This window comes from Nycticebus coucang, chromosome 7, assembly GCF_027406575.1.
Source record: "Nycticebus coucang isolate mNycCou1 chromosome 7, mNycCou1.pri, whole genome shotgun sequence".
In the NCBI taxonomy this organism is placed as follows: domain Eukaryota; kingdom Metazoa; phylum Chordata; class Mammalia; order Primates; family Lorisidae; genus Nycticebus; species Nycticebus coucang.
The window spans coordinates 18,146,073-18,289,741 of record NC_069786.1 but is presented as its reverse complement, the minus strand read 5'-3'; the positions used below and the strand labels follow the sequence as shown (position 1 = coordinate 18,289,741).

Below are 143,669 nucleotides of genomic sequence, written 5' to 3'. Positions count from 1 at the left end.
GAGCATCCGCATCTCTGGAACAACACTGCAACTTCGTGAGGTTGCTGCTTTGAAGACAGCACTCATCTACCAAGCAGTGTGTTCTTTCTTGTGGGTTAGTTAAAAATCTACTTTTGTCATTCTGGGTCATTTCACCACCCCATGTTGCTCCAGCCTCTTCCTTCATCAGTGTATTTCCCAGGGCCTAGTAAAAAATCTGGTATCTGGTAGGCCCTCCATATATATTTGTGAAAGGAAAGACTGACCCTAAGTTTGATAACGGTTGGGCACAGTGGCACACCCCCGTAATCCCAGCACTCTGAGAGGCCCAGGCTCATAAGTTCAAGACCAGCCTGAGCAAGAGTGAGATCCCCATCTCTAAAAATAGCCAGGCATGTGGTGGGTAGTCCCATCTACTTGGGAGGCTGAAGCAAAAGGATCGCTTGAGCCTGAGTTTGAGGTTTCTGTGAGCTATGATACCACAGCACTCTACCTGGGGTGACAAAGTGAGACTCTGTCTCAAAAAAAAAAAAAGAGGCTTGGCACCTGTGGCTCAAGCGGCTAAGGTGCCAGCCACATATACCTGAGCTGGCAGGTTCGAATCCAGCTGGGGCCTGCCAAACAACAATGACGGCTGCAACCAAAAAAATAGCTGGGCATTTTGGTGGGCACCTGTAGTCCCAGCTACTTGGGAGGCACAGGCAGGAGAATCGCCTGAGCTCAGGAGTTGGAGCTCACTGTGAGCTGTGATGCCACAGCACTCTACCGAGGGTGACAAAAGAAAGAAAGAAAGAAGGAAGGAAGGAAGGAAGGAAGGAAGGAAGGAAGGAAGGGAGAAAAGGAAAAGGAAGAAGGAAGGAAGGAGAAAAGGAAAAGGAAGAAGGAAGGAAGGACACTGAGCCTAGACTGAGGTCACGTTTACCCAGCGGAGAAGGAGAAGGGGCTCATATTTCTAGCCCCTGCCCCCATTCATCAGGTACTTTTACATGCTCCTTTATTTATTTCTCACAACAGCCCTGAGGGTTAGTGATTATTCTCCCATCACACCGATGAGAAAACAAAGGCTCTGAAAGTGTAAAGTGCTCACCCATCATCCTGTATCCGTACAACAGCGCTAGAATCCTCCTCACACCCAGGTCAGGTGCTCTTGGAACCTGGCAGGGAACACAGCCTCAACAGGGAGCTCTCGGCCATGTTCTTCACTGGTTTCCTGGGTCTTGGGAGCCCTCCACGCCCTGCCTCAGGGCCTCCCCTAGAATGGATGATGTCAGGATCCACACTGCCTGCTTCCAATCTTGGCTCTGAAACTTCCTGTCTGTGACTTTGAGCAAATTGCTTCACCTCTCTGAGCCTCGGTCTCCATGTGTATGGGAATGAGAATAAGACAAGTACCTACCTCAGAGTTATTGAGAGGATGAAATGAGTCAGTGAGTGGAAAGGCTTCAGAGCAATAGCCGGCTCAGTAGGTCACGACTGTTAATACCTCCCCTGCCATGGTTATGCCCACTAAGATGAGACACACGGAGCTGAGCAGGTTGGAGCCACTACAGCACAGGTAGATGAAGAGTACACTGAGCTCTAAGTGGTTAGGCGTCAGGGGACCTGGGGGAGTAGGACTAAGAAGGAGATAGAGCCAAAGATCATTCATACACTCTACCCTTTCCCAAAACAGAGAAAGGGGATGTCTCATCCTGGCCATGTTCCCCATCAAGGCTGCCCCGTGCATCCTAGTCACCTGTGCCACCTGGACAAGCCTTTTCCAGACAGACACTCACTTAATTTGAATCCCTCAGCCCTGTAGACCACCATTCCACAGTCCCAGTGTTTTTGTCCTTGTGGCATCTGGGCAGAAAAGCCAGGAGGGACAGAATTTTGAGACTCAGGCTTCCACCTTCACAGACCTCAGGCAAAGCCACCTTTCCTGGGGACCAGCATTCTTTGGGAGCACCTTTGGCCTTTCAAGGAGGAAGGGCTTCCTCTCAAGGCCAGCCCTCTACCAGCTGGCAGGGATCCAGCATGGAGGGCAGGCATAGCACAGGCAGCCTCCCCCCAGCATGAGCTGTGAGGTCCTCCCCTGATCCCCATTCCTGGATGGCTTCCTCCCTCCCACTGTGGCAGGGCAAGAACAGAGTGGCCCGCTGGAGTGTCTGACACACCTCCTCATCTGCCTGGCTCCTGCTCCTCCTGAGTGATCTGCATCATTGGTGACTGTCTTCTCATCAATATTAATTATGACCTTTATTAGCATATTGCTTTCTATCCATGGTTTTACATTTTAAGGCCCAGTCAAAACTCAAACCGTCCCTCCTACCATGTCCCCAGACAACCCACTATCTACCATCCAGTCCCCTCCCCTTCTCTCCTCATAAAGCAAGCCCTGTGCTCTGTGACACAAAGCTTGACACTTGATCCCATGCTGTAACCTCTGCTGCTCTAGTGGCTCCCATCAGTAATGAACCCCACTCTTCACCCACCTGCACTGTAGTGTCTCCAGCCTGGGGCACTTGGTTCCTGCTCAGCTCTCTGGACTCATCCATAATTTTCCTTACAGTCCCAGCTAAGTGTCACCTCTTTGTCTGAAATCTTTGTTGATCTCAGCCCAAGCAGAATTGACAGTTGTTGACCGTGTACCCTTTACAGCACACTGAGTGTACATACCCCTGCCATCATATGTCATACAAACAAGCATTTGTTCACTTGTTAGTTTCCCCCACCAGGCTGTGAGGTCTCTAAGGTAGGAATCATGTCATTCATTCACTCCTGTATTGTGTCATTCATCCACTCAGGAAGTTTACATTGGCCCCTGTTGTATGGCAGCCACCGTGCCACATGCTAAACTGCAGTGGTACACACAATAAGGTCCTGGTTCCTTCCACTCTAACTGTCCCATAAGACTCGCTTGGCTCTTACACATCTTCCTACCTCCATCACTGGGTTTGCACCGAAATAGCTGCCATCAGGCATGGCTATTTGTTGACATGCTTTCTCCAAACTAGAACTGTGCCCCAACTACACTATAAGCTTTCCAGAGACACCTTTTTTTTCTGAGACAGAGTCTCACTCTGTTACCCCAGTCTAGAGTGCTGTGGCATCAGCCTAGCTCACGGCAACCTCAAATTCCTGGGTTTAAGTGTTCCTCCTGCCTCAGCCTCCCAAGTTGCCAGAACTACAGGCACCCACATACCACCTGGATCATTTTTCTATTTTTACTAGAAATGAGGTCTTGCTCTTGCTCAGGCTGATCTTGAACTCCTGAGCTCAGGAAATCCTACTGCCTTGACCTCCCCAAGTGCTAGGATTACAGGCATGAGCCTCTACACCTCACCCCCAGAGACATCACCTTAAATATGTTAGCTAATCTTCTGCCTCCATGCCCACGAGGAAGGGCAGCGTCAGATGAGGCAAAGAGGTCAGCAGGGGCGAGGTCACACGAGGCCTCAGAGTCCATGTTGAAAGGTGTGGATTTTCTCCTGAGTGCAATTGAGAACCCTGGAAGGAGATTAAGCAGGGCAGGGACACATTGCTGTCTATGTTTTCTCAAGATCACCCTGGCTGCGGGAGGATGGTGAATAGATGTGGGGGAGAGAACGGAAATGATGAATCTAGTTTGGAGGAGCTGCATAATTTTGTCTGGATAATAGAATATATATGTTTAACATGGAGTCCATGAGCTGGGCACTGTAGCTCAGTGTTTAGAGTGCTAGACCTGCAGACTAGGGCCAGCAGGTTCAAAGTTCACCTGAGCCTGATTAAGAAAAAATAAAAATAAAATAACATGGAGTCCACAGGTAATGCTGATGGATTTGAGAAGGAAGTGAAGGGAGGAAAAGGAAGAAGAGAAATCAAGGTTAACTCCTGAAAGCTGGCTTAAACAATTTCAACAACAATTCAGCTGGGTAAGTGAACATGAGAAGGGGGCTGGTGGGGAAAAACTACCTATTATGAGACTTGAAAAGTGGCAAGAATTGTGGGCTCAGTTTGGTAAATGTTAACTTCGAGATGCCAGTGAAATACCTGCGTGAAAACATTATGTGGGTGGTGGGTATGAGTCTAGTATTCGGGGGGGGGGGGAAATGGCGAAACACACGAGAGTTTTCAGGATACAGATGCTTCCAGCCTTGAGAACGGTGAGCAGAGGGGGAGGGAGGAGAGGAAGCCCCCTGTTCATGTGAAGAAGCCTCCCCCACTCCCCAGCCCCTTAGAAGATGGATGGAGGAGAGGCTAGACAAGAAGCAACCGGAGTGAGGAAGAGAGCCAGGAAAATGGCCTACAGAGGGGAGCATTTCAACAGGGAAGAAATGATCAGTTATTTGGAAAGCCGCCAAGCGACAGAGTAAGATGAGGACAAAAAGGAATCCATCAGGTAAGGCAAGACAGAAGTCATCAGGGACCGTGGCACAGATAACACTGTGTGTTCACAAAACCTTTTCCTTTTCCTCTTGGGCACAGCCCAGGTATATTTCCCAGCCTCCTCCCTAGAATGGTTAGGACATGTGACAGAACTTAGCCCAAAAATATGTGAGCTTAAGTGGTTGATGTAACCCATTCATGCCTGGACCCTAAAACCTCCCAGACCCTCTTCTAAGCTCTCTCTTCCTGTATCTGACAGCTGGACACACAGGACTCTGAGGTCTCAAGGATGTAAAGGCTTCAGTGGGTGGGGCTTAGGTCTCTGAATGACCGTGTGGAGCAGAGGCCCTCTCCCCTCTTGCCCATTCCACCCCCACCAGAATCATGACCTGAGTGAGATAAAGCTAGACTATGTTAAGCTCCTGAAATTTGGGGGTTATCTGTTACAGTAGTGGGCCTAGCCTGGCTAATGCAGGGACCTTCACAAGATCCTTCTCAGTTGAGCAGTGGAAGGAAATGTTGGACTGCAGTGAATTGAGGAGTGAATGTGAGATAAGAAAATGGAGGTGATGTATATAAACAACCCCTGAGAGGGTTGAGTAAGAAAGGGCCAGGGAAATGGAGCAGTACCCAAAGGCCGCTGTAAGATCAAGAAGATGAGGCTAAAGATAGGAGAAACTTCAGCACATTCACTTGCTGATAAAAATGCTACAGTATATCAGCTCGGCGCCTGTGGCTCAAGTGGCTAAGGTGCCAGCCACATACACCTGAGCTGGTGGGTTCAAATCCAGCCCAGGCCCGCCAAACAACAATGATGGCTGCAACCAAAAAATAGCTGAGTGTCGTGGCGGGCATCTGTAGTCCCAGCTACTTGGGAGGCGGAGGCAAGAGAATCGCTTGAGCCCAGGAGTTGGAGGTTGCTGTGAGCTGTGATGCCATTGCACTCTCCCCAGGGTGACAGCTTGAGGCTCTGTCTCAAAAAAATAAAAAAATGCTACAGTATAGGGGAGATCAACAACCAAGAGAGCTAGGAGAACCCAATGCCTGAAATTCTTAGCACCCAACTTGTGACAGAAGTTTAATTAAAGTCTGATATCAGCTGGGTGTGGTGGCTCTTGCCTGTAATCCTAGCACTCTGGAAGGCTAAGGCGGGCAAATTGCCTGAGTTAGAGACCAGCACGAGCTAGAGCAAGACCCCATCTCTAAAAATAGCCAGGCATTGTGGCGGGCGCCTGTAGTCCCAGCTACTTGGGAGGCTGAGGCAAGAGAATCACTGAGCACAAGAGTTAGAGGTTGCTGTGAGCTATGACGCCAGAGCACTCTACTGGGGGCCACAAAGTGAGATTCTGTCTCAAAAAAAAAAAAAGTTTGATATCTATCAATAATGACAAGTTTATTGAGCACTGACTATGTGCTAGGCACTATGCCAAAGGTTTTTAGATACATTAATTCTTTGAATGCTCACAGCAGTATAAGGTAGATGCCCTTGCACAGATGAGAAAACGAAGATAAAATGATGTACTTGCAAATATCACTGTTGAATATCCCGGTCGTTGCTCCAGTTCCTTCTTCAGATCTGGAACTCCCATCTACTAGGCTGCTCTGCCTGGCAGCTTCGTGTAGATGGTACTTTTCTCTCCCTGCCAAAGGCAGGGACTAGCAGGAGGGATGTGACTGTTCGATAAATGTTTTATAATTCTTGATTATATTGCTTAAAATAGTCACATATATAATCTCATGTCATTTTGCTCAAGAAGGAGAAATTGTTAGAAGACGATCACTATGGCAAAAGAGTAAGAAAGGAGGGCAAAGCGCGAGCACCAGCTCTACCAGCCATGCAGGTCCCGTTAGCCTTTGCGAAAACCAGTATGACCTAAGTTCCTTCCTCTTCTCCTTCCTTCTTTCCTTCATTCCTTTCTTCTCTCTTTTCTTCCTTCCTTTCCTCCTTCTTTCTTCTTTATTTCCTTATTTACTCATTTATCTTCTCAGCCAGTCTCTCAATTAGAACTTTATTGCTCACTACTATATGCAAAAGCTATGCTGGGAAGCATGAAGATGAGGTCCTTGCTAAAGAGCTTATTAGGCTAGTTGGAGGAACAAGACTAGTAGACAGAAAGTGCCTAAGCATCCCTGAACAGTATCTATTCAGATGATGTGGCCAGGAGCTACCGACAGGAAAGGATTGCTAAAAGCGAGTCATGGTGACTGCAGCCCTGGGAGGAGCCCTTCCCAGGATAAAGAAATAAACAGGTGAGATTTGGACCAATGAGAGGTCTGTGTGGATAGCTCAGGCAGAGCCTTCCAGATGGTGCTTGGAGCAAAGTGAAGAGCCTGGTCTGTGCCCAACAGAGGGTTTGTGCAGGGCTGGCATGGATGGTACCCCCTTTCCCATCGAGCCCCCTCCCATGGCCCTGCCTCTTGCAAATACTACTCCACCCTCTGGCACCATGTTCTTTATTCCTCACAATTGGCCTTTTTAGAGAAACTACAGTGCCTTGTGCTGGACCTCTCTTTGTATACCCAGCCCCCACCCCCTTAGTTTTTCATATGTCTAGTAGAAATAATGCTTTCTACTCTGTACTGGGCACTGGGCCAGGTATTTTGTGGGGTGTGTGTATCACAGCCTCTCCCAGTCCTCACAGGCAGGAACTAGTGCCCCACAGTCAAGGGCCAGACTGAGGACGGAGCTGGGTACACAGGCTGTTCTGAGAGGCTGGGCCACAGTGACCCAAGGGCTCATTGTCATTTCCAGCTCCCACTCCTTAGATGCTCACAGCTGAAGGGGGTAGAGAAAAAATGTGCCATCACAGCCTCTGAAGATATTCAAACAGCCTTACGCAGTGTCCAATGAGAAAGCACCTGCCGGGCCCATTAGCCCAGAAGTAGCAGCAACACATTTGAGTCAAGAGGATCAGCCAGCCCCAGAAAGCCCTTGCTCAGCCCTCTTGGAGACTGCGGCTGGGACCTAATTATCTCTCCTCTGAGGAGCTGGCCCTGGCTGGGGCTTCACAGAGCTGTGGGTCTCTGGCTGGTTCTGAGTCTTCTTTCTTTAGGGCCTAAATCCCTCCACAAAACCCCCAACTGCAAAAAAACAGCTCTCTTAGAAACCCAAAGGTGAGAGTGGTTAAAGCTGGTCCTCCCACACTGAGCCAGCCGTATCCTCACCCTGTGCTGGCCAGAGAGCCACCCCCTCCAGCCACATTGTGCCCCCTGGCTTTCCTCGTTTCACAACCCTCTGGCAGGAGTGGTAGTGCAGCTCCATCATTCATTCACGCAGCATCTGCCAAGTGCCCACTGTGTGCAAGGTCTGGAGCTCCAACTGAAAGCAGAAATACTCTACTCCTTGCAAGCTGAAAACCTTTTTGCTTTCCTGATAACATCTGCCAAACCACTTATGCCCCGGGTCTGGGGTGACACATGTGGTGAGTGGAAATCCTCAGATGGCCCTTGCCACACCCTATCTCTCCTGAGTGCTTTTCTCTCTAGGAAGTGTGTGTGATCATCAGGCATAGACCCTGACATTGGGTATCCTCATCCCACAGGGCAGGCCCCAGGACTAGACACTGGACATGCATTTGCAGGACGGAGTGGAATGAGACAGAAAAGGCTGGTTTGGGGGGTGTTCTTCCCTGCGCAGCATGGCAAGCTGCTGACAGCCCCAGAGGCCACCAGAAGGGTGTGGTGGCAGCCTTAAATTTCCTGTTAGTAAAGCAGGTTTCCATGTTCTGCCCCCACACCTATGGATTGCTGGGGGAAGCAGGCTTTTGATTCAAAACTCATCTGAGACCACATGGATTTCCCCTAGAGGGAGACTCGGTCCTTTGTTCATGCAGATGTGGAACTTAGCCATGGAGTAGGGCTCACTGTCCCACTGCACCAACATCAACTGGGCAGCTACCATTAGTAGGCACTGACGTCACATCTGGGCAAGGCAGGGAGTTCAAGCAATGAGGTGCCACAGTGTGGCTGGGACCTCAGTCATCTCTGTGTACTCCTGGAGGGCAGGGATATACCATCAATCTCACCTTGACCCGTCTAGGGCCCTGTGTTCATTTGGAAGAGAGGGGAGGAGTAAATGACAATGAACTAAGCTCCATCTATGCGAGGCAAAAAATACCCTATGATTTTATTAAAACTCATTCCCACCAAGTGTCTGCCTGTTCCTTGAGCAATTGACGTCTAGTCCTTCCCCAGGGTGCACCTGGGCAGGCCTGCCGCTGTCCGTGGTGCTAATGGCTATGGCTGCCGGACTTCCCCTCCGCAGGAAGGAATCAGGTTTCAGATATTCAAGAATTAGCTCATGTTCCAGGCTCTGATGTGAGGCCATAGCTCTGTGTGGAAATCTCAGACACTCCGTATACGCCCTCATCTCCCAGCTCACACCCAGACAAGGGACTTCCTCCCTGGCTGGGCCAGAGGTTGGGTGGCTGAGAGGAGCTGTTCCTACTTCCTACCTCTTGGCCACCCACTGTGCACCCACTCTGCTGCACGCGCGTGCGCACACACACACACACACACACGCACACACAACTCTTGAAACGCAGCTGTAACGAGGCAACCACGAACCCTCTCAATAGTCAGCTTCTCTCTTAGTCGAGAGAGAGAGAGAATCAAGCAAAAACTAAAACTGCAGCTTTGACAATAGCAAAGGGGCTTCTTCCAAACTCTGATATTTTGTATTTTCTTGTTTTGCAAAGTATGAGGAAGTTGTATGTGACCCTGACAGATTGACTTGGGAGCAGGCTTACAGCTCCATGAGAAGATAGCCCCCTGGTGGGTGCAATCAGGAGTCAGAAAAATCCTCCTCCTCCACCCGCCACCACGCGACCGAAGTGTCTAGCCTCCACTGGAGTCTCTTTCGGGACCGCGATTCCCAAAGGAGTTTTCCATCCTTGAAAAAAAAAAAGTATTCCTGGGTAAAACTGGTTTCAAAAACTCTGGGTCAAAAAAACTTTCATCTATTTCACTGGTGAACTTTTCAGAACTTTGATCATGGTAATAGTGATTGTGTTATATTTCCCTGATATATTTGGCTAGATTTTCTTATATTTTATTATACAAATAAATACGTTATTTTATTATATTTACTAGTACAGCATAGATTCTAGAACATTCTTACTTGAGTTTCCAATTTCTGCCACTGACTGTGTTGCCTTTAGCAAGTCCCTTGTCTCTCCATGCCACTGATCCCTCACCTGTGAGATGGGGGGATAGCAGGACCTGCCTCATAGTGTTGTTACAGAAGTTAAATGAGTCAGTACATGGAGAGCTTTCAGAAAAGTGCTTGGAATGTCGCAGGCCCTAGATAACCGCTGTATAATATTATAAGCAAGGTCACTAATATTGGTGAAATCCATTATTGGAAATTCTCGGTTGAGGAATTGTCTCTAGAAGGGTCCCACAGAAATGCATTTCTGTCTTATAAACAAATACTTGGGGGAAGGAAGGAAGGGGGGGCAGGCGGGCATTTTGGAATATGCCTTGAAATGAGGAAACCTTTTAAAAGCTGGTGGCTCTAGGAACGAGAGCAAGGAATTCTCAGTACCAAAGCAAGTTCCTTTGCCTCCCTATAGAACCTTGATAGGACCTCTTTCCTGTAAACCCAGGTCCTCTCTCCTATAAACCCAGGTCCTATCAAGGTTCTGTAGTCCCTTCCCCACTTCAGAACTCAGTTTCCCCTTCTGCCAGATGGGTGTAACCACTTGAGCCTTCCTTTTATTTTTTATTTTTTTATTTTCACATATACATGCGTTCATTAGGCTTCCACTTACACTTGAGCCTTTCTTAACTTCCTCCTTAGGGAGCAGGGGTCGGGGGGAGTATAATGGGAATCTCCTTGGACAGGTCTTAGAGGCAGAGAAGGAACAGAGATATTCTCTAATTTTTAGGCTGTGGCCCCAAGGGGTCTTGGTCAACTCCAGTCCAGTCCCCAGCCACTGAGCCAATCCCCAAGTCCTGAGTAGGAGTACTTCTCCTCCTCTCTCCTCCTCATCTGCCTTGCGCCAAAAGCAAAAATAGAGTCATAGCTTTGGGGGGTGGGTCAGTGGCCTTCTCAGGAAAGGGGGCTCCCTCAGATGCAAGAGAAGTCCACTCATGAGGACCTGAGGCTGGAAGGGTGGGAATGGTGAGTGCAGTTTGGGTAAAACAGTGTTTCAAGTGGCATGGATCATCCTGGCTTCCTATGCCTACCTGCCCAAGCACCATTCTCCAAGCTCTCAGCTCCATCCCATCTCAGCCCAAGTCTCACATACCTTCCCCACCTCACAAAGCCCCAAACAAGCCCCAGTCAGCTCCTGTGCAATGAAGCAGCCATTCTCTGAGAGTTGAGCACACTATCCCTCTGAAACCGTGTGAAAATACAAATACCCCAGGGAAGAGCACGCTATTGAGCCACTCACACCTTAGCATGAATTAGCATAACACAGGCTTTCTGAATGACAGAAGATGCTCTGTGCAGCCTGGGAGCTGAGTACCAGGGATTGGCAAAGAGGAAGGGAACATGTGATGTCGAAAGAGATGGACTGGATCTTGGCACCAGAGTTCAGTTCAGATTTTGGTGTGATAGTATATCACTTCACGGGGTGCTGATGAGGAACAAATGAGATCATGTATTCAAAGTGCCTGGTACAAAATGTTGGGCACAGTGATGGGTGCCTATCATCCCAGCTATTCAGGAGGCTGAGGTAGGAGGATCTCTTGAGCTCAGAATTCTTTAGTGTGCTATGCTGATCAGAAGTCCACACTAAGTTCAGCATCAACACAGTGACCTCCTAGGAGCAAGGGACCGCCAGCTCCCCTACAGGAGAGGTGAACCAGCTCAGGTTGAAAAAAGAGCAGATCAGAACTCCTGTGCTATCATACCTGTGAGTAATCACTGCCCTCCAGCCTGCATAACATAGCCGGACCCCACCTCTACAAAAAAGAAAAAGAAAAGCTAAAAAGCACCTGACACAGCACAGGCACCTGGGCATTTTCAGTCCCTCTTTCCTTCCTTTTCACGGTGAGAGGAGTGGCATGACGGTGGGACAGGGCAGAGGTCGGAGTGGACTGAGGCCTGACTCAGGCTGTTACACTGCAGGATTTATCTTCATCAGGGCTGGCCTGCTTATTTCAGAGGGAGGGAGGAAAAGTGGGGGGTTCAGAGGTCCTCTCCAGCTGCTGTACCTGAACATTCCCCCAACCTCCAGGCCTCATGGCAGGCACTGGGGGATGGGCAGAGGTAGAGGCAGCCTCTCACCCTCACCCCGTCTTACTCTCCACTGAGTCTCTCCACCGGAGACACTCTGCTTTGTCTCTTAGCTGCTGGTTGGCAAAGCCACTCTATATGCAGAAGAGCGAGCCAGCTGGCTGAGCTCAGCCCAGGGTGACACAAACAAGGGAAGGGTCTACAGAAAACACAGGTGGCTGTGGCCTCTGCCCCTGAGAGGAGCAGCAAGGGAGCCATAGGGCTAGGTTTCAGCATGACACCACAGACGTGTGGGGAATGCAAGTGGGCCCAGGCCTGGGGCCTCCACTGCCAGGCAAGGGTGAGCTGGCCATCAGAGCAGGAGAACTGAGGCTGGCATAGAGCTAGCTGCATCCTCCCCCAACCTTCGCTCCTTGTGCCCATCCGTGTCTGGGAGTGAAGAGGAGGGCACATCTGCTGTGTGCCAGGGACTTCACTCCTGTCCATGACCGTGAACTTGTGTCATCAGTCTCACAAAGCAGGTGCCACAAGGATGGTGAATTCTGCCCTAGATCGGACATCATTCAAGGGCTCTGTGAACTTGGATGGGGAAGAAATATATCTTTATTATCACTAACGTTAGGAAGATTAGCAAGGAACCACATGTAGTGTTAGCAGTAAGTGTGATTTTGTCACCAAGAAGAATCATAGAGATTTTCATAGTATAGTACAGTAATAACAGATACATGACGTGTAGTCATGTGACAGGTACACACCCAATAGTCTGGTTAATGGAATGTATGAACATAAAGGCATGTGGATTACCATGTCATAACTGTGTTTTAAAATATTTTGATAGAGCGGCGCCCGTAGCTCAGTGGGTAGAGCGCCAGCCACATACACCAAGGCTGGCAGGTTCGAACCCAGCCCGGGCCATCTAAAACAATGACAACTGCAACAAGAAAATAGCCCTGCATTGTGGTGGGCTCCTGTAGTCCCAGCTACTTGAGAGGCTGAGGCAAGAGAATTGCTTAAGCGCAAGAGTTTGAGGTTTCTGTGAGCTGTGACGCCACGGCACTGTTCCCAGGGTGACAGCTTGAGATTCAGTCTCAAGAAAGTAAATAAATAAATAAAATATTTTGATAATAATTTTTTTTAAATATTTTCCTTTGCAGCCTTGCTCGTTTTATTTTATTCATATGAAACGGTCATTCAGAGGAAGGGTCCATGGCTTCACCAGGCTGTAAAAGTTGTTGTTGGCGGGCATCTACCCAGAAGAAAAAAAAATCCTTTTATAATAAGGACACTTGTACTAGACTGTTTATTGCAGCTCAATTTACAATCGCCAAAATGTGGAAACAGCCTAAATGCCCACCAACCCAGGAATGGATTAACAAGCTGTGCTATATGTACACCATGGAATACTATTCAGCTATTAAAAAAAATGGAGACTTTACATCCTTCGTATTAACCTGGATGGACGTGGAAGACATTATTCTTAGTAAAGCATCACAAGAATGGAGAAGCATGAATCCTATGTACTCAATTTTGATATGAGGACAATTAATGACAATTAAGGTTATGGGTGGGGGAGGAAAAGCAGAAAGAGGGACGGAGGGAGGGGGGTGGGGCCTTGGTGTGTGTCACACTTTATGGGGGCAAGACATGATTGCAAGAGGGACTTTACCTAACAATTGCAATCAGTGTAACCTGGCTTATTGTACCCTCAATGAATCCCCAACAATAAAAAAAAAAAAAAAGTTGTTGTTGGCAGAATAAAAGGGTTAAAAATGTGTGCCCCAGAGCCAGGAGTTTCTGATACAGGCCTGAAGCATGCTGCCTGACCCTGGGCACACAACCTCTGTGCCTCAGTTGCCTCATTTTGTAAAATGGGGAAAATATTGCTATGACATGTGATGCTCAGACGGTGAAATGTGAGGGAAGTCTTAGCGCACTGCATGCCACCCACTGAGTGCCTATGCACGAAACCTGCCCCCTCATGCGATTCCTCCTCCCCTTCCCAGGCACAGGGAGCGTCCCAGCCCACCTCTATCAGATGGAATTCCACTGGAGAAACGGAACCAGTAGGATATGGAGAGAGATTTGTTGTAAGAAGTGTTGTAAGTTGCTCACACCATTGCGGGGCCTGGCAAGCTAAGTCTGAAATCCACAGCTCAGGCTGTCAGGGAGCAAGCTGGGACTCTTGGCTGAAGCTGCTGTCCACAGGTAGAATTCCTCCTCCTCAAGGAAGCCTCAGCTCTGCTCATAGGATTTTCCGCTGACTGATTGAGACCCACCCAGATTATTAACTGATCACAGATACTAACCTCACGGCCATGATTTGAATGTCCCCTCCAAAATTCATGTTGAAACTGAATCCCCAATATAACAGTATTAAGAAGTGGGGCCTTTTAAGAGCCAGAGCGTTGTCTTGGTGCCCGTAGCACAATGGTTACAGGGCCATCTACATACACCGAGGCTGGCGGGTTCGAACCCAGCCCAAGCCAGCTAAACAACAATGACAACTGCAACAAAAAAATAGCCAGGCATTGTGGTGAGCACCTGTAGTCCCAGCTACTTGGGAGGCTGAGGCAAAAGAATCAGTCAAACCCAAAAGTTTGAGGTTGCTGTGAGCTATAACACCACGGCACTCTACTGAGGGCGACATAGTGAGACTCTGTCTCAAAAAAATTTTAAAAAAGAGGCAGAGCCTTCATGAATTGATTAATAGAATAATAGGTTATCATGGAAGTGGATTAGTTGTCTGGAGAGTAGGTCTGTTGTAAAATCCCGTTTGGTTCTCTCCTAAGCCCCCTCTGCCCCGCTGTGTGATGCCCTGCACCACCTCTGGATTCTGCAAAGTCCCCACCACCAAGAAGGCCCTCACCAGGTATGGCCCCTTGACCTTGGACTTCTTGATCTCCAGAACTATAAAAATTGAATTTATTTTCTTAATAAATTACCCAATCTCAGGCATTAGTCATAGCAACAGAAAACAGATTGATACACATCTATAAGACAACTCCACCATAACCCAAGATCAGCATTTGATTGACTAACTGGGGACTGTAGCCCCTAGCCCCTGGCCAAGCTGACATGGAAGACTGGCCATTTCTCCACCCAAGCACAAGACAGTGGGTCCTGGAGAGTTCCCTGGAGTGACAGGGAGTAGGGGTCCATGTGGACCTTTCAATTAATGCCCCAGAGCTCAGTGAGGCCCAGGGGCTGCCCCCTCACCTGTCTGTGGGATGTCTGGGCCTTCCAGTGTGCTCAGAAGCACATGGGAACATGAGGCACGCAGAGAACGCTGTGTCCACGGGAAACGTGGTGAGCTCAGAGGGCTCAGGGCAGCACTGAGCCAAACCTCACCTGGATTCCAAGATGAACAAGACATGATCAGAACCCTTGAGAGGGCGCCCTGCCTGGTGGTACAGCAGACAAGTACAAGGGGGACAAAGTACACATCAAGTGCAGAGAGCCCAGAGCACCTCTGAGAGGAGCTTTGGGGAGAGGTCTGCTGTGCTGGTTTGGCCCCCTCTGGACCAGAATCTGGATTCTAACTACCAGCTCAGTTTTACCCTGTGAGATCCCCTTGGCTGGGGACTCTGTAAAGAAGCAAAGTGCGTTTTCCTGCACTCTGTGCCTAGAAGCCTAAGCTGCAAGCCCTGAGTCCCTGCGTTCTACTCTGTGAATTACTACACATGCTAGGGGCTACAGCCCCTGTTTTTCTGTCTGCATAGGATGGTGCCTACTGACTTCTAACTAGTGTCCCATGGTCCAGCGACCTACGCCCCCTGAGGCAAGAGCCACCTCCTGCTTGGGCTTCCAACTGCAAAGAGGCCCCAGGCAGAGCAGGTCCTGACCTTCCTGTGTGGCGCGCCCCCTGGTGGTGGCAGACTGCCACTACCGCCTAATCCTTATTTGCCCAGAAACATCCAGGTGAGGCCGCCTTAGCAGATTTGGTGCTGTCTGCAAAGGCTGGGCAAGGTTTCTGGGAGAAAAGGGGCCAGCTTTAGGAACCAGGGGTTAAAGAAAGGAAGGGATTTGGGGGCTTCAGACACACATGCAAAGAAATGAGAGTATTAAGGGGAGGAGGTCTTGTACTCCACAAGTTAGCAAAATACGGGAAGGCAGAGAGAGAAGGGGTATTATTTTCAGTGGGTAGAAATAAAGTTGGCATGAGGAAGAGCAAGAAAGAGTCCGTCCACAAAGCTGAACGTCAGAGCAAGCCTTTGTCAAATGCTGGGTCAATCTGGGGCCCCATTAATTGGAAAACTGGAGAGTCAGATCTTACAAAAACAGCAGAAATTTTTGTTCTAAAGGACCCCTCCCAGGTCTCTGTTTATATGACTCATAAAGTGGCTTTCAGACAGAAAGAAACCTAGCTCAGCAGTAACAGAAGGGCTCCCAGGATCAGAAGAGAACTGGGCAGGGAACTGCCACCCACACCGAGCATACATCCATTGCCTGCATGAGGGAGGCCACTGCCCTAACAGCATCACCATCCAGGGGGGATTCGTCAGGGAGTTCAAATTCAACACCTTTCTACAAAATCATGACAGAGCTTGAAGGTGCAAATGGAAGCAGGAGAAGAGCGTAAGGCACGTTTACAGACCTTTGGAGATACCAGCCATGTCGCCTGAGTTATCTTATGGAATCCTCATAACAACCACTCCAGATATATGGGATTAGCCCCATTTTACAGAAAAGGAAACTAAAGCTCAGAGAGGTTAAGCAACTTCTTCAAGGTCCCACAGCAGCCGAGTGGCACAAATGGTATTTGAACCCATTTCCACATGGATCCCTCCTCTTTGTTGCATTCCACAAGGGTCTAGACATTAAGAGAAGAGTACTATAACCATCACAGTCATCCTTACAGCCCGCTGGCTGGTAGGGAGCATTGCCACCATGGCTGTAATAATAGATATCACGATCCACATTTTTTTTTTAGAGACAGAGTCTCACTTTGTTGCCCTCGGTAGAGTGCTGTGACATCACTGCTCACAGCAACCTCCAGCTCTTGGGCTTAGGCAATTCTCTTGCCTCAGCCTCCCGAGTAGCTGGGACTATAGGCACCCGCCACAATGCCTGACTATTTTTTTGTTGCTGTTTGCCCTGGGCCAGGTTTGAACCTGCCACCCTCAGTATATGGGGATGGCGCCCTAACTCACTGAGCCACAGGCACCACCTATACATTTTTTTCTTTTTTTTTGAGACAGAGTCTCACTATGTCACCCTCGGTAGAGTGCCGTGGCCTCACAGCTCATAACAACCTCAAACTCGTGGACTCAAGCAATTCTTTTGCCTCAGCCTCCCAAGTAGCTGGGTCTACAGACACCCACCACAATGCCTGGCTATTTTTTTGTTGCAGTTGTCGTGTTGTTTAGCTGGCCCAACCCAGGTTCAAACCTGCCAGCCTGGGTGTATGTGGCCGGTGCCCTACTCACTGAGCTACGGGCACAACCACAATCTATATTTGATAGATGGTAAGACTGAGGCCTGGAAAGAATCACTCAGTCTCTATGAGGAGGGTGGACCAGCCTCTACAACTCCTTCCCAACCCAAGACCCTCCTGGTCTGGAGGGGCAGTGCATCAAGCACTTCCTTGTAGACACATTTCTCTAGATCACAGTCCAAAAAACCAGGTCTGGTCCCAGGCCTCCTCCTCAGGATGGGAGCCAAAGGCACTTCCGGGCATCAGGAGGGTCAGCCAAGAAGTGATGGTCCATCTGCACCCGGCTTTAAGTGCACCCAGGTGTTAAGTCTTGTTTCCCCTCCAGCTCTAACTCTCCACGCACTGAGAGCACTAGGTTCCCCTCTGGGATCTATCCCTCCTCTGTAAAATAAGAGGGTAGGAGAGATGACCTTCCTGTTCAAACATTCCTTGTAAACGCTGGGGTGGTGACAGACTATATTAATTTGTTGTAACAGGTAACACCAACTGGGTAGCTTGAGCAATAGAAATTCGTTTTCTGATAGTTTTGGAAGCTAGAAGTTTGAGATCAAGGGATTGGCAGGATTGTTTCTCCTGAGGTCCGTCTCCGTGTCTTCACATGGTCATCCTGTGTGTTTGTTGTCTGTGTTCTTTTTTTTTTTGTAGAGACAGAGTCTCACTTTATCACCCTTGGTAGAGTGCCATGGCATCACACAGCTCACTGGGACCTCCAACTCCTGGGCTTAGGCGATTCTCTTGCCTCAGCCTCCTAAGTAGCTAGGACGACAGGCATCCGCCACAACACCTGGCTATTTTTTTTGTTGTTGCAGTTTAGCCAGGACCAGGTTTGAACCTGCCACCCTCGGTATATAGGACCAGTGCCCTACTCACTGAGCCACAGGCGCCGCCCTGTGTCTGTGTTCTTATCTCCTCTTTCTACAAGGACACCAGTCATGGTGGGTGAGGAGCCACCCGTGTGACTTCATTTTGCCTTCATGCCATCTCTAAAGGCTCCTTCTCCAAGTCAGCCCCATTCTGGGCTGAAAGATTTACACATGAATTTGGGGAAGACACAATCGAGCCTCTAGCATAAAGAGAGGACACCCTTCATTTTGTAAAAGGACTTTTAGTCCCAGCCCAGCCCTTTAACAGAGAGCTCCCTGGTGCACTTTTTTTTTTTTTTTTTTTTTGAGACAGAGCCTCAAGCTGTTGCCCTGGGTAGAGTGCTGTGGCATCACAGCTCACAGCAACCTCCAACTCCTGAGCTGAGCTTAAGCGATTCTCTTGCCTCAGCCTCCCAAGTAGCTGGGACCACAGGCCCCCGCCACAACACCCGGCTATTTTTTGGTTGCAATTGTCATTGTTGTTTGGCAGGTCTGGGCTGGATTCAAACCTGCCAGCTCTTGAGCCGCAGGCACTGAGCTTCCCTGGTGCATTTAAAAGAGAATTTCATTCTCTTTTTTTCCATGTTCACATCAATGGCACTAATAAGGCCTATCTGTCTGCAATCTGATCATAGGGGACAGAAATAATCTATTTGCCACTTACTGGGCACCAACCTGTGCCTAACATACTGGCACTCTTGGGGGAGGGAGTACAGAGTCCTTGCCCCCCGGAGCACATCATCTTAGCAAAAGAATGAAATTTTCCAGGGTATAGCTGAGCGTTGTGGCTGGCGCCTGTAGTCCCAGCTACTCAGGAGGCTGAGGCAAGAGAATAGCCTAAGCCCAGGAGCTGGAGGTTGCTGTGAGCTATGACGCTACAGCACTCTACCAAGGGCGATAAAGTGAGACTCTGTCTCTACAAAAAAAAAAAAAAGAAAGAAAGAAATTTGTCAGAGTTAGAGTAGAAAGTGTGTGGGCTTTAGCAACAGATCCCAGCATAGCTATCGCCAGCTGAGGGATTTTGAACAAGAGACCTCTGTGAGCCTCAGTTTTATCATCTGTATGATGGGACTCATTAGTACTGAGCAGACATCGTGCACCCACACCATCTCAGCAAACAAGGGCTGCCCTGCCAACTGCCTGCACCTGCTCCTCTATGCCTGAGGTGCAGAAAGACCGAGCTGCCTGGCTGCCAGAACTGGCCAGAACCCACCCTGCACTCTGCCCCTTTGCACAGGAGGCTGGAAGATCCCTGGAATCACTGACTTACTAGAGCAGCCATTCACCAGTGGCCATGGAAGTTGGTACATAAATACTCCAACGCCCTGGTCTTTTCAGAGGGACACTTTGAGACACCGTGGCATGCTTGTGCCACACCCCTCCTGGTGTCACCCCCCTCCCCTCCCAAATGCACTACTTACACTTGCACCCTCATCCCGGCTCTGTTCGCCTGCAGTCTGGGATCGCCCGCCATCGTGCATGCATGGACACTGGCGCCTCCCACGGCAAGTACTCAAAAACCGCTTGCTATTTTGTGGGTGGTAGTGAAGGGAGCAGTATATTTATGGAGCAGCATACTTTTAGGCCAGGAATTTGCATCTCCTCTGTCCTCTGATCCTCCCTGGCTTCCACCTGCCTCTCTGTAAGCCCTCAGGAGGACCCCAGGCTCTCTGGACACCCCAGCAGTACCCTCATTCCAAGGGCCCTGGGCCAAAGGGAGGGTAAGGGCATGGAAACAGCTGGCCCCAGCTGACAGGCACTCTATTCTTGTCTTAGCTGCCTGGCCCTCCCCACTGCCCAGCATGCTGAGAAACCCAGTGGTGCATCTTTCCATGGCCCTTTATTCTGCTTCCCACAATCCAGGATGGAGACATGGAGATGGCGGGATACAGGCCTTCCGCCCTTTCCTGAATGCTCTTTGCCTCTTTAGCAGCATAAACCCACTCCCTCATCCCACCCCAGGCCCCCACTCACACCCCCCAATCATCCCAAGTGATGTCCACAGTTTGGAATGCTTATTTGAGGTTTTACAAGCGCCATGAATTCACCATTTCTTTTGCAGAGAGCAAAGCTTCAACAGGGGGTGGCCCCTCTCAGGCACCAGCAGCAGGACAAGAAGGTATTATGCCAATGCAGAAGGACAGTATTCTGCCCAAGGACAGGCCTATTTGGGGCCAGACTTCCAGTGGTGACCCCCATTTATGTGCTCTCAAAGGGGCCCAGATGACCCTTCCCCTCTACACTATGACCCCAGGATTCAAACCCAGGCTAGCTGGAGACCCCAAAACATGGGCATTTGATGAAAGTTTGGCTTCAAAATCAGCATAAGGATGGAGGTGGAAGAAAATATAAAAGCTCCCCTTGCCTGATCTCTTCCTTACTTTGGCTTTGGAGTTGGGAGAAGCCATGGAGGCTGGGACTCCTCTCTGCCTCCCCCAGCTCCTGTTTCTGCTCCATCACTGGGTTGGCCTTATCTGCTGGGCCCACTAGGGCTTCCCATGAGTCCTCTGCTAGCTCACGGCAGCAATGGCCAGAGAACCCAGCCATCCCCCTGCCCACTCTGGGCCCTGCTCAGAGGACAGGACTGAACTGATTCTGTCAGGAAGGGTTAGCCTTGTCTCCAGGCTGGCTGGATGCGAGGGGATGAGACAAATACATGCAGACAGCCCCGATTCAGAGCACTATCTGTCAAACATGCTGGCCACCTCTCCGGGAAGATCACACAAGCTCCCCATAGCTCATCTTGAGACAGCTACCCTGGGGCTCCAGGGAGGGCACAGAAGACACCAGGTGCCTGCAAGCCAAGGGCCCCTGAGGAGAGGATGTTAGGACCCACTGCTTCCAGGCTCTTGCAGAAAGTCCAACAGCTGGAAGCTTCTCCTGCCCCAGGTGGAGAGTGATCAGACACCTGATTCCAGCATGACTCCAGCAGCATAAACCCCTGGCTGGTCCTGCAGTAGCTCTGGCCAGGCTCGCACCCTCCAGCTGGGTGGATGAAGGGAGGGCTGGGTGAACACAACAGGGTCTCCCAGTGCAGGGATCTGGCTTGTGTCCACACAGTTCTTGCAGACAAGCTGGCGGTGCAGCCAGCAGCAGGCACACAGATGGAGTGGCAGGAATGACATCCACAAGCCTCCAAGCCTCTCCCCAGGGTCAGCTTGTCATGGGTGATGCAGGAAGCTGAGCCCCTCACCCTGAATTTGCCAGTGTCCATGTAGGTGCTCATTCCCTCTCACCAGACTTCCTGCTGGCTTCTGCTCCACTGTTAACTTCACAGAGGTGATGGAGTCCCACTAGTAAGGATTTCCATGCACAGAGTCATCTTGTGGGTACAGAAAATCTGAGCAACCCCCATGGCTTTGGGCAGAGCAGATTTCTCATCAATTAGCTCAGCTGGTTGGAGGCTGCAGCCATGAATGTGCTGGCCTCAAGGTCTGTCAACACACACAGGTAATAGACTGAAAATTAGCCTGTCATTTCTGGGCAAGATTCCCAGCCCAGCCCAGCCTCTAATTAGCTGTGTGACTTGAGGCAGGCACTAGAGTCTCTCTGCTATGGTTTGAATGTGTCCCTAAAGTTCAAGCATTGGAAATTTAATCCCCAATATAACAGTGTTGAGAGTTGGGACCTTTAAGAGATGATTAGGTCATGATGGGCTTAATGTTGTTAGAGTGAGGGTGGGCTTGTCATGAAATGGAGCTCAGCCTCCGTCCTTCCCTCTCTCTTATCCATGTAATGCCACAGCAGATGTAGCTCTTTGATCTTGGACTTCCCAACCTCCAGAACTGTGAGCCAAAGAGACCGCTGTTTACTAATGACCCGGTCTGTGGTATTCTGTTGTAGATAACAACACAAAATGGACTAAGACACTCTCAGAGAGTCAGAGGCCACCTACTTGTCTTTCTTGCCCAAAAGATGATTTGGGAGCAGCTATAGCCAACTTTCCTAACACTACCTCCTACGCACTCATTACGACCACCTGCTCTATGCCTGGTGTTTTTCTAGGTTCTTGGAATAAAGTGAACAGAGAAGACAAAAATTCCTGCCCACAAAAAAGATCACATTCAAGGGGATATGCTCCCTGAACGTGCTCCTTTCTCTTCATAAGTCACTCACAAATACCCAAAGCCTGCGGTGTAAAGCAGGCCTGCCCCGCAGTGATCTCCCAACTTTGGAAGAACCAGAGCAATAGGAAGGGCCTGGAGGGAGGGGCAGTGGCAGGCCCACCATCGGCTCCCTGCCGGCACCCCGATTAACCACTTCAGCTCAGCATTCGGGGCCTTCCACGGCAGCTGACAGCCTGTAAGCCTTTCTTGAGGCCCTTTACGGCTGCAAGGGGACCAGACAAATGTAGACCCTCTGAGGCTGGCTCAGAGGTGGGAGAGGGCTGCCCACCCCCAGGCCTTAGGTGATACTTCTTTCCTACATTCACCGGGATATCACCCCCACCACCATGAGGCCTTAGGTGATACTTCCCCCAGGGAAACTGGTGGAAGAGGACACTCAGGACACTTTCCCAAATCCTCACCCCTACGACACGGGAACGTGACACTAGAAGCTACAGGTGAAACCTTATAAAGAATTTAAGGAATTAAGGAGCCCAATACCACAGACCATCCTCCCACCAACCTTTAAGTCTTTGCAGGCCCAGCCCAGCCTCCTGGGCACTGGCCAAGTCCCAGACAAGACTACCAGACTCCACCAAGTCCAGACTTAAGAGAGAAAGCCAGGGCCGCAGGGCTGGGCACAGTGGCTCACGCCTGTAATCCTAACACTTGGGAGACTGATGCAGGTGGATTGCCAGAGCTCATGTTCGAGACCAGCCTGAGCCAGAGCAAAGCCTCTTCTCTAAAAATAGCCAGGTGTTGAAGCGGGCACCTGTAGTCCCAGCTACTTGGGAGGCTGAGACAAGAGAATCGCTTGAGCCCAAGAGTTTGAGGTTTCTGTGAGCTGTGACGCCATGGCATTCTACCAGGGGCAACAAAGTGAGAATCTCTCAACAAAAAAAAAAAAAGAGAGAGAGAGAGAGAAAGCCAGACCTCCTTCCACCTACCTGAGGCCTGTCCTCATGTTTTTGGCTAATTGATGGTGGGCCCAGGTGGAGATGACTCCCTCTGGAAGCCCCAGGCCCCATAAACAGGTCCATAGCCTCCTGGCTGGGCTCTAGTGGGGAGGCAGTGGCTCAGAGCAGGCAACCCACTCACCCCACTGCCAATCAGGAGGAACCCACATAGCCACAGAGGGGACCATTTCCCTTCGGTGGAGATGGTATGGAGGGAGCCGAGCAAGATGAATCTAGGGTTCTACAGTCTGCCCACAGGCTGAGTTGAAGCCTGGCGTAAATTGCTCCACCAGGGCCACCCACCTGCACGTCTAAAGAGCTCTGTTTCCTCAAGGCCCACCAAGCTCCCCAGAAGGAAGCTTTAGCAGCTATTTCCTTATGAAGCTGAATATGTGTGCAGTGTTTCCTAATAACACGCAAAGGCTGTCAAAGGCGCTCCAGCCCCCTCATTTAGCTCTGAGGTGTAATTAATACATAAATTAAGCTCCTGCAGACTCACAAATGTCCAGGAGGAAAAAAAAATGAGAAATATAATTAGTTTGCCCATCTGACTCCATCTGTCGGCTCTGAGCTCAACACCATGTAGCAGATCCCGAGGGCTTTGGCCACACTGGTCCAGCTGGGCTCTGCTCCTGCTCTGCCCCAGGAAAGCAGACCTCCTGGGGAGCAGGACAAGCAGCAGAGCAGCCAGGGACCTCCACGGTGGCCCCTGGAGATGGGGGGGAGAGCAGCCACAGGGAAGGGCGCATGCATACCCAGCCACGTCTCTATCTGGGCAGACCTTGAAGTGGGGGGCAGTGGGCAGCAGAGCACTGGAAAGGGTCTATGACTCACCCTCCTCCAACCTGTCATCTCTGTCACTTATTATCTACAGGAAAAGAAAGGCTGGAAAGAGGAAAGGGAGCTGGAGGGGAAGGTGCCAGGGAGAAGGAAGGAGACAAGCAGGCCTGTGGGGAGCGGAGGGGCCCAGAGCAGGATTAATGGGCACACATGCTTGCGTGACGCTCGCAGGCTTGCATACAGTGGGTCACTTGAGAGTCAGCACTCTGGGAAAAAGACAAACAAATGGTCTGTCTTCCCTTGCAAAAAAGTATTTATATTACAAAATTAATACAGGGGTTTTTTTTTAATATGGAACACTTCACTAATTTGCATGTCATCCTTGCGCAGGGGCCGTGCTAGTCTTCTCTGTATTGCTCCAATTTTAGTATATGTGCTGCCAAAGCGAGCATGGTAGAGGTTTGTTTTTAAAACATAAGTCCAAAAATATAAGGTTAAAACAGCACCCCCAAATTCTTCTGCCCCTTGCTCACAATTCTCGGGGGGACATCATTAATAGTTTTGTGCATATCTTTTATTAAATGGTTCAATAATTGTCCAAAGAGGATTGTACTGTACGTGCAGTGTGGCCACTAACGGGCTCATGCACAGATCCCAGGCGCCACGTGGGGCACCTCTTTCTGTGTTTGTGCCCGCAGTTCAATCTTACTCTTCATCATAAATGCACACTACTCTGGCATATGACAAGGATTGTATGTGCTTTACTTATATTTACTACTTAATTCATGCACTCCTTTATTGGCAGATGTTTGGCTTATTTCTAAAATTTTACTCCTTTAAATAATGGTGGGGAGATATTTAGGGCTGGTAGTCTGTTTCTCATTTTTATTTTTATTTATTTTTTTTATTTTTTTTTTGGAGACAGAGCCTCAAGCTGTCACCCTGGGTAGAGTGCTGTGGCATCACAGCTCACAGCAACCTCCAGCTCCTGGGCTTAAGTGATTCTCTTGCCTCAGCCTCCCAAGTAGCTGGGACTACAGGTGCCTGCCACAATGCCCAGCAATTTTTTGGTTCTAGTTGTCGTTGTTGCTTGGAGGGCCCTGGCTGGATTCGAACCCACCGGCTCTGGTGTATGTGGCTGGCACCTTAGCCACTTGAGCCACAGGTGCCAAGCCATGTTTCTCATTTTTATTTTTTTTTTATTAAATCATAGCTGTGTACATTGATATGATCGTGGGGCATCATTCACTAGCTTCACAGACCATTGATGTTTCTCATTTTTAAAGACGGAAATAAAACAAGATCCAGGAAGATCAAGTGACTTGTCTGGGGGTTACATAACTGGAAAATGGGAAAACCTACCTTGGATTCACCTTTTCTGACTCCACCTCCAGCACTCTGTTCATTTCATTCAGCCACTGATGGGAGGTGAAGCAGGAGATGGGACAGGTAGGAGGAGAGAGGGGAAAGGGGCAGGCAGGGAGCGGGGAGAGGACAGGTGAGCTGAGGGGAGAGGGAGGGGACAGGTGAGCTGAGGGGAGAGGGAGGGGACAGGTGAGCTGAGGGGAGGAGAAGGGGACAGGTGAGCTGAGGGGAGGAGGAGGGGACAAGTGAGCTGAGGGGAGAGGGAGGGGACAGGTGAGCTGAGGGGAGAGGGAGGGGACAGGTGAGCTGAGGGGAGGAGAAGGGGACAGGTGAGCTGAGGGGAGAGGGAGGGGACAGGTGAACTGAGGGGAGGGGGAGGGGACAGGTAAGCTGAGGGGAGAGGGAGGGGACAGGTGAGCTGAGGGCAGGAGAAGGGGATAGGTGAGCTGAGGGGAGGGGGAGGGGACAGGTGAGCTGAGGGGAGAGGGAGGGGACAGGTGAGCTGAGGGGAGAGGGAGGGGACAGGTGAGCTGAGGGGAGAGGGAGGGGACAGGTGAGCTGAGGGGAGAGGGAGGGGACAGGTGAGCTGTGGGGAGGAGGAGGGGACAGGTGAGTTGAGGGGAGAGGGAGGGGACAGGTGAGCTGCGGGGAGGGGGAGGGGACAGGTGAGCTGAGGGGAGAGGGAGGGGACAGGTGAGCTGAGGGGAGAGGGAGGGGACAGGTGAGCTGAGGGGAGAGGGAGGGGACAGGTGAGCTGCGGGGAGGGGGAGGGGACAGGTGAGCTGAGGGGAGAGGGAGGGGACAGGTGAGCAGAGGGGAGATGGAGGGGACAGGTGAGCTGAGGGGAGAGGGAGGGGACAGGTGAGCTGTGGGGAGGAGAAGGGGACAGGTGAGTTGAGGGGAGAGGGAGGGGACAGGTGAGCGGAGGGGAGGGGGAGGCGACAGGTGAGCTGAGGGGAGAGGGAGGGGACAGGTGAGCTGAGGGGAGAGGGAGGGGACAGGTGAGCTGAGGGGAGAGGGAGGGGACAGGTGAGCTGCGGGGAGAGGGAGGGGACAGGTGAGCTGAGGGGAGAGGGAGGGGACAGGTGAGCTGAGGGGAGAGGGAGGGGACAGGTGAGCTGAGGGGAGAGGGAGGCGATAGGTTGGGGAGAGTAGGGGCTACAGGAGAGGAGAAAAGAAAGAAAGAAAGGCAAAGAAAGGCTTGGCGCCTGTGGCTCAAGCGGCTAAGGTGCCAGCCACATACATCTGAGCTGGTGGGTTCAAATCCAGCCTGGGCCCACCAAACAACAATGATGGCTGGAACAAAAAATAGCTGGGTGTTGTGGCAGGCACCTATAGTCCAAGTTACTTGGGAGACTGAAGCAGGAGAATTGCTTGAGCCCAGGAGTTGGAGGTTGCTGTGAGCTATGATGCTACAGCACTCTACCCAGGGCGACAGCTTGAGGCTCTATCTCAAAAAGAAAAAATGGCAAGGAAAATCAAAGAGGCTCAGGATGGTGTAATAAGAGGAGCAGCAAATAATTATCCAAATAAAGGTTAAAAAATTCTTACAAGCTTGCTTGGTGCCTGTGGCTCCAGCAGCTAAGGCACCAGCTACATACACCTGAGCTGGCAGGTTCGAGTCCAGCCCGGGCCTGCCAAACAACAATGATGGCTGCAAAAAGTTGGGCAAACAACAATGACGGCTGCAAATAGCCGGGCATTTTTTGTTTTATGGAAAGAGGTTTGCTCGATTCTAGAATAAGAGCAAATAAAGCCAATTAAAATTGTCAAAAGTGGCTCAGTGCCCCCCAGTGGTTATGGCACCAGCCACATACACCAAGGCTGGTGGGTTTGAACCTAGCCCGGGCCAGCTAAACAACAATGACAACTGCAACAAAAAATAGTGGGGCATTGTGTTGGGCACCTGTAGTCCCAGCTACGTGGAAGGCTGAGGCAAGAGAATTGCTTAAGCCCAAGAGTTGAAAGTTGCTGTGAGCTGTGCCACCATAGCACTTTACTGAGGGCAACAGAGTGAGACTCTGCCTCAATAAATAAATAAATAAATAAATAAAATAAAATTGTCAAACAAAATTTGTTGTGATTTTGTTTTTTGACATAACATTGTTTAACAGTTTACCTCAAGACCTGATATCTTAGAACAACCGTAATCATATATTACCACCTGCAATTTCTGCAGGTCAGGAGTCTAGGAGTGGTTGGCCAGGCATCCCTGACTTGGGGTTTGTCATGGGTATGCAGTCGGATGTTAGCTGGGGCTGCAGTCATCTGAAGGCTTGACTGGGGTTCTGTAGTGGCTGTGATACTGAGAACCAAATATATATATATATAAACAAATACATATGTACATACATATATGGGGGGGGGTGGAGAGCTTTTACTTCTATATCCTGACACATAGCTCCTAAAACCTTTGGAATCTCCAGTTGTGAGTGTCTTTTTGTATGCTAATGAGATGACTGATAGCTGGGAGCTCCTAGATAACCATGGCATGGGGGCTGGTTACCAGGGCAACCAACCACAGTAATTAGAGCAGGGGTATCCAACTTGCAACCTGCAGGCCACATACGGATTTTTTTAGCACATTTTTTGCTTATCTGTGTTGTCAGATATCACAAAGGGTATTCACACTTTTTTTTCTTTTTTTTTTTGCTAATCAGCTTACATTAGTGTTTGAGTATTTAATGTGTGGCCCAATGGAAAAAAGAGGGGGACAGAATGTGTGGACACTCCTGGATTAGAGAGTTGGAACTTTCAGCCCCCCCCTTTCCACCCATTCCCCAACCCCCAAACTCTAGGAAAGGGAGAGTGGCTGAAGATTCAGTTGATCATGAATGTCCAGTAATTTTGAGAGAGGATACCCGAGAAGGGTGAGGTCTAGGAGAACAGGTCTTCTCAAGGAGACCACAAGGATGCATCTGCAGGGTCCTCTCCATGGTGACTCAGCTCTTGGGAATTTGTAAACTTAACTTCCTGGAAATTTCCAAGTTCTGTGAAATCCTGTAGTTCTGTAATAGCATCTCCCACTTGATTCAAACTGGCCAATGAGAAGGATACCTGTGGGGTGGACCTTTTTGACTATCAATAAAAAGGGAAAGACCAAGCCAATTGGGGAGCATTTGGAATTCTTCTATGCCATAAGCTCCCGGCTGGTGAACAAAGCCCTGTGGTGTTTGGGTGCTCTTTCTCTCTGCTGGGCCTCGTCTTCCTGCAACAATTTAACCAAGCATGCCTCTGTAATAAAGCCCCCATAAACACCCAAAAAGGGTTTGGAGAACTTCCAGGTTTGGTGAACAAGAACGCATCCACGTGCCAGAATGCTGGTGCACCCCAACTCCATTGCAGCGCCTGTACTCAGGACCCTTCCAAACCCTGCCTCGTGTATCTCATCATCTGGTGGTTCATCTATACTGTGATCTGAGAAACTCAAATAGACACAGTTAAGAAAACAAAAATTACCTGCAAGTCAAAAGCTTCGGGGACTGGCTGGCATGATAAATTTCCAAATTCCTACAACTATGAGAAAAATTACACTCTCGCTAAACTCTCAAACAATAGGAACTATTGATTTATAACCCAGACCACAACTCTAATTAGACAGAAGATGGGTCTTATAAACATTCTTTTCTGATAAACTATTACAGACCTTAAGCCAGTGCCTGCCTGTTTATGGCGACTGCACACAAACTGCGTATCTGACAGTTCACCTTTTGACTTCAAAAGCCAAACTCCACCTCCTTTTAATACTAAAATCCCACCCCAAAGGGAACATGAGATGTATGTTACCTATATAATTACCATTGCACATGCTCTCTGCTCCCCTCATAAATATGTATAGCTTTTCCCCAAAACTTGCTGAATATGTATGATCCTGGCCCCGAGGAGGCATAAAACCCAAACTGTCTTTCCCCTCTTCAAAGAGGGAACACCTTCCACCCAGGCCAGAGACTTTCTCTTCCCAGCTTACAACACTTATCTCAAGTAAAGCTCTCCTTTCTGCCATTTAACCAGCCAAGTGGTCTTTCAGATGATCTTATCATTTACAACAAAATTTAATTTGTATTAAATTAGCAATAGAAAGTAAAATTTTCCTGTGTTCTGTGAACCTTTCTAGCAAATTATAGAACCTCAGAAGATTGTCGTGGAAGCCCTCAGTCTATAGCCAAGTAAGACAAAAGTTGTGAGTGACCTGGGGATCTACTACTCTTGACTTGCATCGGAAGTGGGGCAGTCTTGTTAGACTGATCCCTGAACCTATGAGGTCTGTGCTGACTCCAGGTGGGTAGTGTCAGGCTGAGCTGATTTAAATGTTCAGGCAGTCAGCTGGCGTCAGAAAATTGTTCAGTGTGGGGAAAGACCCACACGACTGGCATCACAGTAAAATACTGTGAATGTAGAGGAAATACAACTGTTTTTTACCATCTCATGGCTCACTCATCCTCATGCTTGGCAAACGAGACTCTCAGCCCCACGGTGCTGGTCTCATTTCCTCACCAGGGACTGTTTGAGAGCTCTCTTGGTGTTATGGGAATTTCTTTCTTCAGTAGGTCCTTGGTCTCAGGGATTCAAAGAATGAACCCATGGACCACAGATCAGTGGTAAGACAGAATTTTATTAGACAGAAAGGAATGCAGAAGGAGTAAAAGAAGCACCAGAGCTTCTGGGAAAGGGAAAGTCCCAAGTCGGAAGTCTTCCACATGGGTCCTTTGTGGAGACTGATTGTGAATGTCCAGTGATTTAACCAAGTATGCTATATATAGACATCCCTATACATAGTGACACACACACACACACACACATATATAGTATTTTTGGCCAGGACTTAGTAAGTGGAAAAACATCTTTTCAAAGTTAATGAGTATATTAACAAATGAATGAATGCACTCCCTCTGCTTAAGGCAAGGTTATTAGATCTTTGCCATTTTTTGTCTCAGGAAAGTATTCGGGTGTGTGGTCTCTACTCAAGTTTTCTCTACTCTATGTTTCAGGCTGCTTTGTTCGTGACCTTGCTAGAGCCCAGAGAGTGTGACCTGGAAAGGACAGCCTGTTTGTGCCTAGAAATGAGGGTCTGATTTCTGAGCTCACCTGGGCCTAGAAAATGGGAGAGATCCCTGTCCAGCCCTGAATGGGGGAATCCCGCATCAGTGGCATGGTGGTGGCTTCCCCCAGAGATATGATGCATGAGGCCCAGGCAGAAGCTGCGAGGCCTCTCCTGTCTAGTCTGGGAAGTCACACACTATCACTCTGCCAAGGTCTCTGGTGGCCATGCAGACCAGCCTGACTTATTGTAGAAAGTTCTGGCGTTCCTGTTCATCGTGTTGGTGAGCACAGGAGACAAGGGGCACCATGGCCACCTCAGAGGCCACTGCCACAGACTTACAACTGTGTGAGCTCAGGAGATTCCTTGATGGCTCTGTGTCCCATTGTCCTGGTTTAAGCAAGGGAAAATATCACCTAAAACTGTGGTTGATACCTTTCCTCACCCATCATAAAGGTCAGAGCTGATACTTCTCTAACAAAAGACAGGTTAATAAGAGACAAGCATAACAAATGTATTGAACCAATGTGACGTGAAGACAGCCATCAGTAATAAAGATCCAAAGACCCAGGGAAAACTGTGTTTATGCTTCGTTCAAAGAAGAATGGACGGCCGTGTATAAATGTGACTGGACAAGCGTGTGATCACTCTAATGGTGATGGAGTGGGAAACCTAGCAAGGCCTGTCTGCACAGAATCATCCCTTCCTCCCAGGTTAGGAGCAGGACTCCTCTGGAATGAGGGTCTTCATGGACAAAGGGAGAAGGGGGAGAATGACTTATCTAGGTTTTATGGCTTTCTTTGAGGAAATGGGGTTCTAGGTTTCTATGACCTGCCTTGGGGAAGCGGAATTCTGAGTCCCATGTTTTCTTTTGGGGCAGAAAGAGAGAGAGGAGGAGATAGTAGGGCAAGAGAATGTCAGGGAGAGACTTTGCTCCGGAGGACTACCAGTTCCCTTCAGGTGGAAGTACTCGGCTATATTTTCTGAGCCTTAACAAGACTAAACTGCACAGGGAGAAGTATGAACTGTTTTGATTTTCTTAGTCCCCTCTTCAATCAGCCTCTATCAAAAATGCTTTTCCTGTCCCTTGAGGACCTCTCAGGCAGATGCCCAGTCCCAAGGCCAGTTGAAAATTTCAGTGTCCTGTTCAGCTGATTCACTATTCTCTCTGCCCTCTGCCAGCCCAGACCAGGCCTCTGGGCCCTGCAAAAAGGTAAGGACAGGACTCTTCACTCCCCCACACTCCCTCCACTGATTTCCTTTCCCCCTGGAGGATGGGCTGGAAGGAGACGGCAGTAGAGGGGAGTAGTGATCACCCACTGCCCTCCCTCAGCCATCACTGACTCTTTGGTGAGGCCATCTGTGTGGCTAGTGCCCTCCTGTCACTCTTCAGGGCATGGGTGAATCCCTTGCTAAAGTTTTCTGAAAGGTGCATGGCTGCAGACTCTGCTGATGCGGGCCATCCCCACTATGTCCCTCTTCTGCTGTCCACCAGGGATGGTACCTTGGCCAGGCAGCTCCTTCCCACCTGCCTCTGTCTCCTGCTTCTTCCTCCGGGCGCCCAGACACTGACGCCTCCTCCTCAGGCCCCTCCTTGGCTTCAGAGACCCCCTTGCCCTCCATCCGCCTTGAGGGGAAGAAGAGACAGCTTTGTGCTTCCTCCTGGGCCCAGAGCTCACCCTTTCCCCCACGCTCTTCCCTGTCTCCATTTTCTTTTTTTTTGTTTGTTTGCTTTTTTTTTTTTTTTTTTTTTTGAGACCCTCAGTAAAGTCCCATGGTGTACTTTGTCATCCTCAGTAGAGAGCCACGGCATCACAGCAACCTCAAATTCTTAGGCACAAGTGATCCCCTTGCCTCAGCTTCCCCAGTAGCTGGGACTACAAGCGCCCACAACCTCCAGCTATTTTTGAAGACAGGGTCTCCCTCTTGCTCATTAGTCTTGAACTCATGAGCTCAGGCAATCCACTCGCCTGGGCTCCCAGAGTGCTAGAATTACAGGTAGGAACCACTGTGCCGGGCCCTGTCTCCGTTTTCAGTTTCATGGTGGGGAGAAACTGAGCAAAGAAGTATGTGCCCCACCTCCCCGCCCTCCTTAACAAGCCCTGCAGGGCGCCTGCCTCCCTGTGTTTTCTTCTCTTTTTAGCCAGCCTCCCTCTATCTCCCCCCCAGAGGACTGTAGCAAGGGCTAGGGGGAGGACAGGCTCAGCCCAAGTCTTAGGGCTCCTTCTCCCTGTTATTGTTTGCTTCTGTTTTCCAGGGTCCATGCTCACCTCACTTTCCCCACTGTTATCTATTCCACCCACACACACTGTCCCTATTCCCCCTCCCATCTGCCCTCCAGAGCCACCTTTCTAAAATGAAAATCTGACCCTGCACTATTGTGCTTCAAATGGCACCTTTCAGGTCAGGTGCAAACTGGGCATGGACCTCAAGGGGAGGGGCAGGGAGAGCTGCCCATGCCCTGAAGGCAGGGAGTCAGCTGGGATAATACTGAGTCCAAGAAAATGAAAATTTTTCTTGCCCTAAGTATGTTCTTTGACATGCTAAGTAATTTGAACAGAAGAGGCAGCCTTGGAAGCCATCTCTCTCTGACCTTCTGCCCCCATCTCAGGCAGGGGCATTCTCTGAAGCTGTCTTATCTGACTAATGGGTACTCCAGAAGGAGTACAAATGTGCTGGGTCCCTTCTTATCTCACCAAGCAGAGATCAGCTCAGGGGAAGGAAGACCAGACTTAGCACTGCACTCAGATCCCAGAGGAGCTGTGTCCCAGACTAATGTCAGTTCTTCAGACCCATTCTTCTCCCCTAAGATTCATTTACTCTTCCTCCAAAAGTGCCACAGCCCACTTCCTTCTCTCTTATGAAGAGGGGATTTAAGCTTCAACCTCCTGGCCGTTCTTTAAGTTTCATACTTCATGAGACTCCCATGCAAGTGCACATTAATAAACTTGCTTATTTTTTCTCCTGTTAGTCTGTCTATTGTCAATTTGTTACTTACAGGCTCAAATTCTTCAACTTTTACTGCCTCCACCTGCACTCTGGCCAGAGAAATTGTGCATGGCTTCAACCAGCCTCCTGGGTATCAGATACTGCAAATCACCCCACAAGTGGGGGGCAGCAGATGTCAAGGTCCTTCTCCTAGAGCACAGCCCCATTATGTGGACAGCTGCACCCAGCTGAGCTTGCCTGTCCCCAAAATGTCAAGAAAGATATTTGTATCTGATAGGATCAGATTACTGACCTGCCCAGGTAAGAGCAACCTGCCCAGGAAAGATCCCTTTCCCAGGAAATAGTAAGCTGGCCAATCTCAGCCCCCCAACCCTTTCCCACCCCCTTGTCCAGGAAGAATTGAGTGTATGTCCCTCCCAGGAAGTGGTGGATGGACCAATCCTTGTCTCCCTAGCCCTTTAAAACTTCCCAACCACCATCACCCATGTGTGGATTTCTTTTCCAGTTGTAGATATCACCCTACCTTTACCCAAATGGAATAAAACCATTTTAATTGCACGAATTTGGCCTCCATTTTCCTTTCATCTCACGTCTCAGAATAATTTTTCATCTTTGGCTCCATAACCTTTCAGTATCCTGACCTGAGCCTGTACCTGCACCAAGGTTGATGTCACTGGGGTTTGCTGAGCCTCCTGCTCACAGCCCAGTGTTAGCTGCCAATGCCAACACCAGCTCTCCTCTCTCCTGCACACCCATGCTGCACTGGCACTGCCCTCCAGCCACACAAAGCTGCCGGTGGGCTGTGCTGCTCCATCTAGGGGAAGGCTCCTTTGTTTCTTCCTGCACTGTTCCTACTGACACAAGGTTCCCCCACTCGGGGATAGACAGGGTCCCCCCTATTCTCTAGGCCTAAGTGAGCTCAGAAATCAGACCCCCATCTCTGCCCTTTCCAGGCCACATACTCTGGGCCCTAGCAAGGTCAGGAACAAAGCAGCCAGAAAGGTTTTGAGCTGTTTCATCTTGACTGGGGAGAACACACCCTAATTCCTTCGCTAAAGCAAAAACTGCAAATGCCTAATAACCTTGCCCCAATGGAGGGACTGCATTCATTCATTTGTTAACACACTCATTAACTTTGAAAAGATACTTTTTCCACCTGTCCAGTCCTGCCCAAAATATAACATGTACCCCTGGACAAAGGACCTGTGTGAAGACGTCCCACTTGGGTTTTTTCCCCCCTTTGGCAGAAGTGCTGGTGCTTTTTACTCCTTCTATATTCCTCCCTGTCTAATAAAATCTTATTTTACCACTGATCTGTGGTCCATGGTTCATTCTTTGAATCTCCAAGCCCAAGGACCTACAGAAAAACGAAATTCCAGTAACACTACAACATTCAGTCCCTAGATTCACCTCCTCTGCTCCCCTGAGGATTTCAGTGTAGCTGTAGCAATGCTCTTTACACAGGGTGGTAGACACAGACCCCAGAGAACATCTAGCCTCCCCTGCAAAAGCTCCAGGTTAGCTGAAGACACTAACAGATAAGAAATGCCATGAGATGATGCAAAAATAAGAGAGCACAAAGGTGCACTGTGGGGAAAGAGGGAGGAATTGGCTCTGCCGACAGATGGAGGGGAGGCTCCTGCCAAGGGTAGGGCACCTGGATCTAGTGCCCAAAAGCTAGAGCTGCATTTTGCTTCCCCACTCCCAAGTGATTCCTGCCAATGACCACACCAGACTAGGGAGGGCAGAAGTGCTGCTTTCCTCTTCATGATGGCCCCAGTGTGCCTGCTACAGCTTTCCCACTGTCTGCAGTACAAGTGAGGCATTTAAATAAGCCTCTCCTGAAGGCTGCCAGGGAAAGGGAGTAGCTAAATAATAATACAACTAACAAGTATCGTTCACTATGTTTCTGGCATATCTATATGCTTTGTAAGTATTTACTTATTTAATTTTCACTAATAACAGTATTAGATGGGACTATATCTATTTCATAGATGAGGAAACACCTCTGTTCAGAAATTTGTTCATGGGCCAGGCACCTAGAGCACAGTGGTCACAGCATTGGCCACGAGGCAGGCAGGTTTGAACCTGGCCCGGGCCTGCTAAACAACAATGACAACTGCAACAAAAAAAATAGCTGGGTATTGTGGCGGGCACCTGTAGTCCCAGCTACTTGGGAAGCTGAAGCAAGAGAATCTCTTAAGCCCAAGAGTTTGAGGTTGCTGTGAGCTGTGACACCACAGCACTCTACTGAGGGTAACACAGTGAGACTCTGTCTCAAAAAAAAAAAAAAAAGATATTTTCACTAGATTGTTTATTGCAGTTTAATTTATAATTGCCAAGATGTGGAAACAATATAAATGTCTATCAACTCAAGAATGTATTAACAGGGCGGCGCCTGTGGCTCAGTGAGTAGGGCACTGGCCCCATATACTGAGGGTGGTGGGTTAAGGCCCAGCCCCGGCCAAACTGCAACAACAACAAAAAAAATAGCCGTGTGTTGTGGCGGGCACCTGTAATCCCAGCTACTCGGGAGGCTGAGGCAAGAGAATAAACCCAAGAGCTGGAGGTTGCTGTGAACTGTGATGCCACAGCACTCTATTGAGGGCAACAAAGTGAGACTTTGTCTCAAAAAAAGAATGTATTAACAAACAGTGGCATATACATATACCATGGAATACTATGAAGCCATAAAAAGATGGTAACTTCACATCTTTTCCATTAACTTGGGTGGAGTTGAAATACATTCTTCTCAGTAAAGTATCACAAGAATGGAAAAGCAAATATCCAGTATACTCAACAATAATATGAAGCCAATAGATGATCTAATTCATGCCAAGATAAGAGAAAAACTCACTTCAATTCAAGTTGGGGTGAGGGAGAATGAGGGAGGGGGAAGAGGAGGGGAAGTTTGGGCCCACTTAATGGGCACAATGTAGGGGTGTGTGGCACACCTTAGGGGTGTAAGGACATAGCTACAAGAGGGACTCTACTTGATAAATCCAAATATTATGACCTGGTTGTTTGTACCCTCACATTAACTTGAAATTTAAAAAAAAAATGAAAAGAATATAATATTTGCTTAATATAAACTATTCAGGGGGAAGGAAAAGCAGAGAGAGGGAAGGAGGGAGGGGGCGGGGCCTTGGTGCATGCCACACCTTCTGGGGGCAAGACATGATTTCAAAAGAGACTTTACCTAACAAATGCAATCAGTGTAACCTGGATTATTGTACCCTCAATGAATCCCCAACAATAAATATATATATATATAAACTATTTAGTTTGCATTCAAATTTCTAATTGTCTTACAACTGCTATACTATTTACTTATAGTTTCCTTCAACTCTCTTCTCTCCCCGCACCCCACCCCAATCTCTCTCTCTGTCTTGGCCTGAAATTTAATTCTGAAGAAACAGAATTAATTTTCCTCTTAAATTCCCCACAGCCTGCATTTTGTTGATTGCAACATGATGGTGTAGGTTACTCATTTCCTCTCCCTTTCTGTGTTTCTACAAATTAGTAGTTGGATTTTAATCCGGTTCAGGTTAGAATTTCTGGTAAGACAATTTTGCAGGTAGGTGGTCTTTTCCCATGGAAAGGGGCTTTATTAGTTGTTTCTCTTCTTGCGGTAGCCGTGATTGGCACTCAGTGTCTGGCTCTCTACTTCACTGGAGGTTCATCTCCTCCCATAGAGATGCTGCCCCTTGTCTACTATTTGGTCACCCAGAGGTATGATTTATATAGGAAAGGAAGCAAATGTTATTCTTTCCCTTTATTCACCAGTTTCAAAGTAACAAATTCGTTTACTAGCATCCTCCAAAGTGATCAATTGGGTTTGAGTTTTTAGTTTTACAGAACTTTCGTTTTACAAGGTGGAAACATTCTACAGATCTGTCACTCAACAATGTGAATATAGGGCGGAGCGTGTGGCTCAGCGGGTAGGGTGCCGGCCCCATATGCCGAGGTTGGTGGGTTCGAGCCTAGCCCCGGCCAAACTGCAACAACAACAAAAAAATGGCCGGCCGTTGTGGCAGGTGCCTATAGTCCTGGCTGCTCAGGAGGCTGAGGCAAGAGAATCGCCTGGGCCCGGCAGTTGGTAGTTGCTGTGAGCTGTGTGACGTCATGGCACTCTACCAAAGATGATAAGGTGAGACTCTGTCTCTACAGAAAAAAAAAAAAAAAAACTTTAATAAAAAAATGTGAATATACTTAACATCAGTGAACTGTGCACAGGAGTTAAAATAGAAAATTTACTGGTATGTAAATTTTTCACCACAATTTTTGTTTAAGAAAAAAGCCCAGCGGCACCTGTAGCTCAGTGGGTAGGTGCCAGCCACATACGCCTAGACTGGCAGGTTCCAACCCAGCCCGGGCCAGCTAAAACAACAATGACAACTGCAACAAGAAAAAAAATAACTGGGCGTTGTGACAGGCACCTGTAGTCCCAGCTACTTGGGAGGCTGACACAAGAGGATCGTTTGAACCCAACAGTTTGAGGTTGCTGTGAGCTATGATGCCACAGCACTCTACCCAGGGCGACAGCTTGAGACCCTGTCTCAAAAAAAGGAAAAAGAAAGAAAGAAAGAAAAGAAAAGAAAAAAGCTCAACCCCTTTCATCACCAAAACATCCTCTGAAGTTTCTGTCTCCCCCATCCTTTCCCCAGGATCCCGCCCTCAGTGGTACCTGTACCCCCACATTACTGCTGTGCCCCGAAGTCCAACCTGGCATGTAGCTCATGGGTCTAGAGAAGATGACTTCTCCAGTGTCCATGTAGGACAATATCAAAGATATTTATCTTCCCAACTCTATGATCACTTGACTAGAAACAAAAGAGAAGGAAGAATCCATGATATATGATGGTACATTTGAAAATGAAGCATTTGTGTCCACGCGTCTGTGTACAGATGTATATGCATACGCTTGTAGATGCACAGAATATTTCTAGAAGAATGCACAAGAAACCAGTAACATTTGTTGCCTCTGGGATTGACAACAAATATTGGCAACTAGTAGAAGGAATCTGATTTCTCATTATATTAATAACATATTTTGTAGTGTTTTAATTTTCTGTCCTGTGTGTTATTACTTTTTTCCCTTGGAAGGGATTTGGGTTTTGTTTGTTTTGTTTTGTCTGAAGAAGCAAATTTTAATGATTAAAAAAATAAAATGGCAATGACATTCAGCCATAGTCCCATCACTCTGAATTACTCAGATCTACTGATTTGCATGTAGATAAAATACAGATGAAGGGTTGGCTATTTAGTGGCTCAACAATATGACCAATGGCCTCTGTGAAGCCATCTCAGCTCCTAGACTTTATCCTTGGACTGCCTAACCTCACAGCTAAAGAATCAAGCATATGAACAATATAGGACAATGTCCAAAGGTTATAAAGAAATCATCTCATCCTTATTTTTAGGAATAAAGAAACTTTTTCAGCTTGGCACCAGCCCCATACACCTGAGCTGGCGGGTTCGAATCCAGCCCGGGCCCGCCAAACAGCAATGACAGATGCAACCAAAAAATAGCTGGGCATTGTAGTCCCCTACAGGCGGGCACCTGTAGTCCCAGCTACTTGGGAGGCAGAGGCAGGAGAATTGTTTGAGCCCAGGAGTTGGAGGTTGCTATGAGCTGTGATGCCACAGCACTCTACCCAGGGTGATAGCTTGAGGCTCTGTCTCAATAAAAAAAAAAAAAAAAAAAGAAACTTTTTCCCCCAATGCCCTCTGCAGACTCAGCTCACATATCTCAGTGGCCAGAGTGATGTCACATGGACTATCCATTGTTTGTTTCGCATTCCTGTCTGGGAGTACCCAAGATTGGGTAGTTTATAAAGAAAAGATGTTTATTTGGCTTATGGTTCTGTAGGCTGTACAAGAAGCATGATGCCAGGATCTCCTTCCAGCAAGGCCTCCAGGAAGCTCCCTATCGAGGCGGAAGGTGAGGGGAAGCAGGTGTGTCACATGGTGAAAGAAGGAACAACAGCGAGAGGAGGGGTGCCCAAGCCCTTTTAAACAACCAGCTCTTGCATGAACTACTAAAGTGGGAACTCACCTGTAAGCACAGGAGTGCACCAAGCCGTTCATGAAGGACCTGCCCCATGATCCAAACACTTCCCATCAGGCCCCACCTCCAACGCTGGGGATCAACTTTCAATATGAGATTTAGAGAAGACAAACATCCAAAATGTATCACATGTCCATGTCCAAACCAATCCCCAGGAAGGGAACCGGACCACCTTGAGAGTCTCTGAGAAGGCAGAGTTCCTCAGCACTATCAGGCCAGCTCCCCTTCTCGGACACAATTCTTAGAATGACCCTCCTTCAATCCAGAAACAATACTCCTAGATAACATAACTTATCTACAAATACACATCTTGGAAAAGAAACCAGATGATGCTTTAGCTGTCATGTAAAGGAGAAATCAAAAGTAATTTATAGGCGCGGCACCCGTAGCACAGTGGTTACAGCTCCAGCCACATGCACTGAGGCTGGCAGGTTCAAGCTGAACAACAATGACAAGTGCAACAAGGAAATAGGTGGGCATTGTAGCAGGTGCCCATAGTCCCAGCTACTGGGGAGGCTGAGGCAAGAGAATCTCTTAAGCCCAGGAGTTGGAGGTTGCTGTGAGCTGTGATGCCACAGCACTCTACCGAGGGTGACAGCTTGAAATTCTGTCTCAAAAAAAAAAAGAAAGAAAGCAAGAAAGAAAATGAACCTGTACCTATGGCTCACACTTTATTAAAAAAAAAATAAACCTGGCAGCGCCTGTGGCTCAGTGAGTAGGGCGCCGACCCCATATGCCGAGGGTGGCAGGTTCAAACCCAGCCCCGGCCAAACTGCAACAAAAAAAAATAGCTGGGCGTTGTGGCAGGTGCCTGTAGTCCCAGCTGCTTGGGAGGCTGAGGCAGGAGAATCGCATAAACTCAAGAGTTAGAGGTTGCTGTGAGCCGTGTGACGCCACGGCACTACCCGAGGGCGGTACAGTGAGACTCTGTCTCTACAAAACAATAAATTAATTAAATAAAATAAAAAAAAATAAACCCAAAATTGATCATGGCCTCAAGTGTAGAACATAAAACTATGAAACTTTTACTTAACAAGCAGGAAAGCTCTTCTGTCTAGGATGAGGCAAGCCCTGACACCAAAAGCATACTACATAAAAGAAAAAAATAGGTAAGTTAAACTTCATCAAAGTTAAAAATGTTTGTGAAATATTCTGATAAGGGAAAGTACAAGCTACAGAGTGAGAGAAAATATTTCAAGCCAAATATCTGACACAGGACTGCTATGTAGACGGTAGAAAGAACACTCAAAGCTCAACTACAAAAAAGCAAACAAGGCTGGGTGCCTGTGCTCAGTGGTCACGGCGTGAGCCACATGCTTGGAGGCTGGCGGGTTTGAACCTGGCTGGGGCCTGCTAAACAGCAATGACAACTGCAACAAAAAATAGCCGGGCATTGTAGCAGGCGCATGTAGTCCCAGCTACTCGGGAGGCTGAGGCAAGAGAATCTCTTAAGCCCAGGAGTTTGAGGTTGCTGTGAGCTGTGACGCTACAGCACTCTACCGAGGGCAACATAATGAAACTCCGTCTCAAAAAAAAGAAGTAATTTATAATAGACGATTATATCTTTTAATAAGCAAATGCTCAGGCAGCATGCTCCGTAGAACACAATGAAGTAGTGAGACTCTTGCAGCTGCACATGGAAATGCCAAGGCTGGGTAGCCACAGACTCAGGGAGGTGCAGGAGATGACTCACCTCAGCCCAAGGCCATGGCCACTGAAGGCATGATCTTCCACAACCGTGAATAGCTCTTCATAAAGTTCCAGACCAAGCACAGTGCTACCTTCCCTTGATTTTATACAGTAGTTACATTCCTAAGAAAGACACATCAAAAACATACAAAAAGATACTTGAAGGTTGTATGTCAAATGGAATGAAGTTTTAGGCTTAGAAAGAGTTTTCACCTCTGTGAAAGTCTCATGGGACATGAGAAAGTCATATAGGGTATAGGGTCATTCTCTCTTAGGAAGGACTGTCCCACACACGGTAGGGCAGCGGTTCTCAACCTGTGGGTCGCAACCCCTTTGGGGGTCGAATGACCTTTTCACAGGGGTCGCCTAAATACATCCTGCATATCAGATATTTACATTACAATTCATAACAGTAGCAAAATTACAGTTATGAAGTAGCAACAAAAATAATTTTAATACATGAGGAACTGTATTAAAGGGTCACAGCATTAGGAAGGTTGAGAACCACGGTGTTGGGTATTTAGCATCCCCAGATCCCATCTATTCAGAACCTATAGCAGGAGCCCTCTGCCCAAATTATCAAAGCCTACCTGATTTCCAGAACATACTTTGGGAATGATACTATATCCTATAAGAACTACTAGCTTAGACCAGCCACATATCCCTGCCCACGTGACCTCACAGCGTGGGGTAGATCCCTGAACAAAATTGGGGTTCTTGTAGGCAGCATGAAAGGTGCCTAGAGGTGGAATAGGCCATCAACAGTCTGTTCGTCCCAGGAAACGTTTGGACACATTTGCTTTTAGCATCTCCTGTGTATACATACAGTATTTTTAAATACGACTAAGAATATCTGACTTCACTGAATGGGCAGAACCCCATGGGCGTATTCAAGCAAGGGCTTTCTTTTTTCTGCCATCACAATTTTTCAGCTCTTCCTTCCCAACCCCTAGCTGACAGCTGGGGCTGTCCTACAGCTTTTCTGTCACAGTGAGCTATCATAACTGTGGGAAGCACAGCCTTGTCCCCATCAAAACTCCCACAAGCTTCTACCCTGCCCAGCTCAGCCCTGCCGTGTGGGTGGGAGGAGGGTGGATCTGTTCCTTCACTCCCCCTCCAACACCCTCCCACACGCTCCTGGCTGTTCCAAGTTCAGGGTGCAGAAGAGGAGACTGGGGGAGCGGCAAAGCCTTGGAAGAGGACCTGGGGGTAATCTGTTACACCTGGCAGTTCTGCCTTGGTCTCCAGGGTGGGTTCCAAGGAGCCCCCTCCTCACAGGGTTCTCTGCACTTCGCAAAGAATTCCTCCATGTGGGCAATGTGCTCTCTGGCGGATCTGGTGTGGCCCGCCCTCTCTGGCCCCCAGGGCGTTCCTGGGGGAGGTCCACTTCTCCCACGGGCAGGTCTCTTGTGTGGGTTTCTTTCACCATAGCTGAAGCCCAACTTCTGGGAGGTCCATCTGGCTCTTGGGAGATCAGTGCATCTTTGCCTTCCCAGCACCCGACCCTTTAAGAGATAGGAAAAAGCGAAGTTGTTCTTTGCACTATCCCACACTGCTCTACACAGAACTTCTCACACCTGATGTGTGGGGGTGTTTCTCACTCACCAGGCAATTCTGCAGCCACCACCAGCTGGGTATCCTCTAATTCAATTCAATTCTGACACTTTCTACCTGGAGACATCATCAGATCCCCCAGGTTGAGAGCTCCGTCCAAAAAGATTATTCCCGCTTCAGATGTCAATCACAAGCACAGGTGGTGGCCCATGCTTCCGACCCACTGACTATATTCAGGGGCTCCTGTGACCCCCACCTTGGTGAGACTAATCTGTTGGAGAAGTCTGTAGAACTCAGACAAATGCTTTGTTTATGATTACTGGTTTGTTATTAAAGGATCTGATAAAGGATACAAGTGAACAGCCAGATGAGGAGACACGCAGGGTGAGGTCTGGAAGACTCAAGGGCTTCCATCCCTGTGGAATGGGGACAACAGGCAGATGTGTTCTCCCCCCCAGCCCCATGCTCTCTGAACCATATACAGAGTTCACGGATTTCTTTAGGGAGGTGTTATCATGTAGCCAAGATGGAGTGACTCCATTTCCATCCCCTCTCCCCTCTCCAGGGATTACTAGGTAGGGTTCAAAGCTCTGAACCTCTAGTTATGGCTTTGTCTTTCTTATGACTGGATCCCACCCAGGAGCCCGACATGAGTTGCCTCATTACAACAAAAAACACTCCCATGACCCAGAAAATTCCAAGGAATTTAGGCACTCTGTGTCAGGAACCAGAAGTGGGGTCAAAGACCAAATATTAGAACAAAAGATTCTCCCAGCTCCCCTTAACACTGAGGAAATTACAGTTGACTCTTGAATAACGTGGGTCTCTGGGCACCAGCACCTTGCACAGTTGAAAATATGCCTATGTAACTTTTGACTCAAAAAATGTAACTACTGGGGCGGCGCCTGTGGCTCCAAGGAGTAGGACACTGGTCCCATATGCCGAAGGTGGCGGGTTCAAACCCAGCCCCGGCCAAAAACTGCAAAAAAAAAAAAAAAATTTAACTACTAATAGCATATTGTTAACCAGAAGCCTTACCAATAACAAACAGTTGATTAACACACATTTTTTTATTTGTATGTTTTGTATACTGTACCCTTACAATTAAGTAAAATAGAAAAAAGAAAATCATAAGAGTGGTGCCTGTGTCTCAGTGAGTAGGGCGCCGGCCCATATACCAAGGGTGGCAGGTTTGAACCTGGCCCCGGCCAAACTGCAACAAAAAAAGAGCTGGGTATTGTAGCAGGCACCTGTAGACCCAGCTACTTGGGACATTGAGGCAGGAGAATCACCTAAGCCCAAGAGCTAGAGGTTGCTACGAGCTGTGACACCACAGCCCTCTACGGAAGGTGATAAACTGACACTCTGTCTCTAAAAACAAAAAAAAAGCAAAGCAAAGAAAATCATAAAAAAGAGAAACTCCATTTTGCTGTATGGTATTTATCATATAGTACTGGTCAGTATCTATCAATGCTGTAAATTTACACTGTCTGTTTACAAGATGAATAGTTCATCTGAGTCTCGGTGCCGGTAGCTCAGGAGCAAGGGCGCCAGCCACATACACTGGAGCTGCTGGGTTCGAATCCAGCCTGGGCCTGCCAAACAACAATAACAACTACAACCAAAAAATGGCCGGGCGTTGTGGCAGGCACCTGTTGTCCCAGCTACTCAGGAGGCTGAGGCAAGAGAATCGCTTAAACCCAAAGCGTTTGAGGTTGCTGTGAGCTGTGATGTCACAGCACTCTACCCAGGGCAACATAGTGAGACTGTCTCAAAAGAAAAAAAAATAGTTCATCTGAAAAGGCAGCACCCCCAGTTGCAGACCTCAGCCTCAGTCTGTGATGTATATCAAGCAAATTGACTTTTTCTTGTAATGTCATGTTGCTTCTTGGGAGCATGTCCAGCATCACTAGTGGGACTTCACAGAGACCCATGATGTTATTCAAAGTTTACCATACTGCGTTAAAGACAATGGAAATATGAGGGAACCTCCAGGACCACTTTTTACTGTGATATTCTAATTTGCTGAAGGGACAAGGACAACTGCTCACACAGAGATAATTAGTACCATGTGGCGTTTTAGCAGAAACTCCCAACACTTGAGCTCACTGCAATAGCAACAGGAGATGGCTACAGAGTTATTACAGCAATACAGTATGTGCTACAGTTAATTTTATGCGTTATAACTTCTTTTTATTATTTGTGATTCATTGAGGATACAAAGAATTAGGTTACACCGATTGGGGTTTGTTAGGTAAAGTCCCTCTTGCTTTTTTTTTGTTTGTTTGTTTGTTTGTTGTTGTTTTTTATTGAGACAGAGTCTCACTATGTCACCCTCAGTAGAGTGCTGTGGCATCACAGCTCACAGCAATCTCCAACTCTTGGGCTTAAGTGATTCTCTTGCCTCAGCCTCCCAAGTAGCTGGGACGACAGGTGCCCACCACAACGCCCGGCTATTTTTGTTATTGTTGTTGTTGCTGCAGTTGTCATTGTTGTTTAGCTGGCCCCAGGCAGCCACTGCATGTGGCTGGCACTGTAACCACTGTGCTACGAGCTCCAAGCCCTCTTGTTTTTTATACTGTTGGCGATTCATTGAGAGTACAGAGAACCAGGTTACACTGACTTCGTTTGATAGGTCAAGTCCCTCTTATAATTGTGTCTGGCCCTGTGCACTACAGCTTGATACTGCATCTTTACGTTTGCTTACGTTGCTCTCGGCCATGAATGGTGCTACATATGGTCTAGGTGTATATAACTTTTGAGAAATTTTGACCTTTTATAATAGCTTTGTATATATTTCATGGTAGCAAATGATAAAATAGTCCACTATCTACATATATTTTATGCAACAGTATTAAGGGGTGGGGCCCTTTAGAAGGTGATTAGGCAGGAGAGCTCTGACCTCAAGAATGGATTAGCACCTCAGAGATGGAGGGAGCGCGTTGGCCCTTCAGTCTCTCCCTCCGGGTGACAATGCACGATATGGCGCCATCTCGGAAGCATAGGGCAGATCTCGACAGACACGGAAACTGCCCTGCCAGTGCCCTGATCTTGGAACTGCCAGCTTCTAGAACTGTAATAAATAAATGTCTATTGTTTATAAACAACCCAGTCTTGGGTATTTTGTTATAGAGGCATGAACATGCTGAGACATGTAAGTACCTCAAATTCCACAAGCCATTCTCTTAGAGTCCCTTTGCTTGGCCTGGACATGAAACTCTGTCTTATACCCCATGAAGAAAGAGTCTAAACAGAAAAAGTCTATGAATTAACTTCAGTGAATCTCTTAAATTTCTAATCTTCTGGCTCGGCGCCCGTTGCACAGTGGTTACGGCGCCAGCCACATACACCGAGGGTGGCAGGTTCGAACCCGACCTGGGCCACCAATGACAGGGACAACTGCAACAAAAAATAGGCATTGCAGCAGGCGCCTATAGTCCCAGCTACTTGGGAGGCTGAGGCAAGAGAATTGCTCAAGCCCAAGAGTTTGAGGTTACTGTGAGCTGTGACACTACGGCACTCTACCGAGGGCAGCATACTAAGACTCTGTCTCAAAAAAAAAAATTCTAATCTTCTATTTTTATATCTTAGAGGAGAAAGAAAGATTAGGGAATTACAGAAAAAAAGCTAATATTCTCTTTTTTTTGAGACAGAGTCTCAAACTGTCACCCTGGGTAGAGTGCCACGGTGTCATAGCTCACAATAACCTCCAACTCAGGCTCAAGCAATCCTCTTGCCTCAGTTTTTCTATTTTTACTAGAGATAGCGGGGTCTCAATTTTGTTCAGGCTAGTGTCGAACTCAAGCTCACATAATCCACCTGCCTCAGAGTGCTTGGATTACAGGCATGAGCCACCACACCAGGCCTTTTTTTTTTTTTTTTTTTTTGAGATAGAATCTCACTCTGTTGCCCAGGCTAGTGCGCTGTAGCATCAGGCTAGCTCACATCAGCCTTAAACTCCTGGGTTCAAGCAATTCTCTTGCCTCAGCCTCTCGAGTAGCTGAGACTACAGGTGCCCACCACAATACCTGGCTATTTTTTAGAAAAGAAGTCTGGGCCAGACAAGTAGCTCACACCTGTAATCCTAGCACTTGGGGGATTTTGATGGGTGGATTGCCTGAGCTCACAGTTTGAGACCAGCCTCAGCCAGAGCAAGACCCATCTCTAAAAATAGCTGGGTTGTGCCTGGTACATGTAGTCCCCGCTACTCTGGAGCCTAAGGCAAGAGAATTGCTTGAGCCCAAGAGTTTGAGGTTGCTGTGAGCTATGACGCCAGGGCACTATACTGAGGACAACAAGTGAGACTCTTTCTCAAAAGAAAAAAGAAAGAAAAGGAATCTCACTTGCTCAGGCTGGTCTTGAACTCCTGAACTCAAGCAATCCACCTGCCTCAGCCTCCCAGAGTGCTAGGATCACAGGCGTGGGTCACTATGCTTGGCCTTTTCAGGCTTTTTTTTTTTTTTTTTGAGACAGAGTCTTACTTTTTCCCCCTTGATAGAGTGCTATGACATCATAGCTCACAGCAACCTCAAACTCTTGGGTTCAAGTGATTCTCTTTCCTCAGCCCCCCAAGTAGCTGGGACTACAGGTGCCCACCACAATACCTGGCTGTTTTTAGAGATAGGATCTTGCTCTGGCTCAGGCTGGTTTCAAACTCATGAGCTCAGGTGATCCACCCAACTGAGTCTCCCAGGGTACTAGGATTATGGATGTTAGCCACCATACCCAGCCTCTTTTCAAGTTAATTTTAAAGTCAATTTGCCAAATTACATTAAAAATTTGTGGTGGGGGAGGGCAAAGGCTGTGGCTTCTGCCTGTAATCCCATCACTCTGGGGGGTCTAGGTGGGTGGATCACCTGAGTTCACGGGTTTGACACCAGCCGGAGCCAGAGCAAGATCCTGTCTCTAAAAACAGATGGGCATTGTGATGGGTGCCCATAGTCCCAACTACTCAGGAGATTGAGGCAAGAGAATCTCTTGAACCCAAGAGTTCAAGGTTGCTGTGAGCTATGACGCCACAGCAACCTCAAACTCTTGGGGGCACTCTACCAAGGGAGACAAAGTGAAACTCTGCCTCAAAAAAAATTTTTTATCTAGTTTTTCTGTTGTGCCCAGGAGTTCCACAAAGACCATACTGTCAAACAAGCCAAATTTACAGTAGAGTCCTTTTATTGAAAAGCCAGACTGTGACTGCCTCATTGTCCCAACATGGGGTTTCTGAGAGCAGCCCCGAGTGCTTAAGGGGTCGGTGGGGGGGAGGGGGGTTGCAGTTCTTTTTGGCCAGGGCTGGGTTTGAACCCGCCACCTCCGGCATATGGGGCTGGCACCCTACTCCATTGAGGGGGTCAGGTTTTTAAGTCTTGGTCTGCATCCTGGTTGGCACACAGGCTGTCCAGGCACATTCGGGTGGGGTGGCAAGCAAGCATGGTACAGAAGCAGAATTTTGTGGTTAGTTAGCCATACGTCATACATCTTTGTTTTGATATTTTCCCCCTAACATCTTAGTTTCAGTACTTTTTTCCCACACATCTTAGTTCAGTATTCTCCCCACCTAGTATCGCTTAAAAGTCAATCCAGGAGCAATTGGTACCTCCCAGTCTGTTTCCCAGGGAGTTAGTCAAGCAAGAACCTGGGAATGAACTAGAAGCAATAAATCAATTAGTACTTCCTCATTTATCTTGGGAGTGAACTAGACTTATTTCATTTGAAACCTTGCAGTCCGGAAATTTGCTAGGAGTTAACTGGTATTTTTCCATTATAGCTGAGGCCTGACACCTTTCTTAGCCTAGGCCCACTAGGCCTATCATTTCCAATCTATTGGCATACAATTACTAATAGTATTCTAGTATTTAAATCTCTTCTATATTTTTATATGTGTCTCCCTCTCCATTCCTTTGCTTTATCCTGCTTTTGTTCTTTTTTTATTGATAAAGTATTTGCTGAAGTTTTTTCTATTTGGAGGTCTTCTAAAGCTCTAGATTTTGAGTTTATTAATCAAGTGTACTTTTTAATGCTTAATTCTACGTTTGTCTCTGTTACTTTCCTCTCCTTTTGTTCTTTATCTTTTTTTCTAGACCAGAAAAAATTCTAAAACTTTCTAGTGAGAGAGAATACCCAGAAAAAGTAAGGTCTAAGAGAACAGAGGTCTTCTCAAGGAGACCCCAAGGATACACCTGCGAGGTCCTCCCGGTGGTGACTCAGGTCTTAGGAATTTGTAGAAGCCTAACTTCCTGGGACCTGGAAACTAATGCTTCCTTTCACTTCTGTAAAAGAGTGTTGTTCTGTAAAAGCTGGAGCCAGCTTCTCTATCTTGATTCAAACTGACCAATAAGAAAGGTGCCATGTGCCAGAACTTTTTGATTGGAGATTAAAAGGAGAAGACTGAGCCCGTGGAGGAATCTGGCTATTTTGAATTCTTCTGTGCCTCTGCTCCACTGATGAAATAAAGCCCTTCCTCTTTTAAACACAGTGTTTGGGTGTTCCTTCTCTCCATTGGGCCCCATCTTCTGGCAACATTTGAACTTTAAAAAAATTCTAGAATTCTAGAAAATTCTAGAACTTTCAGCTATATGGAAATGTTCTGTCTCTTCCCCTAGGCACATATGACTATTGAACCTCAGACGTGTGGTTGGCAGTCTAAGGAACTGGATTTTTAATTTTATTCCATTTTAAATAATTTTAACTTAGGGTGGTGCCTGTGGCTCAGTCGGTAAGGCGCCGGCCCCATATACCGAGGGTGACGGGTTCAAACCCGGCCCGGGCCAAACTGCAACCAAAAAATAGCTGGGCGTTGTGGCGGGCGCCTGTAGTCCCAGCTACTCGGGAGGCTGAGGCAAGAGAATCGCTTAGGCCCAGGAGTTGGAGGTTGCTGTGAGCTGTGTGAGGCCACAGCACTCTACCGAGGGCCATAAAGTGAGACTCTGTCTCTACAAAAAAAAAAATAATAATTTTAACTTAAATAGCTACAGGTGGTAAATGGCCCACAGTATTGGACAGTAAGATTCTAGATTCTTCAATTGACAATTTAGGTCAGTTTTCAGTTTTTCTTATTTTCTAATTAGTGAGCTTCAGTCTACAATTATTCTTTTAAGTATAATCCATAGGTTTTGGAATGTAGTGGGTTTTTTTCTTTTCAACTCTAAATTGTATTTTCTTCTCCAGCTCTAAAATAGAAATGTGTTATTGTGTGTACTGGGAAGTATGAAGGGTAGTGGAATTTGATTTCTGGTTTCCAACTTTCCTGTGGATTTATATATTACAGATATGAAAGTTTGTTACTGATGGTTTGTATGTTACTGATTTTTAGGCTTGTTTGATGTTGGAATGACTAGACATTTGGAGCCTGTATTTAGCCAATGCTAATAAATGGCCCATATGTATCTGAAAGTAATGTGTGCTGTTACCTTCTTTTGTGGGGGGGACAGTCTCATTTTGTGACCCCTAGTAGAGTGCTGTAGTGTCATAGCTCACAGCAACCTCAAATTCTTGAGCTCAAGGGATCCTCTTGCCTCAGCTTCCCAAGTAGAGGGGACTATAGGCACCTGCCACAATGCCCAGCTAAGTTTTTTTTTTTCTCTCTCTAGAGATTGGGTCTGGCTGTAGCCCGAGCTGGTCTCAAACTCCTGAACTCAGGCAATCTACCCACCTCAGCCTCCCAAAGTGCTAGGATTACAGGCATAAGCCAACACACTCATCAAGGGAATATATACTCTTTTCACATACCAACTCCCAAAGTGGAAAAATTAAAAATACTCTCTAGCTTGCCCTGAGGTCTCTCATCTGCTTCTCTCCTATGAAGATACTGGACACACTTTGGACCAAAGAGTCTCTTTCTTTTCAAGTCTAAGTATACATTTGTTAGCTTTTACATTTTTTCTATTTTTTTCTAATTATGGCCCCAAAAGAAAAGATTTCTTCCCATGCTCATTCTATTATCTTGAAACTCTTGATTTTTAGACTCTTTAGCTCAAGGACAGCTAAAGCTCCTCTGCCACTTCACATTGCCAGAAAGGAGTTTATGCCCGTGCAGTCACACCTCTCCTGCACAAATGAGAACTTGGGGGTGAGGGGGATGGCAGGTCTCACATGCAGAACATGTGGGGTGGAGGCGGCAACAGCAGGAAGGGCACACTTGGAAGGGCAAGGGAGTGGAGCAGGTGGACAAGAGGGTGATGTGGCCCAGGAGGGCCCAAACAGTGGCAAAGCTACTGCTTTTAAGGTGGCAGTGGGAGGTAGGTTCATGTAAATATTAAAATCAAGCTACCTCTGCTATCAATGAAAATGATTTATTATTTGTTCAATAAAATACACACATATATATATAATTTTTTTTTTTTTGGAGACACAGTCTCACTATGTTGCCAGACAATAAAATGAGACCTCCCAGGAGGCGGAGCACGATGGCGGCCAAGTAACAGCTTCCTTGCATTGGACATCGTGAGTCTGGGGAGATAGGACTCCAAGCATCTCTGGCTGGTGGGATCTGCCTATCATCACCGCTGAGAGGATACAGGGAGTCAGTGAGAGACTTCTGGACCCCAAGAGGAGGACTAAAACAGTGGAAAAATGGCAAGTGGTCGCGTGTGTTCAATCCGTCTAAACCCGCCAGCAACTGTAAATTCAGTACCAGCAAGACTGCAAACCAGAAAGGCCTTACCTGTGAACTGTTTGGGTGTCTTTGGACTTGGCACTCAGTTGAACTGCCTTGAGGAGAGCCTGAGCGGGAGTGCAGAGAACTTCAGCCGTTGTCTAGGGCCCCAGTCTGAGCCGCTGAGCCAGACGGAGCTAATAGTGTTAGACTGTGGGTTGCAGGGAGCCATTGTGAGCAATCTGCCCCGGCAATCTGCCCCTAGAATCAGGTGGGAGCTGGTAACCCAGCGACCAAGTAGCCTAAGGGTGGGGTCTGAGCCGCCTTGCAGCCCTAACCCTCAGGGGCAGAGTCAGACCAATTTTGGCACACTGGGTAAGTGGATAGCCACTTCAGCAGTGATTCCAGCGACAAGCACTTTCCTGGGAAAGCTTCTGCTCAGCAAGTTTACAAGTTCAAAGTGCCTATTAAGTGGGCTGAAGAGAGATTGAGGGTGTCTACCTGCTGGGGTTTGAGAAATCAGCAGCCTCCAGTCATATCAGAACTGTGATTAACATCTCATACCCCAGAAGACCACATGTTGCCCAGACAATATTCAATAACATATACATACTGCTTTGTTTTTGGTTGTGTTTTTCTTGTTTTTAGCTTTGTTTTTTTTTTTTTTGGTTTGGTTTTTTTGTTGTTGTTTATTTTGATGTTGTTGATGTTATTTTGTTTTTTAATTTCAACCTTTTCCATACAGATCCTTTTTCTTTCTCAATTTTTCTAGTTTAATTATGATTTCCCATTGCTGCCTTTTTCAACAACTAGAACTTCATTTTTGCTAGTGTTTCTACCGCTATTATTTGGTTTTTTACCCAATTTTATCCCGTAAAGTTTTTTGTTTGCTTATTTTGGTTTGATTTATGGCATTTTTGTCTTTCCTCGCTACTTGGTGGAGGTGGGGTACTGTGTCTGATCAGGTTAGCAAAGAGCTGCTGACCTCACAGGAACCACCCAACTGGGCACCCCCAGAAGGTGGGGTTTTTTTAAGGTTGTGTCAAAGTACCCTACTGTACACCTATATTGCTCTGTCTCCTTCTTTCTGTGCCTCTTCTTTTGGTCAATATTCCTTTTACCCACCCCCTCTCCTTTCTCTATTTTTCTTTGTTTTTCTTATCACTCAGTCCTCCTTTCTTTCATCACTTTTTTGCTCTTCAACCTTCTCACCCTTCTGGTCCTGTAACCCTTAGTCGACAGGCACGAGAACATAAAGAGCAAGAGGAAGTGAAAGGAAAATTAGGGCAAGGAAACAGATAAAAGAAATCACACATGAGGAAGAATCAGCAGAAAACTCCAGGCAACATGAAGAACCAGTCCAGAACAACCCCGCCAAGGGACCATGAGGTAGCTATAGGCAGAGGATTCCACCTATAAAGAAATGTTAGGAATGACAGGCGGAGCAAGATGGCGGCCGAGTAACAGCTTCCTTGCATCTGGGCACTGTGAGTCTGGGGAGATAGGACGCCAGGCATCTCTGGCTGGTGGGAACTGCCTATCATCACTCCTATGAGGATACAGGGAGTCAGCGAGAGACTTCTGGACCCCAAGAGGAGGACTAAAACAGTGGAAAACCGGCAAGTGGTCACGTGTGTTCAGTCCGTCTATACCCGCCCACAACTGTAAGTTCAGTAGCAGCGAGACTGCAAACCAGAAAGGCCTTACCTGTGAACTGTTTTGGTGTCTTTGGACTTGGCACTCAGCTGAACTGCCTTGGGGAGAGCCTGAGCGGGAGTGCAGAGAATTTTGGCCGTTGTCTAGGGCCCCAGTCTGAGCCACTGAGCCAGACGGAGCTAATAGTGTTTGTCAGTGGGTCACACGGAACCATTGTCAGTGATCTGCCCCGGCAAGCTCCGCCCTCAGGGTCGCAGAGCTAGAAACGGGAGGGAGGTGGTAACCCAGCAACCAAGTAGCCTAAGGGTGGGGTCTGAGGCGCCTTGCAGCCCTAACCCTCAGGGGCAGAGTGAGACCGGTTTTTGCACACTGGGTAAGTGGATAGCCACTTCAGCAGCGATTCCAGCGAGAAAGCTGGGAAAGCTTCTGCTCAGCAAGTTTACAAGTTCAAAGTGCCTTTTAAGTGGGCTGAAGAGAGATTTAGGGTGTCTACCTGCTGGGGTTTGAGAAATCAGCAGCCTCCAGTCGTATCAGAACTGTGACTAACATCTCATACCCCAGAAGACCATGTGTTGCCCAGACAATATTCAGTAACTTATACAAACTACTTTGTTTTTGGTTGTGTATTTTTTTCTTTTTTTTTGTTTGGTTGTTTTTTGTTTGTTTATTTTGACGTTGTTGATGTTCTTTTGTTTTTGAATTTCAATCTTTTCCATACAGATCCCTTATTCTTTCTCAATTTTTCTAGTTTAATTATAATTTCCCATTGCTGCCTTTTTCAATAACTAGAACTTCATTTTTGCTAGTGTTTCTACCGCTACCATTTGGTTTTTCACCCAATTTTATCCCAGTAAAGTTTTCTGTATGCTTGTTTTGGTTTGATTTATATCATTTTTTTCTTTCCTCTCTACTTGGTGGAAGTGGGGTACTGTGTCTGATCAGGTTAGCAAAGAGCCGCTGACCTCAAGGGAACCACCCACTGGGCACCCCCAGAAGGTGGGGTTTTTTAAGGTTGTGTCAAAGTACCCTACTGTACACCTATATTGCCCTGTATCCCTCTTTCTGTGCCTCTCTTATTTTTATCAATATTCCTTATACCCACCCCCTCTCCTTTCTCTATCTTTCTTTTTTTTCTTATCACTCAGTCCTCCTTTCTTTCATCCCTTTTTTGCTCTTCAACCTTCTCACCCTTCTGGTCCTGTAACCCTTAGTCCACAGGCACAAGAACTTAAAGAGCAAGAGGAAGTGAAAGGAAAATTAGGGCAAGGAAACAGATAAAAGAAATCACTCAGGAGGAAGAATCAGCAGAAAACTCCAGGCAACATGAAGAACCAGTCTAGAACAAACCCACCAAAGGACCATGAGGTAGCTACTGCAGACGATTCCACCTGTAAAGAAATGTTAGGAATGACAGAAAGCAAATTTAGAATACACATGTTGAAAACAATGAAAGAAATGATGGAAACAATGAAGGAAATTGCTAATAAAATGGAAAATAACGAAAAGGAAATCCAAAAACAGAATCAAATAAGAGATGAACGATATGAAGAATATAAAAAGGATATAGCAGACCTGAAGGAACTGAAACAGTCAATTAGGGAACTTAAAGATGCAATGGAAAGTATCAGCAACAGGTTAGACCATGCAGAAGAAAGAATTTCAGAGGTAGAAGACAAAGTTCTTGAGATAACTCAGACAGTAAAAGAGGCAGAAAAGAAGAGAGAGAAAGCAGAACGTTCACTGTCAGAATTATGGGACTTTATGAAGCGTTCCAACATACGAGTTATAGGAATTCCAGAAGGCGAAGAAGAATGCCCCAGAGGAATGGAAGCCATACTAGAGAATATTATAAAAGAAAATTTCCCAAATATCACCAAAGATTCTGACACACTGCTTTCACAGGGCCATCGGACCCCAGGTTGCCTCAACTCTCACCGAGCTTCTCCAAGACACATTGTGATGAACCTGTCCAAAGTCAAGACAAAAGAAAAGATTCTGCAAGCTGCCAGGAGTAAGCACCAGTTGACCTACAGGGGCAAATCCATCAGAGTGACCGCAGACTTCTCTAATGAAACTTTCCAAGCAAGAAGACAATGGTCATCTACCTTTAATCTACTTAAACAGAAAAATTTTCAGCCCACAATTCTGTACCCTGCTAAGCTAAGCTTCAAAATAAACAGAGAAATCAAATCATTCACGGATATACAAACATTGAGGAAATTCGCCACAACAAGACCAGCTCTACAGGAAATACTTCAACCTGTTCTGCACACTGACGACCACAATGGATCAGCAGCAAAGTAAGAACTCAGAAATCAAAGGACAGAACCTAACCTCCACACTGATGCAAAAGATAAAACTAAGCAATGGACTCTCACCAAATAAGACGAATAGAATACTACCACACTTATCAATTATCTCCATAAATGTTAATGGCTTGAATTCCCCACTGAAGAGACATAGATTGGCTGACTGGATTAAAAAACACAAGCCATCCATTTGCTGTCTGCAAGAAACACACCTGCCTTCAAAAGACAAATTAAAGCTCCGAGTAAAGGGTTGGAAGACAATTTTTCAGGCAAATGGCATTCAGAAGAACAGAGGAGTTACAATCTTATTTTGAGATACATGTGGATTTAAAGCAACTAAAGTCAAAAAAGACAAAGATGGTCACTTTATATTGGTCAAGGGAAAACTACAACAAGAAGACATTTCAATTCTAAATATCTATGCACCCAATTGAAATGCTCCCAGATTCTTGAAGCAGACCTTACTCAGTCTGAGCAAAATGATATCTGATAATACCATTATAACAGGGGACTTTAACACACCTCTTACAGAGCTGGACAGATCCTCTAAACAGAAATTAAACAAAGATATAAGAGATTTAAATGAGACCCTAGAACAACTAGGCTAGATAGACGCATATACAACACTCCACCCCAAAGATAAAGAATATACATTCTTCTCATCACCCCATGGAACATTCTCCAAAATTGATCATATCCTGGCACACAAAACAAATATCAACAGAATCAAAAGAATTGAAATTTTACCTTGTATCTTTTTAGATGATAAGGCACTAAAGGTGGAACTCTAACAAAAATGCTCAACCCCACCCAAAGGCATGGAAATTAAACAATCTTCTGTTGAATAACAGATGGGTGCAGGAAGAAATAAAACAGGAAATCATCAACTTCCTTGAGCATAACAACAATGAAGACACAAGCTACCAAAACCTGTGGGATAGTGCAAAAGCAGTATTGAGAGGAAAATTCATCACTTTAGATGCCTACATTCGAAAAACAGAAAGAGAGCACATCAACAATCTCACAAGAGATCTTATGGAATTGGAAAAAGGAGAACAATCTAAGCCTAAACTCAGTAGAAGAAAAGAAATCTACAAAATCAAATCAGAGATCAATGAAATTGAAAACAAAAGAATCATTCAGAAAATTAATGAAACAAGGAGTTGGTTTTTTGAAAAAATAAATAAAATAGATAAACCATTGGCCAGACTAACGAGGAATAGAAAAGTAAAATCTCTAGTAACCTCAATCAGAAACGATAAAGGGAAATAACAACTTATCCCACAGACATACAAGAGATCATCTCTGAATACTACCAGAAACTCTATGCCCAGAAATTTGACAATGTGAAGGAAATGGATTAATATTTGGATCACACCCTCTCCCTAGACTTAGCCAGGAAGAAATAGACCTCCTGAACAGACCAATTTCAAGCACTGAGATCAAAGAAACAATAAAAAAGCTTCCAACTAAAAAATGCCCTGGCCCAGATGGCTTCACTCCAGAATTCTATCAAACCTTCAAGGAAGAGCTTATTCCTGTACTGCAGAAATTATTCCAAAAAACTGAGGAAGAAGGAATCTTCCCCAACACATTCTATGAAGCAAACATCACCCTGATACCAAAACCAGGAAAAGACCCAAACGAAAAGGAGAATTTCAGACCAATGTCACTCATGAATATAGATGCAAAAATTCTCAACAAAATCCTAGCCAACAGATTACAGCTTATCATCAAAAAAGTCATTCATCATGATCAAGTAGGCTTCATCCCAGGGATGCAAGGCTGGTTTAACATATGCAAGTCGATAAACGTTATCCACCATATTAACAGAGGCAAAAATAAAGATCACATGATCCTCTCAATAGATGCAGAAAAAGCATTTGATAAAATACAGCATCCTTTTCTAATTAGAACACTGAAGAGTATAGGCATAGGTGGCACATTTCTAAAACTGATTGAAGCTATCTATGACAAACCCACAGCCAATATTTTACTGAATGGAGTAAAACTCAAAGCTTTTCCTCTTAGAACTGCAACCAGACAAGGTTGTCCTCTGTCACCTTTACTATTCAACATAGTGCTGGAAGTTCTAGCCAATACATTTAGGCAAGACAAGGAAATAAAGGGAATCCAAATGGGAGCAGAGGAGGTCAAACTCTCCCTCTTTGCTGATGACATGATCTTATACTTAGAGAACCCCAAAGACTCAACCACAAGACTCCTAGAAGTCATCAAAAAATACAGTAATGTTTCAGGATATAAAATCAATGTCCACAAGTCAGTAGCCTTTGTATACACCAATAACAGTCAAGATGAGAAGCTAATTAAGGACACAACTCCCTTCACCATAGTGTCAAAGAAAATGAAATACCTAGGAATATACCTAACGAAGGAGGTGAAGGAGCTCTATAAAGTAAACTATGAACTCCTCAGAAAGGAAATAGCAGAGGATATTAACAAATGGAAGAACATACCATGCTCATGGATGGGAAGAATCAACATTGTTAAAATGTCTATACTTCCCAAAGCAATCTACCTATTCAATGCCATTCCTATCAAAGTACCTACATCGTACTTTCAAGATTTGGAAAAAATGATTCTGCGTTTTGTATGGAACCGGAAAAAACCCCGTATAGCTAAGGAAGTTCTTAGTAACAAAAATAAAGCTGAGGGCATCAGCATACCAGATTTTAGTCTGTACTACAAAGCCATAGTGCTCAAGACAGCATGGTACTGGCACAAAAACAGAGACATAGACACTTGGAATCGAATTGAACACCAAGAAATGAAACTAACATCTTACAACCACCTAATCTTCGATAAACCAAACAAGAACTTACCTTGGGGGAAAGACTCCCTATTCAATAAATGGTGTTGGGAGAATTGGATGTCTGCGTGTAAAAGACTGAAACTGGACCCACACCTTTCCCCACTCACAAAAATTGACTCAAGATGGATAAAGGACTTAAATTTAAGGCACGAAACAATAAAAATCCTCAAAGAAAGCATAGGAAAAACACTGGAAGATATTGGCCTGGGGGAAGACTTCATGAAGAAGACTGCCATGGCAATTGCAACAACAACAAAAATAAACAAATGGGACTTCATTAAACTGAAAAGCTTCTGTACAGCTAAGGTGACGATAACCAAAGCAAAGAGACAACCCACACAATGGGAAAGGATATTTGCATATTTTCAATCAGACAAAAGCTTCATAACCAGGATCTATAGAGAACTCAAATTAATCCACACGAAAAAAGCCAACAATCCCTTATATCAATGGGCAAGTGACATGAATAGAACTTTCTCTAAAGACGACAGACGAATGGCTAACAAACACATGAAAAAATGTTCATCATCTCTATATATTAGAGAAATGCAAATCAAAACATCCCTGAGATATCATCTAACCCCAGTGAGAATGGCCCACATCACAAAATCTCAAAACTGCAGATGCTGGCGTGGATGTGGAGAGAAGGGAACACTTTTACACTGCTGGTGGGACTGCAAACTAGTACAACCTTTCTGGAAGGAAGTATGGAGAAACCTCAAAGCACTCAACCTAGACCTCCCATTTGATCCTGCAATCCCATTACTGGGCATATACCCAGAAGGAAAAAAATCCTTTTATCATAAGGACACTTGTACTAGACTGTTTATTGCAGCTCAATTTACAATCGCCAAAATGTGGAAACAGCCTAAATGCCCACCAACCCAGGAATGGATTAACAAGCTGTGGTATATGTATACCATGGAATACTATTCAGCCATTAAAAAAAATGGAGACTTTACATCCTTCGTATTAACCTGGATGGAAGTGGAAGACATTATTCTTAGTAAAGCATCACAAGAATGGAGAAGCATGAATCCTATGTACTCAATCTTGATATGAGGACAATTAATGACAATTAAGGTTATGGGGGGGAAGCAGAAAGAGAGAGGGAGGGAGGGGGGTGGGGCCTTAGTGTGTGTCACACTTTATGGGGGCAAGACATGATTGCAAGAGGGACTTTACCTAACAATTGCAATCAGTGTAACTGGCTTATTGTACCCTCAATGAATCCCCAACAATAAAAAAAAAAGAAAAAAAAAAAAAAAATGTCTATACTTCCCAAAGCAATCTACCTATTTAATGCCATTCCTATCAAAGTACCTACATCGTACTTTCAAGATTTGGAAAAAATGATTCTGCGTTTTGTATGGAACCGGAAAAAACCCCGTATAGCTAAGGCAGTTCTTAGTAACAAAAATAAAGCTGGGGGCATCAGCATACCAGATTTTAATCTGTACTACAAAGCCATAGTGGTCAAGACAGCATGGTACTGGCACAAAAACAGAGACATAGACACTTGGAATCGAATTGAACACCAAGAAATGAAACTAACATCTTACAACCACCTAATCTTCAATAAACCAAACAAGAACGTACCTCGGGGGAAAGACTCCCTATTCAATAAATGGGGTTGGGAGAACTGGATGTCTACATGTAAAAGACTGAAACTGGACCCACACCTTTCCCCACTCACAAAAATTGATTCAAGATGGATAAAGGACTTAAATTTAAGGCATGAAACAATAAAAATCCTCAAAGAAAGCATGGGAAAAACACTGGAAGATATTGGCCTGGGGGAAAACTTCATGAAGAAGACTGCCATGGCAATTGCAACAACAACAAAAATAAACAAATGGGACTTCATTAAACTGAAAAGCTTCTGTACAGCTAAGGAGACAATAATCAAAGCAAAGAGACAACCTACACAATGGGAAAGGATATTTGCATATTTTCAATCAGACAAAAGCTTGATAACTAGGATCTATAGAGAACTCAAATTAATCCACATGAAAAAAGCCAACAATCCCATATATCAATGGGCAAGAGACATGAATAGAACTTTCTCTAAACATGACAGACGAATGGCTAACAAACACATGAAAAAATGTTCATCATCTCTATATATTAGAGAAATGCAAATCAAAACAACCCTGAGATATCATCTAACCCCAGTGAGAATGGCCCACATCACAAAATCTCAAAACTGCAGTGGCTGGCGTGGATGTGGAGAGAAGGGAACGCTTTTACACTGCTGGTGGGACTGCAAACTAGTACAACCTTTCTGGAAGGAAGTATGGAGATACCTCAAAGCACTCAAGCTAGGCCTCCCACTTGATCCTGCAATCCCATTACTGGGCATCTACCCAGAAGGAAAAAAATCCTTTTATCATAAGGACACTTGTACTAGACTGTTTATTGCAGCTCAATTTACAATCGCCAAAATGTGGAAACAGCCTAAATGCCCACCAACCCAGGAATGGATTAACAAGCTGTGCTATATGTATACCATGGAATACTATTCAGCCATTAAAAAAAAATGGAGTCTTTACATCCTTCGTATTAACCTGGATGGAAGTGGAAGACATTATTCTTAGTAAAGCATCACAAGAATGGAGAAGCATGAATCCTATGTACTCAATCTTGATATGAGGACAATTAATGACAATTAAGGTTCTGGGGGGGCAGAAAGAGAGATGGAGGGAGGGGGGTGGGGCCTTAGTGTGTGTCACACTTTATGGGGGCAAGACATGATTGCAAGAGGGACTTTACCTAACAATTGTAATCAGTGTAACTGGCTTATTGAACCCTCAATGAATCCCCAACAATAAAAAAATAAAAATAAAAAAAATAAAATAAAAAAAGAAATGTTAGGAATGACAGGAGAGGAATTTAGAATACACATGTTGAAAACAATGAAAGAAATGATGGAAACAATGAAGGAAACTGCTAATGAAGTGGAAAATAACCAAAAGGAAATTCAAAAACAGAATCAAATAAGAGATGAAGAATATAAAAATGATATAGCAGACCTGAAGGAACTGAAACAGTCAATTAGGGAACTTAAAGATGCAATGGAAAGTATCAGCAACAGATTAGACCATGCAGAAGAAAGAATTTCAGAGGTAGAAGACAAAGTTCTTGAGATAACTCAGACAGTAAAAGAGGCAGAAAAGAAGAGAGAGAAAGCAGAACGTTCACTGTCAGAATTATGGGACTTTATGAAGTGTTCCAACATACGAGTTATAGGAATTCCAGAAGGCGAAGAAGAATGCCCCAGATGAATGGAAGCCATACTAGAGAATATTATAAAAGAAAATTTCCCAAATATCACCAAAGATTCTGACACACTGCTTTCAGAGGTCTGTCGGACCCCAGGTCGCCTCAACTCTAACCGAGCTTCTCCAAGACACATTGTGATGAACCTGTCCAAAGTCAAGACAAAAGAAAAGATTCTGCAAGCTGCCAGGAGTAAGCACCAGTTGACCTACAGGGGCAAATCCATCAGAGTGACGGCAGACTTCTCTAATGACTCTTTCCAAGCAAGAAGACAATGGTCATCTGCCTTTAATCTACTTAAACAGAACAATTTCCAGCCCAGAATTCTGTACCCTGCTAAGCTAAGCTTAAAAATTGACGGAGAAATCAAATCATTTACAGATATACAAACATTGAGGAAATTCGCCACAACAAGACCAGCTCTACAGGAAATACTTCAACCTATTCTGCACACTGAACACAACAATGGATCAGCAGCAAACTAAGAACTCAGAAATTAAATGACAGAACCTAACCTCCACACTGATGCAAAAGATAAACTAAGCAATGGACTGTCACAAAATAAGATGAATAGAATACTACCACACTTAGCAATTATCTCAATAAATGTTAATGGCTTGAATTGCGCACTGAAGAGACACAGATTGGCTGACTGGATTAAAAAACACAAGCCATCCATTTCCTGTCTGCAAGAAACACACCTGGCTTCAAAAGACAAATTGAAGCTCTGAGTCAAGGGTTGGAAGACAATTTTTCAGGCAAATGGCATTCAGAAGAGACAAGGAGTTGCAATCTTATTTTCAGATTCATGTGTATTTAAAGCAACTAAAGTCAAAAAAGACAAAGATGGTCACTTTATATTGGTCAAGGGAAAACTACAACAAGAAGACATTTCAATTCTAAATATTTATGCACCCAATTTAAATGCCCCCAGATTCTTGAAACAGACCTTACTCAGTCTGAGCAATATGATATCTCATAATACCATAATAACAGGGGACTTTAACACTCCTCTTACAGAGCTGCACAGATCCTCTAAACAGAAATTAAACAAAGATATAAGAGATTTAAATGAGACCCTCGATCAACTGTGCTTGATAGACACATATAGAACACTCCACCCCAAAGATAAAGAATATACATTCTTCTCATCACCCCATGGAACATTCTCCAAAATTGATCATATCCTGGGACACAAAACAAATATCAACAGAATCAAAAGAATTGAAATTTTACCTTGTATCTTCTCAGACCATAAGGCACTAAAGGTGGAACTCAACTCTAACAAAAATGCTCAACCCCACCCAACGGCATGGAAATTAAACAATCTTCTGTTGAATGAAACATGGGTGCAGGAAGAAATAAAAGAGGAAATCATCAACTACCTTGAGCATAACAACAATGAAGACACAAGCTACCAAAATCTGTGGGATACTGCAATAGCAGTTTTGAGAGGAAAATTCATCGCTTTAGATGCCTATATTCAAAAAACAGAAAGAGAGCGCATCAACAATCTCACAAGCCATCTTATGGAATGGAAAAAGAAGAACAATCTAAGCCTAAACTCAGTAGAAGAAAAGAAATATCCAAAATCAAATCAGAGATCAATGAAATTGAAAACAAAAGAATCATTCAGAAAATTAATGAAACGAGGAGTTGGTTTTTTGAAAAAATAAATAAAATAGATAAACCATTGGCCAGACTAATGAGGAATAGAAAAGTAAAATCTCTAGTAACCTCAATCAGAAATGATAAAGGAGAAATAACAACTGATCCCACAGAGATACAAGAGATCATTTCTGAATACTACCAGAAACTCTATGCCCAGAAATTTGACAATGTGAAGGAAATGGATAAATATTTGGAATCATACCCTCTCCCTAGACTCAGCCAGGAAGAAATAGAGCTCCTGAACAGACCAATTTCAAGCACTGAGATCAAAGAAACAATAAAAAATCTTCCAACCAAAAAAATGCTCTGGTCCAGATGGCTTCACTCCAGAATTCTATCAAACCTTCAAGGAAGAGCTTATTCCTGTACTGCAGAAATTATTCCAAAAAATTGAGGAAGAAGGAATCTTCCCCAACACATTCTATGAAGCAAACATCAATCTGATACCAAAACCAGGAAAAGACCCCCAAAAAAGGAGAATTTCAGACCAGGGACTTTACCTAACAATTGCAATCAGTGTAACCTGGCTTATTGTACCCTCAATGAATCCCCAGCAATAAAAAAGAAAAAAAAAACTGGTGAAACTTAGTAAAAAAAAAAAAAGAAGTGAGACCTCCCAAGTAGCTGGGACTATAGACGCCGGCCACAACAGCAGGCTATTTTTTTGTTGCAGTTGTCACTGTTGTTTAGCTGGCCAGGGCTGGGTCTGAACCTGCCAGCCTTGGTGTATGTGGCTGGCGCCATAACCACTGTGCTGCAGGCACCGAGCCAATAAAAAATATGTGTGTGTGTGTATATACATATATATATAGTTTGTTTGTTTGTTTCTTTTTGTAGATATAGAGGCTCACTTTATTGCCCTTGGTAGAGGGCCATGGTGTCACACAGCTCACAGCAACCCCAACTCTGGGCTCAGGAGATTCTCTTGCTTCAGCCTCCCAAGCGTCTGGGACTATAGGCACCCACCACAACGCCTGGCTATTTTTTTGTTGCAGTTTGGCTGGATCCAAGTTTGAATCCGCCACCCTCAGTATATGGGGCAGCACCCTACCCACTGAGCCACAGGCGTCGCCCAATAAAATATATTTTTTAACAAAAATAAAAACAGTAAGGCCACAACCACTTGCTAAATCCTGTCTGGGTGTAATGGCATTAACTCTGGGTACTGACTTGCCATGGCAGGGAGACTGCACATCCTGGGGCCACATACACCTGTGCTGCTTACCAGCTGGTGACTATAAGAAAGCCATGCACCCACATGCTGAACCTCAACTATTTAGAAAATGGGGACATTAACAGCCCATCTCACAATTTGTTAATTGTTCAGAACACAGCTTCAAAAACCTAGAACTTCTTTCCCCATCTAAGGTACCTCTGTGTTCTGTGATACCTTTCCCCAGGGCCTGGTTGGGGAAAGCATGCAATAAATGCAAAGCAAAGAAATAGGATGCAGAGGCAACAGGAGTGATTTCTTCATATTTTCAAGGAGTGCAAAAGTGCAAGGCATTGGCTGTAGTGGCAACAACAGTGGTCCCGATGGTGGAGAATTGAGTATCTCCAGCTTCGCCACTGAAGTCTCTACTGCCAAGAGTACTCCTCCATCAAGAAGTGCCTTCGGGTCCCCTTCCCCCACCCCTGACCTGGGATTCGCGCAGTGGCCCAAAGAACCCCAAAGTGTCCTGGGGGGCAGAGACACGATGGCTGACTGAAGCCAGCTTTACACAGAGGCTCCTATCCAGAAGGAGAGTTAAAGGACAGAAATTTAGCAAGTATCCTGGTGGATTAGAGTTGCACCAAGAGAGAAGGTTGAAGAATGAACATCAACCCCGCTAAGGTGAGCTGTGACCCCAAGGATACAAACAAAAGGTACAAAATCCATCACCAAGCGGACGGGAGTCCCCTTCCCCATGAGAACAGCTCAGAGTGCCCCACAAACAAATGAGCAGAGTTCAAAGGTCCTCCCACTACACCCCACGGAAGAGACCCTCTAAAAATTGGACCTACCTCCCCTACTAGGGTGCCATGGCGTTCTCCTGCCAGGCATAAAACTGTATAAAACTGTATATAATCTCTACCTGCAATTCTGAGCTCCCAGCACTCCCCTCCACTCTCACTCTGAGGTCTAGAGGCCTGGCCCCCAGGAGTCCAGATTCTTGGGTGATTTCTCGAGGGGTGTGGACAGGGCCTAGACTGAAGCTGGTCAGTGTTGATTCTGTGGCTCAGGATTGAGGAGAGGATGGTCGGCTGAGAGGGAATGACACCGGAGCGGTGGTGCCTTGAGGTGCAGAGCAGCAGCTGTTTTTGGCAACAATAGGGCTCACTCCCGGATATTCCAAAGCCACACCCCCGTCACCCTGGGCAACAAGAGGAGGTGGGCATCTTCTCAGGTGGCAACCACCGTGTAACAGATCTGTGATGGAAACGCAGGCCCCATGGGTAAAGGGTTTGCCTGAGGTGGTACCAGCATGGGTGGAGTGCGAAGACTAGAAAACACACACACAGCGCCGGGAAATTCCCAGGGTGGGGCTGACCCAGAGGACCGCTTTACTGAGGCTAAGATGCACCCGGCCTTCAGGGGATCATCAGCCGATAGACAAAGGAAGGCAGGAGGCTAGAACTGACAACTAACTGAATACAAACCTGCAAGAGCAAAGACAGGCCTGAGGCACAGGCTCTGGGAACTCAAAACAGCTTCTCTTCTGCAGGGGAATTTAGCAGGGATGGAAACAAATTCCCGCAAAGTTGTTCTGTTCTGTTCTGTCAGTAACATCAATCGGGGTGGGGCTAGAACCGAGTGAACACCCCCCAGCCTCCATCAAGCACCCGAGGTTGTCAGGCCTCACCTCCCCCTTTGGATAGAGGCAGAGCGCAGCGGCCTGGCTGAGCAGATATAGATTTCCTTGTGATTCAGGCAGGTGAAAACCCCTGGAGTATCTGTTCACTAGAGGCAACTGGGTCCCAGCCCTGTGGGGCTATCAGTGACTGGGTGTGACAGAGGTGCAAGGTGGGGAAGGAGGCATCAACCTTCCCAGACTGATCTATTTGCTGGGTGGGTCCTCCTGACTTCACAGAGCACCAGAGCAAGTCATATCTGAGTTGTCACCAGACCCTTGCGATCCAGTTTCCAGAGACCTTTCAAACTCTCCCACCTGAGACAGGTGCTGACTGAAACAATTGATTTGGACCTTTTGACTGAGCCAATCGCCCAAGGACTATTCAAGTGGTGCCCTTGGTGTGTGGTTCTAGGAAGGTTTGATTTTCCTTTTCCAGTTGTTGCCTGGGGGGCGGGGTGACTTAATTGCTGGTATTTCTCCACAGCTGAGACTTCAACCCAGAGTAACTGATTCACTAGGGTCGGACAGAGACCAACTGAAAACAAGACATAACCACTTAGCCACACCACACCAAACAGGTCCCCACTTTCTCAGGCCACAGCACTGTATGGGTCCTCAACAAAGTTCCAGGGGAAAAATCAAACGGTGTAAAATAATCATGGGGCGGAATCAGCAGAAAAGATCTGGTAACATGAATAACCAGAATAGATCAAACCCCACCCCCACCCCAAGGAAAGATATGGCAGATGTAACTGAAGATCCCTCAGTAAATTTAAAGGAATAGAAATTATACCTTGCATCTTCTCAGACCAAGGAATAAAAGTTGAACTCAGTAACAACAGGAATCTGCATACTCATACAAAAACATGGAAGTTAAATAACCTTATGCTGAATGATAGCTGGGTCAGAGATGAGATTAAGAAGTAAATTGCCAATTTTTTGGAACAAAACGACAATGAAGACACAAATTATCAGAACCTCTGGGATACCACAAAGGCAGTCCTAAGAGGGAAATTTATAGCACGGCAAGCCTTCCTCAAGAGAACGGAAAGAGAGGAAGTTCACAACTTAATGGGACATCTCAAGCAACAAAGGAAGAACATTCCAACCCCAAACCCAGTAGAAGAAAAGAAATAACCAAAATTAGAGCAGAATTAAATGAAATTAAAAACAAAAGAATTATACAACAGATCAATAAATCAAAAAGTTGGTTTTTTGAAAAGGTCAATAAAATAGATAAACCTTTGGCTAACCTAACCAGGAAAAAAAGAGTAAAATCTCTAATCTCATCAATCAGAAACGACAAAGACGAAATAACAACAGGACTACTCAGAAATTCGAAAAATCCTTAATGAATATTACAAGAAACTTTATTCTCAGAAATATGAAAATCTGAAGGAAATTGACCAAAGCCTGGAAGCACGTCACCTTCCAAGACTTAGCCAGAATCAAGTGGAAACGTTGAACAGACCAATATCAAGTTCTGAAATAGCATCAACCATACAAAATCTCCCTAAAAAGAAAAGCCCAGGACCAGATGGCTTCATGTCAGAATTCTACCAAACCTTTAAAGAGGAATTAGTACCTATATTACTCAACCTGTTCCAAAATGAAGAAAAAGAACTACCCTCTCAAAACTGCAGATGCTGGCGTGGATGTGGAGAGAAGGGAACACTTTTACACTGCTGGTGGGACTGCAAACTAGCACAACCTTTCTGGAAGGAAGTATGGAGAAACCTCAAAGCACTCAAGCTAGACCTCCCATTTGATCCTGCAATCCCATTACCGGGAGTCTACCCAGAAGGAAAAAAATCCTTTTATCATAAGGACACTTGTACTAGACTGTTTATTGCAGCTCAATTTACAATTGCCAAAATGTGGAAACAGCCTAAATGCCCACCAACCCAGGAATGGATTAACAAGCTGTGGTATATGTATACCACGGAATATTATTCAGCTATTTAAAAAAATGGAGACTTTACATCCTTCGTATTAACCTGGATGGAAGTAGAAGACATTATTCTTAGTAAAGCATCACAAGAATGGAGAAGCATGAATCCTATGTACTTAATTTTGATATGAGGACAATTAATGACAATTAAGGTCATGGGGGGGGAAGGAAAAGCAGAGAGAGGGAAAGAGGGAGGGGGGTGGGGCCTTGGTGTGTGTCACACCTCTGGGGGCAAGACATGATTGCAAGAGGGACTTTACCTAACAAATGCAATCAGTGTAACCTGGCTTATTGTACCCTCAATGAATCCCCAACAATAAAAAAAAAAGAAGGAAGACTACCCAACACGTTCTATGAAGCAAACATCACCCTGATTCTCAAACCAGGAAAAGACCCAACAAGAAAAGAAAATTATAGACCAATATCACTAATGAATATAGATGCAAAAATATTCAACAAGATCCTAACAAACAGAATCCAGCAACACATCAAATGAATTATACATCATGACCAAGTCGGTTTTATGCCAGGGTCTCAAGGCTGGTTCAATATATGTAAATCTATAAGTATAATTCAGCACATAAACAAATTAAAAAACAAAGACCATATGATTCTCTCAATTGATGCAGAAAAAGCTTTTGATAATATCCAGCATCCCTTCATGATCAGAACACTTAAAAAAATTGGTATAGAAGGGACATTTCTTAAACTGATAGAGACCATCTACAGCAAACCCACAGCCAATATGGTATTGAATGGAGTTAAACTGAAATCATTTCCACTCAGATCAGGAACCAGACAAGGCTGCCCATTGTCTCCACTGCTCTTTAACATTGTAATGGAAGTTTTAGCCACTGCAATTAGGGAAGAAAAGGTGATCAAGGGTATCCATATAGGGTCAGAAGAGATCAAACTTTCGCTCTTCGCAGATGATATGATCATGTATCTGGAAAACACTAGGGATTTTACTATAAAACTTTTAGAATTGATCAAGGAATATAGCAATGTCTCAGGCTACAAAATCAACACCCATAAATCTGTAGCCTTTATATATACCAACAATAACCAAGCCGAAAAAACAGTCAAGGACTCTATTCCTTTCACAGTAGTGCCAAAGAAGATGAAATATTTGGGAGTATACCTAACAAAGGACGTGAAAGATCTCTACAAAGAGAACTGTGAAACTTTAAGAAAAGAAATAGCTGAAGATGTTAACAAATGGAAAAACATACCATGCTCATGGCTGCGAAGAATCAACATTGTTAAAATGTTCATACTACCCAAAGCAATATACAATTTTAATGCAATCCCTATTAAAACTCCACTGTCATACTTTGAAGATCTTGAAAAAATAATACTTCATTTTATATGGAATCAGAAAAAACCTCGAATAGCCAAAACATTACTCGGAAATAAAAACAAAGCAGGAGGAATCATGCTACCAGACCTCAGACTATACTATAAATTGATAGTGATCAAAACAGCATGGTACTGGCACAAAAACAGAGAAGTACATGTCTGGAACAGAATAGAGAACCAAGAGATGAATCCAGCTACTTACCGTTATTTGGTCTTTGACAAGCCAATTAAAAACATTCAGTGGGGAAAAGATTCCCTATGTAACAAATGCTGCTGGGTAAACTGGCTGGCAACCTGTAGAAGAGCGAAACTGGACCCACACCTTTCACCATTAACTAAGATAGACTCTCACTGGATTAAAGATTTAAACCTAAGACATGAAACTATAAAAATAGCAGAAGAGAGTGCAGGAAAAACCCTTGAAGAAATTGGTCTAGGTGAGTATTTTATGAGGTGGACCCCCCAGGCAATTGAAGCACTTCAAAAATACACTACTGGGACCTGATCAAACTAAAAAGCTTCTGCACAGCCAAGAACACAGTAAGTAAAGCAAGCAAACAGCCCTCAAAATGGGAGAAGATATTTGCAGGTTATGTCTTTGACAAAGTTTTAATAACCAGAATCCACCGAGAACTCAAACGTATAAGCAAGAAAAGAACAAATGATCCCATCGCAGGCTGGGCAAGGGACTTGAAGAGAAACTTCTCTGAAGAAGACAGGTGCATGGCCTACAGACATATGAAAAAATGCTCATCATCTTTAATCATCAGAGAAATACAAATCAAAACTACTTTGAGATATCATCTAACTCCAGTAAGATTAGCCCATATCACAAAATCCCAAGACCAGAGATGTTGGCGTGGATGTGGAGAAAGGGGAACACTTCTATACTGCTGGTGGGAATGCAAATTAATACATTCCTTTTGGAAAGATGTTTGGAGAACACTTAGAGATCTAAAAATAGACCTGCCATTCAATCCTATAATTCCTCTACTAGGCATATACCCAGAAGACCAAAAATCACATTATAACAAAGATATTTGTACCAGAATGTTTATTGCAGCCCAATTCATAATTGCTAAGTCATGGAAAAAGCCCAAGTGCCCATCGATCCACAAATGGATTAATAAATTGTGGTATATGTACACCGTGGAATATTATGCAGCCTTAAAGAAAGATGGAGACTTTACCTCTTTCATGTTTACATGGATGGAGCTGGAACATATTCTTCTTAGTAAAGTATCTCAAAAATGGAAGAAAAAGTATCCAATGTACTCAGCCCACTATGAAACTAATTTATGGCTTTCATATGAAAGCTATAACCCAGTTATAACCTAAGAATAGGGGGGAGGATGGGCAGAGGGAGGGTGATTGGTGGGATCACACCTGCGGTGCATCTTACAAGGGTACATGTGAAACTTAGTAAATGTAGAACGTAAATGTCTTAACACAGTAACTAGGAAAATGCCAGGAAGGCTATGTTAACCAGTGTGATGAAAATGTGTCGAACAGTGTATAAAACCAGTGTATGGGGCCCCATGATCACATTAATGTACACAGCTATGATTTAATAATAATAATTTTTAAAAAGTGCCTTCAGTAGGTGGAGTAGCAGAGATCTACTTGTCATTAGAAATACCAGGGCTGTTTCTTTCTCTTTAGCTCCAGGCAGAAAGCAACAAGCACAGGAGGAAGCTAGGCTGGGAATCTTGGCGTCATCTTTGACTCATCCTTTATTGTAGTAGTTGCCAAAATTTATAGCTCCAAGACAAAAATGAAGGAGGAGTCACAGCTATTTTCAAGGAGGGGCAACAGTTATTTTCAACACATCAGAAAGCTAAATGGAAACAATGCCTACAATCAGGTCTCAAAGTTAACTAAAGATTTTCGTTGTTGGCTAAGGACACTGGCTCATGCCTGTAATCCTAGCACTCTGGGAGGCTGAGGCAGGTGGAATGCTTGAGCTCACGAGTTCAAGACCAGCCTGAGCAAAAGCAAGTCCCAGTCTCTGCTAAAAATAGAAAAACTGAGGCAAAGAGGATCCCTTAAGCCCGAGTTAGAGGTTGCTATGAGCTATGACATCATGGCCCTAAACCCAGGGAGACAGCTTGAGACTCTGTCTCAAAAAAGAAAAAAAAAAAAAAATTTCATTATTGTCTGGGAGGTAACACAAGCTCTGCAATTATGTTCAGAAACCCTGACTGGTTGTACATGAAATAGAGTACAAGCATAGCTCCCAGCTGCCTGTGCAAGTGACCGTGTCCCTTCCCTTCCATTCCCTTCCCTCCCCTCCCCTGGGCAAGTGAGACAAAGGGTACCATGGACTCAGGACAATACAGGAAGGCTAGCATCAAGCTCAGTTCTGGTGATTCTCCCAGGCCTTGGTGGGTTCTCAATTCTTTTTTTTTTGGCAGGGGCCAGGTTTGAACCCGCCACCTCCAGTATATGGGGCCGGCGCCCCTCCTTTGAGCCACAGACGCCACCTTCAATTCTTAAACTGCCTTCAATCTGCCCGAGTTTCTGCAAGATGGGATCAGGCGTGGCCTAAGATGCTGAGACTACCTGGTAGGCCTTGGAGTCCAGGTTCCGCCTGACTTCACTTTAACCTGCTCTCTGAACCTTGAGGCTAGACTATCCACATAGACTGAGATGGTCCCACTTGGGTCTAGCCAAGTGATTGTGAGATGTTCCCATGTTTCCTCCCCTGTCTTCCTTCCTAGAACCCCCACTTACTCCCCTTGCCTACAGCCTCAACATCTAGAATTTGCGGGACTTGATCTGGAGGCTCTAGGTTGTCCACACTTACTGGAGTGAGTCTAAGGCAAGAAGCAAGACAAGACTCTCTAGCTGGCTAAATCATGAATCTACGGGACCTGGACTAAATTTATTTCCTTCTCTGGATGTTTGGACTAGGAGATCCAGAGGGCTTTCCTCCTTGACAGCCTATGGGAAATAGAGCCAGAGTCTAGAGGGGAAAAATGCAGCACCTAAAGCGTGGGAGAGCTGATTTTTCCCTGGACCCAGGGAGAGAGACCCCTTTTGTGAATTTACCTTCACTACAAAGCAGTTCATGCACTGAAACCACAGGAAGGCCTTGTGGAGAAGGAGTCCTTCCAGGTGAGATACTTTGCCCCAGTGGTGCAATCACCTAGGCTCACCCACTTGATTCTAAAGTGACACCTCTGGGTCACCTGGAAGACCTGTTAGAACACAGCATCTTGGGCTCTACTCTTAGAGTTTCTGATTTAGTAGGTCTTGGGTAGGGCCTGAGAATTTCCATTTCTAACAAGTTCCCAAATGACAAGGACGCTTCTGGTCCAGGAAATACACAGTGCCAGGTAGAAAGCTGGAAAGACAGAAATACCAGTGTGACAATTCCCAGGTGAGTCAGGATGAGTATTTTCTCAGGGCAGGGGCCAAGTCTGATTCCCTTGAATGTCTAAGAAGCTCTGAAACTTCCCAGAGAATATGGAATTAAATTGAGTCTGGGAAGAAAGTGGCAGATGGCCAGTGAAAAGGTTGGGGAGGATGCCAATAGGGAGCAGGCCCAGAGACCAGAACAGGGGGATGACCTCTACACAGAGTTCACCACAAGGCATTGCTCTGTCTCTAAAAAATATCTGACAAATATCCCAAGTTTCAGAAAGTAGCTCAAAGAAGAAACCAATCAGCGTCTGTGGCTCAGTGGACAAGGCACCAGCCCCATATACCGAGGGTGGCAGGTTCAAACCCGGCCCCGGCCAAACTACAACAAAAAAATAGCCAGGCGTTGTGGTGGGCACCTGTAGTCCCAGCTACTTAGAAGGCTGAGACAAGAGAATTGCTTAAGCCCAAGAGCTTGAGGTTGCTGTGAGCTGTGACACCATAGCACTCTACCGAGGGTAACACAGTGTGACTCTGTCTCAAAAGAAAAAATATATTTTACGTGAAGTGAGAAAATATCAATTCTAAGTAGACTATCTACAGTTATTGTTAGGGGTTGAACTGTTTCCCTTCAAAATTCATGTTGAAGTTTTCAGAATGTGACTTTATTTAGAGATAGAGTTTTTACAGAGTTAGGACATTAGGGTGGGACCTAATCCAATATGACTTTGTCCTTTAAAAATGTAGAAATTGGACGGCACCTATGTCTCAGTGAGTAGGGCACCGGCCCCATGTACCGAGGGTGGTGAGTTCAAACCCAGCCCCAGCCAAACTGCAACAAAAAAATAGCCGGGTGTTGTGGTGGCCACCTGTAGTCCCAGCTACTTGGGAGACTAAGGCAAGAGAATCACCTAAGCCCAAGAACGGGAGGTTGCTGTGAGCTGTGACACCACACACTCTACCCAGGGCAACAAAGTGAGACTCTGTCTCAAAAAAAAAAGAAAAGAAAAGAAAAGGAAAAAAATGTAGAAATTTGGACACAGAAACGCAGGGAAAATGGCACGTGAAATTCGGGGTTATGCTGTCATAAGCCAAAGAACGACCAGAAGTTAGGAGAACCACCCATAACAGATCCGCCCCTGGTACTCCAGAGGAAGCATGGCCCTCCCGATGCCTTGATCTCAGACTTCTAGACTCCACAATTGTGAGATGATTAATTTTTGTTGTTTTCGCTACAATGTTTGTGGTATTTAGCTATGGTGGCCCCAGGAAACTAAAACAGTTATATATATTATACTATCTAGAGCAACCAAAAAGATTCCCACCTCCATCTGTGATAAAAACAAATAAAACATCTTAGCAAACTAGGAATAGAAAGGAACACCCTTAACCTGATGAAGGGCATTACAAAAACATATAGCTCACATCGTGTTCAATGGTGGAAGACAACACTTTCCTCTGGGATCGAGAATAAGAAAAGAGTATCTATTTTCACCTGTCCTTTGTACTTACGCAAAAGAAATAAAACTTGCTCACACAAAAGCCTATAAGCAAATGTTTATATCAGCTTTATTCATAATTCACCAAACACTGGAAACAGCCTAACATGACTTTCCACCGAAGAATGAATATGCAAACTGTGGTATACCCATACAATGAATTAGTAATCTGCAAAAAAGAATACTGCTCCATGAAATAACCTAGTGAGTCTCACAACTACTGTGCTGAGTGGAAGAACCCAGACTCAGGGCCACACACTGTCCAGTTCATTTTTTTTTTAGAGACAGAATCTCGCTTCCTCACCTTCAGTAGAGTGCCATGGCATTACACAGCTCACAGCAACCTCCAACTCCTGGGCTTAGTCGATTCTCTTGCCTCAGCTTCCCAAGTAGCTGGGACTACAGGCGCCTGCCACAATGCCCAGCTATTTTTTTTTGTTGCAGTTTGGCCAGGGCCGGGTTTGAACCCGCCACCCTCGGTATATGGGGCAGGCGCCCTGCTCACTGAGCCACAGGCACCGCCCTGACTAGGTCATTTTTATGACATACTGGAAGAGGTAAAATTACAGGAACAAATCAATAGACAACAGAACAGCGAGAGGGAATTTGGGGGAGGAGTTGGAACTGTTCTGTATCTCAACTATGGGCATGATTACATGACTCTATATCAAAACTCATACACAGGCTGGGTGCTGTGGCTCACACCTGTAATACCAGCACTCTGAGAGGCTGAGGCAAGTGGATTTCTTGAGCTCATGAGTTCAAGACCAGTCTGAGCAAAATCAAGACCCTATCTCTACTAAAAATAGAAAAACTGAGGTAAGAGGATCGCTTAAGCCCAGGAGTTGAAAGTTGCCGTGAGCTATGATGCCACAGCACTCTAACCAGAACAACAGCTTGAGACTGTCTCAAAAAAAAAAAAAAACTCACACACACAAAAAAATGAGAATATGATTTTTTCTATATGTGGATAGATTTTCTTTAAGTAAATAAAAAGTTTGGAGAACCTGGGAACAAAGGGGCAGGAGCTGGGCCAAGTTGTGGCCCAGATTTAAGATTAGGATTAGAGGGATGGTTAAGGTGAACCCCAGAGGGACCCCTGGGGAGATGGCAGCGAGTGGGCAAGGACAGGTGGAAGGGCCTAAAAGGACCCTGCCCAGAGACGAAACGGGAGCATAAAAAACTGCAATAGACTTCAGACGTGGTGTCCGTGGGCTCTCAGACCTGATGTGCCTCAGAATCACCTGAGAAAGACAGATTCCCATTGGTGCTGCTCGCGTGCTCCCCTGGTGGGGACAGGCCCCTCCTCTGTCTAGGTGGCTGTGGAGACTCCTGCCCTGGCCGTGGCCCAGTGAGAAACCAAAGGAAAGGGTCAGGTCTGAGAACGACTTTTATATTAATACGAAAGGGGCAGGGCAAACCAAAAAATAGCCGGGCGTTGTGGCGGACGCCTGTAGTCCCAGCTACTCGGGAGGCTGAGGCAAGAAAATTGCTTAGGCCCAGGAGTTGGAGGTTGCTGTGAACTGTGTGAGGCCACGGCACTCTACCGAGGGCCATAAAGTGAGACCCTGTCTCTACAAAAAAAATAAATAAATAAAAGAAAGGGGCAGGGCAGGATGGTCCTATCATGAGGTTTTTGATTAAAAAGCCAAGAGTACTCAGTAAAACCTATTGCAAGGGACAGATTCTGACTCTATAGGACGCACCAGCAGAAGAGACTCAGCTCATGCAGTCGCCACTGGAGGATGAACACGGCAACTGCTGTGTTCAGGCTCTACCGTGTCCCGATGACTCCAGCATAGTTTTCTTTGGCCTTTCATTTCGTTAATATTACATAAAACTGCCAGGCGTGGTGGCGCATGCCTGTAATCCCAGCTGCTCGGAGGCTGAGACAGGAGGATCGCTTGAGTCCACGAGTTCTGGGCTATAGTGCACTATGCCGATCAGGTGTCCACACTAAGTTCGACATCAATATGGTGACCTCCCAGGAGCAGGGAACCACTAGGTTGCCTAAGGAGGGGTGAATGGGCCCAAGTCAGAAAAGGAGCAGGTCAAAGCTCCTGTGCTGATCAGTAGTGGGATAGTGCCTGTGAATAGCCACTGCACTCCAGCCTGGGCAACATAGTGAGACCCTGTCTCTAGAAAGCAAACAAACAAAAATAATTTACATAAAGCCACTACATGCCTAAGCACATTGCTTTTATTGTTTTGCTACATGACCAATGGTATGGGTTTGTTTTTTTTTATTAAATCATAGCTGTGTACATTAATGCAATCATGGGGTACAATGTGCTGGTTTTATATACAATTTGAAATATTTTCATCAAACTGGTTAACCAATGGTATGTTTTAATGAACATCAAATTGCAGTAGGATGAGGAAAAACTGATTTTGTAGAGTTTCTCCCTTTCCCAATTACTGGCTTGCTCATTCAACTTAATCTAGTAAGTTGTTTTGTTCTCAATGTCTAATAGCAACAACAAAAATTCTTGCATGTCTTGTTTGGAAAATTACAGTGGCTTTCATTTCTTGTAAAACCAAGGACATTTTTGCATGTAGCTGTTTCATGGAGGGCACTCTGTCTTTAGGGAGGGATATGGCACTTTAAATAGAGAGTTTTCCCTTCAAGTCAACATCTAGCTATTTAAAGAAAGTTATTGATTCTGGAAATTTTAGTTCAGTGGCCCTGTGGGGAGGTCCAGGAATCTGTATTTTGAACAAGTGAGTGAGTGAGGTTGGTTTGATGCTACAGACATCCACAAGCCTTTGGGATGTGTTGTTCTAATCTTGCATCAAAAAAATTGAAGCACAGTCCACATATTTGACTGGATGTGGGAAGCTCCATTTTGGGTTGCCCCATGCTTTTTTGTAAAGGAATAAAAATGTGTTTAAACACCAGCAGGTGCCTAATAGCCTAATGCAGCGCTTGCTGACAAGAAGTCACAAGGGAAGACAAAAGCACTCTCTCTGCTTTGCTGCATTTCGCAGTCAAGTACAGGGAGAGGTGCAGAATGGGAGCTGTAGGCTGCAGGGGGAGAGGCCAGGCCTGAGCGGCAGAGGCTCGTCAGATTGGCATTTTGACACCACACTAGAGGTTCTTTGTAAAGGATTTGGGGAAACTGGGAAGGGTGACTCCCATTTATGCTCTCCATATCCCCACCACCAGATACCAGTCTCCCAGGGCTATAATCTCAGATAATTATCACAACTTTCTGCCCACCAGGAGGAGCTCTGGTTTGATGGGGAGGCTGAGGGTTGACTGTAAGGACAAAAGGTGCAAAGGCCAAGAGACAGATGGGTAGACTAGCACCCCACACAGGCCCCTCCTCCAGTCCAACGCAACCTGAGTGCCCCTGGCAGGGTCTGGATGCTGCCCTCCTCCAGACCAGGAAAGGTACTAGGGGTAACCAGAAAAGTTACAGAGATTAGGCTTTAACCTTCAGGACTCAGGACTGCCCACCTTCCTTTCTTCTCCTCCTGCCCCCAGGGAACACTCAGGGTCCTTTTCCTCTTTCTGTTCCAGAGACAAAGGCTCTTCCATCGTCAAGGGTAATTTTGGTCTCTTTTCAAGGCAAAGTTTCTCATCACCCCTAGGCCTGAAGTCTCTTCAAGTGCTCCCAGCAGATTACTCAGAGAGCAGGATACCGCCAATAGCCCAGGGAACAATTCCATTCCTTCTGGGCAGGGATCCATTTTTCAATTATTTCTTTATCCCATTTACTTAATGACCAAATCTAGTGTCATTCCATATTTTACAGCCATGAGCTGACCCATGATGAAGGGAAATGGTTCATACCACTGCTGGCATGGGACTCTGCCTCCTGAGAGCCTGCAGGGACCCAGAGAGGCTTCCAGGCTCTCCCCTCTATGCACCTGCATCCTGCCACTGCCTCCAGGGTCAGTTCCCCTCCCTCCAGTTGGAGTCTTCTGCTCTGCCCGCTCCTAGAGCTGTCCCTCAGAGCAGAGCTAGGCCAAATCCCAGCCATACAAAGCCCTTCTCATCCTGGCCCCTCTCGTCACTTCTGCATGGCTGCTCTCGCCTATAGTGACACTTGGCACTGGTGATGCCACTCCCCATGGCAAGGTGATTTTCCAGGTATTGTGCCCTTTACTCCCTGTGACAACCACAGAACCCAGAGAGGATGATGATGCCTCCAAGGCCACACAGGCAGCAAGTGAAAGAGCCACAGCCAGACCCAGCTCAGATGCCGAAAGCGGTTCTCTCTGCCCCTGCCCTAGTCAGCACAAAGGTCACCAGGTGCATCACAAACAAAGCCCAGGGGCTCCTTTCAGCCTCAGCCTCCCTGACCTCTAAGCAGCGTTTGACCCAACGAGCCTCCCCTCCCCATCTCGTGCCCTCCCAACATCACACTATGCTGAGCCCTTCTCAGTCTCCCTTGCCCCCTTCCCACTCCCAGCTTGGGTCTTCAGCCTTCCTTTCCTCTCACTCCACACTCTCTTGGCTTCCTGTGTCTTCACCTCTGATCTCTACTCCTGTACCTGTCAAATCCATGCATCCAGCCCGCACAGAACTTCTCAGCTGTAGACGTGTGTTCACAAAGGCTTCCCGTGTGTTCACAAAGGCTTCCCGTGTGTTCACAAAGGCTTCCCGTGTGTTCTCAAAGGCTTCCCGTGTCGTCGCCATATTCCCCCCACCAGAAGCTGTGTCCTGGGTCATTGTGCCCCAGTTTGCCCCCCTGCTCAGGCCAGAGACTACAGGGTCAGCTCTGCCGGACTCTGCACTGCTGGAATCACCTGCACGTGCTTCTCCCCCTGTGTGTTCTTGTCCTCCATGATGCTCCAGAGTGTCCCTTGGAGGACCCGGGGAGCTCCTGAGTGCCCCTCTTTGGGGTCCTACAGACCCAATAGGAACAAGCCCTGAAGTCCCTCACCTAGGCCTGGCCCTCTGGACTTTGCAAGCCAGGCAAGTGTGTGCACACAGGGCTAGCACCGGACTCAGCTCAGAAGCCACCTCCACCTGGAAGCTTTGTATCCGGGCACTGTCTCCTCTGGTGCCCTTTACTCCCTGTGTTGCTCTGTGTTAGGTGCTAGGGACGCTGGTGAGGAGAATGCATGGCCCCTGTCCTCAAAAAGTTCCCTAGTTTTACGGGAGGAAGTAAACAAGTCAACAGACAGACATGAGAAAATGTGTCAGGTCAGATTTGCACGCAGGGAATTGTCACTGGTAAGGGAATGACAACAGCAAGACCGAGCAGGAGTCCAAACAATATGCCATCCCAACAGAGGCCTGTGACATGCTCTGACACGGGATGGCCATTCACAATTGTCCCAAATTGAGGCAAGAGAGATGGCCTCTACTCCTATTTCAGCCACTAAAACATGGGCATGGACATGAGTTTGGACCAGACATCTGCTTTCAGCAGAAGGCAATTTCCGAGAGGGCTGTAGCCAGCACCCAAGGGATCTGGGGAAATGATGCCTCTGTCCAGAAGGGGGTCTGGGCAGCATGCCACAGCACCCACAACAGGGCACATATGTGGGCCCACAGAGGAGGGGCTGGCTAGAAAGAAGAGGCCGCTCCCATCTTCCCTTCTGGCCTACACGTGTTTGTCAGGTAGACAATCTCTAGTTCTTTCAGCTCCTCCACACACAAATGTTCCAATAATGGCTCACATTTTCTCTGCACTTCCTATGTGCCGGGCCCTGTGCTAAGCTCTTCACATGCGTAGCTTATTTACTCAGTCACAATAACCCTATGAAAAAACAGGGTTTTTTTTTTTTTCCTGTCCTTTTCTGGTCATCCAAGATGTTAAAGTGAGGATGTGGTGGGTCCTCTGATGTGAAATTCCAGGTTTCCCTGGGTCTTCTGGTAGGAGATATGATCAACTGTGCTGACAACACAGGAGCCAAAAATCTGTATATCATCTCTGTGAAGGGGATCAAGGGACAATTCAACAGACTTCCTGGTGCTGGCGTGGGTACCATGGTGATGGCCGCAGTTAAGAAAGGCAATCCAGAGCTCAGAAAGAAGGTACATCCAACAGAGGAAGTCATACCGGAAGAAATATGGTGTGTTTATTTTGAAGATAAAGCAGGGGTCATAGTAAACAACAAAGGCAAAATGAAAGGTTCTGTTATTACAGGACCGGTTGCAAAGGAGTGTGCAGACTTGTGGCCAAGGATTGCCTCCAATGCTGGCAGCATTCCGTGATTCTCCAGTATTTTTCTGGAAAACATTAAAACATGCATGCCCCACCTCAAAAAAAAGCAATACTATTGTCTCTAGAAATCGACCGTGAGGCTTAGAGAGGTCAGTTGATTGGTGCCAGGTCCCACAGCAAGTGAAAGGCTGAACTCCCTCTTCCCCTTCTCCTCCCTAGTGAACTCCTTTCACCCTTCACAGCCCAGCTGAAAACCCACAGCCCTCTCACACCCACCTCATTTCCCTCAGGAAGCCTGAGTGCCCCGCCTGGCCTCGGAGAGGAAGCTTCCTTGGGACTCACACCTTGGTTTCCAGCCCTTCACCTAGACAGGGACACCTGGGAGGTTCCATCTGGACTGTGAATGCCACTCTGTAACCCACAACTTCAGGGACATGTGGCCTTGCTGGGTTAAGTGGGATTCTACTTCCCCTACTCTGGTCTCGGGCTCTGCCAGCACACACCCTCCTCCAGGAGGGCTTGCACTTAATCAAGGCAGCTGAGCTCCACTAGGGCTTTCCTGAGCCTGTGGTCCTTCTCACCCATGCCCAGAGAGCTGCCTCTGTCACACCCTGCTGGGGCACTGGTCATTTGGTCAACCACATCTAGACTGAGGGAGTGGCTCAGCGTCTGTAGCTCAAGCAGCTAAGGCACCAGCCACATACACCAGACCTGGCGAGTTCGAATCCAGCCCAGGCCTGCCAAACAATGACAACTACAACCAAAAAATAAAATAAAAAATAGCTGGGCGTTGTGGCGGGCATCTGTAATCCCAGCTACTTGGGAGGCTGAGGCAAGAGAATCACTTAAGCCCAGGAATTGGAGGTTGCTGTGAGCTGTAACGCCACAGCACTCTACCCAGGGAGACAGCTTGAGGCTCTGTCTCAAAAAAAAAAAACAAAAAAAGACTGGGGTCCTCGGAGCTTCCTTGTGCTGGGAAACATCAGTCCCTGCATCAGAAGGAGATAGTAGTTTGTGGTTTGCCCTCATGGATGTCACAGGGCAGGCTCCCCAGAAACAGACTCTGAGATGAGCATTTGCATGACTGAGGACATGTTCCCAGGAGGGCGTGAAGAGATCTGAATAAGGGAGGGACAGAAGGACAGGAAAGGGAAGAAACTAGGATCATGCTCTGGGCAGAGTCCTGGCCTCCGCTTGATGTAAATTACCCTGACTATAGGGTGGGGGACTGGGCTTTCACACCCCAGCCCCAGCCAGGCCCTGCCTCAGGGATACCTGGACCTCCTACACTCCAGCCATCTGTGCACACTTGCGGGTGTGGCAGCACCAGCTGCCCACCATGGTCAGTCGGCTGAAGGGAGTAGCTGGCAGGTGCACAGCACCCAGCACCCAGGCATGGGCATGCAGACATAGTAAAACGGACCTGAGAGGGTCAGAGCAGTGTCCCTACACTACTGTAGGTATTTTTGCCTCCCCATTTCCAATAAGGTAGGAAGCCTTGGTTCCCAGGGTTGTTACCTGTTTGGTGTTGCTCAGCCAGCTAACAGGGGAAGTTGCCAAATCTCGTACACAGGGAGAGAAAGCACCCACGGCAGCTCGTTTGCAAAAGTCTGAGTTCATGAAGCTGCCAGAGCTGTAATTCCTCAGAAGGAAAAGACGGTAATGTATGGTAGGGTTGGAATCTAGGGAAAGATGTATTTGAAATCTTCCCCAGGGCCTAAGAATTCAAATTTAAAGATTTTGGAGGATCCCTAAAATGGCAGGAACCCTTTACCAAGCCTCTTCCTAAGCAGCAAACCTCATATAGGAGAGTGCCTGGGGGCACTCAGCCTGACCTGGAAACAAAGGGACACATCTGCCAGGATAGGAACTTAGGGTAACCAATGACAGCAGAAGGAGGGGCTCTCCCTGAGTGCTCACCCCTGGTGAGGCCTGTCCAAACCCTGACAGATACAGATTTCTCATTTATCTTGACAAATGGGGGCTGCAGCCAATTTAATTTGATTTAAAGCAAATAAAATAATGTGACATCCTTTCACCCCCCAGCAACTACTAATCCCTTTCTCCAGTGCTCCCACACCATGGGGCACATTTCCCTGATCTTGGCTCTTTGCTTGACTGTCCTTCCTCCCCAGGAGACCCTCATCTACTTGCAGGAGGGGTGGTGATTTTTTCCCCATTTCTGCAGCCCAGATGCTTAGCCAGGCCACAGCACCCAGTGAGTCTGCAATAAATGAGATCTATTAAAATCAGCCTTTCTCTATATTAGTCATGAAAGTATTATTCATTGTTTGCATTTTTCTGCTTCCTCCCCCTTCCTCTCCCCTCGCAGCTCTCCAAGCAGAAGCTCACAAATGTTGCATGAAAGAAGGGATGGATGGACAGACGGATGAAGTGACAGATAAGGAAAGTGAGCAAATGAAGCAATGCTTCATTTTCAGAGCGATCTGTCTATTTGGGCCACTGCCATTTCCTGCTGGCTGAGCAATAAGCATGCCACAGGGCCAGTCAGCTCTAAATGCCAGGGAGTCTGTGACCAGAGGAAGACTCCCACTCTCTCTCCTGTACCCCGACCACCATGGCCCCAAGGGCTCACAGAGGCCCTGGAGACCAATTCTGCCATCAGAAAGGAAGAGCCCTGGCAAAAAAACCATTTTGCATTCAGAAAATTAACATTTATAGCACAGTCAGAGAATTCTAAAATATCTATCTCCACAGTCAAGCGCTGGGCAATGCCATGGCGGTGGGCTCTTGTGAGCCCAGGCAAACTTATCTGTACCTTTGCTTCCCTGAACCCCCCTTACAAATGCGTGGAACAAACACTCCCAATCTCATGAGGTGCTGTTGGGAGTAGATATTGATGCCACCTCTACTCAAAAGCGATTTGGCAATATCAACATTTTAAATATGCATACCATTTGATCCAGGCATTCTATTCCTAGGAACTTATCCTGCAAGGACAATCACATTATGTATTTAAAAAACCATAAACAGTGTTTGTAAAAGCAATTCATGGCAACCATCTAACTCTCCATCAGAGAGACTATGTAAATAAATAAGGAATGTTCTGCAGCCATCAGAAAGAATGATAGCTCTCGTGTCGTGATATGGGATATTCCCCAGGATACATTGTGTAAGAAGGAAAAAGCAAGGTGCGTGTCATCATGCATCATTTACCAGCATCTGTGATGGTCTCACGTGGCATCCACCAACCCTGGAAGGGTCTATTAAGAATGAGCCCCAGGAAGGGATCATGGAGGCTGGGAGATAAGACTAGAGAAAGTCTTCTCATGGGGCACATTTAGAGTTTAGTATCATGTGCATGTATGACTTATGCTTAATCAAATCATTGATTTTAATACTATTAATTTTAAAGATCAATAATATCCTCACCCACTCAGCCAGGTGCCATGGTATCCGACATTCTGCCAAGGGAGAGACACAGGTTAAAGTCTTAGATTGAATGCTGTTTCTTCTTAGACACTCTTCAAATTGCAAACCTTGTTAGAAGTGACTTAAGTGTGATCTATCCTATTAGACTGACTTTTCTCCTTCAGGCACACAAAAAAGCTCTCATCTACACACTTGCGCAGGCACTGGAGAGGCGGGGAGAAACAGACATGGAAGCTGTATTCATCGTATGGTGGCCCTGCACAGGGACAGGACTGATCCACCTTGACATGTGAGACAACTGAGGCAAGGATGCAAGTGGGAGGTGAGGTTAGAGTTTAGAACTCCCAGACTCCTTGGATTTCAGTGGGACGTGCCAGCGGGAGAGGGACATGGGGCCTGGCTTCAGGTCTTCCCATTCTCTTCCCAGCACTGTCAGTAAAGCAAGAGGCTGGGAAGACCCTTCAAAAAAAGGATGGCTAGACAAGAGGCTGAGAGTGGAAGGCAAAGGGGAGAAGTAAACAAGAGGGCAGAGGCCTTACCTCCCTGCTTCCCCACCTCCCCACTTCAACGCCTGCCCTGCTCATGTCCCTGTGGTCTCCCTCGGCTCTCCCTGGGTACACCCTTGCTACTCACAAGGATGTCCAAGGGCCAGCAGCACCACCTGCAAACTTGAAATACAGGTTCTCAGACCCCACCTCAGAGCCACTGAATCAGAATTTGCATCCTAACCACAGCCCCAGGTGAGCCCTGCACACTACCAGTCTGGGAAGCAGTGGTCTACGTTGTGCCCCAGCCCCGACAGTGCCCCCTTGAGCAGTGGTGGGCGTTCTCCTTGTACTGTTGCTTCTGAAGTGCAGTTTATGGACGGAGGAGGGAGGGGACAGCACTTACTACTCGATCTGGTTCCAGGGTCCTTGGTCATTCATGGCAGAGTCTGTGGATGGAGTGAGCACCAACCCCTTTGCAGTATTACCATTCCCTCCTGAGGAAGGTCTCCTTTGGTCCTGGCCTCCTTTGGATGCCCTGGGGTACAATGGTCAGAATGTCCCCTTAAACCCCCTGAGGATGCAGGGGGGAAGCAGCTGTCCTCATCTCTCAGCACTCCTGGGATGAAAGAAGCTGCCCTGGGCAGGGTTGGGGTCCCCTGGGTCCTCAATTGTAAGCTTCCCTCTGATGTCGGTAAGGTCGTTGAGATCAGGACCACATCCTACATGAAGGGTGGGATATAGGGACACCAGGAGGGTATAGAATGCACAATAGGATGGACCCAGTATCTGGTCCACCTCCACATGTTTCAGGAATGAGCCACTGGTGAGTCCTGGGGAGGGGTAGGTCCTGCCTCCTTAAGGAAAACTTAAAAGGCCCTGACCTGTTGTTCTTGGCCTGGGCAGCTGGGAAGGAAGTTCAGACAGTCAGATGATCCCATCGAGGATCTGGGTCTGCAGTGAGTGAAGCAGAGCAGGTCAGAATTCCTACTGGCCAAGGTGGCATCCCTATCCCAGCAGCAGAGACAACAAGAGTGAGTGGTGGCATCTGGTGTCCACACTGGTGGCCGCAGTGTCCTAGCCAGGCAGTCCCTGTCCCATGACCTCAGCTGTCTCTCTGGCTGCCTGTGGTCCCCACCTGTTTCCCTTAAGCTCTCTAGATTCTGCGAGGGGCCCGTGTCCTGCCCCAGGCAGGCAGAGTCCAGGCCTGATCACATTTCTGATCATTAAAGGGGAAGGATGGGGAGAGAATGTGGTGCTGGCGGAAGTTATGTGGCATCTGGGAAATTTTAGCCCAGTTCCCCTCACTCAAAGCAGCACAGACAGACTGCACCTGCCTCTCTCATGAACTCTTATGTTCCTAGAACGCACCTCTGCCACAATACTTGTCACCTGGTGTTAGTCAAGCAGCCTCCTCCTTCATTTGCTTGTGGGTGTTTGGAGGGCAATTCCTATTTCCTATGTGCCTCAGTTTCTCCACCTTTCATAGAAGAGATTGGGTAAGATTATTTCTAAGACTGCTTCCCCTTAGAAATTGGGTCCCTGCATTCAGCCTATCCATCGTTCATCAAGCATGCCTTCCTGCAAGGCTCTAGCAGGGTTACAGACCATGGGAAACTGAGGCCCAGAGGGAGGACAGATGAATTGCCCAAGACAAAACCAGAATTCAAGTGAGGGAAGGCATGTTTATATTGCTGTGGGACTCCAAATTCTGCAACAAGAATTGATGATTGTTTTTTAGAGGGAGGCCTTGCCTTTTGTATTTAAGCATCTATTTTACCCATTAATAATTCGAGGAGGTGTGCAAAGACTCTAGCAAAGGTTCCCAGGTCTTCCTGGATATGTTCAAAATGGAGACATACTACACAGGTGATACCATAAGTTGGAGGAGGTTTGGGGCAGACCCTGCCCACAGTCACAACCCCTCTAGGACCTAAGGGAGACTCACTCAACACATGGGCCACATTTAGAAATCACTGAACCTTGTTCTCTGTTCATTGTCAGTAGTTGTTGAAAGAAAGAATAAATGGTCCTCAATTTTCTCATCTCTAAGCAAGAAGGTTGGACTGGAATTAACAAGAGTATCCTTGAAGTTCTTTCCAGCTCTGACAGCCTCACGCATCACTCAGTGGCTGTGAAACTGGATTATGTAAGGTCTTGTGGCCTCACCAATTGTTTGGCACGTCCAGTCTTCTTCGCCAGCTGGATAAGGATGTGCCTGAGGGCAGGGATTGTGCCAACACCCACCAGGTACACGTGAGTCAGTGTCTGCACTGTGTGGCAGGCCAGGTCTGCCCTTGCCGTATCAGATGCCCCATCTCACAGCCCTCAGCTACCCTCTGCCCTCAGCCCTGCAGTCCTTTTTTGGTCCCAGGGCTTCTCCCACACTGTGATGAGGGTCCCCTGGACAGCCCGCCCTACAGGCAGGTGGGCACAGCTCAGGAGGGCAGGACAGTCCAGGAACTCATGCTGCAGCAGCCCTCGGCCACGGGGCAGGTATTTGGGGTGCAGGGTGGGGAGGCAGGAACATACACACTTCCCAGAAGCTTCCCATGCAATGGAGGTCAGCTCAGCAACATACCCTGACTTTGGGTGGGGACACATGCCCTGGGGCCTTGAGCCTGAGCCAGAGAAAGAAGGAAGGGGCAGGGCTAGAGCTATGGGTCACAGCCAAGAAGGGCTTCATGGTGCCCCTGGGTAGGGGAGAGGGCAACTAACACGGATGAAGAGGAGATAACACAAGGGCAGAAATGACTGAGCGGGGGGTTTCTCTCAGAGGCTTGAAGTCTCCGTGTCCCGGGCCCTGGCATGGACACAGGCTGCTCTCTGCCTCAGCCCCTGAAGGCTGCCAACAAGGCAGGTGCTTAAGACAGCAGCTCGCTGAAGTCTGGGAACATTGGCGCATAATTGGCTTGTGGGACTACAAACAACTGCTGGCAGAATGATCATCCACATCACAGTTTCTAGAAAGCAACTCCTAGATCACATTCTATTTCAGAGAACCCCTCTCTCCAGATCCTTCCTTCTACCTTCTGGCTCCTCACTCTTCTCTCTGAGGTTGTCTGAAATACAAAATCCCTGTTATGATTATTATTTATTTATTTTTTGAGACAGAGTCTCACTCACTATGTCGCCCTGGGTAGAGCGCTGTGGCGTCTGAGCTACAGGAGCTGAGCCAAAATCCCTGTTATTTAAAAATGCAGGAAGATTTATCTCCCGGAGGGTCCATCACTCTGGCCCAGGTGTAGGGTGAGGAGTTACAGGGGAGTGTGCCTTCACAGCTCCTTAAAAACGTTATCCCATGGCTCGGCACCCACAGCTCAGTGGTTAGGGCACCGGCCACATACACCGAGTCTGGTGGGTTCGAACCCAGCCCAGGCCTACTAAACAACAATGACAACTGCAACAACAACAAAAAATAGCCGGGTGTTGTGGTGGGTGCCTGTAGCCCCAGCTACTTGGGAGGCTGAGGCAAGAGAATAGCTTAAAGGCCAAGAGTTTGAAGTTGCTATGAGCTGTGACACCACAGCACTCTACTGAGGGCAACATAGTGAGACTCTGTCTCAAAACAAACAAACAACAACAAAAAAAAAAACATTATCCCAGAGAAGCAGATCTTTGCTTTTCTGAAAGGAATTCTGTCTTCCACACCAAGTAGCTCAACTTGGAGGCTCCCTTTTAAAAATAATATATTCCGGCAGTGCCTGTGCCTATGCCTCAGTGGGTAGGGCACAAGCCCCAGATACTGAGGGTGGTGGGTTCAAACCCAGCCCCAGCCAAATTGCAACAACAACAAGAAGAAATAGCTGGGCATTGTGGTGGGCGCCTGTAGTCCCAGCTACTCAGGAGACTGAGGCAAGAGAATTGCCTGAGCCCAGGAGTTAGAGCCCAGGTTGCTGTGAGCTGTGTGATGCCACAGCACTCTACCGAGGGCAATAAAATGAGACTCTGTCTCTACAAAAAAAAAATAATAATAATTATATATATGTATGTATGTATATATGATATATATATATATTCCTCCTTATTAAAAAAACATCAACCTGTACCAATATGGAAAAGGCTGGCTGGCCCAGTAAGCAATCAAGAGCTCTGAGCAGCATGGGGTAACTGGGATTGAAGCTTGGGCTGCCACTGACAGTTGTGTAAATTGTGCTGTGTCTGGGCTCCGCGCCTGTCATGTACACCAGAGCTGGCGGGTTCGAATTCAGCCTAGGCCTGCCAAACAACAATGACAACAACAACCAAAAAATAGCTGGGCATTGTAGAGGGTACCTGTAGTCCCAGGTACTCGGGAGACTGAGGCAAGAGAATCACTTAAGCCCAAGAGTTTGAGGTCGCTGTGAGCTGTGACACTACAGCACTTTACCCAGGGCGACACTACTTTGTCTAAAAAACAAACAAAAAAATTGTGCTATGTCTGGTGCTGACATCCCAGGGTTGGAGAAGATCCAGGAGGGGCATGGCAGGTGCAGAGTGGCCTCTCCTCTCCTTGGCAGCAAAGAGCACCAAGGGCAAGCCTATCTGTCCCCCTACCAGCTGCCCACCCTCCCCACACTGGTATTTACAGCTCCCTGCATCACTGTCACTACTCCCCAGCCTCTTATGGCTCACTCACCTGTAGCTCTGTGCTCAAACTGGGCAGGATTTTGTAAGCTAGGAAGAAAAGCGGAGAAGGTTAAAGGAGAAGGAAGTTAGTGCAAGGTGGGACAATTCCAGAATGTCTAGGCTGGAATCAGCTACAACCTTCCCAGAGTTCAGATGTTGGGGCAGGGTGAGGGGGACAAAGAGGGTGACTAAGTCCAAAGCACGCCAGCCTTGTAGGGAATCCTTGCAAGATGCAGAGGAGATACAATGACTGCAGGCTCACCCTCAGGGTACCTGCTCCAGAGGGGATGTGGCAGGACATCTCCTGGTATGTTTCCCATTTACAGGCTCTCGTTTGTGAAGCCTGAAGGCTGCAGCCATCTTGCCACCACAGTAACAATGACATGCTCAGCGATACATCCTGACAAACAGCTGGCAGCTGGGGTTCACAAACTTGGATTTGCAACTTTATTACAGGGTTGGGTCAACGAGATTTTCCTTTAATGAAAAAGAAATGAGGTGGAATAGTTTAAAATAAAATATCAGACCTTATTACACACATTATAAGGATAAGTTGTGTCTGGCTAAGGTGCCAGCCACATACACAAGAGCTGGTGGGTTCAAATCCAGCCCGGGCTTGCCAAACAATGACAACTACAACCAAAAAAAATAGACAGGAGTTGGCGGCGCCTGTGGCTCAGTGAGTAGGGCGCCGGCCCCATATGCCGAGGGTGGCGGGTTCAAACCCAGCCCCGGCCAAACTGCAACAAAAAATAGCTGGGCGTTGTGGTGGGTGCCTGCAGTCCCAGCTGCTTGGGAGGCTGAGGCAAGAGAATCGCGTAAGCCCAAGAGTTAGAGGTTGCTGTGAGCCGTGTGACGCCACGGCACTCTACCCGAGGGTGGTACAGTGAGACTCTGTCTCTACAAAAAAAAAATAGACGGGAGTTGTGGCAGGCGCCTGTAGTCCCAGATACTTGGGAGGCTGAGGCAAGAGAATTGCTTAAGCCCAGGAGTCGGAGGTTGCTGTGAGCTATGCTGCTACAGCACTCTAACCAGGGCGATAGCTTGAGACTCTGACTCAAAAAAAAGGATAAGTTGTGTCTCTGACGGCTGCGCCTGTGGCTCAGCAAGTAGGGTGCCAGCTCCATATACTGAGGGTGGCGAGTTCAAACCCGGCCACGGCCAAACTGCAACCAAAAAATAGCAGGGCATTGTGGTAGGCGACTGTTGTCCCAGCTACTCGAAAGGCTGAGGCAAGAGAATCACCTAAGCCCAAGAGCTAGAGGTTGCTGTGAGCTGTGATGCCACAGCACTCTACCAAGGGCAACAAAGTGAGACTCTGTCTCTAAAAAAAAAAAAAAAAAAGTTGGGTGGCGCCTATGGCTCAACAGAGTAGGGCACCAGCCCCATATGCCGGAGGTGGTGGGTTCAAACCCAGCCCCGGCCAAAAAAAAAAAAAAAGTTATGTCTCTGAACAACTTTGTTTCAATTATGAGTACATAACCTAGATTTGATTGTGTGTGTGTGGAGATCATTGTGCAATGTGGCCTGAGACCCATTTGACAAACCAACCACCCAACAAGGGCTTTCAAACATGAGTACTTGCCAAGTGGAGGAAGAGATATCGAGCTTGGAAGAAACTCCAAGATTCAAGTGCCACCTTCTCCCATAGCAAGAAATGAGTTGAGGATGGACCCCCCACTCAATACTGCACTAAGTTTGTCTATTCATAAAATACCATGCACACAAAATCTCCCTCAATTCTCACTGTGAAGGATTAGTGTTCTCAACTGAGAGATGGGCATAGGAGGGTCTTCCTAGAAGAGCATGGAGGACATTAGGGATGATGCCGAGGAGCTCCCAGCACACCGGCACTGCTCTGCAGGGAGCAAAGCAGCCAGCTCACAGATGGGGAGGCCCAGCCCCTCCTCGCAGCTCTCTCCTGCCTCTGCTCATGGAGTGTTGAAGGTGAAGCTGCTGCCTCAACAAAGAGCCTTTCACAGCTGACTGGGGTGGAGGGAATGCTTCCATCGCCCTGTGAAGGTTCACTTAAAATGAATAAACAACAAATAGATTAATAGGAGAAAAAGGCATACAAATGTGTTAATGTGCATAAGCGTGAGAGCCACACAATATATGAGACTCAAAGAGGGCCAGTTGGCTGAAGCTTAAATAGTACCTCTTCATAGGGGAATAGGAAAGAAGGTAAAGATAATTTTAAGGGTAGTAAATAGTCTCAGGGGAGTTGAATAGTTGAATGGAGCAGGAAACAGACATTATTAACATAGGTTATGGGAATGTGAGGGGCAAAACCTCGGTGAACAAAGGTTCACACACACACACACCCCTTTGATGAGGTGCATGCACGGCTTTAGATCTCATAGTTCCCTCAAAAAAAAAGAATTTTTTTTTTTTTGCAGTTTTTGGTGGAGGCTGAGCTTGAACCCGCCACCTCTGGCATATGGGGCTGGCACCCTACTCCTTTGAGCCACAGGCACCGCCCCCCAAATTTTTTTTAAATTTTTATTCATAGGGCAACACCTGTGGCTCAGTGAGTAGGGCGCCAGCCCCATATACCAAGGGTGGCAGGAACCCAGCCCTGGCCAAACTGCAACAAAAAAATAGCCGGGTGTTGTGGAGGGCCCCTGTAGTCCTAGCTACTGGGGAGGCTGAGGCAAGAGAATCCCCTAAACCCAAGAGCTGGATGTTGCTGTGAGCTGTGACCATGGCACTCTACCAAGGGCAACAAAGTGAGAGTCTGTCTCAAAAAGAAAAAAAAGAAAAAAAATTTTATTTATATTTTGTTTTTTAGAGACAGGGTCTTACTCTATCATCCAGGCTGGAGTGCAGTGGCATCATCCTAGTCCTCCCGCTTCAGCCTCCTGAGCAGCTGGGATTACTGGCAAGAGCCGCCATGCCCAGCAATGTCATCTTAGTATGAACAAAGTCACACAGGTGACTACTCAAAGCTGCCCTCAGAAGAATAGATGGAGAGTCTGAGTGTGGGGATGGTTTTTAATTAAGGTTTTTAATCTTTTCTCTTCCATAGTAGGCAGTTGATCTTTCCTGGTTATTTGGTAAGATTCCTAGGGAGGGAATCATAAAACAATTGCATTTCTTTTGGAGAGCAATTTTCCCTAGTCAGATAAGGAGATTCCAGAAAGACTCCCTCCTTGTACCTGAGGCAGGTGGGGTGCATAAATAAGAGGAGGTTGAAGGTTAGTTGGTTCTGATGAGAGAGGATACCCGAGAAGGGTGAGGTCTAGGAGAACAGGTCTTTTCAAGGAGACCACAAGGATACACCTGCAGGGTCCTCTCCACGGTGACTCAACTCTTGGGAGTATGTAAACTTAACTTCATGGAACTTGGACATTTCCACTTCTGTGAAATCCTGTAGTTCTGTGGGGGTTGGAGAATCAAGCATCACCCGCTTGATTCAAACTGGCCAATGAGAAGGGTACCTGTGGGGTGGAACTTTTTGACTGTCAATAAAAAGGGAAAGACCAAGGCAGTCGGGGAGCGCGGCCATTTGGAATTCTTCTATGCCGTAAGCTCCCGGCTGGTGAATAAAGCCCTACCTCTTATAAATGTGGCGTTTGTGTGCTCTTTCTCTCTGTTGGGCCTCATCTTCCTGCAACACTGAGGCAGCTTCTAAGGCCTTCCATTTTCTTTTCATTCAAAGTGCTCACGGAGCCAAAGCACTACACTTTGGGATATCATTTTCCGCACCCCAGCAGTGGTGTGGGGCCCGTCTTCAGAATGTGTGCCAGATAGTTGAACCTCAGGCAAGGGTCACAGACAACTTCCTGAACCGGGGCTTAAGTGGGACTCACCTGAGAGGCGGGCCGAGAGCACTTGGGCCTGGTGGCTCATGCCTGCACTCCCAGCACTCCAGGAGGCCAAGGGGGGTAGATTGCTTGAGCTCAGGAGTTTGAGACCATCCTGAGCAAGAGCGAGACACTGCCTCTACTAAAAGTAGAAAAACTAGCAGGCCTTGTAATGGGTGCCTGTAGTCCCAGCTACTTGGGAGGCTGAGGCAAGAGGGTCTCTTGAGCCCAGGAGTTTGAAGGTACTGTGAGCTATGATGAAGCCACAGCACTCTGCTCAGGGTGACATAGTGAGACTATACCTAAAAAAAAAAAAAAAACCCACAAAAGAGGTGCCCCATGTCTCCAGCTTGCTTCCAAACACCCTTGAGGAAATCTTTAGGCAGTAAGCTTCTGCTTCTTCTCCTTGTTTCCTTTTTTTAAAAAGGAGATGAACCCCAGTAGCCCGCTGGCCCGTACTGGGTCCACACCACACTGTGAGAGCACCTGACGAGGGCTCCCTTCCAGAGGTTATTACCCAGGCCACTGGTTAATTTTTCAGCAGCCACTAGCCTTGCTAATGGCCCCGGGAAATGGACTGGCTCCATCCCCGCCTAAGTGCTTGGCCTCCCCACCCCTGCCTGGCAGGGGCAGCAAGCCCAGCTCTGCCCTGTGGCCCACAGTCCGGCTCTCCACACTGCCCTGGCTCCCATTTGCCCTCTGCCAAGGACTCAGGGCTTGGCATCTTATTTTACCCATAATCGCACAGGGTCTCTGTGTGATAGCCTGGGGCAGTGAAAAGTTATATCTCCTTTCACTTGGGATCTGAACACCTGCCACTGGGCGGAATCTCAGTGCTCAGAGGGTGGCAGTAGGGAGGAACCTGCCTGTGGGCCCGAGACTCTGCCCTGACATGGAGATTCTCTACCCTCAACTGGCTCGGACCTTTCCTCTGCCACCCTACCTCCTGCAGTAGTGGGCGTCATTCTGCCTGGCCTGTCACTGAGTCACAGCCGAGAGATGTGGGTCTCTGAGGCCCCCATCCTGTGATCCCCCCAAAAGAGCTCTTTTGGGTGAAATCATTGTAACACAAGCCTTCAGCTCCATCTACCCTCTCAAAGTGTACATGCCCACCCCAGCCCTACCACCATGATTTCTGTCTTTAAAGGCTCCCAATAAAAGAGCCCTCCCTCCAGCCTCTGGTCTGGCCACCATGTTGACGTCTTGTTGATTCTGATGAGCACTTGAGATAAGCTCTCTCCAGTGGGATCACTGATGAACCTGCTGGCTTTGGAGAGAGAACAGGATCTTGATTGTCCATAGCACAACTCAGCCCAGCTATGACCCTGAGCAAAATACCCTCAAAGCTTAGAGTTAACCCACATTTAGCAAAGCTTAGAGTTAACCCACATCTAGTACTCAGCTCACAAAGACCTCATATCACCTCAGTGCTCCACTCCACCATGTCTGATCCACTTGACTGAAGAGGGGAGTTCCTTGGGGAAAGGGAAGGAGGAAGGTTCCAGTTCAGCCCCCAGGAATTCCTGGCCCCTCCATTTGGGAGCATTCAGGCCAGTGCTCTCCAGGCCCAGTGGGGACCTCCCTTCCCAATCTAAGGCGCTCCTAATCTCCTTCCTAGCCCAACATTAACTTCCTTCCTAGATGATTATCTAAGAGAATATCATTCCGTACAACAAGAAAACCCCACTCTCAACCAACCACAGAGTGTGGTCTGGCCTTGGACAAGGCTGGCTTAAGAAAAGAGCAACAGGGGCCAGGTGCGGTGGCTCAGGACTATAATCCCGGCACTTGGAAAGCCAAGGCCGGTGGATTGCCTGAGCTCACGGGTTCGAGACCAGCCTGATCCAGAGCAAGATTGCCTCTCTAAAAATAGCCGGGTGTTGTGGCAGGTGCCTGTAGTCCCAGCTACTTGGGAAACTGAGGCAAGAGAATCTCTTGAGCCCAGGAGTCTGAGGTTGCTGTGAGCTATGATGCTATAGCACTCTACTGAGGACGACAAAGTAAGACTCCCTCTCAAAAAAAAGAAAGAAAAGAAAAGAACAACAAAGACCCTCCTGCCCTCTGTAACTGAAATAGAATTTAAGTACGTTAAAGATGAGCTTTCCTGCTTTCAGAAACACACTTACCAAGCCAGGCTCCAGGGCTGGAATGGTCCCTTGGTGCCCAGTGCACCATGTTAGGGAGCATGGGCCCACTGCAGGGGTGGAGGGTATTGGAGGGGTCCAGAGTTCTAGGTGACTCTGTGCTCCATGAATACATGCACAGTGGGCACATTATTATTGATCGGGTGGCATAGCATTGTAGGCAGCATCGTGGTGGGGGCAGCACAGAATCAGAGCAGCCTTAGGTGGGATTCCAGTTCTCCCAGCACTGGCTGGATGATAAGGAAATCCACCGCACGCCTCCAAGCCATCCTTTTGTTTTCGTGTGTGTGTGTGTGTGTGTGTGTGTGTTTGCAGGTGGGGGGCTTAAGAGAGGGTCTGGCTCTGTTGCCCAGGCTAGAGTGCAGTGGAATGATCACAGCTCATGGTAACCCCAAAGTCCCGGCCTCGAGCCATCCTCTCACCTCAGCCTCCTGAGTAGCTGAGAATACAGGCATGTACTGCCACACTCAGATAATTTTTTTTAATTTTATTTATTTTATCATTATTATTTATTTATTTTAATTTTTTTTTGGAGACAGAGGCTCAAACTGTTGCCCTTGGTAGAGTGCTGTGACATCACAGCTCACAGCAACCTCCAACTCTTGGGTTTAAACGATTCTCTTGCCTCAGCCTCCTGAGTAGCTGGGACTACAGGCACCCGCCACAACACCCAGCCATTTTTTGGTTGTAGTTGTCATTGTTGTTTGGCAGGCCTGGGCTAGAGTCAAACCTCCCAGCTCTGGTGTATGTGACTGGCACTCTAGCTGCTTGAGCTACAATTTTTAGAGACTCTTTTACCCAAGCTTATTTCTGCTTAACCCATAGCTTCAGGTGATCTTCCTATCTCAGCCTCTCAGGAGTGCTAAAATCATAGGTATGACCCCCCACACCCAGCTTCAACCTGTCCCTTACTGTGGAATGAGGACAGTGTCTCATCCAAAGGTCTATCCAAAGCCTGTGCCTGGAATCTTTCTCTCTAATGACCCCTTGGCGCCCATGTGCCTGGAATCTTTCTCTCTGGTGGCCCCGTGATGCCCATGTGCCTTCTTGCACAGTGGGATCTTCCTATGTAGGCACACCATAGTTGCTTGCTGTCTCCTGCTGAGGCCTGCTGAGAAGGGACTGTGTTGGAGGGAAGGAAGTGGGCGTCTCCCTGTGAAGTCCTCCAAGGCTTAAGGCATAGTCAGAAGTAAAAAGGGGGTGGGGCCTCCATCCCCAACCAGCTGCAATCCCAGGACACCCAGCCTAAGGCCAGCTATATTTACATGCTATTTGCATAAATCTGCGTAACTGTATGAACTGTTGTGCTAGTGGGTCTTATAGCCAATTATCGCACTCAGGCAGGAAGAGGGCACCAGCAAAGGTGTGGCTTTCTGGGCTTCATGACACGAAGGCACCCAAAGCCTCTCCTCACCCCCAGGAGAAAACAGCTCCCGTGGGGTTGTCCCATGCTTTCCCTGAAGCTACTCCTGGACTACTGCCCACTGCCTTTGGTAGGTCCCATCAGAAGTTCCGATAATCTAGGAAAGGTGTGAGGCCTGGCACCCCTAGCCTTGCCCACTCGGAAGCCTTCATTTAACCAGATTAGGATCTTGTCTTTGATAGCATGAGTAATATTTAACAATAACATATATATTTCGAAAGAACTAGAGAAGAATTATAATGTTCTTAACATAAAGAAAAGGTAAATGTTTGAGGTTACAGCCATCTCAATCCCCTGATTTAATCATTGTACAGTGTATACATATATCAAAATATCATGCGTACCTCCATAATATGTACAACTGTTATATCAATTAAAATGTTAATATTAAAAAAATATCTTCTTCATGTTTCAGCTGAATTCATCCATACACCAGGTATGAGTGAATTGAGTGTATGGATGAGACAGTTACAAATAGTCCTCAGACTATTTGGGACAAAGGCCCAAGGAGGGCAAGGGGCTGGGCTGAGCTGGTGTTCCCCAGGAATCAGAGTAGCCATGTGGGTCCAGAGCAGAAGGGGGAGATAATCTTGCAGGGTTTTTTGTTTGTTTGTTTTTTTGGCGGGGGCCAGATCTGAACGCCACCTCCAGTATATGGGGCCGGCACCCCACTCACTGAGCCACAGGCACCTCCCAGGGGGAGATAATCTTGTGACCTCCCATCTTCAGTGGCACAAAGAACAAAGGGCACTCCCTGCCCCTCCCAACCACTGGCCCGAGGCATGGATGAGACAGAGGAAACAGCTCCTGAGCTCTAGGGATCCACCTGCCTTGGCCTCACAGTGCTAGGATTTTTTTTTTTTTTTTTTTTTTGAGACAGACTCTCACTATTGTCACCCTCAGTACAGTGCTGTATCGTCACAGCTCACAGCAACCTCAAACTCTTGGGCTTAAGCAATCCTTTTGCCTCAGCCTCCCAAGTAGCTGGGATTACGGGCACCCACCACAACACCCGGCTATTTTTTGGTTGTAGTTGTCATTGTTGTTTAGCGGTCCGGGGCTGGATTCAAACCCGCCAGCTGCAGTATATGTGGCTGGCACCCTAGCTGCTTGAGCTACAGGCTCCGAGCCTACTCTTATTTTCTTAGCCAAAGAGCTATCCTTGTCTTCAAGGAAAAGGCAACACGGTGGCTCTGTAAATTGAAATACTCAGCAATGCCAGGCCCAGACACCCCTCCATGCATGGGGGACACTCCTCTGAGTCAGCAGCAAGCCAGCGCAGGGCATTCAAGGGAGGTAAGCATAGTGGATGGAGCCACAGAAAAGCTTCCCATAGGTGCTGAAGGAGGTGAGGAAGGGTGAGGTCAGGGGTATGTCTAGTCAGCTTATATTTACTGAGCACCTACTATGAGCCCAGCACTACTCTAGGCAACCGGGATACAGAAGTGAATAAACAGATAAAAACCCCTGGAGGAGCTCACATTTGTGTGAGAAAAGACAGTTACTTAAACAGCAGGCATAAAGTGTGCTTTATAGTGTTTCAAGGTGATAAAGGCTACTGGAAAAGAAGAGAAATAAAGCAAAAACATAGAAGAGGGCTGGGGTGGTCAGGGTGGGCCTCCCAGAGATGATGACAAAGCAAAGGCTAAAAGGAGGAAGGGAGGAGCCATGGGGATGCCTGGGGTCCACGCCGAGGGAAAGACCAGGAGCCAGGTCCCTCAGGAAAAGGGAGAAGGCTGGTCTGGTGGGACTGAGTCAGCAGAGGGGGAGACAGAGGATGAGGCCAGAGAGCTGAGAGGGAGTCAATCACGTGGGCCTCACAGCCACTGCAAAGGCTTTACTTCCCTCCGAGAGCCAGGGGAGCATTTAGCAGAGAAGTAACAGGATCTGATAAACATCTTGAAAGAACAGATCTGGGCTGTGCTGTCCTTGGCAGAGGACACCAGAGTCTGGCCCATAGAAGGTGCTCAACAATCCCTGGAGAGGAGAGGGTTTGAGGAATTCGGCTGCCAAACTTCAGGAACTATTTCCTGAACTGTTACCCACACAAGACCCCATGCCAAGTGAGACAAACTCACACTCAAGTCTCCCCTAGTCCAGGGAGCAATGGATAGGCCAAGTGCCAAAAGCCAAAGGCATCGGTCAAGACACCCAGTCCACCACGGTTCAGGTGTCCACTTCCCTCCCTCCTGTGCCTTCCAGGCCTCTCAATTTTCTCTTGCAGAAGTTTACGCTTCCTTTGGGATAATCCTCTGCAAAACTCCACCAGCCCAGAACAAGGGCTTTGTCCGTCTGTCTCTCTCTCTCCCCAACTCATGGGGGGCCCCACAAAAAGACTCACTGGGCCCCAAGGCTGCTGGAAGATCTCTCAGTACTTCCATCTCCCAAGCTCCCTCTCCTTGTGACACAGGTTGGTAATAAAGGAAGAATATTCCAAGATCCCCATCAGGAAGAGCAGCACGTGTGCTGGACACCATGCCAGGGAACCAAGGGGCTAGGAACCTGTTCTTGTCTATTTCCTCGCCAGAGCTGGCATCCCAACAGCACTGGGAACACACTGCCTGGCACTGTGGGGCACTGTGGGGCACTGTGAAGTTGAATGGATAAAGGAACTATGGGAACTGCCACAGGAGCCCCCAGGGAGGCGCTGGACCTCCGGGCCTGGCTGACAGAGAGGGAGCATATCAGGCTGGAGGAATCTATGAAACATAGCTGCTCACTGAGGGGTCTGGGCTGGTGGGAGGGTGCAAGAGAGGCCCTCAGAGCAGCACTCCCTTCACAGAACTCTGCCTCTTTATCCCTACTATGCCCTCTGGGGTCCCTGGGGCTTATCTCCCCCACAGAGGCTGGCTTCTCGGAAAACAAGATTCTTAGACTTTCTAAGAAAAATGTGAAGTTCCATATCAGGGACTAACAAAAAAAATCCCCAAAAATATTCTAGAAGGAGTCCTAGGGGTCAGGAAACCCCACCCCCAGCCTTCCAGAAGCTGAGTAAAGTTACAGGGGCACGAGAGCCCCTGTCTCCTGCTTGCCAAGGAAGGGGAATAACTGCCCGTAGCAGTGGTCACTGGAGTCAGGGAGCACTGGCCAGACCAATGTGCACACCTCTAGAAAGGTACCCCCCAAATACCCTCACTGTACACCCAGCCTCACTGGGGAGCTGCCAGGAATGCCACTGGGCAGGGAGCTGTCCTTTTCAGACACTCAGCAGTTGTAGGAGAAAGGCCACCAGGCCGGTCCTGGATCATGCCTATAATCCTAGCCCTCTGGGAGGCTGAGGCAGGTAGACTGCCCTGCCGGAGGTCACAGGTTGAGACCACACTCAGAGAGAGACCCTGTCTCTAAAAAAGAGAGGGGAGTTGTGGTGGGCATCTCTAGTCCCAGCTACCCAAGAGGCTGAGGCAAGAGAATTGCTTGAGCCTAGGAGTTTGAGGTTCCTGTGAGCCTAATGCCAGGGCACTCTACCCAGGGCGGGCCTTTTCCTCGCCCACTGGCATCACAAGCAGAGGGAGGGGTCGGGATCCAATCTGTGACCTTAGCCTCCCCCATCCGGGAAACCTTAGCCTGCTTCTTAACCTCGGTTATAAAATGGATGTGGATTTGAGATGTCCCTCAGGTTGGTCCCGGGTAAGAGGCCATCCCCGGAGGAGTTCTGCTCACTTTCACCGAGTGCAGGGGGCTGCAGATCAGGAAGTGTCGGGGCTGCCTCTGAACTCCCGCCTCGGGCCAGGGCCAGAGGACTGTCAGACCACAAGGTCGCTGCCCAAGCTGCAGGGCAGGGCGGGGCGGGGATCGAGGGCCTGAAGGCTCCCTGATTGCGGCCCGGAGAGTGGTGGCCGAGACGGATAAGCAACAGCAGGCTGGCGGGCGGCCACCTCCGGGCAGGTCCGGCCCTCGCTGGCGGGTGGGGCTCGGGGAGAGGAGGAGCCTAGAGCTGAGCCACCGCCTCCGCCGAGGACCTTCCGCGGCCGCGCTAGTCACTACTCCGAGTGACGGGCTACAGAGGTGAGTGACCCCTCCCCTGGTCCCCGCGGCACTGTGGCCTGCGCCCGGTCCCCAGGACTCCCGAGCTGGCACCCACCAGGTTGTGCCCTGCGCCATCTCCGAGCGGAGCGTGGGCGCCGTCGCATGTCTGGAGGCGACCCGGTCCCCTGGGAATGAGCCACGTGTGGCCGGTGGCAGACAGGCTGGATGCTGGGCCCCTCACCCTGAAAATCTCCCTTCCCTAGGGACTGAAGCCGCGTGCGCCGGCGGGTGGGCAGGGCAGGCAGGGGCAGTGTGGGGACAGGAGTCCTGGGCCTGGGGTGCGGACGTAGGCGCCCCTCCGTGTCTGAGTCCACAGGTCCCACGTGCCCCGCGGCTCTGGCCTACTGGTTGCAGGAGAAGGTTGGCAGCCGTGGGCGGGATCTTCCTGTTTCTTCCTTGCCAGGCCTCCCAACCTTTTCGCAAAGCAAGGCAGAGCAGGGACCCAGGTGCCCGACCTTGGTCCAAATGAAAGACGGAACTTCCCAGTGCAAAGTTCTCCCACCCCTTCCCCAGCACCCGCTTCTCCGAAATTTGGAGGCAGGCTGCCCAGAGAGGTGTGGTTGGAACTTTGATCACTCTGGGTAAATGAATGGGAGGGTGCATCAGCTAAATAAGTGTGTAGGGACAAGAGGCCTATCTGCAGGGAAAATGCAGGCGGTCTGCTGGAGCGCTGGCAGAAAGCACTGAAAAGCCTCCCAGGTATTCAGGGCCACCTCTAAGATGGCTCCAGAGTGGGGGGGTCTGGAAATACCCCGGGGGGTGCAGCCAGGATATAATTAACAGCAAATGTTTATTACACCACTATTGTGTGCCAGGCTTTCCTATTACAGATGGGGAAACTAAGCCCAGAAAGCCAGAGTATTTTGCAAGATACACAGGTAACCAAGGTGCATAAGTAGGATTTGAATCCAGATTTATCTGACATGGGGGTCCAGAGGAACCTACCAGTGGACAGAAATGGGCCATGCCGTGAGAGGATTCTGGCAGCCCAAATAATGCAGTGCTGGGGGCCACAATGTCCATATAACCAAAGGATCTCATCTGGGTTTGTCCCCTCAGTCGCCTGCAAGGTTTGTTAAATAGATGCCCAAGTCCCACCTGCAGTTGACTGAATCAGCCAGGCGCCCTGGAGGACCTAGACTATGTCTTACTCATTTCTGTCCCCAGTAACCTGCAGAGGAGCTAGCAGGGAGCCCAAGCGCAGTCAATGTCTGATGGATGCTCAGGTATAGCAGGGCAGGCAGGTGTAACAGGGGTCACTGTTGGGATTGTGAGAGGAGGGGAGTGCTTCCTGAAGAGGGCCTTGGATGGTGGACAGGTGGTGTCTGTGGACAACCCAGGAGGAAGGAATGGAATTGGCACAGGGTGAAACTGGTCTTAAGCCTGCCCCAAGCTTGTTGAGATTCCCAGGACGTAGCCTGGTCAAACTGGGACCACAGACATGCCCTCTCCAGCCTAGGGATGTCAAAACAGGTAGATTCCTCTCCTGTTCATATTTCCTGTTCTTGTCCCTTGGCCCTTCCCTCCTTGGACTTACCAGAAAACAGGGTGTTGGGCTGGGCTTCAGGTGGGTAAAGAGTGAAAGGTTTTTTTGGCTTGGCACCTGTAGCTCAGCACATAGGGCACCAGCCACATACACCAGAGCTGGCAGGTTTGAACCCAGCCCAAGCCTGCCAAACAACAATGACAACTACAACCAAAAAATAGCTGGGAATTGTGGTGGACAACTGTAGTCCCAGCTACTTGGGTGGCTGAGGCAAGAGAACTGCTTATGCCCAAAGAGTTTGAGTTTGCTGTGAGCTGTGATGCCATGGCACTCTACTGAGGACGACATAGTGAGACTCTGTCTCAAAAAAAAAAAAAGTGAAAGTTTTTTTTGTTTTTGTTTGGTGTCACAGCTCACAGCAACCTCCAACTCTTGGGCTTAAGTGATTCTCTTGCCTCAGCCTCCCCAGTAGCTGGGATTATAGGCGCCCGCCAAAATGCCCAGCTACTTTTTTTGTTGCTGTTGCAATTGTTATTGTTGTTTAGCTGGCCCAGGCCGTTTTGAACCCCAGCCTTGTTGTATGTAGCTGGTGCTGTAACCACTGTGCTGTGGGCACCAAGCCAAAAGCGAAGGTTTTTAACTGAAGTCCAAAGCCCCACACCTGAGCACTGGGTGAGGTGAATGCAGCTGGCTGAGTGCAGGAGACAGAGCCTGACCCTCTTTACCCTCTTTACCCTGTGACAGAAGCCCTCAGCTCTCTGAACCTGTTTTGTTTTGTTTTGTTTTTTCATCTGCAAAACCTTACCAAAGGCTTAGAACAGGATATCCCCCATTAAACAAGAACAATAATGCCTGGCTGGGGGTTAGTTAATTGCATAAAGTGCTGAGTTGGGACTGCAATAAATGTCAGATCCCTCTCTTTTCCTGGGGTTTGAGTGTTAACCAGAAGAGGACCTTCCAGGATCATTGCACTTCTCATCTCAACCTCTCCGTTTCTTTGAGAAGGTAACTTTGGCCCAGAGAGTGTCCTCCACGTCCCCTTGGAGCTGGCCTTGGCTGCAAACTCTAGGGTTCCCATCTCACTGTCTTTGCTTGAAGCCTCCTGGGCTGGGAGGAGAAGTCTGCTGCCGGCTTTATTCTGTATCCAGCTGCAAATGAAAAACTCAGTGGGAGGGGTGATTTTCCTGCAGTTTGAGACTGAGGAGAGAAGCTAGCCAGCCACTCTGGGATGTCAGGCTCCCTTGCCTTTTAGCTGAGGCTGGACCCACCCCTTCCTGCCCTCTTCATTAGCATGGTGACCTCCCCCTTCGGGGGAGGACAGGCCTGAGCTGAGTAAGTTAAGCACTCATGGAACTGCTTTCTAGCATCTTCAGGAATGAACCTCTAGATTTAAAACGAGGAAGTTTGCCTGTTTAAGTAGTTACTAAAATCGAAGGTCAAGTTGGCTTCTTTCTTCCCTCTGGGGGCTGGAAGGGCATGTGCCTCTTTTTTCACTCCTACTGCCCCTGCTAGCCCCATCCCAATTTGGGAGGCTGTGGAGATCACAGAACTTGGAGGAGAGAAGGCAAGGGGTGGGGGCAGGACACTCGAGGGAGTACTTAAACACTGGGCTACAGAAGTCTCACTTCTTCCCATCTGCCCACCTGTCCAAAGGCCTCCCATGGGTCCCAGAACTCAGCATGCTCCAGCCTGTCGGCCCTTCACAACCTTGCCACCCTGCACCACCACCATCACACCTAAAATGACAGTTTTCATCACCCAGCATGATGAGCATCCTCCTGGCAGGCCCTGGGCTAGGCACATCACATACATGAGGTCATTTGTAATGCAAGACTCTTAGATGGTGACGAGTGTTGTTCTCCCAGCCATGTAACTTTCCCAAGGGCACTTATGACTCCAGCTTCTCCTTTTGATTCCAAAGCTGAGACTCCTAACCACTATCTATATGCCTGTCCAAATTCTGCCTCATCACTTATTCATTCAACAAACGTTTACTGAGCACTCACACTTTGTGCCAGGAACTTCAAGACCAGCTGAGTCCCACTTCTGGCAGGATGAGTGCCACTGTCATTTACCACCCTACACACACCCATACCCTTCATGGGTTTCTTTTTTTTGTTTTGATGTACCTGCTTTATTTTACTTAGTGCCATGTCCTCCAGGTTTATCAATGTTGTTGCAAATGACAGAATTTCCTTCTTTTAAAGGCTGAGTATAATTCCATTACACATACATTCCACATTTATAAATTCATCCACTGGTGGACACTTGGGTGAATTCTTCTCTCAACTGTTGTGAATAATGCTTCAACGAACCAGGAAGTGTAGACATCTCTTTGACACTCTTGACTTCATTCCTTGGGCTGTTTTTAACCAGAGGGCTGATCACTGGTTCCCATAGCAGTTCTACTTTTAATTTTCTGAGGAACTTCCATAGTGTTTTCCACAATGGTTGTACTAATATACCTTCCCATCAACTGTGTGTAGTGGACCCTTCCTCTTCACCCCCTCTCTAACACTTGTGATCTTTGTTTTTTGATGATAGTCATTCTAACAAGGTGTGAGGTGATATTTCTTTGTGGTTTTAATTTGCATTTTCCTAATGATTAGTGATGTCAAGCATTTTCTTTTTTTATTTTTGGGGATTCATTGAGGGTACAATAAACCAGATTACACTGATTGCATTTGTTAGGCAAAGTCCCTCTTGCAATCATGTCTTGCCCCCAAAAGGTGTGGCACACACCAAGGCCCACCCGCTCTATCCTTCCCTCTCTCTGCTCTTCCTCTCTCCACCCCTCCCTCCTTCTTTCTCTCTCTGCTCTCCCCTTCCCCCACCCCAACCCTGACCTTAAATGTCATTAATTGTCCTCATATCAAAATTGAGTACATAGGGCTCATGTCTTTTTTTTTCTTTTTGAGATAGAGTCTCAAGCTATCACCCAGGGTAGAGTGCTATGGCATTATACCTCACAGCAACCTCCAACTCTTGGCTCAAGTGATCCTCTTGCCTCAGTTTTTCTATTTTTAGTAGAGGTGGGGGTCTTGCTTTTGCTCAGACTGGTCTTGAACTCGTGAGCTTAAGCAATCCACCCACCTAAGCCTCCCAGAGTGCTAGGGTTATAGGCGTGAGCTACTACGCCTGGCCAGAGTTTCTTTTCTTTTTCTCTTTATGTTTTCTTTTTTAGAGACAGAGTCTTACTTTGTCGCCCTCAGTAGAGTGCTGTGGCCTCACAGCTCACAGCAATCTCCAACTGCTGGGCTTAGACGATTCTCCTGCCTCAGCCTCCTGAGTAGCTGGGACTACAGGCACCCGCCACAACGCCTGGCTATTTTTTGTTGCAGTTTGGCCGGGGCCGGTTTTGAACCTGCCACCCTCAGTATATGGGGCCGGCACCCTACCCACTGAGCCACAAGCATCACCCAGAGTTTCTGAATAAAAGCAGAGATGCAGTTTCAGAAGTCCAGGACCTATAGCTAACAGAAGCCAGGATACAAAACCAGAGATGTCCCCCCACAAACCCGAGCTGGAGGTGTCCACTGCTATGCCTGCCATCAGGGTCGATGGGTGACTGCCAGTCGTCCCAGGGGCAGAATGCTTCCTTCCCCTTCAGGTGTAGCTGGGGTCTCCCTAAACACTGCTGAATAGATCAGAAGGATCTGGTCTCTTTAGCAACGTAATAGCAGGAGAATTACTTGACACTCAGCTCTTCCCGATGAGTCTGTCCTCACACATTCTCATAGTCACCTGGCAGAACAGGCAGCAGTGAGCACTGATTATTCTGCAATCAGGCAGTAACTGAGTCCTACCTCCGACTTCCGCTTAATGAGAGCCGTGTGAGAGCTAAGCAAACAGCACACTGAAAGCCTTCTTGAGCTATCAAATTAGAGGATTAAACTGTAAAAAAAAAAATTACAGACCTAAGATTATGAAACCTAATCACAGATAAATGCAAAGGGATTTGAGGGTTGGCTAATGGGCCTTCTAAGCTCTAGGTGGGGTGGTGGGCTGCCTTAAAGCTGGTGTGCCCGGTCTGTGATGGAATGACCTTCCCATTGCTATAAGTATCAATGCTGGTGAGATGACTGGCAGGCTGTGGGGAGGGTAGTTTGTGATTTGTGGTGGGCATGTCCGAGGGTGGGGGGTGAGACCCAGTACAGTCGCATGAGGGTCCCTCTGATGGTGAACTCACTCTGGGTGTACAGCTGGAGGTGAGGATGCCTGTGGGCTGGGCCCGCTGGGTGAAGCCCGGCCTGCACATGGCTGCACGGGGCTCACTGGCATCTGAGGGGGCTGTGCTGAGCCTTTCTGGGTGGCCAGCCAGGCCTGCACATCAGTCAGTAGTGCACTGACTGCAGTGGGGGTGTAGGAGTCACGACTGTCCAGAGAATCAGACTCCCGGGGTGGGAGACCCAGAGCAGCTGTGGGAAGTGAGACAGGCCCTTTGAAGCTGGCCCTAGGAGATGGTTCCAGACTTGCCAGAATTAAGGTGCTTCCTAGAAAGGGAAGGGATGGAAGGCGACGGTGCTGGGTCCGGCAGCCAAGGACTGTGATGGGGGTGGGGGTGCTCCATCCGGGAAAGCCTTACCCTCCTGCTGTTCCTGGACACCTTACAAACCCTGTGCTGGAGTTCTGGACTCGCTGCTTTTTTGCCTCCATGACTTTTGCCACAACTCTTCTGAACATCTGGTGGGGCCACGTGTGGAGTTCTGAAGGGATAGGGGTCCCAAGGTTGAGGGAGCTGAGGGTGCAGCCAAGGTCTCAGCGAGAACCACCAGGAGCAGGTGTCACAGCTGACCTGGAGGCCCCTGTCCTGCTCATGCCTTGGAAGCCTGACTTTCCTAAGGAAGTGTGGTTTCCTCACAGTGTGGCTTCTCCGAGGGGATCCAGACACCACCCAGTAGCTTTGGTAGGAACAGAGTCCTGAATATCCCTGCCACGCCCATCGAGGACTCCGGGCCTGCGGCCACTCAGAAACCTGTCACTTAAGCTCCCAGGGTGATTCTTACCTACGTGTGAATGTCAGAGAGCCCAGTGGGCGAGCAGGTACCTACTAGCCTCACGGGCAGAGCGCAATGTGGGCAGAGCAGGAGTGGAGGACGCACACCCTGAACTGACTCTGCTGAGTGACCATAGAGCAGCAGCGCACCAGAGGGAGAGGAGGTCGCGTTTGTGGGCAGTGAGTGGCCCACGGCAGAGCAAGGAAAGCTGTACCCAAGAGCAGCTCCAAGGGAGGTGTGTGCTTGGGGTTCCATATTCACTGTTTTACTTAGTTGTCAGACCAGAGGGAAAGCAGCCCGCTCCCGATCACCGTGCTAGCAAGCAGCTGAACTGAGTTCACACCCAGGTCTGTCTACAGACAGCTGTTTCTCTGAATTCAGAGTGAGGAGAGACTGGTGGGTAGGGGAGCTGTGAGGAGCTGGCAGCTGCCTTACAAGCACAAGTGCTTGGGCTAGATATTGGAGGAAGAGGGATCTGGACGGGTTAGGAGGATGTCTAGGCTTGGGGTAGAAGTCATGGCGTTGGTTGACGTGGAGGGGGCAGGAACTGAAAGGAGGGGTGGTGGAAGGTCAGTCTGAGCTGGGCTCAGGGGAGATTTCAGAATCTAATTCTGCCCAAAGGAGTTCTCACTCTAGTAAGAAAGACAAGACACAAGAGGCCACAGGAGTCAGAGAACTCTGCGGCCCTGTTTTGGCTGTTGGTATAATAGGATAAATTTTGCCCAGAGCCTGGTGGTTATCAAATGCCCGGCGTTACTTAAAACTGTCATACACCAAGATCACTAGTTTCCAAACAAGTTGAAAACAATTGAATATGCTTGTCCTTAAGAATAGACTTAGTGGCTCAGCGCTTGTGGCTTAAGCGGCTAAGGCACCAGCCACATACACCTGAGCTGGCGGGTTCGAATCCAGCCCAGGCCCACCAAACAACAATGACGGCTGCAACCAAAAAATAGCCGGGCGTTGTGGCGGGCGCCTGTGGTCCCAGCTACTTGGGAGGCAGAGGCAGGAGAATCGCTTGAGCCCAGGAGTTTGACGTTGCTGTGAGCTGTGATGTCACAGTACTCTACCCAGGGCGACAGCTTGAGGCTGTGTCTCAAAAAAAGAAAAAAAAAAAAAGAATAGACTTAGCATAGTTTACTTCGGTAATGCAAAAACCTCCAAACATCCAGCCTCCTCTGGGCTGTGGGAACAGCCTCCAGGTCAACTGAAAAGCCATTGCAATTGGCAGAAATGTGCCCATGACTCTGGTCCATGCTTTCCCCTTGGGACAGTGCCGTGTGGGCTTTTCTGTCTGTCTTCCCACCATGGGCCCTGACAAGCAAGTAAGGATGACAATGAAGCCTTTGTTAGTACAAAATGCTGAGAGAATAATCACTAAGCCAATGACAGCCCTGGTGATTGCCATAAATTTCCCCCACAGAAATTGATAAATTGCACTTTCTACAGCCATTATGTTTGTCTTTGTATCCTGAAGAGTAAGTGCCTCTCTCTCTCCTCTCTCTCTCTCTCTCTCTCTCTCTCATGTGTGTGCTCACGCGCGTCAGATGACATTTATTCATTTTATGCATCCTGGGTTCGGGGCGTCCCGCCTCAGTTCCTGTAGCAAAAAGACTTGAGTCTGAGCCACTAATTATCACCAGTGAGGTTTCCTCCCCAAACAGGAAGTATCAGCCCAGAACTGCTCTCTCTCAGTGCACTCTCTAACCAAGCATCAGTCACCACTCCCCGCCCAGCCCTGTGGCCAGGAGCTGACGCGTAGGCTGAGGGAGACGCAGCACATCTGTTCAAACCCCTGGCAGGCCCCTTGACTTCTGAGAAACCAAAAGTCAGAATCAAAGTCAGGCTGTCCACAGCTGGAGACCTGAGCCAGAGGGGTGGCCCGGATCACTGAGGAGTTGTCAAAGGACTGAAACTTCAGACCTTCAGGCTGTCACACCAGCCCTGATGTAAGTGTGGTTAAGGTGCAGACTCAGGTGACGGGGTCATGTGCGGGTCCCTTCCACCAATCCCACCAGGCCCTGGCCTGTGGGAATGCGCCCCTCCAATCTCTGGGAAGTCCAAAGAACTTAATGCCTCCTGGGAGCTCTGCTGCCTAGGAAGTAGCAGGATAATGGAAGAGTTCAGGATAATAAGGTTCTTGACAAGATAAAGTGGGAAATGTTATCTTCTGCATGTTTTCACGGCCCCCCTTTTAAGTCAGGAGCCTTTTCTTTCTTTTTTTTTTTTTTTTTAACAGACAGAGTCTCACTTTATTGCCCTCAGTAGAGTGCTGTGGTGTCACAGCTCACAGCAACCTCCAGCTCTTGGGCTTAGGCGATTCTCTTGCCTCAGCTTTGCGAGTAGCTGGGACCACAGGTGCACGCCACAACGCCGGGCTGTTTTTTGTTGCAGTTTGACCAGAGCCAGGTTCCAACCCGCCACCCTCGGTAAATGGGGTCGGCTCCCTACCCACTGAGCCTTTTCAAAGTAAAGGGTACAAGGACCTGTCATACACAATGCCTTTAGTTAGTGCAGCAGCTTCTGGGTTCTGGGATGTGTGTGAGTTTTCAAAAAAGATGTTAATGTTTATGATGCATTTTTGTGGCATGCAGCCTCCTGAAGGTTATAAATTTTGCTGATTGGTCACCATTTCTGCATTGGTTTGCCACAGAACTGTTGCTGCAAGTAATTGAACTGGATTTTTCTAGAATGACTTGAAAACCTAGATGTTTGTAAAAGGCCCTATAAATTATTCATTCACTTCTATTTTGCAAAGTGGTGCGGTGATAAACTTCTTTTCTGTCAGATGAAATTTGCACGTATGTGTATTTGTGTGTGGCTTGGCTGATAAGTGTGCCTGAGCTTTTGTAGGAACTTCTCAGCCTACCTTTTAAAAATATAATGATTTTTTTATGATGTATAAATAGCGATTCCAGGCAGTATTACAAGAAATATAACAGTAAAATGTTTGTGACTCCATCAGAAAGGGAAAAATGCCCACAGAGAAAATAGAAATGCACCCATTAAGATGTGTGTGGCCATAACTGAGCTTTTAACCCCTGATTTGAACTGGCATCTTCTATCCTCTCTTCTCTCAGGTCAGCTGTGGGAGGCCAGGGGTGGGATAGGGAGACAGATCTGGGGTCAGTGGAGCTTCCTATATCTTTAAGACTAAGGGGGCCTTGTAAAAACAAAGCCTGGGCAGAGGCTGTGCTACTGTGGTTGGGGCTGGGATAGAAGGCAGCTCAGATTTGCCAAAACAACCCGAGGATGAGACTGGAAAGTGTGAGTAGGGGAAGTTCAGAAAAACCCAAGGGGAAGGGCACAGACAGCATCAGAGCCTGGTGCTGACCAGGTGACCCGCTGTTGCTCATGTCCATGGCAAGGCACCTCGGCCCTTGCCACCCTGGAACCAGCTGGGTGGGATTAGAGCTCAGTAGATCCAGAGCAGGCAGGAGCCCGCTCTGGGCCCCAGAGGCAGTCTGGGCCTCGGTCTTCTCACCTGCAAAGTGGAAGTACTGATAGCCTCCTGCAGGTCGTACCCTTCAGACACACCCACAGGCATGACCTCCAGCCTCACCTCCCAGGTGCTTCTTTGCATTTAGCCCCTGTTTATCACAGCTGTGCTCATGCCAAGCCCTTGATGGGTGCTGGGATGTGCCTACTCAGCACCTCTCCGTTGGACTCATGTCCTGGGGGAAGCCCAGGATTTCTACATGGGGCAGTCATGGTGCTAGAAGGAGAACTTCCCAGAAAGCTGCCTTTATTTGCATAGCAACTGCCCCAATTTGTATTTACACTGTGTATTTCAGATCCATAATATGGGAAAGACTTTACAGAAGCTGTTATTCATTTTACCTGACTAGGAAATGTTGATTATTTATATCAACGGGTGTTAGTTTTAACATTAACATTAACCCATGGGGAGAGGTGAAGGAGATTATTGGGGGTAGGGCTCCGCCACCATCTACCCCCTTGGACCTCAGAGGGAAAGTATGCACCATTGTGTGCCAGCACCAGGCTGCAGAAGTATTAGAAACTCATGGTATTGTGATTTCGTTGCTACCAGGTACAGGAGGGCCCCAGCTAGGTTCTGGGGAAAACGGCTGTGACTCATAAGCATTCCTTACCCTCAGGCTCAGAATCTGGTCATCATATCATTCAAGCCACAAATATTAATTGATCACCGACTATATACATGGCTGTGGGCTGGGTGTTAGAGGCACAGAAATGAGTAAGAAGTGGCCCCCATCTGGTGGGGTGACAGACAAGTGAACCAGTGTGTACAGTCAATGATAAGGTGACAAAAGTGGAGTGAGTCCCAGAATATGAAGTCTCCCCTATTCTAGGCCCAGGTTGAGCCAGGAGCTGCTCCTGGGGCTGGCTGCTCTGGGGACTCTTGCAAAAGTCAGAGTTCTTGCAAAAGTTGGAGCTTGCCCATGGCAGGTGGTTGGGAAGTGGCTGCATGACTCTTCCCTCTTAGAGCAGATGGAAGATGGGCCCAACTTCCAGTGTCAATAGGAGTCCAAGGAAGAGGCCACTGAGGGTGGGAGGAGGGCCCCCCAGAGGCTTCCTGGAAAAGGCAGTGCATCAGCTGGGCAAAGCAGGGGGAAACGTGCATCCCTACGCCCAAGAAAGGCACTGTGAGGCGGGCTGAGCTCCTTGGCGGACACCCTGGAGCTGCCTCTGCCCCTTCCATGCCCCTGCGGCCCCCCTGCCCAGGAAGAGCAAGGCCACAGCCCTGATTCTGTATACCCTACCATGGCAAGGAAAGGGGTGGGGGCAGCTACAACCTGAAAGACCAACTAGCCACAAGGTTTGCAGCTCCAAGTTTTTCTGAAAACTAAGAAACGACCCAACTCCAGACGCTGAGGCTGCAGATTCAGCTTCCACCACCCGTTGGCCTCCAGCCTGGCTGGTTTAACCAGCCTATAGAGAGTTAGCTGCCCCCCTGTGCCAGCTCCCTGACCTCCCTGGATGGAGTGAAGAAGCCACTCTCCTCCCACCCTGCCACACCCCCGGCTCCACAGTGCCTGGCCATGCCCTCGTTCAAGCATTTTGTTCCTTGTTGCATTGTAGCTGGCCTTTCTCTTAAGAACCCCAAGAGGGCAAGCTGTTTTTGGTCTCCTCCAAGAATCCAATGCCTTGCTCCATGCTAGGTACACAGTACACACTCAGAGAATAATGAATGAAGGAATTTCTCAGAGAAGGCTTGGCAAGACTTTGCATAAAAGTGCACAGGCTGTGCACTGCACAACTGCAGGGGCCGCTCTACACAGGGATTACATTGTGAATTGCACCCCCTGGAGTTGTGCAGCACAGGGTGGGGTGGGCGGCTCTAAGGCTTGAGCATCCCCCACACACACTTCTTCCAGCCTCTGGCCTTGGTGCTGACCACTGGGCTTTCCTCTTCCCCTTCCCTGTCAGCACTGACCCCATCGTGCCCATATGCTGGCACTGGGGAGTTTACCCAGGCTGGACTGTGAAGTCATATAGAGAAGGGGTCTTGGATGGGGGAGGCCATCTGCTTTTTTGTTCAGCCAGGAAACTTCACCCTCTGGGAACATCCTCCCATGTGAGGTGTTGGGGGGTTCTGGGTCTCTGAGATCTTCGTGGTCCCCCAGCTCTGCTCCTGTCTTCTCCAGCCTGCAGGGGGTCTGTGATCCACATGGGCTGGGGAAGGGGCCGTGGGAGCAGCTCTGGTGTAAGGGATGCCCAGGTATGAAGAGTGTGTGCCTCACCCTTGAGTCCTAGAGAACAGTAGGGAGGGAGTTCTGATACTTGGGGTCCCAGTGGTCAGGGAGGGAATCATGAAGCGTCGTCCCTGAGCTGGCAGCATCAGAAATTCCAGGCATGGAGCCCAGCAATGTGTTTTCACAAGCCCTCCAGGTAATTCTGATACAGCTCAGGTTTGGCCTAATGTGTCCTAAATCCTGGGATTACAAAAGTGAGTTTTACTCTGTTCCTTCTTGAGAAGCTTACAGTTCAGAGACAGACAGGAAAGAAAAAAGAAAAAACTGTTTAATGGGACAGGGGTTGCTCTTGAGGGCTGTGAAGGCAGAGGGCAGCTGGTGTGGGCTTGATCCAGGAGCTGGGAGTCCTGGCAACCCCGTTGACATGACAACTGTCCCTGGCAAGGAACTAGCAGCCCCTAGAGGGCTCAGGGAGTGCAGTGTCCCAGGGCCCTGCCCCTGAAACCCAGCCCCTCCTCATGCCCAGCTCCCCCAGCATGCCCGCCCCTTCTCTCCCCTCCTCAATCCCAAATAGCAGCAGGTTTTTTCCTCCAATTGTGTTGGGGAGAAATGCATGTGTGTCTTCAGGCCATTATCTTAAGAGCACATTTTAAGAAAATTTTACAGTGAATTTTTCCATTTAGCAGAGAACATCCTACATTGATTTAGATGCATCTCTCTCCGCTGTACAGAAACAAAAAGGTTTACCAAAATTCCTAGATAGAAAAATAAAATGAAAAAAAATGCATGAATTTAACAGGCCTAAAGTATGGCATTTTACTTCTTATATAATCCTTACAACTCATTAAGTGACATCACCCCATGGTGCAGATGAGGGAACTAGGGCCCAGAGAGGTGAAGGGACTCGCCCATGTTCTGTGGCTACACTAGGGAGCAGCCTGGCCTGACTGGGCAAGTTCCCAGCAACTGATTGTAGCTTTAGTGCAGCGGTTCTCAACCTGTGGGTCACGAACCCTTTGGGGGTCGAACGACCATTTTACAGGGATTGCCTAAGACCCATCCTGCATATCAGATATTTACATTACGATTCATAGCAGTAGCAAAATTCCAGTTATGAAATAGCAACGAAAATAATGTTATGGTTGGGGGTCACCACAACATGAGGAACTGTATTAAAGGGTCGCAGCATTAGGAAGGTTGAGAACCACTGCTTTAGAGGCTGATCTGATCCTCTGCCTAATTAGAGAAGGGATGACTTTGGGGTGGGGAAAGGGAACTGATCAGACAGAATGCCCCATCAACAGATTGCAGCTGTGTGCTAGTTTCCCCTGTTCATCCTTATATAAACCCTCAGCCATGTGGGTGAACAGAAGTGGTTGCCTCCCACCCCATTGGAACACATCTGCCCTGTTCACTGACCTATCCCAGGAGCTGGTGGGATAGGCCTCAGACCTCAGCTCTTGGCTCCTGCCTGCCATCCCACGCAACTGGGAAACAGCTGCCTGCTTGCATGGTTGCAGTGCAGAGAAGTAGCTTTGTGAGCAAAAGCTGAAAGAGGACTGTTTAGCCCAAGGCACCATCTCCCCCAAGGTCATGAGCTTAGAAACCTCAAGGATGTGGAAAACAACTAGAAAATAGCTTTATGAGGTTAGAGAGCCACTGTCTTGGTTTTGTAAAGGAATACCTGAGGGTGGATAATCTATAAAGTATAAAAGTTTACTTGGCTTATGATTCTGATGACTGAGAAGTTCAAGATCTGGGCTTGTGCACATGGTGAGGGCCTCAGGCTGCTTCTACTCATGGGAGGGGGCAAAAGGAAGCTATTGTGTATAGAGATCAGACAGAGGGAGAGAGAGCATGCCAGGCTCCTCTAAATAGTTAGCTTTCCCGGGAACTAATAGAGAGAAAGAACTTGTTCCTGAAGGAAAGCATTAATCCATTACTAAAAATGGAGTCTGCCCCATGACTCAAACACCTCCAACCTCCCATTAGGCTCTACTGGGGATCAAATGAAAAAAAATTTTTTTCAAATGAAATTTTATCATGAGATTTGGAGGTGACAAACATCCAAACCATAGCAGCCACTAGCATTGATGTCACAAAACCCATGCCTTTAGCTCATAAGCTCTCACTCAATATGTGTTTACTCTTAGTTTACACAAGCTAGTAGCAGTCTGTGGTGTCTCAATTTCCTTTTTTTTTAATGGATGAATTGTATTTCATGTTATACATATACCATAATTTATTAATCTGTTCATGGGTTGATGGGTACTTGGCAAACTCCAGTTTTCATAACCAGTTTCAATTTATAATCTTTTTTTTTTGACACAGTCTCACTATGTCGTCCTTGGTAGAGTGCTGTGGCCTCACAGCTCACGGCAACCTCCAACTCCTGGGCTCAAGCGATTCTCTTGCCTCAGCCTCCCTAGTAGCTGGGACTACAGGCACCCGCCACAATGCCTGGCTATTTTTTTGTTGCAGTTGTCATTGTTGTTTAGTAGGCCTGGGCCGGATTCGAACCCACCAGCCTGGGGTGTATGTGACTGGCACCCTACCCATGAGCTCAGGGCACCAAGCCACAATTTATCATCTCAATGGTCCAATGAGATGGCTTTATTATCATTCCTACTTTATTTATTTATTTTTTGAAAAGTAAATTGATGTCAGGTTAATGTGAAGGTACAAACAACCAGGTCAAAATATTTTATTTTGTTAGATAGAGTCCCTCTTGTGGTTATCAATTTCTTTCTTTATAACAACTTTATTGGCCAGGTATGTAATCCTACCACCTTAGGAGACTGAGACAGGTGGCTCACCTGAGCTCAGGAGTTTGAGACCAGCCCCAGCAAGTGCAGGACTCTACTAAAAACAGAAAAACTAGCTGGGCCTTGTGGCAGGCACCTGTAGTTCCAGATTTTTGGAGGCTGAGGCAAGGAGGATCACTTGAGCCCAGGAGTTAGAGGTTGCTGCGAGCTATGAAAACACCATGGCACTCTAGCTGGGGGCAACAGAGTGAAACTCTGCCTCCAAAAAAAAAAAGCTTTATTGAGCTATACTTCACAATGCCATAGAATTCAGCCATTTAAAGTATATAATTCAGTGGCTTTTAGTATATTTAGCATTGTGCTGCCATCACCACAAGCAATTTTAGAATATTTTCATCAACCCAAAAAGAAACTCTGTACAAGTGAACAGTCACTCCCCATTTTCCCCCATTCCCGGGCAACCACTAATCTACTTTCTGTCTCTATGATATGTTCATTCTAGGTATTTCATTAAATATAGTTATATAATATGTGGCCTTTTGCAGTTGGCTTCTTTCACTTAGCATGCTTTCAAAGTTCATCTGTGTCAGAGCATGTAGCAGGACTCAGTTTCTTTTTATGGTGAATTGTGCTCCATTGTGTGGCGCCATGTTTTATCTAACCGTTCCTCCGTTGATGGACATTTGGGTTGTTTCTGCTTCTGAGGTGTTATGAATATTACTACTATGAACACTGGTATAATGTTTTTGCATGGATATATTTTCATTTTTCTTTGGTATATACCTAGGAGTGGAATTGCTGGACTTTTTTCCATGCTGGCTGCACCATTTTACATTTCCACCACCAGTGTATGAGGGTTCTGATTTCTCCACATCTCCATCAACACTTGTTATTGTCTGTCTTTTAAAAAAATTATTATAGGCTCAGTGCCTGTAGCTCAAGCAGCTAGAGCCACATACAGTGGAGCTGGTGGGTTCGAATCCAGCCTGGACCTGCCAAACAACAATGACAAGTACAACTAAAAATAGCCGGGTGTTGTGGCCTGTAGTCCCAGCTACTTGGGAGGCTGAGGCAAGAGAATCATTTAAGCCCAAGAGTTGCTGTGAGCTATGACGCCATGGCACTCTACCAAGGGCAATAGCTTGAGACTCTGTCTCAAAAAAAAATTATTATAGCCATCCTTGTGGGTTTAAAGTGTTATCTCATTGTGGTTTTAATTTTCATTTCTCTGAGGGCTAATGATGAACATTTTTTTATGTGCTTAGTGGCCATTTGTGTGTCCTTTTTTTTTAGAGACAGTCTCACTTTGTTGCCCTTGGTAGAGTGCTGTAGCGTCACAGCTCACAGCTCACAGCAACCTCCAGCTCTTGGACTTAGGTGATTCTTTTGCCTCGGCCTCCCTAGTAGCTGGGACTACCTGTGCCTGCCACAATGCCTGGCTATTTTTTTTGTTGCAGTTTGGCCTGGGCAGGGTTCGAACCCGCCACCCTCAGTATATGGTACCAGCACACTACTCACTGGGCCACAGGCACCACCCCAGTCATTTGTCTTTTTTAGTATTAAGTTGTAAGAGTTCTTTCTTTATTATTTATTTATTTTTGAGACTAAGTCTAATTTTGTCACCCTCTGTAGAGTGCCGTGGTGTCACAGTGCAGTGCAACTTCAAATTCTTGGGCTCAAGTGATTCTCTTGCCTCAGCCTCCCAAGTAGAAGGGATTACAGGCACCTGCCACAACACCTGGCTATTTTTAAAGGTGGGGTCTCACTCTGACTCAGGCTGGTCTTGAACCCATGAGCTCAGGCAATACACCCTCCTCGGCCTCCCAGAGTGCTAGGATTATAGGTGTGAGCCACCGCACCCGGCCTTTTTATTTATTTTTAAAGACAGAGTCTTACTCTGTCACCCAGGCTAGAGTATAGTGTTGGAATCACAGCTCACTCCAACCCCAACTCCTGGGCTCACGCAATCCTCTGGCCTCAGACTCCAGAGTAGCTAGGACTACAGGAACGTGTCACCAAACTCAGATAGCTTTTTTTTATTTTTTGTAAAGACAGGGTTTCAATATGTTGCCCAGGCTGGTCTCAAACTCTAGGTCTCAAGTGATCCTCTTGCCTTGGCCTCCCAAAGTGCCAGGATTATAGGCCTGAGCCACGAGTCCAACCCATCACTACACTTTGTGTATTTAGAAGAGTTGTGTGGGGGAATTTGTGTTTTCATTCATGGTTTGCTTAGCCCCTCGTGCTAGCTGTGGGCACATACTTGCTCATCTCAGGGACACTATCAAGGAGTCCCTGCAAAGTGAGACTCAATCTCAAAAATAAAAAATTTTTTAAAAATTTTAAAAAAGAACAGATCATTGTTCTGTGACTGTCATGACTACCCACCATGTGTGGCCTGCCCAAGAGCACACAGAGGCTGGCAGGCAGGCCGATGGGCCAGGAGTGGCTTCCAGCCAGAAACACACCCCACACGGTGGCCCTGCCAGGAATTAGGAGGGCACAGGCAAGCCTGGGCAAAGACCCAGAGGCCACAGGGACACAGGAGCCTCCGGGTCATTTTGTCTTCAACTTGGGAGGAGAGGTGGGCAGGTCTGTGTGCAGCCAACAGGCCTCAGCCCACAGCGCTGCAATCTGATGCTTTCCCGGCTCCCTCACCATGTCTATAAATAGGTACTGCGGGAGCTGGGGCCCAGACAGGGTTAGTCACACCCTCACCTTCAGGCCACATGGACAGGCAACAGGGGCTCCCGCTGGACCTCTGGGACCTCCAGGACTTGTACCACTTGCTTTGCCCCCAGCCCACGTTGGCCTTTAGACCCACAGCAGGCTTTGTGCTGGGCAGAAGCAGAGCAGAAGAATTTGACATTGCCACTGCCCGAGAACTTCAAGAAAGACGGCTCGGAGCTCTAAACGTACGAACCCATTTCATCCTCACAACAATGATTAGAGGAGCACAATAAGTGTCCCAATTTTATTTTAAAAGTGAGGGGACAGCGTATTCATCCTCACAACAATGCTTAGAGAGGTACAATTAGTGTCCTGATTCTAAAGGTGAGAGGACCAGGCGTTTTGGAGGGAGGTCGAGTCTGGTGTGAGCTGGCATGTCTGTGCGGAGGTGGTCCTCTGTCTGTGCACTCAGGAAGCATGGTCCCCACAAAATGACGCCTCAGTGGCTTGGCTCAGCCAGTCCCTGCTACCCTGTGAGAAAAAGGGCAATGTTTCAAAACCAATTTTTTTTTTTTTTTTTTTGAGACAGAGTCTCACTCTGTTGCCCTCGGTAGAGTGTCATGGCATCACAGCTCACAGCTTGGGCTTAAATGATTCTCTTGCCTCAGCCTCTCAAGTAGCTGGGACAACAGGCGCTCACCACAACGCCCGGCTATTTTTTTGTTGTAGTTGTCATTGTTGTTTAGCAGGCCCAGCTGGGTTCGAATCCACCAACCCCCGTGTATGTGGCTGATGCCCTAGCCACTGAGCTACGGGTGCCGAGCCTCAAAACCATTTTAAAGCATGCCAGCAGTTAAGGGAGTTTCCTGCACTGTGGCAGAGGCACTCTGAGCATTCATATATACCAGCAATAGTCAAGCTGAAAAAACAGTCACGGACTCTACTTCTTTTACAGTAGTGCCAAAGAAAATGAAGTATCTGGAAATTTACCTAACAAATGATGTGAAAGATCGCTATAAAGAGAACCATGAAACTTTGAAAAAAAGAAATAGCCGAAGATGTCAACAAATGGAGAAACATACCATGCTCGTGGCTGGGAAGAATCCCCGACTGAGGATGGATAGTCAGTGCACCCTTCCACACTGACGTCTCTTCCCAGCTGGTAGGGGCCCAGCTGGGCCACTCTAGGGCATATCCAGACAGCTCACTGACTTCTCTGGGCATTAAGTCTGTGGAGCTCAGACAACAGAGGCAGGCAGACCTACATCCAGCTCTTCCTTCCCTCGCCTATCTGTGCCAAATGGAGCACATTCCTCAACCTCTCTGAGCCTCATTTTCCTCCGCTTTAAATCAAAGATAATAACAGTGCCTGTTTCATGGGTTTCTTGTGAGGACTTGGGGACCATCACTCCAGGAAAAGCCCGAGAGCAGTGCCTGGCGTGCAGTAGGCATACCATAAACAGAAGCTTTTATAGCTTTTGTAAAAGGTCCATGTCACAGTTTTTAAAAACTTTTTTTTTTTTTTTTTTTGAGACAGTCTCAAGCTGTCACCCTGGGTAGAGTGCCATGGTGTCACTGGTCACAGCAACCTCACACTCTTGGGCTTAAGCAATCCTCTTGCCTTAGCCTCCCAAGTAGCTGGCATTACAGGCGCCGCCCAAAATGCCCGGCTAATTTTTTGGTTATAGTTGTCATTGTTGTTTGGCGGGCCTGGGCTGTGTTTGAACCCACCAGCTCTGGTATATGTGGCTGGCACCTTAGCCGCTTGAGCTATAGGTGCAGAGCCAGTTTTTAAAACCTTTTAAGGTGTGTTACATGTCATCTGAGAGCAGAGATTGTGATCTCCATTAACAAAGGTGGAAGCTGGGGTCCAGAGAGGAACGGGGTCTTGTCTGAGTACACATAGCTGGTTCATGTCAGAGGCAGGCGGCAGTCACCTGATCCCCCTCCTCCATGCCAGCCTAATTAGGCCCTGTACCACCCCCTCACCTGCTGTTACGAGGTTCTCAGGAGAATGCTGTGGGAAAGTGGGAAGAGAGAGACACCTATGTGGGGTGTTTTAAGCCATCCCTGCTGCTCCACCAGTTCTAGGCAGGGGTTCTTAACCCCTGTAGGCCCATTGGCTGGTGAAGCCTGTGTACTTCTGCTCAGAATAATGCTCTTACATGCATAAAAGAAAATAACTTGGGGTTAGAAAGGAAATGTACAAATAGCCGGGCGTTGTGGCGGGCACCTGTAGTCCCAGCTGCTCCGGAGGCTGAGGCAAGAGAATCGGGTAAGCCCAAGAGCTGGAGGTTGCTGTGAGCTGTGTGACGTCATGGCACTCTACCGAGGGGGGCACAGTGAGACTCTGTCTCTACAAAAAAAAAAAGAAAGGAAATGTACAGTAGAACCTCTGTAGGTTGACCACCCAAGGGACTGTAACAAACTGGTCAACATACAGAGGTGGTCAACATAAGAAACCAGGCCTACTGTACTGACACATACATGAGGTGCATGTCTGGTCTATGAGAATTAGGTCAACATGAGGAGGTGGTCAACTATAATGAAACAGTTAAAATGCTTTTAAAAAGATGTATGTAGCAACATGCGTGCTTTTTTTTTAGCTCTTTGTTTTTTGGGTTTTTTTTTTTTTTTTTGAGACAGAGTCTTACTTTTTATGTTGGCCTGGGTAGAGTGCTGTGGCATCACAACTCACAGCAACCTCAAACTCTTGCACTTAAGCGGTTCTGTTGCCTCAGCCTCCCAAGTAACTGGGACTACAGGCACCCGCCACAACACCTGGCTATTTTTTTCTTTTTTGTTGGAGTTGTTATTGTTTTAGCTGGCCTGGACTAGGTTAGAACCCGCCATCCCTGGTGTATGTGGCCGACGCCCTACCCACTGAGCTACAGGTGCCACCCCTGGCTATTTTTGTTGTAGTTGTCATTGTTGTTTGGCAGGCCCAGGCCAGGTTCGAACCCGCCAGCCCCGGTGAATGTAGACAGCATCCTAGCTGCTGAGCTATAGGCAGTGAGCAACTAGCTCATTAAATAACATGGTCTAGTAACAGGTCTAATATCTACCATAATTTCAAATTAGTGATGTAGTATCAGGAGAACTTGTTTACAATTAAATTTGTGATATGACATTGGTAAGTTTGATTAAAAACTCTATTGTTTACCTTCATACTCAAAGGAAATGGTAACTTCCATTGTTTAGGAGTTGGTGACAATTAAAATGTAATTTTTCCCATTCAAGTTTAGTGTAGATTCCTGGCCCAAGTCTAGGGTTTCCTCCACGTCCACTCATGTCTCAGGCTCCACAGAGGAGATCTCAAGGCACCCACCCTAGCTCAGAGGCCCATTTATTGTCATGTCCTACCCTTGGAGAGGAGGGTCTCAGGGTTCAGACATACATTAATTCACAAACATTGAGTACCACCTTTGTGCCAGGCCTCAAGACAAATAGTGAGGTCCAAAGTCAGATGAGATGAGGTCCCTGCCCCCAGGTATTTGTTCATCCTATCCTTTAAGGAGAGCATGAGAACTGTTCCAAAATTCAAAACGCAAGCAAGCATAGGAACATGTTCATTCCTAATCATCAAAGATAACACACAGTGATGGTGATCTTCAGATCAAATGGTCACTCCTGCCCATTGACACTGCACAGCTCATAATTCTTTTGAAAAGAAATATGGCACTGCATAGCCTTGGTTATGGAAATTCCAGGGCCTTCTTTTCTAGCACTATGCCAGTTTGTCCTAAGGAAATAATTAAGCAGGAAAGACAAAGGAGAGAGGGCAGAATTACTTGTCTCTCCTCTTCCCTCCCCAGCAGGGCCTGGGTCTTGCACAGCTTGTCCCATACTCTGGTGTGTGGTGGCACTCAGTGAGCACCACTGTCTGTAGTGCAGTTCTGATGGACAAGAGGAGGGTGGTGGCAGGAGGGTGGCCGGCCAATGACCAGGTTCCTATAGTGTGATTCTGATGGACAAGAGGATGGTGGTGGCAGGAGGGTAGCTGGCCAATGACCAGGTTCCTGTCTTCTTGCAGCTACCAAAATGTCAGGAGAGATGGGCAAACCACTGATCAGCCGCCGCCTAGTGGACAGCAACAGCAGCCTTGCTGAACCCCCCAGGGAGGCCCCCAAAGTGGGCATCCTGGGTAGCGGGGACTTTGCCCGTTCCCTGGCCACACGCCTGGTGGGCTCTGGCTTCCATGTGGTGGTGGGGAGCCGCAACCCCAAACGCGTAGCTGGGCTGTTCCCCTCAGCAGCCCAAGTGACTTGCCAGGCAGATGCAGTGAGCTCCTCAGAGGTCATCTTTGTGGCTGTGTTCCGGGAGCACTACTCTTCACTGTGCAATCTCAGCGACCAGCTTGCTGGCAAGATCCTGGTGGACGTCAGCAACCCCACAGAGCAAGAGCACCTTCAGCATCGTGAGTCCAATGCTGAGTACCTGGCTTCCCTCTTCCCAACCTGCACAGTGGTTAAAGCCTTCAATGTCATCTCTGCCTGGACCCTGCAGGCTGGCCCAAGGGATGGCAATAGGCAGGTAGGTTCTAGGGAAATAACATCCATCGTAATGATAAATGTAATTGGCTTATTTTTTCGTGTCAGCTTTCAGCATGGTAGGTCTTCTTTCGTACATGATTGCAGCCTATCTCACATCACTGCAGAATTTAATTTTGCAGAGTAGGAAATTATGGCCCAGGGATGTTAATCTTACTTGCTGCAAATACCACAGCTGGCGAGTTGGGATGTGAGCCCCTTCATATGAATCTGAAACCCATGTCTTTTCTGCTATGGTAAGTAGGTTTCCTAGGAGGAAAGGAGGAAAAGGCTGATAGCTTTTTACTGTTTGGAATCAAGCAGGAGAAAGACTTTTAAAACTGGACTTTTAGAACTGGACTCAGAAAGAAGAATGTAATATACTATGTGTCAGGCCCTAAGAAAGGCAGACATGTCCCAAAGTTTGCTTCATTTATTCTAAAGGCTTCTGAGAAGAACTGAGTGGATTTCCCCAGCAGGTTTTTCTGGAACTTGAAAATGGCTCCCTAGAATACCTGGAGCTGCATACATTTCTTTGCAGAAGGAGTTCTTCCCATGACAAGGTAATTTTTTTTTTGTCCTTGAGACAGAGTCTCAAGCTGTCACCCTGGGTAGAGTGCTGTGGCATCACAGCTCACAGCAACCTCCAACTCCTGGGCTCAAGCGATTCTCCTACCTCTGCCTCCCAAGTAGCTGGCGCCCACCACAATGCCTGGCTATTTTTTGGTTGCAGCCATCATTGTTGTTTGGCAGGCCCAGGATGGATTCATCAGCTCAGGTGTATGTGGCTGGTGCCTTAGCCTCTTGAGCCACAGGCACCGAGAAGGTGATTTTTAATAGCAAAAAGCCACTTGTGTCTTCCTGGAGGAAGAATGCCAGGCTCCACATGTGTGAGAGAACTTCTACCAATGGGTCAAGCCAGGTGCTGGGCTCTGTGGGAGATTTCAAAGGTGCCCAGCCACCCTGAATTGCAGGCCTTATATGCAAGCTATATCTTGGGACTCCCAGTGTGGCCTGGCCAGGAATAGCAGGCAAGTGGTGGGTGCAGGGCCTGGAAGGAACAGAGCAAGCAGGCTGGCTGGAGAAGACTTTAATGTGGACATTGACCTGGGCCTACCTCATATTGTAAGACTCAGGGAGCACATTCTTGGCTGAGGGGATAACCTGCAAAGGCAAAGAGATAAGACACAATGCTCTCAGGCCCCATCTGAAAAGTGGGGATAATAGGACCTACCTGCAGGTTTGTGGCAAGGCCTCAAGATCATGTATGCAAAGTCCAGCACAGTATTTGCTCAGTGTTGAGCAATCAGATTGGCAATGCAGTGTCATTAGGCCCATGGAGTGGTTGGGGCTCAGAGGACTCCAATGTGCCGGCAGTAAGAGCTCATGGTGGGGCACAGTGGGTTTCAAGGCTAAGAAGGCAGGCTGGAGTTGGCTTGTGAAAGACCTTATGTATTGGCTGAGGGCCCTATAGAGCTGAGGGATGTCATCAAAAGGGACAATTCTGGACTGAGGGATGGAGTTGCAGCCACAGCTGCACATTCTGGGCTATCAACAAAATCCTATTACTGAGCAACTCCCAGGAGAGGCCTCAGTCCTTGGAAGCAGCTATTCCAAGGGCACGTGGGGGCATTTTGCATGTGACTGCTGATGTCAGTGATCTGGGCAAGACACTCTCTGTAAGTAGTGGGGCTGGCTAGGCCAGAAGCTGGGAAGCCCAGGTAGCAGAGAAAAGATCCCTGGCCTGGGACTCCAAGTCCCTTTCTACTTCTAGCTGTACCATTAACTGGCAGCTCACTTGGACAAATATCTGCCCCTCTGGGCCTCAGTTGCTCAGTAGCTCAGCACAAGGTTTGACCTAGATACTTATGACCCCCGTCTGACTGCCTGCCTCCTGCCCACAGGTGCCCATCTGCGGCAATCAGCCAGAAGCCAAGCGTGCTATCTCAGAGTTGGCACACACCATGGGCTTCATGCCCATGGACATGGGATCCCTGGCATTGGCCCGGGAGGTGGAGGCCATCCCCCTGCGCCTCCTCCCAGGCTGGAAGGTGCCCACCCTCCTAGCCCTGGGGCTGTTCATCTGCTTCTATGCCTACAACTTCATCCGGGATGTGCTGCAGCCCTACGTACAGGAGGGCAAGAACAAGTTCTACAAGCTGCCGTTGTCCGTGGTCAACACCACACTGCCATGCGTGGCCTACGTGCTACTGTCACTGGTGTACCTGCCCGGTGTGCTGGCGGCTGCCCTGCAGCTGTGGCGCGGCACCAAGTACCGCCGCTTCCCTGACTGGCTGGACCACTGGCTGCAGCACCGCAAGCAGATTGGGCTGCTCAGCTTCTTCTGTGCCTCCCTGCACGCGCTCTACAGCTTCTGTGCGCCAGTGGGCCGCACCCATCGCTACGAGCTGGTCAACCTGGCCGTCAAGCAGGTACCCTCCCCATGCCACCCACCCTCCCTGCCCGGCACCCTCCCTGAGCCAGGTGCAATGGGAAACCCTGTGTGCAACTGGGCCAGTTTGTGTGCTAAGGCACAAAGGAAAGCAGGAGAGGACAGTGGGGGTGCGGCTTTAGAGCAGTCAGGGGAGGCCTTGTGAGCGGGTGGTATGTGAGCAGAGGTGGGAAGGAAGGGAGAGGCCAGGGAGCCAGCCGGGGTGGTGTTGCAGGCTAGGGGGCCATGGAGCAGAGTTCTTAGGGAGGGGTGCAGGGGAGCGTGTCTGGCATGTTGGAGGAGCAGCCAGGAGGCCCATGTGGGTAGAGCCCACAATGGGGTAGCAGGAGAGACTTGAAAGGTCAAAGCCAGATTGGGGGGTCAGGGGGAAGGTCTTGAAGGCCAGGTAGGGCTTTGGCCTGGAAGCCTGTGAAAGGTTTTGAGTGGAGGAGGGATGATCCACACAATGTTTTAACTGGCTCATTCCAACTGCTGGGCCAGGAGCAGACGTGGGAGCCAGAGGCAGCTGCTAGGACCCCTGAGGAGGCTGTGCACTCCCAGATGCCAGGCAGCGAGGCTGGGAAGGGGTGGGGACAGCAGAGGGCAGGGCAGCCCTCGGACAGAGAAGTGCTGACGTAGTAGTGGGCCTGGGGTGTGGGTGATCAAGGATGACTGTGGGGTTTTGGTCTAAACACCTGGAAACATGGAGTTGCCATCACCTGAGGTGGGGAAGGCTACACCAGTGAGGGTTTCCGGGTTCGAGGTTTTTTTATTTGGGGTTGCTATTGTTCATTCATTTAGAAAACCACTATGATGCTCCTTTGTTTGCCACCAGGATTCCTGGGGGGGGAGGGGCTTCATGCCAGGCCAGGTAGGGATGGGGGGTGTCAGCTGGACCCTGTACTCACAGGAACAAAATCCTTGTGCTGTGTCCTAGTCCACAAGCTCACAAGCTTTGTGTCCTAAGCTCAGGACAACACTGCAAGCAACACTGCTTTTTCTATTTTCTCTAACTTACTTAATTCCACCTCTAGGCCCAGCCCCTGGGCTGGCTGATACATGGGTTACATGCGTCCTGAACACTGCAAGATCCTAGTTGTCCAGTGGGGTTTGGCCTAGGTGCCAATGATACACTTCTCATCCACCCCATTACTTCAGCCCAGGTCGCCCCTCCAGCTCTTGTTTCTGCTCAGGCTGCAAAGACCTAGTGGTCTTCCTGGTGGGCACATCTCCCATGGGGCCATCACCCCAGAGGATGGGGGACCAGGAGGCCTGGGAAGTGAGACTGCATGCCTCCTGGGAACAGACGTCAGCCCCTCCCTACTCACTCCCTGCTGGCAGCTTCCCAGCTGCCCTCATCCTTCCCCACCCACAGACACCTGGCATCATTGCATCTGTGGGCTCAGACTCTCATCAGAGAAGGGAAGAATCCAGACTTCAGGCAGAGAAGCGAGATGCCTGATGGAATTGAGAGGAAGGGAAAAAAATAATAGTCATGAACTCTTAAAAAGAGCTTGTTGTGTTCCAGCTACCATTCTAAGAGCTATCCATACCGACTGTGAATTCATTTAACATCTATCTCAACCTTTTAAGGCAAGTGCTGTTCTACTCTTATTTTACAGATGAGAAAACTGAGGCACAGAGAGGTTAAGTAACTTGACAAATGTCACACAGCCAATAAGGAGCAGAGCTGGGATTTAGACCCAGCTGTTCTCCAGATCCATGCTAGTACCCACACTGTTTTCTACAGGGAAAACAAATCTGAATTAATAGTTGAATAAATGATCTCAGAATTCAGATCATTCATTCACTCATTAAGTGAGCACCTTCTATGCCAGGCCCTGGGGCCACAGATAAGAATAAGACAGACAGGCGGCACCTGTGGCTCAGAGGAGTAGGCGCCAGCCCCATATGCCGGAGGTGGCGGGTTCAAACCCAGCCCCGGCCAAAAACTACGTAGACACACACACACACACAAAAAAAAAAAAGAATAAGACAGACACAGTGAATTGCCGTTGACATTGCCTCAGCTGGTGTGAGGCAGCATAGAGGCCTTATTCTATACCACCCGGTAGAGTATGGCCAGAGCTCTGGGCATGCGTCCTCCAGCATCATTGCTTAGAACAGTGGTTCTCAACCTTCCTAATGCCGTGGCCCTTTAATATGGTTCCTGTGGATTGTGACCCACAGGTTGAGAACCGCTGGCTTAGAACAAAGGCCTGACCCTCAGCAAGTGACAGCTCTTCTTTTGTCCTTAGAGCCCTGATCCATAGATCAAGGTCTCTCCTAGTGCTAACATTTTTGATGCTACTTAATATTTTCTTACTTTTTAAAAAAGCCGGACCTCTCAGCAGGAGGCTCTGCGAGCCTCCTCAGGTACATTTGCTGCCCAGGAGGTGGCAGATCCAAGCATGTGGGAGCCCCTCGCCTGTGAGTTGGCAGGTGTCGCAGATAGTGGTGAGGAAGAAACTCCCTCCCGCTCAGACCACAAGCAAGCCACCACTCCCTCCCTTGCTGGCCACCCTCCGACTGCCTTTCTCTAAATTCTCTACCCTGCCTAGGCTCTCCTTGATACTGTGTTAACCCAACTCTGCCTTGATGCAAATCCCACGGCATGGAGGGGTGCATGCAAGGTCATCCTGCTCCAGGTTTCAAAGCCCTTTGGGGCTACAGACCCCGGTAAGGTTGCCAGGCAACCATTCCTCCCACAGGACGGGATGGCTCTCGTCCTGTGGGAGGAATGACACCCAAGGCGTCTCAGGCAAAGGGCCTAAACTTGCCCTACAGAGTTCTCAAGGGCAGAGCCAACGCTGATGTGGGTATGTCTGGGTTGGAAGGAGGCCAGAGTTGAACAGAGTGGCCCAGAAGTGGGGAGTTGTCCAAATCTAGAGATGACAGAGCAGATGCTGGAGAGTCCCTGGGGCAACCATGCACCGAGGCTGTTCAGCATTCAGTCCCAGCGCAGTGACTCCCAAAGTGGGTCCTGCCTGCGGTATGGTTTTCCCTCCTGCCCACGGGCACCTTATCACAGCATCCCCACGTGGCCACTCCCCACCCCGCTGCCCACTGGGCCCTGTGGGTAAAGGCAGCATGCTGGCCTAGGCACAAGAAATGCCTTCTCTAAGATTTCCTTAAAGCCCCTGAGCCTGTAGATTTAGAAGCAAAGCTAGATCTCACTTGTAGAGAAAGTCTTTGAAACCACATATATTGACAATATTAGGACCAACAATAACTGGTATTTGCAAAGCACTTTCTAATTTGCTTATGTGTTTCCCTCAGAGATGTATTTCAAGATCAAAATCAAAGATCAAGTTGAAAGATAATGTTTAACCTGCACTCTGTCTTCCTATTTCCCTCACCTCAGACTAAATCAAGACTTGTCTGTCAAAAAACAATCTAAAGCTCTCATTTGACCATGCCACTTCTAAAAACTATTCAGTGACTCCCTACTGTCCTTGGGATAATGGTAGATCCTTATCGGTATGACCACATTCCCTTCCCAACCTCGTATCCCCCAGTTCTCCTGGGACATGTCACTCTTGGGTCCCATATTATCCTCCCTTTTTTTTTTTTTTTTTTTTTGAGACAGAGTCTCACTATTGTCACCCTTGGTAGAGTGCCGTGGCATCACAGCTCACAGCAACCTCCAACTCTTGGGCTTAAACAATTCTCTTGCCTCAGCCTCCCAAGTAGCTAGGACTACAGGCGCCTGCCACAATGCCCGGCTATTTTGTTGTTGTAATTGTCATTGTTGTTTGGCAGGCCCCAGCTGGGTTTGAACCGCCAGCTCTGGCACCCTAGCTGCTGAGCTACAGGCACCAAGACCATATTATCCTCTAAATGGGCAGAGCTTATTCCTCTGGGCGCAGAATACCCATCCTGGACACCTTGACAGCCTGGAACACTCCTATTCCTCCTTCAAAACCCTACCTCTATCTCCCATAAAACCAGGAGATTGGATAAATAATAAAGAAAATAGAAAAAAAAAACCTACCTCTGATAAGCTACCCTAGCCTTTCCCCCTACATCCCTCTGTAATTTGTTGTATTTTGCACATACTCTGTTATTTTTCTTTTTCTTTTTTTTCCCAGTGGTAAGATAGGGTTTTATTAGAAGTTAGAAAGAATACAGAAGAAGTAAAAAGCACCAGTGCTTCTGGAAGGGGGAAAGAACGGAAGAACTCTCTCGGTAGTCTCCACGTGGGCTCTCTTATCTAGGGGTCTTTTTTTTTTTTTTTATCGTAGAGACAGAGTCTTACTTTATGGCCCTTGGTAGAGTGCCGTGGCATCACACAGCTCACAGCAACCTCCAACTCCTGGGCTTAGGCAATTCTCCTGCCTCAGCCTCCCGAGTAGCTGGGACTACAGGCCCCCGCCACAACACCTGGCTATTTTTTTGTTGCAGTTGGCCGGGGCTGGGTTTGAACCCGCCACCCTCGGTATATGGTGCCGGTGCCCTGCTCACCGAGCCACAGGCACCACCCTTATCTAGGGGTCTTAACTCTGTTATTTTTCTTACACACCACTTCATACCTAACTCAGAGTTCCATGACTGGGTCTTCCACACCTTGAGGTCCAGGGCTCCTAACGCAGATTACCAGTGCACATTCACTGAGTGACTGATTGTTAAGTTGGCCACCATGCAGCCAATGGCAGGCAACTAAGAGGCATACGTGTCAAGAGAGCTTGGGGCAAGAACTAAGCTAACAGCCGCTAAGAACAAGAGCACCAGCCGTGTATTATACTAAGCACTTCCTGTGTGCCCGTCACACGCCACTCATTTCGCCGCCATCCTCTTAGTCCTGCAGTAACACAGCAGGAGAGAGGCAGTGAAGCTGTTGGCGGGGAAAGGGACTGCCCAGGATCTCGTGACCCCACCTCACTGGTAGAGTCAGTGTCAGAATCCAGGCCCCTTCTAGACCCTGCCGCCTCCTCCCCCTCTGGGTCTGGTAGGCAGTGGGTAGGCACCGCTCTCTTCCCTCCCACAGCCTGCCATGGGGCAGAGAGAAGGGCCACTGTGGCGGCCTCACAGGTCCTAGGCTGTAGCCCACAGCCTGAAGGGAAATCATGACCTGAGTGCCGTCTTTCCGTCTCTTGTTGACCCCTCTTTTTTGTGTTCTCTGTGTGGCCAATTCAAGCAGCTGTAAACATGGGGGATTAGTAGGAGAATGGAGAGCTATTAAACCTCCTTTCTGATTAGCTGTGTGCGGCACTGGTCACCAGGAGCTCTGAGCACGGTGCTGGGGTTGGGTAAGTCAGGTGAGACTCTCGGGATGTTTGCTGTGGTCGAGGTCCAGGTCCTCACCATCTGCTGCTCCCCTGCCTACCTCATCCCTCCCTTCCCAGCGTCACTGCGGAGTGGAAATATTAGAGAAAAAAAACAAGACATTTTGCGAGCAAATGTGGTATACGTGTGTAATCATCCAAATTCTGACTTGTGACATTAGCTGCCTGATCTTACCAAGACACAGAAAGGGATGACTCATGAAGTCTAGTTGAAGAACAAACAACTTGCAATGAAGACATGAGTTATTCAGGAGCGGTTGTTGACACTGCGAGGTGTGAGTAAGATTTCTCTGGGCAGAGTTACACGGGAGACCTCTCTGCCCTTGGCACACCTTCCAAGCTAATGCTGACTGCAGCCACAGCAGGTCACAGGCACAATCGCAGAATTCTAGACATGCCCTCATCCACCTCTCTCAGGTAGAGAAACTGAGGCCCAGAGACAGAGTGGCCCAGAGTCACACACAACTGGGGAGTCCCCAGACTCCTGGTCCTTTTGAGGCTAAAGGCACCAGAGTGAACCAGCCTGGCCTGAACAGAGGCATTTTTTTTTTTTTTCCAAACAGCAGGAAGAGCACCTAATGGATGGGATTTTTCTGTTTCTTTAAACTTTCTTTCAGAAGCTTTTCAACCATTTTTGCTCAGACTGCTGGATTCATTTTTATAATAATATTTTACCTGGTAACTAGGCTTGTTATTTTTTTTTTCCTGAAGTTGTTTCTCAAAAACCCTGCGTGAGTCATTCTGTTTTGAGAGGCAGAGACCTGCCTACTAAAGCATAGTCACATTTCCTGATGGAAATCCTATTCCATGTTCTGCTGGCAGAATGAAAGGACCAGCATTTCATAGCATTTCTCAGAGCACACCTTGACTTCCAGGAACTCTGCTACCTGGTCTGGTTGAGAAATGATGGTTCTAATGGGAGAACCTTGTTCGGGTGTGAGTGGATGTTGGCCAGGCTGGGGGGACTCCCCTGCAAGTGCCCTCCAGGTGGAGGGGTGGGAATCTCTGGGCTCACAGGGCTCTCCGATTTATGCATCCCAGGGCTTGGTGAGGGACCCAGAGCTCCTTGAAGGCAGGAGTCCTATTTTCTGCACACAGTAGGTGCTTCCTAAGTGCTCAGGTGCTTACTGAACTGCTTGGTGAATGGTTGTCAGTCTCTGTCACTTGCCAAAGTTAGGCCAAAACTATATACAGAGATGGAGAGCTGAGTAGGAAGAGGGGCGTGTGGGGGCTTTGAGTCAGGAAATATTTGGGGTCTGTGTGTGTCTTTGTGTGTCCCAAGTGTAAAGCAGTGACAGGGGACAGTTTGGGACACCAGGAAGATGGGGTTCAGGGGCAGGCAGGCTGAGAGAGGCAGCCAGCAGAGGCATGAGCCCATCCAGCCAAAGGCCTCCAGAGCTGGGATAGCTCCTCTCTCCTGTCCTGGGATTCAGGGGCCAGAAACGGTGTGATGTCATCATACCTAGAGAATCGGTACTGTTGACTTCCCTGGCTTCTTACTCTCCACCAACATGACCGTCCTGGTTGGCTGGCCCCTGGGCAGATGTGTGTAAAAGCCCTGGGAGCCAAGTTTTTAGAGCCAGACTGTGCGGATGCTGAGCCCAGCTGTGCATCTGCATGACCTTGGGAAGGTGACTTGATCTTTGTGCCTAGGTTTCCTCATCAGTAAAATGGGATAATCTCTATGTCATGAGCTGGTTGTGAGGATTCATGAGTTATTGGCTGCAAAGTGCCCATCACAGAGCCAGGCACGTGTTAAGTAGGCTGTGAATGTCAACGGTGGCTGTCTGCTCGTGTCTAAGCATCGGCTTGCCCACCTCTGAGGGCACCAGCCTTTGCCACAGTGTTCATGGTTTCCCTTCTATCCATGTCAGGTCTTGGCCAACAAGAGCCGCCTGTGGGTGGAGGAGGAAGTCTGGAGGATGGAGATTTACCTCTCTGTGGGAGTGCTGGCCCTTGGCACGCTGTCCCTCCTGGCTGTCACCTCCCTGCCGTCCATTGCAAACTCACTCAACTGGAGGGAGTTCACCTTCGTTCAGGTAAAGTAGGTCTCTCCTCTGCTAGTAAGCCTCAGCTTGGCCTAGGAGCACCTCACACAAGCAAGCGCCTTCCCCTCCAAGAACTGCCTCAGCTTTCATCATCCGTGCAGCAAGTCTGTCCTGTCACATGCCAGGACCTTCCCAACCTGGAGGGCCCGTCTAATCCCTGGGACAAGCTTATTCTCCAGACATTCGGGGAAGCCAGATATGGGAATGTGAAAAAAATTAGAGACTAGAGCACTGAACTCTGGGTCAAGCGTCCTCAGCTTCTACAGTTCTTAAACTTCCCAAGCAAAATTCCATGACGTGCAGTCCCTGGGCATCTTGCTGGTCTAGGTAGGAGTCAGTGAGCTAACGAGTGAGCCTAGCCTACCACCTCTCACCCTCATCTCAGCCCTGTTGTTCCCTTAAACCCCGTGATTTATGGTTCAGCGTCCGTAGCATAGTGGTTATGGTGTCAGCCACATATACCAAGGCTGGCAGGTTCGAATCCAGCCCAGGCCAGCTAAACAACAATGACAACTGCAACAACAAAAAAAATAGCCGGGCATTGTGGCAGGTACCTGTAGTCCCAGCTATTTGTGAGGCTGAGGCAAGAGAATCACTTAAGCCCAGGAATTTGAGGTTGCTGTGAGCTGTGACGCCACGGCACTCTACTGAGGGTGACAGGGTGAGACTCTGTCTCAAAAAACAAACAACAAACAAAAAAAAAAAAAACCATGATTTACACATAGCTGATAGAAGGTAAACATTAGGATCACCAGTTTATAGGGGATAAGACACAGCTTCCTCTAAAAGACATCTTTCCTATAAACCAGCGGTTCTCAACCTGTGGGTCGCGACCCACAGGAACTGTATTAAAGGGCCGCAGCATTAGGAAGGTTGAGAACCACTGCTATAAACAATCCAAAGAAAAGACAGTCTATGATCAAATAAATTTGAGAATGATTTGACTCCCCTAAGAGATTTGCAATGCACTTTGACACATGGAAAATGCTAATAATGTCTACAACAAACAAACCTTTGTTAAGCACTTATTTGAGCATTAGCACCCTCCCTCCTGCTTTTCCAAATAACAACTATCAACACTCCATGGGCACTGTCAGAAATGCTGCTAGTACCATAAGTTTCTTTATGCATTTGGTCATGAATCCAATGTTGATTGAGCACTTACTGCATGCCAGGCCATGCATGAGGCAAGCCTATTGCACTAGGCCTGGGACTCAATAAGGAACAAGGCAACAGAGCCATGCTTCAATTTCAGGGACAACAGAGATGGAGATATTCTTCACATTTTTTTAGCATCTCCCGCTGTTCTTTACGCATAATAGCATACTAAGGGTCAGTGTTGGCGGGTAAACTCATCCCTCCCATGGGTAGGAGCTGACTAATGCTGGAGTCTGCCACTGTATTGCGTCAGGGCCAAGAACAGTGATTGTGTCCACCACCAACAAAAATCTGTCCAGTATCTATTCTGTGCAGCGAGGACACAGCACAGGACTCAGAGGGACAGTGACAATGTAATGCTCTTATACTATGCAATTGAATTGTCCCTGATTGGGGATGCTTCATGTACCTTAGAACAAAACAGGGTTGTGATTGTGTGTTTGCTAAAGTGTATCTGTTTCTGAATCTCTGCTCATCTCAGAAGGTCCCTGGAGAAGTGCTCAGAGCTGACACATACTAGCATAAAAGCATCTGCCACTAATCCCCGTGTGCCTCACACCCAAATCTAGGATTTTTCTGTCCCCACCTAGAGTATCCAGAGTGCATGGTTTATCCACAATTAAACAGACTGCAGGTTGCTCCCCTCACCAGAAAGCTGCTCCCTTAAGCAGCTGTAGATTACACGTTCTTGCTCTGGCTGCCTGAGAAAGCCGGTGGATTTGATTTTGTTATCCAAAGCTGTGGCTCTAGCAGCTGCATTTTACTTTACATATGAAAGAGTCAAAATACAAATAGGACTGTCCTTTTGCCACTGTAAGAGCAGAGAGGCTTGGATGGATAGAAAGGCAGGATTTTACTTGTGGAGATCAAATGCCGGATTCTGCCCACATGGGCCAAATGCTGAGACGAAGGAGGCACTATCTCGGCGCCCGGGCAGCCTGGGCTTCAGCTCTCCCTCTCCACCGCTGTATGCTGACCATATCCATATCCTGAGCCTCAGGTTACCTGGGAAAACGGAGTCCACGTGCTGCAGGGACTTCCTGAGCCACACCGAGAGATTATGTGTGGCAGAAAAATTTAAAGCATTGGCTATTATTCTTAGGGTATCCGGTCACATCTCATTGTCCTCGACTAAGCTGCTAACCATCCAGGTCTGAGTTCAGTAGGAGGCGGAGAGTGAGATAGAGTCCAGGAGACTCCAACCCCACATCAGAGTGGTCCAGGTCTGTGTTCGCAGACTGTGGTAGAGACTCACCCGTCGGTCACACAATTGATTCAGTGGGCCCCAAGCAGCATTTCTTACATGAAATGGAATAGAAGGGCAAAGAAAACATTGGAGTGATTTGCATGTTGTAAGGATAGATGTCTTTCAATTCTATTGATTCGGTAGTTATATATACACGTGTGGTATACCTGGTTGTCCACTGGGCATTAGCAGAAAACACAATTCTTACTGTGAGCTGCCATTTCCTCAGAACACTCTTGGGGAAATACAGATAGCCAGGCCTGCCCTTGACCTGTGGTCTCAGATGCCCAGCTCTACTTTTGCAGCTCCCTGGGTGACTCATAGGTCTGCATGCTGCAGTGTGTGGCAACCTCTGGTGGAGGGAACACAGGCAGTGGAGCCAGCAGACTGGGTTCAGTTCCAAGATCCCCAGCTACCAGCCCTGCACCATAAGTCAAAGTTTCTTAGCCTCCCAGGGAGGGCTTCTGTGCCTGTGTCCACCTCATGTGGCCATTGGAGGACGTGAGCTGGACATTATAAGGTATGTAGACCCACTGGTGGCTTGCTGGTTTCTAAGGTAAGCAGCAACCTTCCCCTATACAATTAGCACAGCCAGTGAGTAGCTACCAAAACCCCATCTCCTTCCCTGCCACACACAACCACAATAGCCACCAAGGCTTGGAAACCAGCTGTGCAAAATGGCTGTGGGTCTCAGGGCTCTAGGCTGACCCCACAGTCTTTAATGTTCTGTTCAGCTGAAAACCATCAAAATACCATGTTGATTCTACAAAGAGGTGACTTGTGTTTACATTTTTCCTTTTGTTCCAAAGGCTATCTTCAAATTTTTAAATTTTGGTTTGTGTTTTGTTACTGTGTTGGTTTGTTTTTGGATGTGCTGAGTACTCCTGATTCAACCAATTAAACTTTCTCAGACATTAGACTTGCAGCTCACCTGCACAGAAATACAAGTAGGGTTCAGCACTTAGCACCTATGCTCTTCCCAGAGTTAAAACTTTCTATGACCTTGCACATGCCAGCCATCTGCCTGAAATAATGACAGAGACCAGCCTGACCCCAGCTTTGTGAGCGATTGTCCAAAGCCCCTTCGTGCCATAGTAATTGAGCACCAGCAGGAGATACTGACGACCTGGCTGTTTCTTTTTTGCTAACAAGCTAACGTATAATAAAAATGGCTCTAGCTTGAAGGGGTTATTAATTGCCCCATGACAATCTTACTCCCTCTTTTGGCTTTCTTGGGCTATTTGGGGATTTTTAAATTGTTCCCTAGGAGAGAGCGTTTCAGGGAAGCAAACTTTCTGGAAACGTCCAGGCTTCTCACAGGGATTGGGAAGTCAAAGGCCCTTTGTTACTAGCTGGCCTTTGACTGTCAGCCTTCACTAGGAACCATCAGCCCGAGGCTGGGGCTTCCTGCCATCTACACCAGGGGATTTTGGACGGCAAAGGGATGAGGAGATACAAACAGCTGACTGCTGCTGGTAGGCCCAGGGGCAGCGTCTCCATGCCATCCCTCTGCAGGCCCGGAATACCCAGCTCTACCCATCACTCTCCAGATACAGGGGGCAGTAGCCCACCCGGGCCAAACCCTGGAGCCACAGGGCATGTCACTGAGGGAGATGCTAAGGCCTCACTAGGGCCACCGGGGCCAGCTTCCTAGGCCTGAGTGGGTTCTCACTGCTGCATCACCTGGGCAGGCCACGTGATGCCGAGTGTGGACACTGATAGGCCCTCAGTGCGGCTGTGTCCAAGGAACAGGTAGGTCCAGGCAGAAGGACCTGTGGGGCCTTCTCAACCTGAAGCTGAAGGTGTGGTGATGACAGTCTCCTACACAAGTGGTTTAGTCCTGGCTGCACAACACCATCATCTGCTGAACATTAAAAAACAACAGATGCCTGAGCCCATTTTAATCTGAATTTCTAGGGGGTGGGACTTGGGCACTAATAGTCTCTACAAGCGCCCCAGATGGTTTTCCTGTGATAAAAGGCACTTTCCAGCCATCTCAGGAACTCCAGTAACTCAGCAGGAGGGCCCACAGTTTGGGGCTGGGCCCCTGATCAGGAAACATCAGGTAACTGACTCAGGCTGTTCATGACTTACTCCTAAAGGTCAGTGCTGGGGACTTCTTAGAAAAAGTCGGTGTTGCTCAGAAGTTCCAGGGGATTTGGAATGCGTGATAGACACTTCTGGAAGTAACAAGGATTTGGTTACATGTGACTTATGGTCAAGGAGGCTTCCATTTGGGGGGCCAACCACATTAAAATAACATGAATTATCACCGCGGGTGATAAGGCAAAGCCAACCATGGCTTCCCAGCTGGAGGGGGGTGAGCCAGGAAGTTGTTAAGGAGAGACAAGAAGATCCTTGAAGTGGACACAAGCCAAGAACCAGAGATGGTTAGGAAGAATAGAGAATGTTGTGTTTGGTTATTTTAGTTGGTGCCAAAAAGGTACCTGGGAACCTGTCTATGAAATTATAGTGTGCAGCCTTGGAAAATGTTTAACAAAAGCAATTCTTATGAACCCTGTTCCTTCACTCACTGGTGTTCACCATCGGGGTGTTTGTCCTGGAGTGGGTACAAGCAAAGTGTTGCCCCCTACCGGGGAGAACTGAGAAGGAGGCATGGTGTGGAGTCATACCCACTTAGAAACTTGTCAGGTAGAGGAGGGGACAAATGAGATGGCATCTTTTCAGCCAACCCTGATGCTGACGAGCTGGGCTAGAAGGAAAGCCAGGAGGCCCCATTGCAGCTTCTCTGTGGAAAGCTCAAATCCAGTCTATCAGAGAGCATCCCCGGGTATCAATGTACTACTAGGTTTAAGTTAAAATCTTGCCGTGTCTCCTTGGAGAAAATGCATGTGTTCATTGCTTTATGTGTCACTGTTATTTTCATTCCTTATGTATTAAACACAGGCCTCTCCTGCCCCTTAATCTCTCTTGGTTCTTTGGTGCTTACAGAATTCAGTTAGAAGTGCCCAGGCCTCCTCTCCTCCCCCATGAAGCTCTAGCCCATAGCTCCCTCTGCCATGTCACTTTCTGCCTCCATGCTTCCTCCAGCCCGCTGACTTCAGCTTTTGGAATCGCTTCCCATTGAGTCTGATGAAGCAGTTTGCCAAGCCCAGTGTCGGTAGAATCCAGCAGTAGAATCTGGATCCCCTCCCTTGCAGTGTCGGTAGAATCCAGCAGTGGAATCTGGATCCCCTCCCTTGCAGTGTCGGTAGAATCCAGCAGTGGAATCTGGATCCCCTCCCTTGCAGTGTCGGTAGAATCCAGCAGTAGAATCTGGATCCCCTCCCTTGCAGTGTCGGTAGAATCCAGCAGTGGAATCTGGATCCCCTCCCTTGCAGTGTCGGTAGAATCCAGCAGTAGAATCTGGATCCCCTCCCTTGCAGTGTCGGTAGAATCCAGCAGTGGAATCTGGATCCCCTCCCTTGCAGTGTCGGTAGAATCCAGCAGTGGAATCTGGATCCCCTCCCTTGCAGCGTCGGTAGAATCCAGCAGTGGAATCTGGATCCCCTCCCTTGCAGTGTCGGTAGAATCCAGCAGTGGAATCTGGATCCCCTCCCTTGCAGTGTCGGTAGAATCCAGCAGTGGAATCTGGATCCCCTCCCTTGCAGTGTCGGTAGAATCCAGCAGTGGAATCTGGATCCCCTCCCTTGCAGTGTCGGTAGAATCCAGCAGTGGAATCTGGATCTCCTCCCTTGCAGTGTCGGTAGAATCCAGCAGTGGAATCTGGATCCCCTCCCTTGCAGTGTCGGTAGAATCTGGATCCCCTCCCTTGCAGTGTCGGTAGAATCCAGCGGTGGAATCTGGATCCCCTCCCTTGCAGTGTCGGTAGAATCCAGCTGTGGAATCTGGATCCCCTCCCTTGCAGTGTCGGTAGAATCCAGCAGTGGAATCTGGATCCCCTCCCTTGCAGTGTCGGTAGAATCCAGCGGTAGAATCTGGATCCCCTCCCTTGCAGTCCACAAGGACCCTCACATGCCAAAGAGGCTGCAGTTACAGATCAGCACCTCCCAGCCATTTCCACATTGCAGCTCCTGTAGAAAGTCATCTTTGGGGTGATGCAGGAGCTACTCTTGGCTGGAAGCCACCCACGAGAGCTCACATGTGGCTCAAGGGGTGGGAAGCTCTGTTGTAAAATGGCCCAACCCTTTTCTTTTCTTTCTTTTTTTTTTTGAGACAGAGTCTCACTATGTTGCCCTCAGTAGAGTGCCATAGCATCATAGCAACCTAACTTTTGGGCTTAAGCGATTCTCTTGCCTCAGCCTCCCAAGTAGCTGGGACTACAGGCTCCTGCCACAACGCCTGGCTATTTTCTGTTGTTGTTGTTGTCACTGTTGTTGAGCAGGCCTGGGTCTGATTCAGACCCACCGGCCCCAGTGTATGTGGGATGGTGCCCTAACCACTGAGCACAGGCACTGAGCTGGCCCAACCATTTCTGTTGGAGTCACAATGGTCTCTTCTCCCCATGGTCACTAATCTCCTTCCAGGTGAGAAAGTAGGCCTGGCTTGGTTTCCAGCTGGGGTGTTCCTAACTCAGCACACACAGAGGGCATCTGCATGGAGCTCTGTAGCTTTCTGCGGGATGCCGGGTCACCCAGACTGCAGACCCCTGCAAGCCACTGCAACACCAGAGCCAAATCCACGTGTCATCTGTAAATTATCTATTTGCATTTATCTTTAAGCCAACTTAAAATCAATTCACATTTTATCTGGCCTTAACTTAGGCCAAATATTATCTATGAAATTATGATTTTGGTATGCTGGCAGACACTTGTCACTCTAATATACATTAAAATATACACAAAACTAGTGAAATGTTTCTAAACTTCTTTGAGCCTGATTCTATTCAAAAATCATCTGGTAGCCATTAGAAGTGCAAATAACACAATTAGGGGGAGAGCATCACTATCTTAACTGCATCCACATGGGTCAGTCATCCTCATACACCTTCAGCATCATTCCACTTTTCTGAGGCTCAGCGTTGAGGTGGCTGTCATAGGATCATGCATGCAGAGAGTGACAGGGCTGGATTGGCATTTATTGAGCAATGACCATTCTCAGAGCACTTCCCTAGATATGCAAAATACAGCACTAAACAAAGGAGACCAGTCTCCTACTCTCATGTACCTTCCAGTCCATAGAGGCAAACATTAAACATATAATTTCAAATGCGAAAAGTGAAAGAAAAAACCAAAAGTACCCTTAGAGGGTATATTCCAATGCTGTCCTCCCTCTGCCAGGAGAGCAGGTGAGCCGTGGGCAGAGTGGCTGTGTCTGTTGTCACCCAGCCCTCATTCTAGCCTACTTTTCCCTCCACAGTCCACGCTGGGCTTCGTGGCCCTGGTGCTGAGCACACTGCACACGCTCACCTATGGCTGGACCCGCGCCTTCGAGGAGAGCCGCTATAAATTCTTCCTGCCACCCACCTTCACGCTCACGCTACTGGTGCCCTGCGTCGTCATTCTGGCCAAAGGCCTGTTCCTCCTGCCCTGCTTAAGACGCAGACTCAACAGGATCCGGAGGGGCTGGGAGAGGGACGGCGCCGTCAGGTTCACGCTGCCCCTGGACCACATGCTGGCCGAGAAAACAAGCCACGTGTGAGGTGTTGCGGGCTCTGGACACCAGGAGGGATGGTGTCCTGAGCCTGTCAGGTTTTCTTTTCTTGATGGTGCACTGTGTTGTAATTACGTGCAAAAGGGCAGTTGGAGGTCCGAATTCCTGGGATGCAAATGTATACAGTAATATTCAGAATGACACACACACACATGCGTGTGATATGTATGTACATATATTCCATATGTATAACAGGATTTGCAATTATATTTACTTAGCTAAAAAGTTGGGTCCTTGAGATTTCAACATATATATTTAAAAGCAAGTGCTGATATTGGGAGAAGAGCAAATTGTGCTCTGGGATGTACCCACACTTTTTGTATAGAAGAGGCTTGTCCCTTGCTGGATTCGATCCGTCCATTCCTTCCACTCTGCTTTTGCTCTGTTTCGAGGGCTCCTGTAGAGCCGGGGCACTAAGGTGGCAGGGAAGACAAGGGCTCTGGCTGGAGCCACCCCAGGTGCGTGCAGTGAGCTGAAGTGCCACTGTGAGGAGCAGGCAGTGGACTAGGGGTGGCAGGGAGCCCTGACTCTGTGCCTGGGCAGTGGTGGGAGGGTGGGGACAGGGCTGAAGCTGCTCCATCTAATCCTCCCTGAGCTGCAGAGATTTTTTTTCTCTGCAAGTCAGAAGTCACCATGGAGCCTGCAAATTGATGCTCCTGTGAGAGTGTGAAGTCACCTCCTCGCCAGAGACATTAATGAACCCAGTCTTGAGAACAAGTGTAGTTTCTTTCCCTCCTGTAAGTTAGCGGTGACCGTTCTTTAAACCACTGTGCCTTCTCACTTTTTCCATCATTAGTTTCAACATCTCCCAGGAAGACCTGGAGCAAACCCTTTAGAAATCAGTCCAAGGGGGAGAGGAAGAGCCCATAAGAGCTCACTAGGCAATGGAATTGCGCCCTTTTACGACCCTGCCCGGGGCCTGAAGGACTGTGTTCATTAAGTCAGTTCTGTGGGAAGCACCAGGGACCCCTTCTAATGTCCTCTGCTGCTGCTGGGCAGAGAACCTGCTTCCCAAGCATCCAGAAAACCACCCCAGTTCCAACTTCCTCCTGATGAGTATACATTTCAGAACGGGGGGAGGGTCTTCTTCGCCAAAGCTATAAACCTAAAGTGCAGACCCCTGCCAGGGCCCCAAGACACTTGTCCTCCACTCCTATGCCACCCACCACAGGTTCCTACTGAAACCAGTTGGTCTCCCCTGTAGAGAAAGAGCTGTTCTCGGCTGAGCTCTCAAACTCCCTGCAGAACCAGGGAGATCTGCCAGTGCAAAAGCATCTTTGAACACAAGAGGAGGGGAGGTCTCGATGGGTCTCCTGGGCCCTAAGTCATCTTCTGATGGGACAAAGAGATTAGGGCCAGTAAAGGCTAACCAGAGGGGCCCAGGCGAGTTGGCTCACACATGTAATCCTAGAACTCTGGGAGGTGGAGGCAGGTGGATCACCTGAGCTCAGGAGGTTGCGACCAGCCTGAGCAAACGTGAGGCCCCATCTCTACTAAAAACAGAAAAACTAGCCAGGTGTTATGGTGGGTACCTGTAGTCCCAACTACTCGGGAGGCTGAGGCAAGAGGATCTCTTGAGCCCAGGAGTTTGAAGTTGCTGTGAGCTATGATGCCACGGCACTCTTCCCAGGGTGACAGAGTGACACTGTCAAGGAAAAAAAACAAGGGTGACCAGAGAGAGCCATGAGATGATATTCCCCTGCCTCCTCTGGGAGCTACGTGGGCTCACATCTGTGAAGCACATTAGGATCCTTTAGGGAAACAAAGCAGGAAGGAGCAGCCCAGTGTAAGATCATCTCATCAGGCCTGAGACTGGTGGAGGGAAGGCCGTGCCTCGAAACTCTGCTTCCTGCAGATGTTTTCCATCTGCTGCCCTAAGGCTGAGTGGCAGAAGCTTGTCTCTGCCAGCACTGATGGAGCATCAGCTGTGCCCCCACAGAGCCCTGCTGAGAAGGAGACAGGTGAAGTAGAGATGTTAGCATTTGATGGCACAGGAGGGCCCATCGATTACCTGCCAATAGGAAGCAGAGACTGTGGGCAGTGGAAACCCACCAGTGATCCCCAACTCCAGCGGGTGCTGGCCACCTTCCTTATCTGGCCCAACCTGGCCAGGTGGTTGCTTACACCAAAGATGCCGACACAGAGCCAAGGCCAGTGGACTTCCTCCCCTTCCCCACTCACTGAAGGCCTCATCAGGAGGGAAGCACTTCCAAGGTGGGGGTCAAGCAGGGACAGGCACCACTGATAGCCTGTCGTCTACCAGCTGGACAGCTGGCTCACAGAAGGCAGGTGGGATGATGCTGGGCCCTGATCTGTGACTGCTGCCTCTCTTCCCTACCTCACCAGGCAGCTGGCAACAGCATCCCCCGAGAACACATCACTCCCTGCAGCCTTGTAAATTCTCTGTGCCTCTGGGTACACAAGTGCCTCAACCAACATACTCCAAAAATCCTAAATGCCATGGTCTGAGGTTAACATCTAAAATCTATGCCATTGAAAAAATCTGTGTAATATTTTTTAACTTTATAGACCTTGTCTAAAAAGCAGCAAAAATAAACACATAACCCTCCATGAATTTCAGGCTTTTATTTCACTTGCCCACTTGCTCACTGACCCGGCCAGCAGCCTTCTGATTGGAGTCTGCACTCAGTGGGCAGTGTGCAAGGTTTGGGGGCTGCCAACGTGGACGTGGAATCGTCTGTGCTTGAGCTGGCCACTGAGGAAGGGCAGACATGCAGTGGCAGGCTAGGGAGGAAGTGGGTGGATCCGGGGGGCAAGGTGTGCAGTGAGGGATGGGGACATGGAAGAAGGAACCCAGGCCAGCCAGCACAGGGAGGGCTCCCTGGAGCCGTCTGAAGGCTGAGGTCCTGAGAGTACGTACAAGCAGCAGCACTTCTCCAACTAGGAGGCGACCGTGAGTCTCTTAGGGATGTCGTTCAAATGCAGATTTTGACTCATGGGTCTGGGGTGAAACCCAGATTGTGTTTTTTTTGTTGTTGTTGTTGCTGTTTGTTTGTTTTTTGAGACAGAGTCTCACTATACCACCCTCGGAAGAGTGCTATGGCATCACAGCTCACAGCAACCTCAAACTCTTGGGCTTAAGCGATTCTCTTGCCTCAGCCTCCCAAGAAGCTGCAACTACAGGCATCCACCACAAAGCCCGGCTATTTTTTTGTTGCAGTTGTCATTGTTGTATAGCTGACCCAGGCTGGGTTTGAACCTTCCAGCCTTGGAGTATATGGCCGGTGCCCTGCCCACTGAGCTACAGGTGCTGCCGAGATTGTACATTTCTTTCTTTTTTTTTTTTTTTTTTTGTAGAGACAGAGTCTCACTGTACCGCCCTTGGGTAGAGTGCCGTGGCATCACACTGCTCACAGCAACCTCCAACTCCTGGGCTTACGGGATTCTCCTGCCTCAGCCTCCCGAGCAGCTGGGACTACAGGCGCCCGCCACAACGCCCGGCTATTTTTTTTTGTTGTTGCAGTTTGGCCGGGGCCGGGTTTGAACCCGCCACCCTCGGCATATGGGGCTGGCGCCCTACTCACTGAGCCACAGGCGCCGCCCGAGATTGTACATTTCTAATAAGCTTCTGGTGACACAAAAGGTGCTGCTCCCTGGACGAGCTGAGGAACAAGAGCTTAGATGGCTTCCCTTGCTGCAGCCATGCTGTGCAGTCTATGGCACACAATCCCGTGCGCACACACCTCTGCCCTGTGCATCTTCCCAGGAGCCTGCTTCCCCTGGCGGCCCCAGTGAGGTATGAGTCTGCATGCTGCTACCACCAACTTGTCCCCCGAAGGGCAGAGTGGGGAAGCGCTACATCCCTAGAACCACAGTCTAGAAAATGCGGGGATTTCTTCAGAGTCCATGTATACCCATCACGCAGCCAAGGCTTCCTACGGAAGCAACTGGACTGTCTCACGGCCTGAGAGAAAGAAGAAACCCAGTGCAGAAAGCAGTCTAATGGCTAAAACCATTTCTTGGGAACAATAACTAAAAGGTGGCCCTGTCATTTAGAGTCCATGATAAGTGTTTTTCAAAGAACAAACCATGGCCAGAAAATAACTTCACTACAAAAACTTTTCAAGGCGATAAAATTTCC

General features: G+C 48.0%; 1 protein-coding gene, 1 non-coding gene and 1 pseudogene across 3 annotated transcripts; 2 read left to right on the top strand and 1 right to left on the bottom strand.

Annotated features, from left to right (window-relative positions):
- Positions 1 to 23,999: 23,999 nt before the first annotated feature.
- Positions 24,000 to 24,106, bottom strand: LOC128590974 (U6 spliceosomal RNA). The gene has a single exon (XR_008381432.1). It is a non-coding gene; the product is annotated as a U6 spliceosomal RNA (small nuclear RNA).
- A 55,321-nt stretch (positions 24,107 to 79,427) lies between these two features.
- LOC128589679 (60S ribosomal protein L23-like) lies at positions 79,428 to 79,832 on the top strand (annotated as a pseudogene).
- A 19,669-nt stretch (positions 79,833 to 99,501) lies between these two features.
- On the top strand, positions 99,502 to 142,136 carry STEAP3 (STEAP3 metalloreductase). Of its 2 annotated transcripts, none has more exons than XM_053597187.1 (5): positions 99,502 to 99,646; positions 121,291 to 121,790; positions 123,691 to 124,218; positions 131,377 to 131,541; positions 139,274 to 142,136. In XM_053597187.1, exons 2-5 carry the CDS (start codon positions 121,299 to 121,301, stop codon positions 139,553 to 139,555), a joined length of 1,467 nt encoding a protein of 488 aa, XP_053453162.1. In that variant the 5' UTR covers positions 99,502 to 99,646; positions 121,291 to 121,298; the 3' UTR covers positions 139,556 to 142,136. The 2 variants fall into 2 exon arrangements, with proteins under 2 accessions (XP_053453162.1, XP_053453163.1); XM_053597188.1 differs by lacking the exon at positions 99,502 to 99,646 and adding an exon at positions 100,344 to 100,366 and having other exon boundaries at positions 139,274 to 139,894.
- The last annotated feature ends 1,533 nt before the right edge of the window (positions 142,137 to 143,669 follow it).

Excerpts from the sequence above, each read along its gene's own strand:
- STEAP3 (XM_053597187.1), top strand. The coding sequence starts at position 121,299 with ATGTCAGGAGAGATGGGCAAACCACTGATCAGCCGCCGCCTAGTGGAC. Across the intron at positions 121,791-123,690 it reads CAAGGGATGGCAATAGGCAG|GTGCCCATCTGCGGCAATCA; the intron begins GTAGGTTCTAGG and ends TCCTGCCCACAG. Across the intron at positions 124,219-131,376 it reads TCAACCTGGCCGTCAAGCAG|GTCTTGGCCAACAAGAGCCG; the intron begins GTACCCTCCCCA and ends TATCCATGTCAG.